The sequence below is a fragment of the Pseudorca crassidens genome, chromosome 8 (genome assembly GCF_039906515.1).
Source record: "Pseudorca crassidens isolate mPseCra1 chromosome 8, mPseCra1.hap1, whole genome shotgun sequence".
Lineage (NCBI taxonomy): Eukaryota > Metazoa > Chordata > Mammalia > Artiodactyla > Delphinidae > Pseudorca > Pseudorca crassidens.
In genome coordinates, this window is record NC_090303.1 from 92,238,700 (window position 1) to 92,382,878 (window position 144,179).

Consider the following 144,179-nt stretch of genomic DNA (forward strand, 5'->3'; position numbering starts at 1 on the left):
TTTATTTTATCAGTCACCAGATAGTTTCATATGTTAAGTGCTCACAACACTGAGATACACACAGACACGTTTTAAGATTTGCCCAAAGACATATAGCCATTGTGTGGCAGAGCCCTCAAGGGCTACATGCCCATACAACTGTATTTATTGTATCCGCATGTGAAAGTGGTAGGGACTGATTAATGTCTTGTAAACATACATGCAAAATAATTTCACTACACTCCTAAAACCAAGTCCCAGTCAACAAAAGAGGGAATGGTCATCGTAAGTGGATAGGGCTTGAATTGGAAATCCATAAAGCACGTGAGATGAGCCAGGTTTCATTTTATATGTATTGTTACTACTTTAAAAAAGCCACCATCACAGAAAATTAGCATAAGATTTAGCATCACTTAACTTTGCAGTCTAATTTAAATTCCAGTCCGACAGTATGTAGTGTGTTCCTTTATTCGAGTTACACAACTCTCCTTTTGCCTTAGTTTCCTCATCTGTTTGAAGCATGTGACAATCCTTTAAGATTAAAAGGAATCATTTGAATCACCTAATTCAATCCCTGGCTTCAGGTATTCAATGAATGGGTCACCTTTCCAAGTAAGGAATCTAAACAAAGCCCTAAATTTATAATTACATAGCAGGTTATCTAATCTGATTAAAATGAGTATTACCTGAAAGATTAAAAATTAGGGGGAAGGGCTTCCCTGGTGGCGCAGTGGTTGAGAATCCGCCTGCCGATGCAGGGGACGCGGGTTCGTGCCCCGGTCCGGGAGGCTCCCGCGTGCCACGGAGCGGCTGGGTCCGTGAGCCATGGCCGCTGAGCCTGCACGTCCGGAGCCTGTTCTCCGCAGCGGGAGAGGCCACGGCAGTGAGAGGCCCGCGTACCGCAAAAAAAAAAAAAAAAAAAAAAAAAAAGTTAGGGGGAAAATGGAATAACACATTTTGGATCTAGGGCAAGCAAAAAACATTAAGACTGGTGTAAATCGGGGTTTTTTTTAGTTTTGCTCCCCCTGCCCCCTTTACTCAAAAATACTTTCCAACTACTCACAGACATTAACAAGTGTCCATGGTTCACTATAAATAGGATATGGGAGAGAAGGCAAGCCACGTTCAGCCAAAGGAGCACGATGACTTCACAGTCCCATTTAGATGTGGCAGCTCAGATCAGACACAGTTAACCCTTGAATAACGTGGGTTTGAATTGTGCGGGTCCACGTTTACATGGATTTTTTTCCAGTTGTAAATACTCTAGTACTGTACAATCCACGATCCGTGGTTGGTTGAATCCACAGATGCGAGTAACTGGATACCAAAGGCTGCCTATAAGTTATGCTGGCATTTTTGACAGCCTGGAGGGTTGGTGCTTCTAACCCCCCTGCTGTTCAGTGGTCACCCGTGTACAGCTAACCCCAGCTGTTCTCCCCCTTTCCCTGTGGGCGTGTGCACGCGCGCACACACACACCCTTGCATACCAGCAACAAGCTTTACATTTAAGGCAGGGAAACAACAGAGCCACCAGCTGTACTTTGAGATGGAGCCAACCTTAAGGGGGCTAGGAGAGGCCATCTCTGATACAACTTTGCCCCCGGGAGCATACCTTATACTTTGGGAATATCCTTTTTTATGCACTTTGTGTCTGTTAGTATTGGATGACAACTGGGGCAGCACAGAAGTTTTTGCCTCCAGTCTTACCACAGGCAGCTGACAAAATTGCGGGAAAGGTAGCTGGACCAACAGTAATGACCCTGTGATCCTAAGGGCAATGCAAATAGCTGTTTCTGATCCTCTGGCCCCATTTAGCTCTGCAGCAATGCTTACAAACAGAAAAGTGAAGGGTAGAAAGCTGAGGTGTCAATAATATCATTCATCTTAGTCAACTTTTACAGGAAGGAAAGGTTTGAAATGAATAATCGGTTTGCTGCTCAAAGTTACATGCAGGAACAGTGGACACCCATTTTTTCTACTGGAACCTGCTAAACAGATGTACCATTGTGTTAGCACAGACTTGGGCATCATCATCTGCTTAAAAGAATTTCCATACTCCAAGCTTATTTCCTTTAGTCAAAAGGTGTTAGTTGAGAATGCTTAAGAGAGGCCTGCATCACTTACCTGTAGGGCCCGTCCTTTGGTCTCAATAGGGAGAGTAAATGCAGAAATGGCACACACAACACAGACAGATGAGAAAAGACAAGGCTCCCAGAAATGATGCACGCATGAGAACCTGCAAAGCACAAGGAATGACTCAATAGATTGTGCCCCAGTCACTTTTAAACTGACTTTTATGCTAAACGGAAAATAAGAATTCACTTCACCAAATACGTAAACAAAGGGCTTTGCAGCCGTTCTGTAACTTGTGCATTCCTGACATCCTAGGTCTATTATTTATTTGGGCCAAGCTACTATAGGCAATTTTGTGCGACTCTTCCATGAGCTGCGAGTGACATTAACATGCACTGGCCAAGTCAGACTTCTCCCTGCATTCACCCCTCAGGCTTCTCCAGAGCAACCCAGTACCTGGGGAAGACGGGAGAGCTGCCTGTTTTCCTACCCAATTCAGCTTAACTTGTAACCCTCTCCTTTCCTACAGTACCCCCTCTGCTAAAAGTCTACTTTCCCTCTTCAGTTCTGACAGGATCAACCAGGAGGAAGTCTTTTGGGAATAGATGTAATTTCCTGGTCTCTGAAATGATAACATGTCTGTGTTCATGATGCTTCATGGGTCACAACCAATCAAAACTTACCGTAGAAAAAGTGGACACCATTCTCATCCTGATACTGGTTAGTTTAGACCAGGGGTCCCCAACCCCCGGGCCACAGACCGGTACCGGTCTGCAGCCTGTTAGGAACCAGGCCGCACAGTGGGAGGTGAGTGATGGGCAAGCGAGCAAAGCTTCATCTGCCGCTCCCATCGCTCGCATTACCGCCTGAGGTATCTCCCCCACCCACACCCCCATCCATGGAAAATTGTCTTCACAAAACCAGTCCCTGGTGCCAAAGAGGTTGGAGACCACTGGTTTAGACACTCCATCTCACACATCCCTAGGACTTTGCCCAAAGTTAGCAAAAAGCCAAGCACATGGTAGTAGTTGTCAACTAATCTCACAAGGATGGTTAACTGAAATGATTAAGGAACAACGAGGCTCTCTAGAGTCACAGAATATTGCAGTTTGGAGACCTAGACACTAGTCTTTGGTCTAGTCCAACCTCTTCACTTTACAGAAAATCCTAGAGTAAGGAAGGGCTAAGTGACTACTTGTCCAAAGTCACAGATAGATCCCTGACACATAACAGATCCCTACTGCTGTCACCACCACTAAGGTTCCCCTAAGATACACAATTTGAGAGCCCATCCTGTGTATAAGGCCTACTTGACCTTTTTTTTGTTTTTTTTGTCTGTGCTGCACGGCATGTGGGCTCTTAGTTCCCCAACCAGGGATCGAACCCGCACCCCCTGCATTGGATGCGCAGAGTCTTAACCACTGGACCACCAGGGAGGTCCGCCTATTTGCCTTCTAAAACAGTAAATCATTCCACTTGTCAGGCAAACAACCCATGGTATTAACCACATTTACTATTTCGTAGTTGACCTAGCAAGTGATAGTTATTATTTTCTGATTTTATCTCCAAAAATAAAATATGTTACAATTTTCGCCAAACAGGAGTTTTGGGAAACCAGGATGATAAAAGGGATGGAAACCAAAGGAGACCAGGCAGTCTGAACCATGACCAAATGATGCCACAGTTAGGCATGTGTCTAGGTTCTGCCATTACTGCCACTTCTGTTTTGACACCAAAATTCTCACCACCACCAGGCTGAATTCTAAACTAGCTCTACTTCATATTCTTTGCACCAGATTCAAAGTCTGAAGTGGTGTGAGAGCCTGATGGTTAAGTTTAGGTCATAAAACTTTGTGCTCTACCCACTAGGATCAGGGAGAGCAATTCCTTCATTTCTTTGGCTTCCCTAGAGGGGTTTAGGGCTCTGCTTCCTAGCAGGACTCTAGCAATCAAGTCAGTGTTACTGGATATTCTTTCAATAAATTCCTTTTGGGGATGTCCCTGGCAGTCCAGTGGTTAAGACTCCGCACTTCCACTGCATGGGGCACAGGTTCAGTCCCTGGTGAGGGAACTAAGATCCTGTATGCTGCACAGCATGGCCAAAAATAAAATTAATTAAAAAATAAAAAATTCCTTTCTGCCTAAGTTAACCAAAGTCAATTTTTATTGTTTGTAAGCAAGAACTCTGAGTAAAACCTAATTATAAAAATCATCCTGCCAAAGAGAAAATGCAGATGGCTAACAGGCACATCTGCATGTTAGCAGGTGCTCAACATCGTTAATCAGGGAAATGCAAATCAAAACTACAACAAGAAATCACCTCACACCTGTCAGAATGACTATAATCAAAAAGAACACAAATAACATGTTGGCGAAGATGTGGAGAAAAGGGAACCTTTGTGCACTGTTGGTGAGAATGCAGCCACTGTGGAAAACAGTATGGAGATTCATCAGAAAACTAAAAACAGAACTACCATATGACCCAGCATTTCCATTCCTGGGTATAGATCCAAAAAACCAAATAAACCAAAAACACTAAAAATCATCTGGGAATTTTGTTAAAATGCATATTTTCAGGCCCCACTCCAGATTCACTGTATCAAAAAACAGAGATCTGTAAATCTCTACTTCTAAAAATCAGCCCAGACCAGGGACAAAGAGGGATATTACACAATGATAAAAGGTTCAGTCCAACAAGAAAACACTCCTAAAGGTTTATACACCAAAGAGCTTCAAATTACATTCTTTCAGAAAAAACTGAAAGGAGAAACAAATCTACATATAGTTGGAGACTTCAATACCCCTCTCTCAATTGACAAACTACTAGACAAAATCAGCTGGATATAGAACTTTATGACACCATCAACCAAGAGGATCTCATTGACATTTATAGAACACCCACCGAACAAACAGCAGAATACACATTCTTTTCTGCCCATGGAACATTCACCAAGATAGACCTCGTTCTGGGCCATAACATTAACCTCAAAGGATTTAAAAGAACTGAAATTATAGAATGTGTTCTCTGACTCAAATGCTATCAAAGCTAGAAATAAAGATGACAGCAAAATCTCCAAACACTTCTAAACAATCCACAGGTCAAAGAAGTCTCAAGAAAAATAAAAAATAACATTGAATGGAATGAAAATACAGCATATTAACTTTGTTGGACGCAGATAAATAGGAACAAAAATAAAATACTTAGGAATAAACTTAAGAAATGTATTACATATATGAAGGTATTTTTCATGTCCCTACTAAGGGACACGAAAAATTGAATAAATTTGTTTAGTTCTTAGAAAAATGCAGTATTGTTTTAAAAAATGGTTCTCAAAGTAATCTGTAGTAACTCTAATGGATTCTCAGTCAAAATCCCAGTAGTATTTTTGAGTCAATCTGGGGGGAAAAACTGATTCTAAAGTTAATTTGAAAGCATTAACATATCTATAAAAATCAAGACACTTCTGAAAACACGTGCGGGTGAGGGAATCTGGGGAGGTTATTCGGCTAAGAGGCACTAAACAAAGTTCCAATCATCAGCAATATGATATCAGTGCCAAAATAGATCAGTAAAACAATGAGTCACAAAACAGATCCAAGAATTTATGGAAATTTGGTTATTGTAATAGGGGCGTGTTAAATCAACCGAGAGGAGCCGGACAAAAGGATGATGAATGGCCTGGGAGCAACCAGCTATAAGCACTGTTTTGTGGCTTTGTTTGCTTGTTCTGTTTTGGTTTGGTTTTTATTGAGATAGGGGATGGGTTGGGAAATAACGTCTGCAAGTTATGCCCCACTAGGGAAATGTCCATTCTGATTTTCCTGGGGGAGGTTTCAGAGCTTTTTCTTTTTCTTGGAGCTGCTGCTCTTGCTGGCAGCAGGCTCTTCAGGTCCACTGCTGAGTGGCTCCTCCTTGGAAGAGAATTTCCTCTTTTGCCTGGGGACCTTCTTGTTTCCTGACTCTTCAGAGTCACTCACTGGTTCCTCTTTGGGGAAAGATTTCTTCCTCTTGGTGAGACTTCCACTGCCAGCTGTTTCCTCAAGATCACTACTAACCAGCTCCTCCTTGGAAAAAGATTTCTTTTGGGGGGGTTTGGAGGAGACAGATGGGTCTTCATTCCATTCTCCTGAGGAGCCTCCTGGGGCTTTTGCTTTTGCTTCTTTTCGGCTCTTTCACTTGTCCCCTCACATTCCTCCAGGGTCCTGCTGCTGTTTTCTGAAGACGCCAGGGCAATCGCAGCCAGCCTTTTCCTTCTTCAAGTGTTTCTTCTCCTGTTTCTCCAGCTTCCTAGTAACCTCAGCAGCCTCTTCCTCTGCCTGGCCAAAGAAAGTGCTGGAAAGGCTTGAAGACCTCCGGTTCCCCAGTTCTCTCTCTTGGCATTATTGAATCAGGCTCATTAAATCAGTTTGTGTTGTTGCTTTTTAAAGCTGAGACCTTTACCTCAGGTCTCAAGCATAAGTAAATTGTGAATAAATCAAAGAATTTAATGTTTTAGATGAAACATTGAAAGCCTTTGCACTTTCAGTGTTTAAGAAACATTTTTAGAAATTTGGATTAATGAAGGCCACTAAGCATGACCCAAAACACTAACTCCTTACGTGAAAATAATTGGTAAGTAGACTACAAAAAAATTGATATTTTGCATGCCAAAAACTGATAGTAACATCATAAGGCAAACATGAACAATGAAAAAATATCTGTAGTATAATAATAAATGGCCAATGGCCTGAAGAAATTAGAGCAAATCCCATAAATAAGCAGTTTACCAAAAAAGACAAATGGATAATAAACAGATGAAAGATGCTCAGCCTTACTAATAACAAAGTACAAATTAAGAGGAGATATGAGTTATTGTCCACCATATCAAAAAAGGTTAAAAAAAGGCTTTTTAGTGATGACGGAAAGAAACAGGGTTGCTTGTTTAAGAGTGTGTTAATATTAATATATCAAGGAGTATATAAATTTTCTTAAAAGATCCATTGTAATTTAAAATATGCACACCCTTTGACCTCAAAAATTATTCAGTAGGCTTTTTCTACGTAAGAATGCTTTTCCTGGGCTTCCCTGGTGGCGCAGTGGTTAGGAATCCTCCTGCCATGCATGGGACACAGGTTCAAGCCCTGGTCTGGGAAGATCCCACATGCCGCGGAGCAACTAGGCCCGTGCACCACAACTGCTGAGCCTGTGCTCTAGAGCCTGCAAGCCACAACTACTGAGCCTGCATGCCACAACTACTGAAGCCCACGCTCCTAGAGCCCATGCTCCGCAACGAGAGAAGCCACCGCAATAAGAAGCCCGTGCACCGCAACGAAGAGTAGCCCCCACTTGCTGCAACTAGAGAAAGCCCGCGCGCAGCAACAAAGACCCAATGCAGCCAAAAATAAAATAAATACAATAAATAAATTTATAAAAAAAGAATGCTTTTCCTTAGACATACTCTGTGGCCATTCCCACGTGACTCCGCCCTATTGTAGAGGCCCTCCCTAACCACCCGATATAGCAGACCACTCCCATCACCATCTCCTTCCCCTGTTTTACATGTGTTTATATCAGTAATCATATTGAACATGTTAGCAAACTGTTTGTTTGTCCCTTGTCTATTCTCCACTAGAATGTCACTTCAAAGAATCTGGGACCTGGGTTTTCACAGTATCCGGAACATAAGAGAGCTCAATGACTAACATAGTCGCACAGTTACAAACTTGTGCGTGATGTTCAGTGCCCCGTTGTTTGTAAAAGCAGAAAGAAATAACATTAGAAACAACTTCATCAACAAGGTAATGGCTATCTAATTATACACATCCCTACAATGGAAATCTAGGCACCTATATAAGAGAATGAGGTTGATCTCCACATACTAACAAAATGATTATTAATGACGAAAGGCAGTTGCAATATGTAGATATATATGTAGGTATGTGTGGACAGACGGATGGATGGACAGGTTTGGGTATGTGTGTGTTTGAACATGGGCCTATCCACATGTGTACTCACACACACACATGGATACATAGTGTAAAGAGGAGTCTGACTCCACTTGATGACTGCTGACAGCCTTTAAGCCTCACCCTTCCCTCTTCCCCTTGTACCCCTATTTCTGAACAAACTGGTAAGAAAGCCTGGATGCTTCATCCTTTGGTACTGGCAGGAGATTCAAACCACACAAGCCCCTGCCCTAGCATGGAAACACTCAAATCTGGCCGCAAGAAAAACCCCAGCCAATCTCCTTGCCTGCTCTCTCAGGCCATTTTGGATCTGCCTGAGGGGGCTACCCTGCTCTCCCAGAGATCTCAGCTATGTAATTAAACAACAAACCTTTCATACCCTCTTGGTGTGTGTATGTGACATCAGTCTTGACATCTGACCCCCAGTTTTTTTTGGGGGGGTGGGGAGGAGTGGAGGGACGTTCCATCTGTCTCTGCAGGTGACCATAGCAGGTAGATACACAGACAGATGTAGGTATTTATTAAGTAAGGCTATCTACATATTTACAAGCCTTTAGTATAATATGTATGTAATAAGTTTATAGATACACTCATACAACTCTGGTATATTACTGATAACAGATATACCAAGAGAGACATAATATATATGCATAAAAAAGCATCTGGAAGAATATACCCCAAACCATTAAGACATACACTGGTGGCTATCTCTGGTGATAGAATTACAGAGAATTATTCCTTTCTCAGTTACACATTTCTGTGTTTGAAATTTTACAAGCAGGTAAGAGTACAAGACGGGGGCCTCATTGCTACAGCCCCATAGCACATGTTGAGGATTTTGGTCTTTATTGTTGAGGAAGGGCAAGATGACAGAGTTTAAGCACAAGAACAATGTAAGATCTGCACGGATGCAGTGAGGAAAATGAGTTGGAGGAGAGTAAGAGCACAGAGGAGACCAGGCAGGACGCTACCTTAGCCATCCAGGGAAAGGTGATGGTAGTTCAAACCAGAGTGATGCTGGTGGTGGAAAAGGAGATAAGGTTAAGGGTTCAGCATCTATTATTAGGATGTTAAATCCACATGGTTTTAGGACCGGCTATGATGATGAGAGAGAAGGGAACAGCAAAGGACAGTTCCAGGTTGGGTAGTGATGCCATGCACTGATGGAAACTGTGAAGAGGAGTGGACTTGGGGAAAAATGTCATGATTTTACTATTGGACGTGGTGAATTTAAGGTGAGTTTGAGACATTCAAGCAGAAATGTGGAGGAGGTGAATGGATATATAAATCGCAGCTCAGAAGAAAGGCCTAGACTAGAGATATAAAGATGGGAGTCATGAGCATATAGTTGGTGATTAAAATCATAAAAATGGGTGAAATCACCTAAGTGGAGAGTAAAATATGAAAAGATGAGGATCTAATATTAAGCAATAAGAATCCTCAGTGGGGGAGCGGGGATGAATCGGGAGATTGGAATTGACATACATACACTAATTTGTATAAATTAGATAACTAGTAAGGACCTGCTGTATAAAAAATAAAGAATCCTCAATAATAAAGAGTAGAGGAAGGTGTACCACAAAGAGACTGAGGAAGAGCAGTGGGAGATGCAGGAGGAAGACCACAAAATGCAAGGTGACGATACCGTAGGAAGGGGACAGCGCGTGAGGGCGAGGCCATCGGAACTGTATGTGAAGGAGGGGTCCCGCAAAATGCAGGGCTAAAACGACGTTTGGATTTAGAGACGTGGCGCTCACAGAGACCTTACCAAGCATTTTGTTGGAGTCAGAAAGGTTGCAGCCAGTTGGAGCAGGCGGACGAGTGAGTGGGGGGAAGGAAATGAGGACAGTGAGGAGGAAGAACTCTTAAGTGGTTTGAGTGGAAAGAAGAGGAAAGAGTGAGTCAATGGAGTTCACATTACAGTTTGTAAGCTATGGAATCTTAACATTAAAGTGCTGACCAGAAGGATTCAACATGGAGGGATAGATTGAAATCACAGGACAGATCAATGACAAACCTGAAAAACTCAGAGACTCAAATGAAAACCCATCAGAATGAGTTCAGTAAGCTGGCAGTTTGAAAAATCAATAGACAAAAAACTTAATAGCCTCTCTAAATACCAATAGCTAGTTAGAATGTTAGACTAGAAGTTATAATGGAAGAAAATCATCTATTTGCAATAACAATGAAAAGCCTTAAAATGCCTAAGAAACTTAACAAGATGTGCAGGATCTATTTGAAGAAAACAAAATCCCAGCAAGGAACACAGAAGAAACACTGAACAAATGGAGAGAAGAACCTTGTTCTTATATGGGAAGACAACACTAAGAAAAAAAGTCAACTTTTCCTAAATTAACTGATACATTTAATGACTTAACAATTAAAATCTTAATAGGATTTGGGCAGACAAGGGAGGCACATTGCAAATGATTCTAAATCTTATCTGAGAAAGAATAGCAATGAGGTGGAGCTTACACAACCAGTTTTGAAAATGTACTATAAACCCCACCTGACTAATGAAAAGAATATGACAGTGACGAAACCACACAGATCAATGGACTAAAATAGCAAGGCTAGAAACAGACCAAGTGATTGTGGGAATATAAGTAGACATTTCTAATCCATGAGTAAAAATATAGGTAAATAAATGAAATAAATAGTTAAATAAATAGTGTAGGGACAACTGGCCTGCCACATAGGAAATTATAAAGCTGTTTCCTACAGTAGACCTCACACTTCGACACTATGATGGCCTGAAAGAGGGTACCTCAGGGATTTCTGGGTCAGAATTTGGGATTCATTTCACTTTGAGAAAATTGATTGAGTTGTACACTTATGATATGGCCACTTTTATATGTATGTCATATTTCAATAAAAAGTTTGTACACCTTTTCCCCAAAGAAAGACAAGACCAGAGAAGGACTGGAAGAAAAGAGATGTGTATTCTCAGAATTCTAATCATGAACATTGATATATTTGAGTGTCTATGAACCTTAAGTTTCTGTACAGAGAAAGAGGACCATAAACAAGAAGGAAAGACAAACAAAGTTGGGAGGAACATTTGTAGTATGTCAGGAAAATGATTAAAATCCTTTATATATATGAAGGACTCTTACAAATCAATGTATTAAAGACCAAATTGAAAAATGGACAAGGACCTGAGTGAACAAGCTAAAAAAGATAGCCAATTAAAATATGAAAAGAACGTTCAGTTTCATTCCTAATCGAAGAAACGTGAATTACAATATCAAAGATATCATTTACTGCCAGTAATATTGGCAAAGATGAAATAGACAAAACTAGTTGGCCAGTATGTGAAGCAGCAAGGCCTAACGCACTGGTACAGGCTTCCCAAAGAGAATTTTAGCACAATGTATCAAAATGGAAAATAAGCAGACCCCCTGACCTACCAATCCAATTTCTAGGAATTATCCTAAAGAGATAATTGCATAGTTGGATAAAAATGTAAGCACAAGAGTGCTTACAACTGTTGTTTATAATAGACAAATATCAAATAGTCTAGACATTTAACAATACAGAACTGACAAAGTTCTTGAAAGTAATTTTTGGAGTATACATATGACATTTTTCAGCATGAAAAAGGGCTTGACTTTTATTTTTATCAACATGAAAAATGTAACATATTGTTGCATGCCAAAAGCAGGCTATAAAAAGTCCATGAGGGCTTCCCTGGTGGCACAGTGGTTGAGAGTCCACCTGCCAATGCAGGGGACACGGGTTCGTGCCCCGGTCCGGGAAGATCCCACATGCCGCGGAGCAGCTAGGCCCGTGAGCCATGGCCGCTGAGCCTGCGCCTCCGGAGCCTGTGCTCCGCAACGGGAGAGGCCACAACAATGAGAGGCCCGCGTACCGCAAAAAAAAAAAAAAAGTCCATGAAGGTTTGGGTTCAAGATGAACCCACCTCCTCTCATGGACACACTGAATCTACAGCTACATACAAAATAATATCCTCTGAAAGAAACCCCAAAACTAGCTGAGTGACTCCTTCACATCAGGCAAAGAAGAAAATCCCACATCAAAATGGGTGGAAGAGGCTGAGACACAATCTTACCATGAACCCACCCCCGGTTCAGTGACACACAAAAAGAGGGGAACTCACAACCTTGAGCTTCTCCATGAGGAGTGACGGGTTCCAACCCCACATCTGGCACCACAACTTTTAAGACCTGTACCTGACAGATGAACCTGCAAAACATCTAGTTTTGAAAGCCAAGAGGGCTTGCATCCACTATAAGACAAGGCTATAGCAAACTGAGCATTTTCCTTAGAGGGCTCCCAGGGAGCCTGGCTACCCACCTGGGGACCAGTGCAGTCAGCCCACTGAAACACATCCAGTCTTTCTGTGAAAGAGGCTTATTTGCTTATTTTAAACCATCACCTTGTGGGGCAGGCATCTGCTTTAACATACATCCAGGAGCCTACTGAAATACTCTGCAAAGATGAAGGCTGGCAGGTGCCATCTTTGTGCTGTCTCTCTGCCTTGCTCCAGATCTCTGCTATCTCCCCAAAAGGAGCTTGTGTACATGTATGGTGTCCCAATTTTTGTGGCTACTGCCCAGGGAACACCCCTTGATCGCCTGGCTCTGGTGGCCAGCAAGGTTTATGTTTACGGGTCCCACAAGAAAGTAACAAAGAGTTCTTAACTACCTACACCCCAGGGCACAGCAGCAGAGAGCCAGCAGACTGAAACACCTTCTTTCTGGGAAAGAGGCCTGTAAGCTTATCTTCACAGCTGCAACCTGAGTGGCAGGCTTCTAATTAAACACACATCTAGGGACCAACTATAATCCTCTCCAGAGACCAGAAGACTGCCTGGTACCATCTTCCTGCTCTTCCTCTGCCCACTCCAAAAGTAGTAAAAATAACTCTAACTACAATAATGTGTTAATGGATACACAGGATAAAAATATGTAAATTGTGATATCAAAAACAAAGTGTGCGTGGGGAGTAAAAATGTAGAGCTTTAGAAAGCATTTGAACTGGAGCTGCTATCAAATCAACAGCTGTATCTCTAAAATGTCTTATGTAAGTCTCATGGTAGCCACAAAGCAAAAACCTAGAGCAGATACACAAAAGAGAAAAAGAAAGGAATCCAAGCATAGCATGACAGAAAATTGTCAAATCAGAAAGGGAGAGTAAGACAAAAAGAAATGAACCTAGGAACAAAGACAGAAAACAGAGAAATGGCAATACGTATATATCTATCAATACTTACTTTAAATGTAAAAGGACTAAATTCTCCAATCAAAAGACAGAGTGACAATGGATTTTTCAAAAAATAACAAGACCCATCTATATGTTGCCTACAAGAGATTCACTTCAGATGTAAGGACGCACACAGACTGAAACTGAAAGGATGATAAAAGATACTCCATGCAAATGGAAACCAAAAAGAAAGCTAGGGTAGCTATACTTTTATCAGACAAAATAGACTTTAAGTGACAAAGAAGGTCATTACATAATAATAAAAGGGTCACTCCAACAAGAATATATAACATTTGTAAATACTTATGCACCCCATACAGGAGCACCTAAATATACAAAGCAAATATTAACAGATCTAAAGGGAGAAACAGATGTCAATACAGTAATAGTAGGGAATTTTAATACCCCACATTCACCAATGAATGAATGAATAATATCCGAAATATAGAAAAACTCATACAACTCAATAACAAGAAAACAATTCAATGTAAAAATGGGCAGAGGGCATGAAGAGACAATTTTCCAAAGATGACATACAGATGGCCAACAGGTATGTGAAAATCTACTCAACATTACTAATCATCAGGGAAATGAAAATTAAAACCACAGTGAGATATCACCTCACACCTGTTAGAATAGCTATTATCAAAAAGGCAAGCGATCACAAGAGTTGGTAAGGATGTGGAGAAAAGGGAACTCTTTTGAACTTTAAGACCCCACATTCACCAATGGTGGGAATATAAATTGATGCAGCCAATATGGAAAACAGTAGGGCAGTTCCTCAAAAAATTAAAAATAGAACTACCATATGATCCAGCTATTCCAGTTCTGGGTAATTATCCAAAAGAACCAAAAATACTAGCTTGAAGAGTTATCTGCACTCCCACGTTCATTGCAGCATTATTTGCAACAGCCAAAACATGGAAACAACCTAAGTGTCCATCAGTGGATGAATGGATAAAGTAAATGTGGTATGTATATATACCGTGGAATACTATTCAGCCATAAAAAAGAAGGAAATCCTGGCACTTACAACAGCATGGATGGACCTTAAGGGCATTATGCTCGGGGAAATAAGCCAGATAGAGGAAGACAAATACTGTATTATCTCACTTATGTGGAATCTAAAAACAAACACTGTCACAGGTACAGAGAACAGATTGGTGGTTGCCAGCAGCAGGGGTGGGGGTGAAATGGGTGAAGGGGATCAAAACGTACACACCTCCAGTTGTAAAATAAATAAGTCCTGGGGATGTATGGTACAGCATTGTGACTAGTTAATACTGTATTATATACTTGAAAGTTGCTAAGAGGTTAAATGTTAAAAGTTCTCATTACAAGAAAAGAAAAATGTGTATGTATGGTGATGGATGTTAGACTTATTGTGATCATTTTGTAATATATACATATATGGAATCACTATGCTGTACACCTGAAATTAATATAACATTATATGTCAGTTGTATCTCAACTTAAAAAGTATATGGGGATGGGATCAAGATGGTGGAGGAGTAGGACATGGAGTTCACCTTCTTCCACAAAAACATTAAAAATTGATCTACAAGTAGGAGGATTAACACAGAACACCGGCAGAAGACCTCAGACTTCTTGCCCAGAAGGGCAAGGAAATCTCCATGTAACCATGTAGGACAAAAGGAAAAAGAAAGGAATTGGGATGGGGCCTGCACCCCAGGGAAGGAGCTGTGAAGAAGGAAAGGTTCCTACACCCTGGGAAGCCCCCTCAGTGGTGGGGGAGATCAGCCTGGATGGAGGGGGAGCTTCAGAGCCTTGGAGGAGAGCGCAGAAACCGGTTTGTGGAAGGCAAAACAGAAAGTAACTTGCACAGAAGGTCAGCACTGCCATCTTGCACTCCCCAGGCTGAGACACTCATCTGTTGCTGCAGGTGGGGGCTGGGGGCTGAAGCTCAGGCTTCAGAGGCCAGACCAAGGGGTAGGACTGGGGTTGGCTGTGCAGAGACAGCCTGAAGAGGCTGGAATGTGGCAACCAAGGGTGTACACAGAAGAAGCCTGGGCACACCAGAGAGGCAAGCTGCCATTAATGGGGGGTGCACAAGGAGAGGGGGCAGGACCACCATAAGAGGTTCTTTCCCTACAAGCATTCTCAAGCAACAGGACACTGCCAACAGGAGCAGGGCATAAGTCACCGCCACTGCTACAAGACCTGTGAGCAGGTGCCAAGAACCGCCCTCCCGTCCCAGGAGTGTGCGGACTGCAGCTACCCCTAGGAAACCCACAAGCAGACACCAAGCCCTACCCCTGCTGTCCCAGAAGTGCACTGGCCGCAGCTGCCACAATGAGACATGTGAGCAGGTGCCAAGCACTGCCCTCCCATCCCGGGAGTGTACGGACCACAGCCATCCCTAGGATATCCACAAGCAGGGGCCAAGCCCTGCCCCTGCTGTCCCGGGAGTGCACTGGCCACAGCTGCCACTATGAGACCTTCAAGCAGGCGCCAAGTGCTTCCCCCACCATCCTAGGACTGCACAAGAGCCACCACACCTGCACACCCCTTATCAAGTGGATAACGGCAGGCACACACTGATGAAAGAGGCAGCAAGCATCCAAACTAAAAGCAGCCCCTTGATTCTGGACAAGATGGTGGAGTAGAAGGACCTGAGCTCACCTCCTCTCCTGAAAGCACCAAAATCACAACTAACTACTGAACAGCAATCAACAGAAAAGACTGGAACCCACCAACAAAAGATATTGTACATTCAAAGACAAAAAAAATTCACAACAAGACCACAGGAGGGGTGCTTTCATGACATAATCAAATCCCATACCCATTGGGTGGGCAACTCACAAACTGGAAAATAATTATATCACAAAGATTTTCCCACAAGAGAGTTCTGAGCCCCATGTCAGGCTCCCTAGCCTGAGGGTCTGGCATTGGGAGGAGGAACCCGCCCAGAGCAGTTGGCTTTGAAGGCCAGTGGGGCTTGAGTACAGGAGCTTCACAGGACTGGGGCAAACAGAGACTGCACTCTTGGAGAGCACTCACAAGGGTTCAAATACAGTGGGACCCAACACAAAGCAGTAACTCCATAGGATCCTGGGCTGGACCTACCTGCAGGTCTTGGAGGATCTCCTAAGAAGGCAGGGGTCGGCAAATGCTAACAGCCGGAAAAGGAGAAATCAACAGTAATACAATAATAGTGGGAGACTTTAACACCCCACTTACATCAATGGATAGATCATCCAGACAGAAAATCAATAAGGAAACACAGACCTTAAATGACACATTAGACCAGATGCACTTAATTGATATTTATAGAAGATTCCATCCAAAAACAGCAGAATACACTTTTTTCTCAAGTGCACATGGAACATTCTTCAGGATAGATCACATCTTGGGACACAAATCAAGCCTCAGTAAATTTAAGAAAATAGAAATCACAGCAAGCATCTCTTCTTACCCCAGTGCTATGAGATGAGAAATCAATTACAGGAAAAAAAAACTGTAAAAAACACAAACACATGGAGGCTAAACAATATGTTACTAAACAACCAATGGATCACTGAAGAAATCAAAGAGGAAATCAAACAATACCTAGAGCCAAATGACAATGAAAACATGATGATCTAAAACCTACGGGACACAGCAAAAGCAGTACTAAGAGGGAAGTTTATAGCAATGCAATCTTACCTTAGGAAACAAGAAAAAGCTCAAATAAAATACCTAGGCTTACACCTAAAACAACCAGAGAAAAAAGAATAAACTAAACCCAAAGTTAGTAAAGGGAAAGAAATCATAAAGATCAGAGCAGAAATAAATGAAATAGAGATGAAGAACACAATAGAAAAGATCAATGAAACTAAAAGCTGGTTCTAGATAGATTTAATTGATATTTATAGGGCATTCCATCCAAAAACAGCAGATTACACTTTCTTCTCAAGTGTGCATGGAACATTCTCCAGGATAGACCACATCTTGGTTCAAAAATCAAGCCTCAGTAAATTTAAGAAAATTGAAATAATATCAAGCATCTTTTCTGACCACAATGCTATGAGATTAGAAATCAATTACGGGAAAAAAATGGAAAAACACTAGCACATGGAGGCTAAACCATACGCTACTAAATAACCAACAGATCATTGAAGAAATCAAAGAGGAAATCAGAAAATACCTAGAGACAAATGACAACGAAAACACGATGATCCAAAACCTATGGGATGCAGCAAAAGCAGTTCTAAGAGGGGAGTTTATAGCAATACAAGCCTACCTCAAGAAACAAGAAAAACCTCCAATAAACAATCTAACCGTACACCTAAAGGAACTAGAGAAAGAAGAACAAACAAAACCCAAAGCTAGTAGAAGGAAAGAAATCATAAAGATCAGAGCAGAAATAAATGAAATCGAAACAAAGAAAACAATAGCAAAGATCAATAAAACTAAAAGATGGTTCTTTGAGAAGATAAACAAAGTTGATAAACCATTAGCCAGACTCATCAAGGAAAAGAGGGAGAGGACTCAAATCAATAAAATTAGAAATGAAAAAGGAGAAGTAACAACAGACACTGCAGAAATACAAAGCATCCTAAGAGACTACTACAAGCAACTCCATGCCAATAAAATGGACAACCTGGAAGAAATGGACAAATTCGTAGAAAGGTATAACCTTCTAAGACTGAACCAGGAAGAAATAGAAAATAGGAACAGACCAATCACAAGTAAGGAAATTGAAACTGTGATTAAAAATCTTCCAACCAACAAAAGTCCAGGACCAGATGGCTTCACTGGTGAATTCTATCAAACATTTAGAGAAGAGCTAACACCCATCCTTCTCAAACTCTTCCAAAAAACTGCAGAGGAAGGAACACTCCCAAACTCATACTATGAGGCCACCATCACCCTTATTCCAAAACCAAACAAAGATACCACAAAAAAAGAAAATTACAGACCAATATCACTGATGAATATAGATGCAAAAATCCTCAACAAAATACTAGCAAACAGAATCCAACAGCACATTAAAAGGATCATACACCATGATCAAGTGGGATTTATCCCAGGGATGCAAGGATGCTTCAATATATGCAAATCAATCAATGTGATACACCATATTAACAAATGGAAGAAGAAAAACCATATGATCATCTCAATAGATGCAGAAAAAGCTTTTGACAAAATTCAACACCCATTTATGATAAAAACTCTCCAGAAAGTGGGCATAGAGGGAACCTACCTCAACATAATAAAGCCCATATACGACAAACCCACAGCAAATATCATTCTCAATGGTGAAAAACTGAAAGCATTTCCTCTAAGATCAGGAATGAGACAAGGATGTCCACTCTCACCATTGTTCAACATAGTTTTGGAAGTCCTAGCTACGGCAATCAGAGAAGAAATAAAAGGAATCCAAATTGGAAAAGAAAAAGTAAAACTGACACTTTTTGCAGATGACATGATACTATACATAGAGAATCCTAAAAATGCCACCAGAAAACTACTAGAGCTAATCAATGAATTTGGTAAAGTTGCAGGATACAAAATTAATGCACAGAAATCTCTTGCATTCCTATACACTAATGATGAAAAATCTGAAAGAGAAATTAAGGAAACACTCCCATTTACCAATGCAAAAAAAAAAAAAAAATACCTAGGAATAAAGCAACCTAGGGAGACAAAAGACCTGTACACAGAAAACTATAAGACACTGATGAAAGAAATTAAAGATGACACAAACAGATGGAGATGTATACCATGTTGTTGGATTGGAAGAATCAATATTGTGAAAATGACTATACTACCCAAAGCAATCTACAGATTCAATGCAAATTACCAATGGCATTTTTACGGAACTGGAACAAATCATCTTAAAATTTGTATGCAGACACAAAAGACCCCGAATAGCCAAAGCAACCTTGAAGGAAAAAAACGGAGCTGGAGGAATCAGACTCCCTGACTTCAGACTATACTGTATAGTATACAAAGCTTTGTATACAAAGCTACAGTAATCAAGACAATATGGTACTGGAACAAAAACAGAAACATACATCAATGGAACAAGACAGAAAGTCCAGAGATAAACCCATGCACCTATGGTCAACTAATCTATGACAAAGGAGGCAAAGATATACAATGGAGAAAAGACAGTCTCTTCAATAAGTCGTGCTGGGAAAACTGGACAGCTACATGTAAAAGAATGAAATTAGAACACTCCCTAACACCATACACAAAAATAAACTCAAAATGGATTCGAGACCTAAATGTAAGACCGGACACTATAAAACTCTTGGAAGAAAACATAGGAAGAACACTCTTTGACATAAATCACAGCAAGATCTTTTTTGATCCACCTCCTAGAGTAATGGAAATAAAAACAAAAATAAACAAATGGGACCTAATGAAACTTAAAAGTTTTTGCACAGCAAAGGAAAGCATAAACAAGACGAAAAGACAACCCTCAGAATGGGAGAAAATATTTGCAAATGGACAAAGGATTAATCTCCAAAATAAACAGCTCATGCAGCTCAATATTAAAGAAACAAACAACCCAATCCAAAAATGGGCAGAAGACCTAAATAGACATTTCTCCAAAGAAGACATACAGATGGCCAAGAAGCACATGAAAAGCTGCTCAACATCACTAATTACTAGGGAAATGCAAATCAAAACTACAATGAGGTATCACCTCACACCAGTTAGAATGGGCATCATCAGAAAATCTACAAACAACAAATGCTGGAGAGGGTGTGGAGAAAAGGGAACCCTCTTGCACTGTTGGTGGGAATGTAAATCGATACAGCCACTATGGAGAACAGTATGGAGGTTCCTTAAAAAACTAAAAATAGAATTACCATATGACCCAGCAATCCCACTACTGGGCATATACCCAAAGAAAACCATAATTCAAAAAGCCACATGCACCCCAGTGTTCATGGCAGCACTATTTACAATAGCCAGGTCATGGAAGCAACCTAAATGCCCACTGACAGACGAATGGATAAAGAGGATGTGGTACATATATACAATGGAATATTACTCGGCCATAAAAAGGAACGAAATTGAGTCATTTGTTCAGACGTGGATGGATCTAAAGACTGTCATACAGAGTGAAGTCAGAAAGAGAAAAACAAATATCGTATATTAACACATGTATGTGGAACCTAGAAAAATGGTACAGATGAACCGGTTTGCAGGGCAGAAGTTGAGACACAGATGTAAAGAACAAACGTATGGACACCAAGGGGGGAAAACCGCGGTGGGGTGGGGATGGTGGTGTGCTGAATTGGGCAACTGGGATTGACACGTATACACTGATGTGTATAAAATTGATGACTAATAAGAACCTACAGTATAAAAAAAGAAACAAAAAAAACAACTAATACTAAACTTTCTTTGGGTTATTTGTATGGAAATATATTAATATAAATGTTTCAGACATTACATGAAATTTCTAAAAATCTTATATGTTCTGGTATAATGTTATAAGTCATAATTCTAGTTATTACTTTAAAATGTATATCTCAGAAATAACTAAATTTCCTTGTCAATTGCAATATTATGAACTTTCATCAAATCTTTAACTGTGGTCATTTTTAAGTCTTTTGTCATTTACAGACAGTTCTGGGTGTACTCTGATGCTTTTGCAAAAATGTTCCTATAAAAGGGTTTCAACTTCAAGGAATTCATGGAAAAGACTCTGACAAATACAGGTTTCTGGTAACTGACTATACTGCTGAACTGAATGAATAAGCATTTTCAGAACTCTAATGGAAGACTGATGAATTCATAAAAGTGCTAACAAAAGATCAAGATAAAAAAATTAATACATGGGACTGAGTGAACTGATGAGAATTATAATTTTTGTGACTTTCTGTTTGAATAAAAAAAAAATCCCACAAGGACTCAGAGGCAAAAAATATACAAATCAGTTTTCACTGCCAAGTAAAGGAGCTGTTACAGTGGAGGATTACTGGACTGAACGTCAATATTATGACATAGTATGAGTGTGTTTCGTGTTTGGTAATTGCAATCACTGTTGCTTTTGTTGTGGTCATCCACTTACAATGCTTGGTCTCAGTTTATTTATCTCTTGTAAAAATAAAATACAGTGTGTGTGTGTGAAAAAAATATGAAGCAGGGGATTAGGTTAACTCTTGGGACTGGGATGAATAACTAATCTAAAACATACTGAGGGTAAAGCAGCTCTGTAAGAGAAAATATTGTGTTTATATATGAACCTTTTGAATTTGAAGTACTTGAGGGATACTTAGGTAGAAATGTATAGCAGGGCATTGGTTTCAAGTTTCTGAAACTCAAAAGCAAGCTGTTGGCCAAAAATACACATTTGGGAGTCACTGATTTTATTTAAAGTTATAGGTTTAGGTGAGGTTACCTAAATGTCATAATTATTATGATTTTATCATGATACTTTAAATTTAACTCCCTAAATGGACAAAGTACTCTATTAAAATAATAATTAAGCAAATGCCCTGCATATTTGCCTTATAATAAATTACAGAATAATCATGTATATTTTTTATAATGTAAGTGCTTTCAGCATCATAGTGCTATTGGTTAATTAGGTCATTCCCCAAGTATTAAAAAGACTCCAAATTTAGAAACTGAGAAAAAATTGTAGAATGATGGTGCCTTATTAAGAAGTTTTATGTATATCAAACCTTTGGATGCCCACTGTACTCTAAGCTTTTTGAAATCCAATCAATCAAATCAATGTATCTGAATTCTTCTAGCACCATAGTCTGGTACATAGTAGAAACTCAATAAATATCTGTTAAATGTGTGACAAAGACTGTGTAGCAGTTGAACGAGACTGGAGATTAAATACATACAGAAAATTTTTAAAATAAATAATAAAAGCTGGTCCTTTGAAAAGATAAACAAAATTGATAAACTTTTAGCCAGACTCATCAAGAAAGACAGGGAGAGGACTCAAATCAATAAAATTAGAAATGAAACAAGTTACAACTGACACCACAGAAATACAAAGGATCATAAGAGACTACAGCAAGCAACTGTATGCCAATAAAATGGGCAACCTAGAAGAAATGGATAAGTTCTTAGAAATGTAGAACCTTGAAGACTGAACCAGGAAGAAATAGAAAATATGAACAGATCAATCACAAGTAGTGAAATTGAAACTGTCATTTAAAAACTTCCAACAAACAAAAGTCCAGGACCAGATGGCTTCACAGGTGAATTCTATCCAACATTTAGAGAAGAGCTAACACCCATCCTTCTGAAACTCTTCCAAAAATTCCAAAGGAGCAACACTCCCAAACTCATTCTATGAGGGCACCATCACCCTGATAGCAAAACCAGACAAAGATACTACAAAAAAAGAAAATTACATGCCAGAATCACTGATGAACACAGACACAAAGATACTCAACAAAATACTAGCAAACTAAATCCAAAAATACATTAAAAGCATCATACACCATGATCAAGTGGAATTTATCCCAGAGATGCAAGCATTCTTCAATATCCACAAATCAATCAGTGTGATACGCCACATTAACAAACTGAAGAATAAAAACTATGGTATATTAATAAATGCAGAAAAAGCTTTTGACAAAATTCAACACCATTTATGATAAAAAAAAAAACAACTCTCCAGAAAGTGAGCATAGAGGGAACTTACCTTAACACACTAAAGGCCATATATGACAAACCCACAGTTAACATCATTCTCAACAGTGAAAAACTGAAAGCATTCCCTCTAATATCTGGAACAAGACAAGGATGTCCACTCTCACCACTTTTATTCAACATAGTTTTGGAAGTCCTAGCCACAGCAATCAGAGAATAAAAAAGAAATAAAAGGAATCCAAATTGGAAAAGAAGTAAAACTGTCATTGTTTGCAGATGACATGATACTATATATAGAAAATCCTAAAGATGCTACCAGAAAACTACTAGAGCTCATAAATGAATTTGGTAAAGTTGCAGGATACAAAATTAATACACAGGGCTTCCCTGGTGGCGCAGTGGTTGAGAATCTGCCTGCGAATGCAGGGGACACGGGTTCGAGCCCTGGTCTGGGAAGATTCCCACATGCTGTGGAGCGACTGGGCCCATGAGCCACAACTACTGAGCCTGCGTGTCTGAAGCCTGTGCTCCGCAACAAGAGAGACCACGACAGTGAGAGGCCCGCGCACTGCGATGAAGAGTGGCCCCCACTCGCCGCAACTAGAGAAAGCCCTCACACAGAAACAAAGACCCAACACAGCCAAAAATAAATATAAATAAAACAACAAAAAAACAAAATTAATACACAGAAATCTCCTGCATTTGTATACACTAATAATGGAAGAGCAGAAAGAGAAATTAGGGAAATAATCCCATTTACCACTGCATCAAAAATAATAAAATACCTAGGAATAAACCTACCTAAGGAGGCAAAATACCTGTACTCTGAAAACTATAGGACTCTGATGAAAGAGATCAAAGACGACACAGATAGAAAGATATACCATGTTCTTGGGGTGGAAAAATTAATATTGTCAAATGGCTATACTACCTAAGGCAAACTACAGATTCAATGCAATCCCTATCAAATTACCAACGGCATTTTTCACAGAACAAGAACAAAGGAATTGTAAATTTGTATGGCAACACAAAAGATCCCAAACAGCCAAAGCAATCTTGAGAAAGAAAAACAGAGCTGGAGGAATCAGGCTTCCTGACTTCAGACTATACTACAAAGCGACAGTCATCAAAAAAGTATGGTAGTGGCACAAAAACAGAAATATAAATCAGTGGAACAGGATAGAAAGCCCAATAATAAACCCATGCACCTATGGTCAATTAATCTATGACAAAGGAGGCAAGAATATACAATGGAGAAAAGACAGTCTCTTCAATAAGTGGTGCTGGGAAAACTGGACAGCTACATGTAAAAGAATGAAATTAGAACATTCTCTAATGGGACTTCCCTGGTGGCACAGTGGTTGAGAATCTGCCTGCCAATGCAGGGGATATGGGTTCGAGCCCTGGTCTGGAAAGATCCCACATGAGGCAGAGCAACTAAGCCCATGCACCACAACTACTAAGCCTGAGTCTAGAGCCCTTGAGCCACAACTACTGAAGCCCATGCACCTAGAGCCCTTGCTCACAATGAAGAGTAGCCCCCCTTCGCCACAACTAGAGAAAGCTCACATGGCAATGAAGACCCAATGCAGCCAAAAATTAAAAATTTTTTTAAATTTAAAAAGGAGGGTGGGAAGGTAGGAGATGCAAGAGGGAAGAGATATGGAGATATATGTATATGTATAGCTGATTCACTTTGTTATAAAGCAGAAACTAACAGACCATTGTAAAGCAATTATACTCCAATAAAGATGTTAAAATAAATAATTTAAAAAAGAAAAAAAAAGAACATTCTCTAACACCATATGCAAAAATAGACTCAAAATGGATCAAAGACCTAAATGTAAGGGCAGACACTATAAACCTCTTAGATGAAAACATAGGCAGAACACTCTTTGACATAAATCGCAGCAATAACTTTTTTGATCCACCTCCTAAAGTAATGAAATAAAAACAAAAATAAACAAATGGGACCTAATTAAACTTAAAAGCTTTTGCACAGCAAAGGAAACCATAAACAAAAAGACAACCCACAGAATGGGAGAAAATAATGTGCCAACAAAGCAACCAACAAGGGATTAATCTCCAAAACATACAAATAGCTCATGCAGCTCTACGTCAAGAAAACAAACAACCCAATCGAAAAACGGGCAGCAGATCTAGTGGGGGTGGAGGTGCCGCACTGCGCTGCACACAGGATCTTAGTTCCCCAACCAGGGATTGAACCCGTGCCCCCCGCGCTGGAAATGCAGAGTCCTAACCACTGGACCACCAGGGAAGTCCCAGGCAGAAGATTTAAATAGCAATTTCTCCAAAGAAGACAGCCAGGGGCTTCCCTGGTGGCGCAGTGGTTGAGAGTCTGCCTGCCGATGCAGGGGACACGGGTTCGTGCCCCGGTCCGGGAAGATCCTACATGCCGCGGAGCGGCTGGGCGTGTGAGCCATGGCCGCTGAGCCTGTGCGTCCGGAGCCTGTGCTCCGCAACGGGAGAGGCCACAACAGTGAGGGGCCCACGTACCACAAAAAAAAAAAAAAAAAAAAAAAAAAAAAGAAGACGGCCAGATGGCCAAAAAGCACATGAAAAGATGCTCAACATCACTAATTATTAGAAAAATGCAAATCAAAACTACAATGAGGCATCACCTCATACTGGTCAGAATGGCCATCATCAAAAAGTCTACAAACAATAAATGATCGAGGAGGTGTGGAGAAAAAGCGAACACTCCTGCACTGTTGGTGGGAATGTAAATTGGTGCAGCCACTGTGGAAAACAGTATGGAGGTTCCTCAATAAACTAAAAATAGAATTACCATATAATCTAGCAATCTCACTCCCAAGCATATATCAAGGCAAAACTATAATTCAAAAAGATACATTCAGCCCTATGTTCATAGCAGCACTGTTCACAATAGGCAAGACATGGAAACAACCTAAATGACCATCAACAGATGAATGGATAAAGAAGATGTGGTACATATATACAACGGAATATTACTCAGCCATAAAAAAGAATGAAGTAATGCCATTTGCAGCAACATGGATGCAACTAGAGATTATCATACTAAGTGAAGTAAGTCAGAAAGAGAAAGACAAATATCGTATGATATCACTTATATGTGGAATCTAAAATATGACACAAATGAACCTATCTATGAAACAGAAACAGAATCAGGGACATAGAGAACAGACTGGTGGTTGCCTAGAAGGAGGGGGTGGGAGAGGGATGGATTGGGAGTTTGGGATTAGCAGCTACAAACTTGTATATATAGAATGGATAAACAATGAGGTCCTACTGTATAGCACAGGGAACTATATTCAATATCCTGTGATAAACCATAATGGCAAAGAATATGGAAAAGAATGTATACATATGTATAACTGAGTCACTTGCTGTACAGCAGTAATTAACACAACACTGTAAATCAACTATACTTCAATTAAAAAAATAAAAATAAATAAATTGGTATAACCACTATGGAGAACAGTATGGAGGTTCATTAAAAATGAAAAACAGAACTACCATGTGATCCAGCAATCCCACTCCTGGGTATGTATCCAGATAAAACCATAATTCAAAAAGATACATGCACCCCTGGGGCTTCCCTGGTGGCACAGTGGTTAAGAATCCGCCTGCCAATGCAGGGGACACGGGTTTGAGCCCTGGCCCGGGAAGATCCCACATGCCACAGAGCAACTAAGCCTGTGCGCCACAACTACTGAGCCTACGCTCTAGAGCCCACGAGCCACAACTACTGAAGCCTGGACACCTAGAGCTCCTGCTCTGCCACAAGAGAAGCCACCACAATGAGAAGCCCGCCACTGCAACGAAGAGTAGCCCCCACTCGCTGCAACTGGAGAAAGCCCGCGCGCAGCAACAAAGACACAACTCAGCCAAAAATCAATTCATTAATTTTTTTAAAAAAGAAAAGATACTTGCACCCCAATGTCCATTGCAGCACTTTTTACAATAGCCAAGACATAAAAGCAACCTAAATGTGCACAGGCAGAGGAATGGATAAAGAAGATGTGGTACATATATACAATGGAATATTACTCAACCATAAAAGAGAATGAAATAATGCCATTTGCAGCAACATGGATGGACCTAGCGATTATCATACTAAGTGAAGGAAGTCAGACAGAGAATGACAAACATCATATGATATTACTCATATGTGGAATCTAATTTTTAAAAATGATACAAATGAAGTTATTTACAAAACAGACTCACAGATTTTGAAAACAAACTTATGGTTACCAAAGGGGAAACGGGGAAGGGATAAATTAGGAGCTTGGGATTAACATAAACACACTACTATATATAAAATAGATAACCAATAAGGACCTACTGTATAGCACAGGGAAATCTACTCAGGATTCTATAACAACCTATATGGGAAAAGAATCTGGAAAAGAATGAGTATATGTGTAACTGAATCACTTTGCTGTACACCTGAAACTAACACAACATTGTAAATCAACTATACTTCAGTAAAATTTAAAAATTAATAAAAATAAAAATAGATCTCATTAAAGTGGAAAGAATCACCCTATGAATAATGTTACCATAAATATCATGCTAACAATTGAATTCCAATAAAGTATTTTAAATCTATTAAAAAAATAAAAAGTATATAACTATGATCATATTTGAGTAAAATGTACATGCATATTTATACGCACATATGCTTAGATATATTGCAAGGGCTTCATTAAAATATTTATATTTGTTATCTCCAGTAAAATATTAGGGTAGTAAAATTTTATTTCTAAGTTTTTAATTTTTGTGTTTTCAGTGTGGAAGAAGAAAACATCACGTGGTCAAAATTGCCTTTGGAAATCTCTTAAATCACTGAAAATACAATAAACACAAATGTTTTTACGAACCACACTTGACATTGAGAAAAACTTTCTCCTTGACCAAACCCTAGCCAGGCTTTTCTAAGCTGCTTCTCAGCTAAGCCTCAATCTTGGTATATAAAGATTTGAACAAAGACTAACAGTTTCTAACGGCTCAAAGCCATACCCCTCGGATGACCCTAGTTCTCTTAAAAGTGCCTACCTGAACATGCTCAAGGCTTCCAAAAAATTTACTGTTTGTTCCGATCGATACCTGGAGATAGGGCTCCTGTCTGGGTTTCACGTGGACCAACCCCTCTTACCACTTTTTGCTGATTTTCACTTCCCTTTCTCTATTGAGACCTTCCTTGTCCTATTCCCTCTTCTCCCTTTAAAAAGCCCAGTCACCTCTGTACAAATCAAAGTTGAATTCAGTTCACACTGGACTCTTTTTCCCTACTGCAATAATTACTAATCAAAATCTGTCCCTACCACTTTAACTAGTGTCTGACTTTATCTTGGACAACATAGTTTCTCAGTAAGTTTACTGCTTACTAGAAATCACTAATGAAACTATGAAATGGATAGATTTTTTATTCCCATTAACTGGTGAAGTTCTGTGTATCATCTTATGCGTTGATTCATTGTTTCCATGCTTCTGAGGAAGGTCAGGCATTCAACAGGACAACAAAATCATTGTTCAGCTGTGACAATTCAATTAGGGTTTTTTGAAACCCTTGAAAAGTAAAGGTTTTTCTTTCATCCTTGTCTAGTATTTTTTTTTTCCTGGGCAGAAATTAAAATTTTTTATGTGGTATTTCCCTCTACAAGAGAAATGGTTTTCCAGAATTCTGAAATCTCCCTTTTCATTTGAGCATATGGCGATGTGAAATTAGAGTCTTATGATAAGCTTGTTCCCCCCTTGCCCTCTCCCAATCCCCTGCCAGTTCACTCTTCAGCAACCACAGTGCTCTTTGTAAATTGCAAAACTGATCATGGCACTGCTTAAAACCCTTCAATTACTTCCCACTCCTCCTAAGAAAAAAAAATCCAAAGTATGCCTGCAAGGCACACTCTCTCCCTGTACTTCTCTGCACTCTGCTCATCACAGCTATCTTCTATTCCGAGAACACACCAAGCTCTTCCCATCCCCAGGACTTTGCACCAGATGTCATCCCACCTGAAATGCTGTTACCCTTTACAAGTTGTCAGCTTCTTATACTTCAGGTCTCAACTCCGAAGTCACCTACCCAGAGAGGCCTTGCCTCTTTTTATAATTTTTTTAAATTGAAGTACAGTTGATGTACTTTATTACATAAGTTACAGACAGGTGTACAATACAGTGATTCACAATTTTTAAAGGCTCCTCTCCATTTATAGTTGCTCTAAAATATTGGCTATATGAAGCCTTGTCTTTTAAAAAGGCCTGTCCCTCATGGAATGTATGGATTTTAATCCAATTTATCTTTCAGTAAAGGAATTTTGAGCCAAAAGGGAGGGGGGAAGGCCTGTCATCCCTTTCACTCAATATCGTTGCGCCTCCCAACATACTTTCAAGTTGAGTGCTTTACAGATATGCAAATAATTAAGATACGCAAATAATTAATTTGAATCATCTTAATTTTGTGCATATTTGTAAAGCACCCAACTTGAAAGTAAGCCTCTTGAGAGCAGGAATCTTGTGGTGGTGTGCTGCGAAATGTTTAACAGCCTTTCCAGAAACAGTCCTGATGGTAGCATTTGCCTGTGGCCACGGGGTAAAAACCACCACCGTGCTAATTTCAAGCTACAACGTGACATCAACTAGCTTGCAAAGTAATTTCCTGAAAATTTAACAATCAGTTTTCACAAGCCAGTGCAGGCCAGTTGCAGCACACCACTGGACCCTGGCCTGGCTTATTTACTGCTATAAATAAAGAGAACAATGTCAGGCACAGAATAAGCGTGCAATAAATACTGGTTGAATGTTGAACTGGGATAAATTCTTTTTTTTTTTTTTTTTGGCCGTGCCTCGCGGCATGCAGGGATCAAACCCCCGGCCCCTGCAGTGGAAGTGAGGAATTCCCTTATAAATTCTTGCTTCTACTCTATCAAATATAGATTGTAGCTTATGGAGTCCTTACTGGCATTCTAACTGCCAAACTGTGAAAGAGGCAGCTTGTAGAGAATTACCCTGAAAACAACCTGTCGAATGAGTCACCAAAATAAGTTCCTAAATGAAGGACAAAAGAAAGGAGGAGAAAGGGAAGTGGAGTGGGAAGGGAGAGGAGGAAGAAGAAGCATTAAGTGAAAGTAAAGTCAATTTCCTTGCTGATGGCCACACCTCTCATTGGTCCCCAGACCAATAGCATCAGATTCACTCTGGATTCCTGCTAAAACTGTGGGTGATGGTCCCATATACAGAATCAGAATCTCTGGGTGAAGTCCAGGAATCTTCACGGTATCAAGTTACCCTAGTAACTCTGATATGCACTGAAGCTTGAGAACCGCGTCCAAGGGTACACTGACTGATGAGCTCACGAGAGTGTCACCAAGCTCTCCTGTCTACCTGGAGCAGCCGGCCCCACTCCAAACCCAGGCAAATATTGTACGAGCAAACACAAAGCTTCCCAGATTCTAACTTCCCATCCTAAACCTGGTGAGGAAAGCAAAACATTCCAATTGCATAGTGATTGAAATCACTCAACTGGGCTTAAATATTTCTCAGTAACAGAAATACTCTTATTTGAATATTTACCATTTGGCCTTGATGCTGTTGGTCACCGTTATGGTTATTAGCTAACACTCATGAGGGCTTCCTACGTGTCAAATGCTGGGCTCAGTGCTTTGTATGTATTAATCTCACGTAATACTGAGAAGAAACCTACGTAGTGGGTGTTATCGTTTATCTTCATTTTACAGATGAGGGGGGCATAGAAAGTTGGGTGACGTCACTGAAGAGTTGAGAACTCCCCGAGAAGGATGCTAAGCAGAACAAAGCCCTCTGCCCCAGGAGACCTGGTCCTAGTTGAGATATTTCCTGGTCCACAAAGTCACCGAAAGCAGGGTGGCCTCAAAGATAAATGCCCACAAATACCCAGAGAAAATGTTCCAAGTGGTTGAGAACCAAGAGACTCTTCCTAATTAAAGCTTGGAGAATAAACGCTACCTCGTGACCATCCAGAAATAGGATCAATATTTTACTGCTGCCTTTCACCATTATGTTCTTTTCTGAACATGCTGAAATAATAAGTGCAAAAGAACTGTGAAAAGCACAACTGCAAGACCAAAACTGCCCTCATTTTTAATTAAGTAGGCAAAATATTCCCCAAATAGTTTTAATAAGGGTGGTAGCAAAATCCCATTAAATTGTAAGAAATACACGTTACAGTCTGTTTAGCCCATGCCAACCCCCTTTCTCTGAAGACTGCCCCTCCCAGGTTGCATTCGTCCGTAAGCCTGACTCTTGGCCACAACTGATTTAGCTCAACTAGGAACAATTGACCAGGCCTGACCAGTGAGATGCCAGAGAGAGCATCCTTCTGGGATGCAGAGAGTACTTTGGTGTCTTCCGGTGCCTGGAACTAAGGACAGATGTTTGGGATTTGCGGGGCGGCCATGTCCGTGGACAAGCATAGCACAGTGGTCTTGAGGGAGTACAGCCTGAATGCTCAGTGACCCTGGGCCCCAGATAGATGTGAGGAGGACAGAGCCTGGGTCCCTGACAGCCCTCACTGCCTGGATCAGGCCCACCCAGGGCCCAGCCTCACTCATGTCTTTGGCTGCAGCCAGCTCAGGGGGATTTCCATTTCTCGTGGCCAAAAGAGAAAGATCAGGGCAGAGGGGCAAGCTGTTTGACCCTCTGAGGAACCATGACCATGTGGGGCACCATATCCGCCTCTGTTTCTCTCCTGAAACAGGGCGCATCCAATGGTCCAGATCACCCCTGGATTTTCTCCCAGCCTGTGCCTGGTTCGTCCAAATGCTGGACTTAACCTGCCCAGGGCCACATCCGTGCACCCTGGTGCAGCCTCCCTGCACTTCTGGGCTGTTTTTCGATTGCACCCTTGACAGTGTCAGGGTTGGAGCTCACTGTTGTTCAGCTGCCCCAGCTCCTTGTGTCATCCATGTCTTTTGCATCCTCCCCCCAACAATGTCCAGCAAAATCTAAACCCTGCATGCAATGCAATACATGCTATTGACTGGAAGACTGGAAGCATCAATTTAGCCTCTTTTCCCAGCCAAATTAACCAGACAATGGGAAAACAACACCTCAAGGAAACTCAAGTAAAGAAATCCTTGGTTAAACCCTTAGCCTGAAGGGAGCCAGGTCCCTCTTTCCCCACCTCCCTTAGACATATCCTCCCTACAGAGACCCCTGGGCTGTACCTGGGACATAAATGGCGTCACCATTGCACCAATGCGACACGGGAGCCGCCGGTCCCCATCCCCAAGGCGCGCATCGTGGTGGGGGTAGACCTGGAGTGGAGAAGCGTAGAAAGCATCAGTTAGCTGAAACCCCTCTCTCCCAAGTCCTCCGCCCTTCCCTCCACAGGTCAGGCTTCGGTATATATCAAAGGCCAAATATTCTATATGGATATACAGGATATAGAAGATGTTCATTTTCTCAGGTACACAAGTTTACATTTTAACAATATCAGAAAATAAACACTTAGACATTATCCTTTAAGTGAGCAAATTCCAAAATAGGTGTTTAATATAATATTCCAAACGTAATTTTAGAAAGGTACTTGCAGTCCGACAGGTTTCCACTTTAGAGCTGTAAACATATAAAGGTGGTTCCACTGAACGGACAGAAAATACTCCCCAAGTAATAACAATCCAACCAAACCTTTAATACAGATACAGTGAAAGGAACTGACGAGAGTGCCACGCACACGCTACACCATTCACCATGTTTGTGTTGTAAGATCTTACGGCGCAGTCTACGTTCTTGCATTTATAGTAAAACCTCATTAATCTGTACTTCACTGATTCAGAGTTCTTAATAAATAAGCAAATAGTACTTAATAAAGAAGCTTTCAGGGAGACTATATGAAAGAATGCTTCTTTTAATTTTAGAAATTTTTCTCTTAACGCTATAAATACTGATCAGTTTTCATCAATTCACTGAAGCAAAGCACGTGGCCTCTTTACTTGGCCACATCGTGTTAGCCACCATCTGTCAAATGCAAAAAAAAAGACGCTTTCCTGCCCTGGGGGGCACTGCTATATTTATAAGAATGTCTGGGGGTGGAGTGCCTTTTCACAGAGACTTTTTCTTTTTCTAGAAAATGAGGCTAGTGGCTATTGAAAACAATGGATTCAGATACATACAGATCTTTGCTCGAATATCAATTATTTTTGACAATTCTAGGAGATGAAATAACAGAAGACAAGCAACTTCAGGTACACATCTTTTTTTTTTTTAAGCAATAAGTATCAGGGAAAAAATACTTAGGAATGACCCTTTAAATGAACACATCCCAAAATATGTTAAATTGAATATTTCAAATATAATTTTAGAGGCACACCACGATACACACAGACTTTTAAGTTCACAAATTCACAATAATTTTAGAAGATTGTTAATGGAACTAAATGAAATACTCCATATATGTCAAATGTGCCATAATTTCCTATTTTTATCTATGTGAGGGGAAAAGAATCTTTTTCTCTGTGGTTTTGATATGTCATCTGTATTCTAAACAGACTTCTATGTTTCCCAAGATGAAGATGAATGCAGCTATAGCAGTCCCTATAGCACCACTTTCTCTGGCTCAATGAAAGGCAAAACCAGTTAAAATACTAAGTTTCCAACTCAGATATTGCTTATTTCTAGGAATATTTGCTCTTTAAAGTGGTGGTTTCTGAGAAGCTCCTCAGAAGTAATGTATTAAGTAGATATAGTAATTCAATAAATTAAGAATAAATTACTATTATATTCGAATTTAAGCTACCTACAACAAACAACAGAGTGGGATGTGATCTTTCAAAAGAATAAAGGTGAAAAATACTTTCTAATTTTAAAAGGGAGAAATAGGGTGTTTTACATTTTATCAGCAACATGCAGGTACCGGGCCCTACCCCTATTTCTTCGGGAAGCATGGGATGAGGGCAAGAGTTGTTTTTTACATGGATGCAGTTTAGTGAGAAAGGGAGAAGGTCCCATCTTTCTTCTCAGAGACTGGCTTTCACTAGACCCCATGGGGCAGGAGAAAGGCCACATCATATCTTCTGGTGTCATTTTAATAGGATGTTTTTAGAAAATCATCAGAAGTCAACAGAAGCCAGGGATGCGTGATCTATAGACAAACACCTGCTCCAAGTAGCTCACCTCGCACACCTCGATGGAACCAACCCCTTCCCCAAAACTAACCTCAGCGGTGTAAATATAGATGCTGTTGAAGTTGGACGCCACCAAAGCCCTCAGCATGAAGAGGAAGCCGATGGGGCTGGCACTAGGGAACCAGAGCGAGACGTTACCACAGGCGACACGGAGGGCCTTCCGGGGCCCCGATCCCAGGACATTACAGACGCCAACACACATCCCTGAAGACCAGGTCCCGAGGGAGGGGCTGCTCCTCAGCTGGCCTGACTGTGGGGTCCGAAAGCAAAAGCCGGACTCAATCCTTCAATCCTGTCCCCCGAGAGTGTGCCATTCCAGCCCAGCCCCCCAAGATGAGCACACCTCTGCCACCACCCTTGGAAAATGGTACAGACAGTTTGCAGAATAAGCCATATATATTATAAATGAGGCCCACTGTAGGGTCACAAACTCAGAGCGCAATGAATTTTCCCACCACAGGTATGCTGTCTACATCCCTATCTTGACAACGGTGCAGAGCATTTGGTAACAACCAGAGCCTCCATTCTCCAGGAAGCTTTGTATAAAGATCCTAAATATCTCGGCAAGTGAACTGAATACTCCCACGCTGGTACCCATGTCCTGTGAGCGCTGAAGATGGACCTGCTCAGGAGAAGAGGGGAGGGGCAGGTACCAGGGGCTTGTTTGATCGTTCTAGTCAAACAAGCAGCCTGTACTCTACTCTCTTGGTGAAAGGGACTTGCCCCTAACCTCCACTGAAGGCCATGGGTCAGGAGACCTCATTTTAAAACCACTGCACAAAACTAGAGTGCTTTAAAGCAAACACAAAGCAAATACCTTGAAGTGCAAATATTGAGGAGAAGGACGAACAAAGCTGTGCATCCCACGGTAATAGAAGGGCTCAGCCGTCTTCCCAGGAAATTAAGGCCCAGGATAGTTAAAGGATTCACTAGGAAAAAAATGACAAAGGCAATTTTCAGAACCTTGAAAGCAAATGGCATGTATTAACGATGGCCTGGATTCCTCCCTCTCATTTCGGAAAGAAGCAACTTAATCCAAACGTCATGCGTATTCCAGCCAAGACCCAGTCACACTGTCATCGGCTTCATGACTCCTTCAATATGCTTTTCCCGCAGGGATCCGAGAACGACAAGCACTGGAGTATATGGAGGACATTTTACCCCCAGGATGCTTATTACAGCACGCAGGTCTATTGTAAACCGCCAACTTGCTAGACCTATATTTTAAATGTTTTATACTCTTTTTCAAATTCAAGGTGCCATTGATTTTTAAGTACCATTACTTTATGTCTATTAAAGCAGAAACAGTGCTTCCAACTGAAATCTAACATGCCATTGTGAGACACATCCCAGTTTCAGAGACGTTACGATGTAAGGGAATGCACGTTAGAACTGATACATGCGCTAATTCAAAGCTCCACTCCTCCAGACTTCTCCCCACACGGATCCGCACTGCAGACACCTCAGCATGATTTGGGGACTCGTCCATTTCTACCAGGCAGCAGTCAAGTGGATGACAGGTCACTCTTCTCTCCTCTGAGACTCTGAGTTGCACGTCCCCCACCCAAAACAGAAAGCCACCCAATAGAGAGATACTTACGAGCAGTTTCGCCAATAGTGCTGATAATCATGGTCTGGTAGTCGGAAACACCTGGCAGCGGCAGGGGCTCTGGCTCTCCTCCGAGACCCCTACGGTCACCACCGCCTCACACTCCGACCGCGAGCCACAGGCCAGGTCCCGCTCCGGCAGCTCTGCACTGGCCAGCATGACCCCGTCGTAGGCGAAAGAGATGCCCAGCCTGGAAGCAAGAAAAGATGGACATTAGGAAAGGCTGTCACCAGGCCTGAAGGAGGGGTAGCACCGTGAGAGGTGGGGAGAAGCGGGGAGAGCTTCTCAGGTGGAAGGCACAGTGTAGGGAGGGGAGGGGAGTGGAAAGTGGGGACACGTTTCAAGGGGATACTAGGGGGTGCCCTTCAGCGGAGGCTGTACGGTGGGAAATGCATTTGCAAGAAAAAACAGGATGGAACTAGATGGGGGAGGACCCCTCAGGCCAGAAAGAAGTTTTGTAAGAGGCAGAACAGAACTAACACTGCGTTGAAACTGTCTCCCTCATTCTACAGCTTATGTACTGTAGCCCTGACCATAAAGAGTTAAATATTAGAGAAACGTGGCTTGTGCCCAAACAGCTCATTAAGTTCCCTGAAGCAAGTTCCCATCCCAGGTGGTCCTGGGTTAGTTATGGCTACTACTTGTAGATAAGTTCGTTTTCAGCTAGCAAATAAGCAGAGATAAGTGCGGTAAAGTAAAAATAACTGCTCACGACTCGAAGTTTTGCAGCAGCCTTGTGATGCAGCCTTGTGAGCAAGCAGAACAGAGAAATGTTATGCTTCCCTTGAAGGCCAGGTGGCTCCAGGAAGTCTGCAGCCCACCTTTAATCCTGAACCCTCCGACTTCCCCTTTTCCCTTAGCATAAAAGCAGCCTGAATTCTCTTCCAAGTTAAGATGGTTCTCTAAGAGTTTAGTCCAGGGCTTCCCTGGTGGCGCAGTGGTTGGGAGTCCGCCTGCCGATGCAGGGGACACGGGTTCGTGCCCCGATCCGGGAAGTTCCCACATACCGCGGAGCGGCTGGGCCCGTGAGCCATGGCGGCTGGGCCTGCGCGTCTGGAGCCTGTGCTCCGCAACGGGAGAGGCCGCAACAGTGAGAGGCCAGCGTACCGCAAAAAAGAGTTTAGTCCACCATCTTCTCCGTCTGCTGGCTTTCCGAATAAAGTCGATATTACTCGCCCCAACACACTGTCTCTTCTTGGCCTGCCATGCGGCAAGCAGGAGGAGCTTAGACTCCGCAACAGTTTGTTTTCTGCAGCTGCTGCCACAAGTTAGCACAAACTTAGCGCTTCAGCACAGTGAGTATCTCACAGTTCTGGAGGTCAGCCGTTCAGCAGCTCTGGCTGACTTCTCTGCGCGGAGTCTCACGTGGCAGAAATGACGGTACAGGCAGGGCTGCTCCACTTTCTGGGGAAGCATCAAGCTCACCCAGACGGTTGGCAGAATCCAGCTGCACGGGGTGTAGGACTCGTGTCCATTTCCTTGCTGGCTGTTGACCAGTGGTTTTCAGCTCCTGCAGGCTTCCTTCATTCCTTGTCTGTGAAGCCAGCAACAGCAGGTCGCGTCCTTCTCAAGCACTGAAGCGCTCCTTCGACCTCACCTCGCGCTTTCTCTTCTGCTGCATCTCTGATTCCAGCTGGAGAAATTTCTCTACTTTTAAAGACTCAAGCAGTAATATTGAGCTCACCTGCCTAATTCAGGATACTCTGCCTATTTTGAGGCTCATAACCTTAATTACATCTACAGTCCCTTCACATCTACATCCAAATTAGTGTTTGATTGAATCCCCAGGTGTTGGAACTCTTGGGCATCATCTTTAGAATTCTGCCTTTCGGACGCCATGAAGCTATGGAAGGTTTTTGCTTTTGCTTGATGTTTTCTTACTATTTTTGTTCTATTCTTTAATAGATATTTTTATTGAGATATAAACATAACATACAGAAAAGTTCCTATATCGAAGTCAAGAAAAAGATATCAGGAGAATTCGCTGGCAGTCCAGTGGTTAAGACCCTGCGTTTTCAATACCGAGGGCCCGGGTTCGATCCTGGGCCAGGGAACTAAGATCCCACAAGCTGTGTGGCCAAAAAAAAGAAAAAGAATATCAGCCTCCCAGAAGCCCCCCTCATGCCTCTCATTTTTATAAATGGTTGTAAAAGACACAGGTCACGTGTAAAAGACAGATGGGGACAATCAAGGAAAATCACATGTGATCTGCATAGTGGATGATGTTAAAGTGATGATTGTTAACCTCACTGGTGTGATTTTAGGATTGGAATCATCTAAGAAAATGTCCTCAAGTAGTTGAGACTCTTAATGAAGTATCTGGGGATGAAATGGCATGAAGTCTAGGGCCTGCCTGAAAATACTTCGGAACAGAAAAAAACAGCTGAAGTAAATATGGGTAGATATCAGTGATTGTCAGATCTGAGCAATGAGTAAATCAGGGTTCATCAATGGTATTTCATGTGCATTTATAAATTCTCATAATGAAACATTTAAGAGGAAGACAATATCTCTCCTTGTTATTAAGGTAGCTTTAATATTTTTTTTGTTTAATTTCCAAATATGAAGTATATTTTTTTTCGGCCACACCACGCAGCTTGCGGGATCTCAGTTCCCCAACCAGGGACTGAACCCAGGCCACGGCAGTGCAAGCGCTGAGTCCTAACCACTAGTCCACCGGGGAACTCCCCAAATATTAAGAGTATTTTAAAAATTAAAGAGTCTCAAGAGGAGACGCCAACCTATTTTTAGTGATTATATCTGGGAAAGGCAGACAACCTGTTCCCTGAATTCAAACACTATAGATTAGCTTCTACTGTCTTGAATCTTTATATAAATGGAAGCACATAATAGGTATTTTGTGTGTCTGACTTTCTTTGCTCATTATTACATTTGTAAGGTTCAGCCATGTTGAGCGCAGAGCACCAGTTTTCTCATTTTTATTACTATGTAGTATTCTATTTTATGAATATAACAGAATCTATCCATTATACCTGTTGATGGGCATGTGGGTGGTTCGTAGTTGGAGCTGTTACAGATAATATAATGCTATTTTATTTTACTAGGCATTTCTGTGGGGTAGAAATCTAGGAGTAGAATTGCTGAGCCATAGGCTATGCACACTTCCAACTGTAATAGAAACCTCTAAACAGTTTTCCAAAGTGGTTGTACTAATTTGAATGCCAATCAGGAGCGCAGGAAAATTCCAGTTACTTTACATCCTTCCCAACATGGTCAGTCTTTTTAATTTCATTTTTTATTTTTTTTAAGGTTATCTTTTCAAACTTTTTTTTTTTAATTTATTTTTGGCTGTGTTGGGTCTTTGTTGCTGCATGCGGGCTTTCCCTAGCTGCAGCGAGCGGGGGCTACTCTTCGTTGCAGAACACGGGCTCTAAGTGTGCAGACTTCAGGAGCTGTCACATGCAGGCTCAGCAGTTGTGGCTCGCGGGCTCTAGAGCACAGGCTCAGTAGTTGTGTCGCACGGGCTTAGCTGTTCCTCGGCATGTGGGATCTTCCCAGACCAGGGAGAAGACCCATGTCCCGTGCATTGGCAGGCAGATTCTTAACCACTGCACCCCCAGCGAAGTCCCCAGTCTTTTTAATTTAAGCCATTTGGGTGGATTTGTAATGGTGTCTCATTTGGTTTTAATTTGCATTTCCCTGGTGACTTTAAGGTTGAACATGTTTTCATATGTTTATTTGATACACATTTTTGGTCAAGTGCCTGTTCAAGTCTTTTGCCTATTTCTCTACTGGGTTGTGTATGTTTTTCTTGTTGAAAAAAAATTATATAATAGAAATATATATTAATAGTATATAGAACATGTATATATAGTTTGTTGGACATATATATTGGAAATTTCTTCTCTCAGTTGGTGGCTTGCCTTTCAGGCTCTTCATGATTTCTCAGGACACAGAGTTCCTAACTTAATGTAGGCAAACTCATCAATCTTTTCCTTTAAAGTTAGCACTTTTTGTGTCCTGTTTAGAAAATCTTTGCTTACTCAATGTCATGGCTGCATAGAGAGGACCACTGAGTCTATTCCTTTGAATTTGATTATCAGTGACCTCAAAGGATCAGTTCCTGGAATGTGGTGAGGGAAGAGACCAGGCTGCAAAAGGTTAGTACAGAGCTCATACACTCAGATGAAAAATTTAAAAACTGTTTGTAGATGATTTGAATATTTTTTCTTTCTCTTTCTTTTTATATTGTTATTTTATATCTATTTTTTGGTTGGTGGCAGAAAGATAAAGCATTGCTGGTATCTGCCTTGTGTTTTCTCCCCAGAGCACTCAGAGGGGATTTACTTCAATGGGCTTTCTCGCACTGAAATGCTTGTTTATTTAAACCTAGCTTTGAAATAATACCATTCTTACCATATGACCCAGATCTGTAATGTGGTCCGTAAATATTTAGCATCCAATAGGTCTGTAAATCTTCCTCTTTTTTCCTGGGGTAGTGAAAGGGGGAGACAGAATAGATTTAGTGGGTTAAGGACAGGCAAAGGTGACTCTAATATTTTAGATCACAGAAAACAAGAACAACATGGGAATGTGGTAGGGTGAGATAGCCACTCAGCTCCCCGGATACCCCTCACATAAATACTGTTTTTAACACATTCATCTCAGCCAATCAGTCTTTGCATACTTTTTGTTATCATTGTCAAGTACCAAAACTCATTGAATTTAAGATTCTAACCCTTTCACTCTTCCTCTTCTCACCAGTGCTGGCGAGAGGTGGGGTGGAGAAAATAGGAGTATACATGAAAAGCAACTATAAAACTGATGGGAGAATCTTTTAACATGAAGATGAAAAAACCTAACATTAAAAAAGAGTGTGAGGGGCTTCCCTGGTGGCGCAGTGGTTGAGAGTCCGCCTGCTGATGCAGGGGACACAAGTTCGTGCCCGGGTCCGGGAAGATCCCACATGCCGCGGAGCGGCTGGGCCCATGAGCCATGGCCTCTGAGCCTGCGCGTCCGGAGCCTGTGCTCCGCAACGGGAGAGGCCACAACAGTGAGGCCTGCGTACCGCAAATAAATAAATAAATAAATAAAAAAGAGTGTGAGGCTTGTGCAAAAAAACAAGCAGCCTGAATTTGAAAAGAGGATCAGTGCCTAATTTCTGTGTCGTTAGGGTAATTTGTAAAAGTTCTTGTCCATAGTCAGTGCCTATTAAGTATGTTTGGATCAAAATAAATAAGGATGGGTTATAGATGATTGGGCAGTAATGGATTTTTATGTAAAGCCAGGAATGCTTGGGGGCTGGAGGAGGTGCTCAGTTGAAAACCAACTATTCTTTTCTCACAAATTGACCTGGGATTACAGGCCCCCTCTAGGGAGTCCAGAAGTGTGGTCTGGGAGTCCTGGATTTTATTGTCACCGAAAGAGCTTGCAGAGAACTTAGAGGTGTTTTGCCCCATACACCCCCCCGCCCTCGACTTTCAGGCTCAGTTCCTGGATTTCATTGTGGGTGGACTTGAGCAACTGACATTCCACTTTCATCTGCTTTACGTATCAGGGCTCTGGTTACTCATCTTTGGAAAACCTCTGATCTAGCCCTATCCTCCCATTTTCCAACACAGAATATATGGCCCAGAGTGGGTAAGTGACCTGCCCAAGATCACACAGCCGTTTGGAGGCAGAGCCAGTCTGGACTCCCAGTTTCCCGTGCACCAGTCCTGAGTCCTGCCCATCTGTCTCTCTGCCATGTCCCCTGGGTTTAGATGTGACTGTGGTCCCCTCACCGCCCCAAGTGTCATTGGAGAGTCATGTCATTATAAAATATATACCTTTTATCCTAATAAGTCATTTGGTTCTGAACCTTTGGCTGCAATCCATATGGGTGGACTTATTCACCTCCTGCATGGTGTGACCTGTCCTCAGACAGCCCCCAAAGCCTTTCATCTCAGCGTCTTGGGAGTGAAGCTGCAGAGGCTCCGCTGCCCACAGCATCTTGCCCAGCCTCCTCTGCATGGCACTCTGACGGCCACCAATGGACCAAACTCACTGTGCATTCCCACCTTTGGCCTCACACTGTTCCTCCTGCCATCAGTGGCCTTCTTCCTCCCCTGAGGCTGCCTCTCCTTTCAGTGCGCAGTGACTGCCCCCCTTCTCTCTGGGGGTGGCTCCCACCAGCTTATGGTCACCTCTCTGCTCGGATCCTACACACTCTGCTGCCTGGGCCACTCACCTGGTTCTAAGCATCGGGGCTCTGTTTTGTGACTGATTCTTTCCTACGTGCGTCTCATCTCTCTAACCAGATTTAAGAGCCCTGAAGGCAGGGTCTCCTGTTTATAGCTCTGTATCCACAGGGCCTTGCTCTATAGACCACCGTGGAGAAGAACAAGATCATCTAATGGGCATGATGGATGGAGGCAGCAAGCTGAAGTCAAGAGAAGTAAAGTGGGAGGAAGAAGGGAGGAGGAGAAAGGGGCAGGATGTACAGTGTACAGGAGGAGGGAGGAAGGAGAATGTCGAGGGACGGCTGAGCATATAGAGAGGCTGGAGGAGGGAGGGCTGTTCTTATGAGAATTGTGTTGCTCCAAATTCATATGTTGAAGTCCTAACCCTCAGAGTGGGGCTGTATTTGGAGATAGGGTCTTTAAAGAGGTCACTGGGGAATTCCCTGGTGGCCCAGTGGTTAGGACTTGGCGCTCTCACTGCCGGGGCCCGGGTTGGATCCCTGGTCGGGAAGATTAAGATCCTGCAAGCTGCGTGGTGCAGCCAGAAAAAAGACAAAAGAGAGAAGTAACTGAGCTAAAATGAGGTCATTAGGGTGGACTGTAAGCCAATTATGACTGATGTTCTTATGAAAAGAGGAGACTAAAACACAGACACACACACAGGGAAGACGATGTGAAGACACAGGGAGAAGATGGACATCTAAAAGGCAAGGGAAGGGACCGCAGAAGAAGTCAGCTCTGTAACACCTTGACCTTGGATTTCTAGCCTCCAGAATTGGGAGAAAATTAATCTCTGTTGTTTAAGCCACCCAGTGTGTGCTATTTTGTTATGGCAGCCCAGGCGAACTAATACACAGTGGCAGAGGGAAGGTGGGGGATCAGGGATGGGGGATAGGAGGGTGGAGAGGGAGGGAAAAGGAGGAGGAAAAAAGGAAAGAGGAGAGAAGTAACCTCGGTGCTCTTCAGTCCTGGAACAACTACTGGGTTCAAAGTAAAAAATACACATCAAAAATGGTTGGAATTGGACGCTCATGATCATTCAACTGTCCATGGTTTTGAGTTAATTGTCTCTGCTAAGATTTTTTTCTCTCTCTGCAACCAAGTTTATTTTTTATATATTGACAATCAAAATTTCATAGCCACTTAAAGATTATGTGCCAGTCTCTTCAAAGCATAATCGCTTCCTTCATTTAATCATTGTTGCCTAGCAACTAATTAGTCTTCCCACCATGCTTTGCAAGATAAGATGTAACTGTCAGTATCTTGGTAGGAAGGTGGGGGTTATCTGATACTGCCTACTAGTAGGGTCCTGACCTCTGAACCACAAGGGCTTATTTCCAAATTCCAGAAAATAAATTAGAATAACAGAATCATCCTTAATTCTTTGGAAGAAAGCTTGAGTTTTTTGGCCACACCACAGAGCACACGGGATCTTAGTTTCCCAGTCAGGGATTGAACACGTGCCCCCTGCAGTGGAAGCACAGAATCCTAATCACTGGACCGCCAGGGAGCTTCCCAAAAGTTTGAGTTTCTTATTTCCCAATTAGGTTTTGAGGCATGTGTAATAATTAGGGGAAACACTCCACAAAGCGAAGTGAGAATACTTCACCAAACTACAATTGTGAGTGTGGGGATGTTTGGGACATTTAATCCTCATTTTTGCATTATTATTGAGCACACTCTATCTCACACTTAACACGTCCAGCAGCAGGCCAGGTGGCAGTGGGATTACAATGTTTTTGTCATCGGTGATGTCCTGGGAAACCAGTCAGAAACACCCAGAAAAGCCTACCTCTCACTTGTGGGTAGGACACTTGAGAATTGTACATTTGGACATCACCTGTCCTGCTGTTGCCACATAATCCCTGACAGAGTCAGATTTGGGGAGGTGGGTGGGAAGAGCTACTGCCGCTCTGGACCTGGCTCAGGCATGGAGCGAGAGCTGGGTCAAGAAGAGCCTCTACCATAAAGTGGCACAGCCGCTATGGAAAACAGTACGGCTGTTCCTCAGAAGATTAAACACAGAACTGCTGTGCGATCCAGCAATCCCACCTCTGGGTAAATATCCAGAGGAAATGAAAACAGGATCTCAAAGAGATCTTCACGCCCACTTCACTTCAAAGTTGTTCTAGAAAAATAGCACTGAGAAAATAGCTTGGAAGATTCTCAAAAAGAACTTTTACAACGGGTAGGTACCTTACTAAATATGAAAATTGTATTATAAAATACTATAATTAAGAGGGCTATATTAGACCAACAATTAACCTGTATCCTTTTCCCAAAAATATAAAATGCTCTATTTATTATATAATAAATCTCATATATATTTGAATCTACAAACCTATTAGAACATAATATTCAACAATAGATTCAAATATATAGAGGGTGGATTATTCAGGAAAACATTAACCCAAACTAGTTCTGACATATTAGTATGAAAGAAAATAAAATTTAAGGCCCAAAGCATTATAAAGAAATATTTCAGGTAGTCAGATCACTCCACACACTGAATAAGTCAATCTTATGCTAGGATGCAGCAAGATAGCCTCAAACTATATGGAGTAAACTGTCAGGCCTATAAGGAGAAACTAACAAAACCATCGTCTTATTGAAAAACTGTTAGCTGAACCTGGCAAAAGCTAGAACAGGTATCAGATATTTACACGGCATAATTATACTGAATATAACAATATATATGCTTAATGAGAACACATGTTCTTCTTAAGCACACATGGAATATTAATAAAAAGTCACTATGTAGAGAACAAAAGAAGTCTCAATAAATTCCAAATAATTGATAACAGGCTCTGGTCCAAATGCAATTAAATTAGAAACAAAGAATTAACAAATCATTAACAAATAAGTCATTGGTTAAAGAGAAACTCATAGCAGTTACAAAATAGAAATAAAATTACTCTGTAACAGAACTTGCTGAATGCAACTAAATGGTTTATCAAAAATCAAAAAGACTGAAAATAAATGAGCTAAATACTGAACTCAAGAAGCTAGAAGAACATAAAAAGCCAAAGAAGTAAACAAAATAAGGGGCAGAAATTAATGAGACCACCAAAACAACCAATAAAGAGAAAAGCAACAGAAACAAAACAGCCCTCATTCTTTGAAGTTTAATAAAACAGACAAGCCTCTAGTAAGAGGACCACAGAAAAAAGAAGGCACAAATAAACAATACTCAAAGTGAAAGAGAAGACATACACAGTAGATACTTGAAACAAAAGGGAACACTGGGGATAACTTTATACCAATAAATTGGAAAACCCAGATGAACTGGGCAATTTTCTAAAATATATATTACCAAAGTTGACTCAATCAAGAGTATTAAACTAAGTAGGCATTAACATTTACACAAACTGAATGATAGTTTTAGAACTCCTCTTTCTGATACCCCCCAATTATTCTGTTACCACTCACCTTAAAATAAATATTAGGGATAAACTACTTTACAGATAAGTTTTACCAAACATTCCAAGAGGTTAATTCCTATCTCACATACACTGTCTTGGAGATCACAGGACAGTGCTGGAAAGCTCTTCCAGGAGCCTGTGACTGACCTGCCTGCAGATGAGTGAAGTGGGTGGTCTGGGCTGGTGTGAGAAATGATTGCACATTGACCTTGACAGTCCTGGAAGCAACAGAATTTAAATGCCAAATTTTATTTTAAAAAATAATAAGGTTTATATGTTTGATATCAATAAGACAAGGCCAATACAAGGAACATAAAATTATAAAACAATCTCTCCCCTATAAACAGTGGGGCTAAATCACGTGACTAGCTCTGCAAGGTGTTATTATTTCCATTTCATTGATGAGAAAAGTGATGGTAGGCAGTCAGAATGGCCATCATTAAAAAGTCTACAAATAGTAAATGCTGGAGAGGGTGTGGAGAAAAGGGAACCCTCTTATACTGTTGATGGGAATGTAAATTGATGCAGCCAATAAGGAGAATAGTTTGTAGGTTCCTCAAAAAACTAAAAATAGAGTTGCCATATAATCCAACAATCCCACTCCTGGGCACATACCCAGACAAAACCATAATTCAGAAAGATACATGCACCCCAGTGTTCATTGCAGCACTATTCACAATAGCCAAGACATGGAAACAACCTAAATGTCCATCAACAGATGAATGGATAAAGAAGATGTGGTACCTATACACAATGGAATACTACTCGGCCATAAAAAAGAATGAAATAATGCCATTTGCAGCAACATGGATGGGCCTAGAGCTTATCATACTAAGTGAAGTAAGTCAGACAGAGAAAGACATATATCATATGATATCACTTATATGTGGAATCTAAAATATGACACAAATGAACTTATCTATGAAGAAAAACAAACTCACAAATATAGAGAACAGACTTGTGGTTGCCAAGCATGGGGGGCGGGGCAGGGGGAGGGAAGGACTGGGAGTGTGGGATTAGCAGATGCAAACTATTATATACAGGATGGATAAACAACAAGGTCCTACAGTATAGCACACGGAACTATATTCAATATCCTGTGATAAACCATAATGGAAAAGAATTATGAAAAAGAATATATATATATATGTATAACAGAGTCACTTTGCTGTACAGCACAAATTAAACACAACATTGTAAGTCAACTGTACTTCGATAAATTTTTTTTTAAAAAGTGGTAGTAGGTAACAGCGCTACCTGGCTCACGGTGGAGCTGGATTTAGTATCAGTTCCCTCCGCTCTTTTCCGCACTGGAGGGATCGGTTGCCCTTCCCTCTAGCCTTCCACCACTAAGGGGATTTCTGGCGACCCCTGGTTGGGGGAGAAGAACTCACCAGGATGGGCTGCACGAGCTTCCCCTCCGGCATGACTGAGCGGTTCATCTTGGTGATGCGCTCCAGTGTAACCAGGGCAGCCTGAGTGTTCCTGGTAGAGACACTGAACCAAGCAGATTCAGGAATAAACTGGGCACAGATGACAAAGAACACCAGAGTTGCAACTGCTGTGGACCCCAGAGGTACCACTATCACGGTTCCATACACTACACTGTCCCAGTTCCCCGAGATGGGAAAGGATGTAGCAAGCTTTACAGCAAAAATATAGCAGCTGTACTCTTGCAACCCTAGCGGAACAAAGAGTTTCCTTCCCCTTATCGCTGTCCCATCTCGGACGACAGTGGACTGATACGGAGCTTCACCCCAGTTTGACCCAACCTACTTAACACAATGAAATTCTTCCATCCAATGTGTAAACAGCCGCTGCCCGGGGTCCCTGGCGCCTCTCCACTCCTCCATCACCCGGCCACTCCCCCAGGAATCCCAGGACCTCACACAGTGCAAGAACCTAAAGGGTGACCATGGCAGGGCCTCCAGCACCCACGAGTGGAGGAACCATCCTGACTGTAGAGGCCTACAACCCACTGATTACGGCATATTTTGAACACCACACTCAGAAAACAGCACAGCCCTCCACTGATGCTGGGACATTGGTACCTCCACGCAATGAAGGCCAGTGGGTTCTTCCTCAGCAAAGCGTCTTCCCCAGCAGCATCCTCTTCACCATTCCCTAGCCAGGGGGCAGTTCAGGTCATCCTCATCACCCACTGGGATTAATCTGATCATTTCTAACTGCTTTTCTGACCTTTTCTGTCTTCCCTCCTACAGCCTCCACACAGCCATGTACCAACTTCCCAGTACATAACCCCTTCCACACCCCCAGTGCCCCTGGTCCTCAAGGCCCTTTGTAATCTGCACACAGGCCTGTCTTTCCAGCTGGCCTCCCACCAGCGCCCCACATTCCAGCCATTCCAGCCTGCCTGCTCTCCCCCAAACATATTCTGCATTCACACCTTCATGACTGGGCTTGTGCATTAACTCTGCCAAAACACCCTTTCCACAGTGAGCCGACTGAGACACATACTTAAATAAGGAGAGAGGTGGACATGAGAAAGATATCTGTGGGGCAACAAGGCCGCTGGGCCAGCTGGAGGGGAGGCCAAGAGGGAGCCCATGAGCTTGGTTACCATGAAGGCCATGATGAGGAAGATGCCAGGGATGGAGGCGATGCAGATGAGCCAGCGCCACCCGATGGTGGGGATGACCACGGAAGCCAGGCCAATGATGAGCAGGGAGCCGGCTCACCAGAAAACCTGGGGCAGAGGGAAGGTTAACGTCCTCCTGTTGATGCTGCACAGCCCCTCCAGGAGCCACCCTCTTCTGCATTGTAACTGTAAGTGGGTGAGATGGGAGGACTTCCCTGGCGGTCCAGTGGTTAGGACTCTGTGCTCTCAATGCCAAGGGTGCAGGTTCAATCCCTGGTCGGGGAACTAAGATCCCACAAGCTGCGCCCCCAAAAAGAAAAAGAAAAGAAAGAATGAAAGAAGGTGAGATGGGAGAGAGGCTTTAGTTAAGGAGCAGCACCGCCTCCAGGACCTGGATGAACTGGGGAAGCTACTTCACTTCTCCACGACTCTGTTTGCTTGTCTATAAGTGGAAGACTCAGCAAGACGGGGTCAGCAATGTCACCAAAGTTTTACAAATCTGGGACCCAAGACATTGACTTTCTTCTCTTGAATAAATAATACATTCCCTGGTTCGTAACTCAAGGTACAAAGGAGAGCACTGTGAACAGACCCGCCTCTACTCCTAGTTCCCTGCCGTCCAGTTCCTCTTCTCTGAAGAAACCAATATCACCAGTTTCTTATATCCTTCCAAAGCTGCTTGAAACATACACAAGCTAGTAAGGATATCTGTTCTTTGTTCACAAATGGTAACATAGTAAAAATATTTCTCAACACTGCTTTTTTGAACTGAAAAATTTATCTTGAGATCATTTTATATCACCAAATAACATGAGAGCCACCTATGACCAGGCCCCATGAGTTTGGAACTAGAACAATTCTGAGTGTTACTCTGAGCATTATTTTCCCATCAGAAGATGAGAAGTAGATGATAACTCCATTCCACCTCACAGAGATGGAGAGAAGAGAATATTAAAAAAGACCCTTTGAACTTATCTTTGATAAAGGAGGCAAGAATATACAGTGGAGAAAAGACAGCCTCTTCAATAAGTGGTGCTGGGAAAACTGGACAGCTACATGTAAAAGTATGAAATTAGGGCTTCCCTGGTGGCAGAGTGGTTGAGAGTCCGCCTGCCGGTGCAGGGCACACGGGTTCGTGCCCCGGTCCAGGAAGACCTCACATGCCGTGGAGCGGCTGGGCCCGTGAGTCATAGCCGCTGATCCTGCGCGTCCAGAGCCTGTGCTCCGCAACGGGAGAGGCCACAACAGTGAGAGGCCTGCGTACCACACACACACACAAAAAAAGTATTAAATTAGAACACTCCCTAACACCATACACAAAAATAAACTCAAAATGGATTAAAGACCTAAATGTAAGGCCAGACACTATAAAACTCTTAGAGAAAAACATAGGCAGAACACTCTATGACATAAATCACAGCAAGATCCTTTTTGACCCACCTCCTAGGGAAATGGAAATAAAAACAAAAGTAAACAAATGGGACCTAATGAAACTTCAAAGCTTTGCACAGCAAAGGAAACCATAAACAAGATGAAAAGACAACCCTCAGAATGGGAGAAAATATTTGCAAATGAAGCAACTGACAAAGGATTAATCTCCAAAATATACAAGCAGCTCATGCAGCTCAATATCAAAAAAACAAACAACCCAATCCAAAAATGGGCAGAAGACCTAAATAGACATTTCTCCAAAGAAGATATACAGACTGCCAACAAACACATGAAAGAATGCTCAACATCATTAATCATTAGAGAAATGCAAATCAAAACTACAATGAGATATCATCTCACACTGGTCAGAATGGCCATCATCAAAAAATCTAGAAACAACAAATGCTGGAGAGAGTGTGGAGAAAAGGGAACCCTCTTGCACTGTTGGTGGGAATGTAAGTTGATACAGCCACTATGGAGAACAGTATGGAGGTTCCTTAAAAAACTAAAAACAGAACTACCATATGACCCAGCAATCCCACTGCTGGGCATATACCCTGAGAAAACCATAATTCAAAAGGAGTCATGTACCAAAATGTTCATTGCAGCTCTATTTACAATAGCCCGGAGATGGAAACAACCTAAGTGTCTATCAACAGATGAATGCATAAAGAAGATGTGACACTATGTACAATGGAATATTACTCAGCCATAAAAAGAAACGAAATTGAGTTATTTGTAGTGAGGTGGATGGACCTAGAGTCTGTCATACAGAGTGAAGTCAGTCAGAAAGGGAAAAACAAATACTGTATGCTAACATATATATATGGAATCTAAGAAAAAACAAAAAAAAGTCCTGAAGAACCTAGGGGCGAGATGGGAATAAAGACACAGACTTACTAGAGAATGGACTTGAGGATATGGGGAGGGGGAAGGGTAAGCTGTGACAAAGTGAGAGAGTGGCATGGACATATATACACTACCAAATGTAAAATAGATAGCTAGTGGGAAGCAGCCACATAACACAGGGAGATCAGCTCGATGCTTTGTGACCACCTAGAGGGGTGGGATAGGGAGGGTGGGAGGAAGGGAGACGCAAGAGGGAGGAGATATGGGGATATATGTATATGTATAACTGATTCACTTTGTTATAAAGCAGAAATAACACACCATTGTAAAGCAATTATACTCCAATAAAGATGTTAAAAAAATAAAAGACCCTTTGGGAGGCTAATTAAGGGATGACTATTTCATCACCAAAGAATTCTATTTAAAAACAAAAAAAGAATATTTCAGAAAGTGATTAGGCTATGAAAAAAAGAAAGTAATGTGATGGAGAGTGACTTTTAATGATCAGGGATGATCTTTCTGAAGAGGCAACGTGTAAGAAGGCCAGTAATAAGCCATTGCAGTAGATCAGGTAAGAGGTGATGTGGCGTTGAAAAGGATTTTAGTAGTGAAATGGCAAAAAAAAAAAAAAAAAAATTTATCTGATGGATTTGGCACACATTGTGGAGGTAAAGGCAACAGGATCTGCTGATGGACACGGCAGTTGTAGGTCCACTAATAGGGGGTGAGTCAGTGGGGCTCAGTGATTGATTGAATGGTGATGATGGAAAGGGAGGGGTCCAGGACAGCTCTTGAATGTGTGGCTCAGAAAACTGAGGGGACAGAGCTTGCTATGAAATGACAGTGGAGACATGGACAGAAGAGGCTCCAGACGAAGATGGAGAGATCAGGTCTATGAATGTTGTATTTGAGGAGCCTGCAGGATATTCGAGTGGCTATCACGTAACTGGCCACCTGGGTCTGAAGTTCAAGGAGATGCTCTTGGTTGTAGATAAATTCGGGGGAGGTAATAGGTACACAGATAGCTAAAACCACTGGACTCCTCAATTATCAGTAGATGACCCCAGGAGACCTGGAAAATAAGACCAGCAAGGAGAAGACATAACCAGGAAACAGGACAAAGAATGAGTAGCAGGTGGAAGAGACAATGTTCACAGATGAGCTTGAACAGGATTATGCCCATTAAATACCGTTAAGTGTAAAATCGAACCCCTAACTGTTGAAAGTATGGGTGTTCATCTTAACAAAGATCAGAAGAAGAAAGCTGGGAAGAACGTAAAGAGTTAGCGTTCAGTATTTATTAGGGAATAATTTTTTTTGTTGCCTAAATTTAGTGTCAGAAAAATTAAACATAAAATTTAAAATGTTCTCCTACTGCCTTATTTATTGCCCAACATATAATGCTTCAGTGGGAAGCGTCATCACTTTCCTGGGCTCTGAAAGTCAGGGCTTTTGGATAACGATGACATCAAAGATGGTACAAGGGCACCTAGATTGCTTCTGGATGCAAAACCTCTAGTCAGTAGCCAGCAGGGGTCTGAGGAGGGTGGGGGCGCATCCCCACCTTCTCACCTGGATAAATGGCTCAGCTGGGAGGAGACAATTACAGAAGTTCCCACGGGCATGAGCCAGTTATGGAATTGCAGACCCGAGTATCCACAAGGGAGACTCTAAAAGGGGTGGTAGCTGTATCCCTCCACTGAAGACCCAGTGGGGAGAGAATGTTCATCCCAGATGCATTCCTGAGCTTCTGTCATTCTAGTGAAACCAGCCAGCAGAATGTTTCCTGAGGAAGGGGTCACTGTGTTCTAAATGCTGCTGCTGGATGATATACATCCTGGCTCAGAAAACCTTGGAATTGGACTTCTCGTGTCAAGCATCCCTAATGCTCTTTGGTTGGTACCAAGTAACAGGAGTATGCTAATCAAAGAACAATCAACCAACCAGAAGAAACACCATGTACACCATATCCTACAGGATCAGAAGACTGATCAGAAGAATTCCCATTTTACCTTACCTGAGACAAGGGGAGCATATAGCCTCGATATTTTGTAGGCAAAACTTCAGTCTTTATGATTAGCCTAAACAGGAAGGGGGAAAAAATACAATCATGCTTTTATAAAACCAAATAACTTTTTTAAAAAAATCATAATTTTTCTTGTCACAGGGATAAAGAATTCAAAAACATAAATATTCAGCATTGTAAAATGATAAGAAATAGGTGTGTTGGTCTCTGTCCCTGGTTCCTGCTAACCTGGAAACCTTGGGATTTCCTGGGTGATAGGAGCATCATTTGTTCTAATGCAGAGACTCTTGATGAGTCCTGGATGGGGGCTGGTCTAGAAAAACCAAGCCATGATTAGAATCTTGGAACTTTCAGCCCTAACCTCCACTCCTCTGGAGAGAAGAGAGGGGCTGGAAAATGAGTTAATAATCAATCATGCCTATGTGATGAAGCCTCCATAAAAATTCCTAACATACAGGGTTCGGAGAGCTTCCAGGTTGGTGAACATAGCTATGTGCTGGGAGGCGGTGCACCGCAAACTCCACGGGGACAGATGCTCCTGTTCTTGGGATCTTTCCAGACCTTGCCCTGTGTATTTCTCCTCAGCTGGTTATTTATCTGTTTCCTTTAAAATATCCTTTGTAACAGATCTGCAATTAGTAAACTTTTCCTGGATTCTCTGAGACACTCTAGCAAATTATTGAACCTGAGGAGTTTGTGGGAACTTCCAATTTGTAGCAAGTCAGACAGAAGTTGTGGGTAACCTGGGGACCTACTACTGGTGATTGGTGTCTGAAGTGGAGGACAGTCTTGTGGGACTGAGCCCTAAACCTGCGGGGTCTACGCAAACTCCAGCGAGGGTCAGAATTGAATGGAATTATAGGACACCCAGCGGGTGTTGGAGAATTGGTTGGCGTGTAAAGAAATCCACACGTTTGGTGTCAGAAGTGAAGTATTGGCAGAATTATTGAGTGAGTGTGTAAAGAAAAACAGAAGAGAGATTTTTCCCTGTACGATCATACACCAAAATACAATTATTAACCCATGTAAGAAAACAATATAAAATAAACTTCTAAGTGCTCTTCTGTTTACATTTTTATTCCCAAAGTTATTTTAAACCTTCAACCATGTAAGAGATATTAGCCTCATTTCTTTCACCAAGAGAAACACTGTCAAAATATTTTGCCAAGCCTGATTCCCTTTTCTAAAACATATGTGGGAAATTAAAATACGCCCAAGAGGGCTTCCCTGGTGGCGCAGTGGTTGGGAATCCGCCTGCCAATGCAGGGGACATGGGTTCGTGCCCCGGTCCGGGAGGATCCCACATGCCGCAGAGCGGCTAGGCCCGTGAGCCACAACTACTGAGCCTGCGCGTCTGGAGCCTGTGCTCCGCAACGGGAGAGGCCACGACAGTGAGAGGCCCGTGCACCGCGATGAAGAGTGGCCCCCGCTCACTGCAGCTGGAGAAAGCCCTCGCACAGAAACAAAGACCCAACGCTGCCAAAAATAAATATAAAATAAATAAATAAATTAAAAAAAAAATACGCCCAAGAGAAAGCAAATAGTTTCTCCAACTAATGATGACAGTCAAAGCACAGGTTTCTAATTAAGTACATATTAATTTTTTGAATAGGAGAACAAATGGACTTCTATCTCATCTGTTGTCTAATTGTTCTTATCTGTTGCAGTTATTAACCAGGGTTTGGAGTTTTAACACATTTATTGAGCTGCTTCCTCAGGGATGTTTTCAAATTCTACTTAACTTCTCCGCCTTTAGGGCTCCAGAGCACAGAGTGATGCTTAACTTATGCCCCCAGAGAAGAACGATTCTTTCCCTAACACGTTAGGGTAATAAGTAGGTGCTTTGACATCTCCTAATATATTCTAAGGGCAACTTGCTCCAAGGCACCCAGGAGAAAATAGCTTGAGGAGCCTTGTTCATTTAAGGGAGGCTCCCAAGTTGCTGAACATTTAGCATTACAACTCTCACATCCCTGAATGATGAGGTATTACACACCTATCCCAGGGCAGAAAAAAGACAGGCAGCAGCATAGCTGTTTCCATCTGTCTCACCTGCTCTGCAAATTCACTTTGACACAGTCTTCAGTTACAGTGCCGTGGCACGTTAAAAGTTACTCCTGAACGTTACAGGTGCTGATGGTCAAACTAAAGTCTTCCAGAAATTCTCAATAAATTAATGGATTGTGTCTGGGTTGACATTTTTGTTACCTACCTCATACGGCACTTTTTGTTAGCATTTAGTCTAACAAAATATTATTTATCTAAAAAATGCTGATCAGCCTTAGGAACAAAGAAATTAACACATGCTCAGGCTAGCACCCTGCTAGCCTCACCATCAAACATCATTTTGACGGGCAAAGAGCTCCTAGTGGAATGAGCAGCCATCGCTGGGGGGAGGGGGGGACTCAAAAATGATTAGCACAAGTGAAGTGTATAGATTTGAAACTTACTGATGCTCTTAGTCTATTAGCCACAGTGAATGTGGTTCACAGACTAAGTGGATGTGTCTCTGGGTGTTCACATATCTCCCTCTGGGGTCCTCTAGGTGATGTCTTTACCCTTGGGCATGGCCAGACACGCCGCAGCCCACCATCGTCCGCAGGAAGACAAACCAGATGTACGAGGGAGAGAATGAGGTCAGCAAGGAGAAGTTGGCTCCCCACAGGAACGAGATGAACAAAATCTGAAGCAACAAAAGGAGACATTAATGGGACCTGCCCCCATGGAAGGTCAGGAAGCAAACCTAACTTCTGAAGGTGACTTTTAGTTTCCTCCAGATGTTTGCTTCTCTGTGGAGCTAATTTTTAGCGAGCTTACCGATCACTCACAATCATCAGACAATACAATTCATATCATTTTATTGTCTGAAAGCCCAGACATCCCGAGTTTAGATCATTCTTCAAAACTCCCCACAGCCTCCGCCCTCACAGGTGACAGGAACCTGAACTTGTAAATCAGAATGCAGAAACTTGTCCTCCCTGCTTACAGGGATGTTGGGAGCACAACGAAGCACTGTGCTGGAATGAGTATAAGGAGAAAATGTAAGGATTTGCTTTTTCTCTAATCGTAAGGACAATACAAGTTTATAGTAGAAAATATGGCAAAAAGAAAAAGATATAAAAATATTTAAATCACTTTTGATTCTCCAACCCAGAGAAAATACTATTAACACAGTTTTATCCTATTTTCACTGATTATAAGGGAAAACATAATATTAATAGCTGCAAAATATTCCAGTGAAAAGACATACTATAATCCATGTAATGTAACACATAAACCTTGCCCCTCTGGTTGAATGTTGAAGTGGTTTCACATTTTCTATTAAAATCAGCTGTGACAATGTCTGTGCATCAATCTTTGTGGTTCTCTGATGACCTGAACAGTCTAGGTTTCTGGAAGACAAATGATCAGATAAGGAGAATGGATATTCTCAAGGTTCTTGACTTATGCTACCAAATTGATGGTCAGAAAAATTACATCAATTGTATGTGAGGGTGTCTAGACACTTGCAGATTTCTTTAAGAAAAGTAAAAATTCCTTATGGATTTGGTGTTTGATATGGCTTTGATAACAGGAAAAAATGATATCTTGCTATGTAATTTTGCTTCTAATAACTCCTGTGATTGAATGTTTTTCAAGGTTTCTTGACCATCTGTATGTCTCTTTTTGCAAAATGCCTTTTTTGTGCTCTCCACATTTTTTTGAGATACTTGTGGTTTCATATTAATTTGTAAGAATCTATGATATTTTGTGCACTTCAAAACATACATCCAAGCCTATTACTGTTTTGTGGGGGACTTCTCCCTTTGTATTTACACCTAGAGAGGTCTTTACCACCAGAAATCAGACAAGAAGAGAAGAGAGACCTGGGTTTATCATCAGAAGACATAGTTTTACGTCTTGATGTGGAATCTCAATACATGTGTGACATCGAGCAAGTGGGTTAGTTTCAAAGCTACCCCCAAGTTAACTAATGTGAAACTGCTTATGTTTATACATGCAATTCTCACATTCTACCTGTTATGTTCTAACTAGGCTCATCCGTCAGCTGTACACCTGGACTATGGGGACCAGGTATGGGGACGGGTATCTCGGGGAAGGATGAGAAAGCAGGAAGACAAGCCTGGAATTCAGGCATGTGGTGTCAGAGAAGGATGTTTCTGTACTTTCTAACTTGGGTATTGACAGAGAAATGTCCACAAAAGAAAAGCAGTGGTGATGTCACCACAAAAGAACACACAAAAGAAAATTCTAAATCATCCTTCAAAGCCAACCTACCTTCCAGCGGCCATATCTGTCAGCCAAGAGGCCAAAGAGGATGCTGAATACCATGTAGCCAAAAAACACCATCTGGAGGTGGGGTGAAAAGAAATTATCCTCTAAGCAGCGTTTTCATAATATGCTAATTACTACCTTAAGCATTCACCCACCTGAACTAAAAGAAGACGGGAAACGTGGGAGGATTGGAAGTTGAAGAACAGGCTTTCACAAAGCTCTCCCCTGACTCCTGTATAACATGTTCAGGGCTTCAGAGGTTGACAATTCCCACACCTGAAGTCACTGACACCAGGTAGAAACAGGAGTCCTAGAAGCAGGTAACTGCTTTGCCTCTGATCCAAGATGACAGCACTGGCCTCATTCTACTCAGATGTACAATTGTGAATTTCCATTTTAATAAGAAGACTCAAAAAGTCTATTCAGGCATGCTCTGTCTTATTCAAGTTGAGACGTCTAGCAGCAGTCTTCCTTCAGGTTATTACAGGGAAACCTAACTTTCAACAAACACCAAAACCAGTCATCCATGTAGAAACATTCCTCATCACTAATATAAACCTACCTTTTTTCCTTACGTCTTCTCACAATAGCTTTTCCTTGATAAAATTCAAGAACTTGGGTGTGATACCAGCGATGTAACTCAGCCTGAGCTGTACTCTTACGTGTAAGCCTTTAGGTGACTTATTTTTCTGCCTCCAGCAGTTCCAAGCTTTACTTAACTCTCCTTTCTAGTAAGATCCCTGACTGACTGCTTCCAGGGTAATCAAAGGAAAGGTGTTAGCTGGCATTTCTAACACTTTTTCAGTGAAAAAGCTCTTTCTCTCTGCTGCCTGCTTTGCTTTTTCTTTTTCCCCCTGACTCTTCATAAGGAAGACTCAAAAGCATTTCTTCTACAGGGAACTATAAAAAAATAAATCATATTTATACTCGAACAACAAAAGCCATACGTTTCCTCTGTGTACTGTTCTCTCTAGGACAGAGTTGAAGGAAGGAAAAGCCAATATTTTCAATGCCCAGCCTGGGATAGATGCCGCACCGTAATGAAATCTAGTCAGTCCTCAGCAAAATGATAAAAATAAGGACAATGGGACACATTTTGCATAAATCCAAATTTATTCATTATGAAGGGTGCTTTTTATTCTGGAAGAATTTTCTTTCTGACTGTTGGTATTAACATGCCCTTATTATTTATTTTTATTTTTATTTTTTGAAAGATGACGGTAGTTGATGGCAAGATTTTCTGCCTCTTTCTCTTGGTTGGAGGTTAAAATTTTCCTCCTACCCTTCTACATTCTTTGGCTGGTCTAATAATTAAATTGATTTATGACAGATTGACAGGAGAAAAGCAAGTTTAAGTTTGTATGTACAGGAGTCCCATAAAAATATAAGACCGAAGGGCAAGTTGGACAGTAGAGGCTTATGTGCCACCTTGAGCTGAGGAATGGGAGGGGACCTGGGGCTTCAAAGGTGGGGGGGGGGTGGTAATTCACAGGACAATAAGAAGAGCAGATGTTTGGTAATTAGATGTTTGCCCTGCCACACAGATAGGTCATTCAGATGAAAGTCATCTCTGGCAATAACTCTCTCTCTCTGAGCCAGGCCCCCCATCTAAATTCTTTTAGGTGGTTAAGGGAAATGTAAAAGTTTTTCTTGAGTCGGCTGGGTGTTGATTGCCTTCAGCTCAAAATAATTCACAGGCCAAAGGGGCATATTTTGGGGTCACATGTTCTGCTCCCTTTTCCTCTTCTTCTGATGGCCTTCCTTGTCAAATATATATATTTTCAATCTTAACCTTATGTCAGCCACACCATTTTTTTGAGAAGTCATATCAGCTGGTGAATCTCCAAACTTTGGGTCTCCTGATATAAGCAGTTTCTATTGTGGAACCTGCAATTATCAAACTCCCTCCAAGAAGGGAAAGGTGAATTTTTTTTTTTTTAAATCAACTTGAATAATAGGAAATGATAGACAAACTGCCTGTGGCAGGGAGGAAATTAGTTCTTAGGACTTAAAATACTTTATTGAGGGCTTCCCTGGTGGCGCAGTGGTTGAGAGCCCGCCTGCCGATGCAGGGGACACGGGTTCGTGCCCCGGTCCGGGAGGATCCCACATGCCACGGAGCGGCTGGGCCCGTGAGCCATGGCCGCTGAGCCTGCGCGTCCGGAGCCTGTGCTCTGCAACGGGAGAGGCCACAACAGTGAGAGGCCCGCGTACCGCAAAAAAAAAACAAAAAAACTTTATTGAGATGCTGTGTTAATAACACTGTATTAAAGTGAATTAGCTGATTAATAAAAGTAAAGGAAACAGGGACTTCCCTGGCGGTCCAGTGGTTAAGACTTTGCCTTCTAATGCAGGGGGTGCGTGTTCGATCCCTGATTGGGAAGCTAAGATCCCATGTGCCTCGTGGCCAAAAAACCAAAACATAAAACAGAAGCAATATTGTAACAAATTCAATAAAGACTTTAAAAATGGTCCACATCAAAAAAAAAATCTTTAACAGCAACAACAAAAAAAAGTAAAGAGTCAACTAAAATTAAATTCAAATTTTACTCTGTTCTCCCGCATAAGTGACAGATTTTTACTCCTTGCTTTCTTCCCATTCAGTGTAAAAAAGTGACTTTCCTAAGGCTGAGTTCTTTACTATTAAGCCTGTCTAGAGAATAAACCTTAACTCCAAGCCTATGTGAACCCCAAAGCTTGTGAACTCTAATCCTGGGGACCACATAGAGACAGGGATTAATCTCTCTCTCTCTCTCTCTCTCTCTCTTCCCTCTCCCCTCCCCCTCCCCTACCTTGGAGGGCCTGCTCCTTTCTACAGTTTTGTTTCTCCAGCACTAACTCTCTTATTCACAAAAAATGTGAGGGACATAATTCACTCACAATCCTTAAGGCCTTAAGTCTTCATGGCCAGACCGTCCAGAAAGTGGAGATGAAGTTGGGGGATGGGAAGCCTGGGACATGGTGAAAATGCTGCCTCTTTGCTAAACCAGTCTGAGGCCTTCCTGTTAGTAAGGTTGTGGTCAGTGAGCCCAGGGGACAGATGGGACTCATAGCCAGGATGACAGAGACTAAATGACAGGAGGAGGCAAGGAACTTGGAGCAGGGAGCAGTCACATCTTGGGTGAGTTGAATTACCTAGAGAAAAGACTTGTGAGCTGTGCCCCACCTAACAAGGGAAGCCAGGTTACTGCTGACATTGAGAAGCCTCTTTAGGCACCGGTAGGAACAACATAAAAGCAACCAACGAGATGTGAGCTGTGAATATAGAAATGGTACCATAAAGTATAGTTTCATGACAGTTACAGATGCAAACACCACACCTGGACCACCAACATTCTCAGGAATGAAGACGCGCAGACCTACAAACCAGCTGTGGTACACTGATAACTGCACAAAACGTTACAGCAGTGACCCTAAAGCTACAAGGATGGACAAGGCATGCTTTCAAAACTGTACTTTTTTTTTTTTTTTTGCGGTACGCGGGCCTCTTACTGCTGTGGCCTCTCTCGTTGCGGAGCACAGGCTCTGGACGCGCAGGCTCAGCGGCCATGGCTCACGGGCCCAGCTGCTCCGCGGCATGTGGGATCCTCCCAGACCGGGGCACGAACCCGTGTCCCCTGCATCGGCAGGCGGACTCTCAACCACGGCGCCACCAGGGAAGCTGTAAACTGTACATATTTTATACGTAAAAGAAAACAAAACACCATGAGTCACTTAACTATTGGTAGAAGCCCTAATAAGGTCTTTAGTTATTTTTATTTATACCCTCTCTCTCTTCTAAAAGTATTAGGAAAACTTAAAAATGGAACAAGTGCAATTTTAAAGAAGGAAACAGAGCTAAAAGAATAAAGGCAGGGCTTCCCTGGTGGCACAGTGGTTGAGAGTCCGCCTGCCGATGCAGGGGACATGGGTTCGAGCCCTGGTCCGGGAAGATCCCACATGCCATGGAGCAACTAAGCCTGTGCGCCACAACTACTGAGCCTGCGCTCTAGAGCCCGCAAGCCACAACTACTGAGCCCATGCACCTAGAGCCTGTGCTCCACAACAAGAGAAGTCACCGCGATAAGAAGCCCATGTACCACAACAAAGAGTAGCCCCCACTCACTGCAACTAGAGAAAGCCCGCACACAGTAATGAAGACCCAACGCAGCCCAAAATGAATAAACTAAACTAATAAATAAATAAATAAATAGATAGATAAACAACAAGGACCCACTGTTAGCACAGGGAACTACATTCAATATCTTGTAATAACCTATAATGGAAAAGAATCTGAATATATATATATATATATATGTATATATATATATATATATATATATATATGTGTATATATATACACATATATATATATGTGTATATATGTGTATATACATATATATGTGTGTATACACACATATATATATGTGTATATACACACACACATATGTATACATAATATATATAAAACCGAATCACTTTGTTGTATACCTGAAACTTATACAACATTGTAAATCAACTACACGTCCATTAAAAAAAAAAAAAATTAAATGTCAGACCCAACAGAAACTACAGGAGAAATAAAAGTTCTATAGCTAGCAAAAAAAAAAAGGGTACTGAATTCCCAGAAGATAGAACACAGATATTCATTTGCTCATAACCAAACAACTGCCAAAGGTGGAAGAAAAGTATTTGGGAATTATCTACCCCACAGGGTTCCCGCTCCCTCTCACATCCCTCCCTGAGCGGACAACCCCAAGCTGGAGGGAAGTGGAAGACTCTACATGTCCGACGATGAATTAGCTTGGGAGACTCAGAGGATCTCCGAGCACTCACCCCCATGCTGCCCATGATCAGAAAGAGGGCAATGTGGAAACGTCTGAATCCAATGGTCTCCACGGCGTCCTCCACGGTGAATGTCTTTGACTCTAACAAGGAAAGGCAAAGTGAAAGCAACAGCCTCTGTGGGAAGGGAATGTATGCAGATCATCACTCACCCCAGAGGATGTTGGAAAACCAATTTGTTATTATAAAAATAGTAAATACAGGGAAGACGGGGAATTAAATGGTAACTTGAGGACCAGAGATTTCTATGATCCCCTTACCTTTTGGCTGTGGCTCTGGGGTCCCCAGGTTCAACTCCCGAAGGCTAATGATGGTGACCGGCTCTGTCCACTTGGCTGCCATCTTGTAAATGGTTCAAATTCCCCACACGGCTTCCCTGCAGGAAACAGGGGAGGGAAAATGCCGGAAACAGGGGAAGGAAGAAGGAAAGAAATAAAATCTAGTGTATATTCTCCTTTAATCTTCATAGAAAATCAGTGAAGTAGGTATTATAATTTATCACTATTTTACAAGGAAAAACCTGAAACACGGACAAGTTAAATCATGGAGAGATTGAATGGCCAAATGAGAGAACTGGGCCCTGGTGGCTAGTAATCAACCTGGAGAGGGGGGCCAGGTGAGCTCTTGACAGTTAACCAATAGGGTCCTCTGACGGGGAATGAAGGTAGGCTTTGCTACAGAAAACTAATCACAATAGCCAATGCTTTACATCTTCATAGATCCTACGGTTTACAGTGTAATCATGTTACAGCGTGCTTTCTCACCTTATTTTCATTTAATTCTGACAGAAACCCATGGAGCACTTCTTTTTATCTCCCCCCCCACCCCTTTTTGGGTATTTAATCCTAAAAAAATCTTAACCCTAAAAATCAAAAGAAAAATAAAACAAGGAAAGCTGAAATTAGTGAAAAATTTTTTTCAAATGGCTTTAACATAGTAATTTAACTCTACATTCCTAGTGGGATAAACAGATATCTTAATCTGTTCTCAGTAATTATACTGTTAGTAATAATGTTGGTATCATTGATACTAGTACATATTATAGGATAAAGAAATTATGTTACTATTACTAGGAACCAAGATTTTCAGTGTAAGAAGATACAAAAATCAAAGAAGTTATATAAAGACTTTATATCCTAATTTTGAATTGCAAATATCAATATGAGTTCATTATGTATCATACACACACACACACACACACACAAAGAAGAATGGTTGCAAAGAACTGAAGCCCATCAAAGATACCAAAATTTTAGGATTACTAAAATGATAATCTCTCTGATCCCCTTTGGAGAATACTAAGAAACCAACTCATTATTCTGAAAACTAGTAAATGTCTTGCCTTTCTTGTACAGATTGTCTGTATTTCAGGGTAACCAAACAGTTGGTGAAAGAAAAGTATTTTTTAATTTCAGCGAAAACATCCTAAAGAAGGATAGAATTAAATTGTGATTGTACAACTCCTAAAGAAATAACGGATCCAGGCAATGACCATCATCAGCTGATAAACTACTAGGTGAAAGGCTGAGAGAGAATTTTACTCAGATGGATAAGACTTATAACCCCTGAACCCAACAATGGCTCCTCATGCCACGGAAAGAGATGATCAGATGTGATGTTGTTCCCGATGAGATGCACGAGGAAGGAAATACACAACATCACCAGTGCCCTCGTCTCACCAAGAGACATTGAACATGAATCTGAACAAGCCCCTAGCTCTAACTAGCAGTTTACACAGGGGAGGAAGAAACATGTCAAACTATACCATGTGGATGCAATACGAAAAACCCAGCATGCTAGAAGTTCTACAGGTTAATGCCCCAACTTCTTCAATAAATAAATGGCAAGAAAAAAAGAGGAAAGGAGAACCTATAGACTAACAGAAAGGAGACACACCAGCCAAATAAACGAGTTAATTTGTCTGGGGCCTCATTCAAACAAACCAATTGTAAAACAACAAGAAGAAAGCAAATGAGATGAAAAAGAGATGATAGAACATCAGGGAACTGCAAGCAAGTTTGAAAGTCTGATGATGTTAAGGAATTACTGATGACATCATTAGGTGTGACAATGATATTATGGTCACAGTAGAAAAAAATCCTTACATTTTAGAGATACATGCTGAAATATTTAGATGAAATTTGACGTCTGGGATTTGTTTTAAAATAATTCAGTGGTGGGTTGGGAATAGAGTGCAAAAGAAGGAGATGGGTGTATAGATGAAAACAGAATGGCCATATGGTGAAAATTATTGAAGGGGATAGTGGGTATGAAACCGTGCACCTCAGACTGGGACTTGAACCCATGCAGCTGGGACTCGAACCCGGCCAAAACCCACAGTCTTCCAACTGAGATCACACACCTGGTTTCAGGACTTAATGAAGCTCAGGTTCTTGATGTCTCATTGCAGAAAGAATTCAGTGAGAGACAAAGTGATAGGTAAGAAGTGGGTTTATTTAGAGAGAAACACACTCCACAGACAGAGTGTGGGCCATCTCAGAAGGTGAGAAAGGCACCAGGATATGGGGCTGTCAGTTTTTATAGGGGTGGGTAATTTCCTAGGCTAATGAGTGGGAGCAGTATTCCAGCTATTTTAGAAAGGGGCGGGGATTTCCAGGAATGGGGCCACCGCCCACTTTTTGATCCTTACGGTGGGTCTCGGAACTGTCATGGCTTCTGTGGGTGTGTCATTTAACTTGCTGATGTGAGTGTGTACTGGGGCTCAAGGTCTAGTGCAGTCGACTTGTCTGCCATCTTGGACCCATTTGGTTCTAATCAGTTTATGTCTAATCAGTTTATGTCCTCGGGCTATGTCATTCTTTCAAAGGTTGTGCCCTGCCTCCTTCCCTCCTGTTTCAGGTACACTGGGGTTTATTTGACCATCCTCTGCTTTTGAAGATGTGTAATATTTTTCAAAATAGATAGTTCAGAAAATGAGGTTCTGAGATTCTTAAGTAACTTTTCCAATGTCAGACCACTAAGAAGCAGCAGAATCAGAACTCAAAGATCCCCTTTCCCCAGAACAGAGAAATAGCTGCAGAGCTGCTGTAGAGAAGCACATCAAGGTCATCAGTGTTTGCCAAGTGCGAGCTCTGTATCTTGTTGTGTGGGCTCCTGTGGAGACTTTGTAGGAGGGTCTGACAGTGTTCCCTTCCCTAAGAAGTTTTTAATCTAGCTGGGGACACAAAAGATACACATAAAAGCAACTATACTGTAAAGTAGATATTATTTGTTTTCTTAAAACACTGTCACAGAGACACAAATATTCCCAGGTAGGAGAGCAATCAATAACGCTCAGAAATGAGTTCATGAAATCCTCTCTACCAAGGGAGACCATGAAAAGTACAAAAAGCTGTTATTTTCACAGGGTGGAAAAAGTAAAAATGATTGGTCTCTCAGCCCACCTGAGAGGCTGAAATTCACAAAGATACACTGTTCTGGAAACTCCTACTGCTTCCTTTCCAGAAGTTGTCCAAATACCCTTTGGAGGGGTGTTCTTTATCTGGTAACTTTTAAAATAAAGTAGTTATGAGAAAAATCAGCTTAATTTGGTTATAAAAAGGACTTCAGTACACATTAAAAATTGGCTATGACTATCATGTTTCGAGATGATAAACTACTAACTTAATCAAAATATGAAAATGAGGTCATTCAGTAAGAATTAGATGGTGGTGATGGTTGCACAACCTTGTGACTATACTAAAAATCACTGAATTAGACACTCTAAAATGGCGAATCTTATTGTATATAAATTTATCCATTTTTTTCCTGAAGAATAGCCATGCCAATCGCAGTAGCCGACTTAAAAACCAAAAGTGATTCTGGCCATTTTTAGTGTTAGAGAATAAAAGAATTTAGTTTGGTAGGCAAATAATTTTTTAAAATCCCAGTAAGTTCATCTTAAGTTCAGTTACAACTAAAATGCTTAACAGTAAATTAAATATTCAATCAACACTTAATCTCTTCTACCAGTCAAGTTTTATGACTTCTCATAGCAGTCTAAACATGTTTTACAATTTTAACAATCATGAAGGCTTACGTTTTAGAGAGTAATAACAATCTCCAGCAAGTCTGCTTGCTAAAGTATTGAGTGGCAAGAAAAGAAACCCAGGCAATCTGCCACTTACTATTAAGTTTTAATTTGATGTGTGTGTTTTAACGGATTAGGTAGCTCCATGGGTCATAAATGCCCTACATACTTTCCTTCTCTTATCAGCAAAGAGAAGTGATTCATCACAGAGTTCCTGGAGAGAAAGGTGTTAGGTCCAAGATAATTGCTTCAGTTTCTCTTCAATTAAAGCTGAGGGAATTCCCTGGCGGTCCAATGGTGGGGACTCCCGCTCTCACTGCCAAGCGCCAGGGTTCAATCCCTGGTCGGGGAACTAAAGTCCCATGAGCCAGGTGGCACGGCCGAAAGAAAGGAAAAGAAACAAGCTGATGGCAGGAAGGGAGGCTCACATTTGCGATTTCATGTTTCTTGATTGAAGAGACTGATATTACTTGGTTTCCATAATATGAAGAGAACTCTGCCTTCAAATTAAAGTGGGTTATTTTCCTCTATTGGATTTGCAAAAAACCTTAAAGATCAGTTGTGCCCAATGTAAGGGAAACAGGCACTGATATTGGTGGGAGGGTACATGGCTACAACTTTTCCAGAAAGCAGTTAGGCAAAGATGAAAGAATGTTGACTAAGCAATTTCACTCCTAGGATTCATTCTAGTGAGGTAATCAAAGAGGTGAATGAAGATAAAGGTGCACGAAAGCTCAACACACTGTTCTTTTGACAAGAGCGATGAAAGAATTGGGTACCACTTAAATGCCGACCAGTAAAGACGTGACCAAACAAATGATAATACACTCCTGTAACAGAATGTCATTTAAAAGCTCGTAGGTGAAAGGCTATTTGGCGCTGAAAAGCATTTTCCAATGTGTATGTACCTAATGTATGTATACAATGATCTCAATTCATAAAAATCTCATTTAAATACACACCTGCATAGAAATTTCAGGAGAGATGTCTGAAACTGTGTTTTGTCTTTCAACAAATATTTATGGAACACTACTATGTATCAGACAATAAAATATCTTGAAAAGGGTTCCTGCCCCCAAAGCACTTACAATCTAATGGGGGATAAAGGCAAGTATTCAGGTGGGAACCACATGGTCCCAAGGGTAGCAGAGGTTGCTCTGGCAACGTAAGGGAGGCCCTGCTTTGCCGAGTCCTGGGACCCAGGGAGGCGAGTCCTGAAAAACTGAGACCTGAAGGACAAGGAGGATTTGGACCTCTCCTACAGCCTTGAATGGTTCACTTCCAGACATATTTTCCACGGGGAAAAAATAAAGCTCTCTCTGTTTGTGTGTGTGTGTGTGTGTGTGTGTGTGTGTGTGTGCTTTCTTTAGGCTACTCAAGTGAAGCAGTGGGAGTAGAGAAGGAACAAAGAAATCTGTAACTGTCTGTGATCGACTGTAAACACCACTACACTCGGACTAGCCAGGTATGTGTGATTTTTTAACTGATAAACTTCCTTCTTTTAAGTGTTACGAGGATTAAATGAGATAATGCTTGTATAATACGGCACAGTGCTCACTGCAAGATAAGCGCTCATGGTCGCACTGTTTCTCATCTCTGAATAAAGGTATCAACTAAATTTCTAAAATTTCACCATAATCACAAATCAAATACACTCAGGGTAAGTTTTAAAGCATCTACAGTGTTATCAAATGTGTATCTCTCCAAATGCAATTATTGCTAATATTTGGCCAACATGAAAACACCTTGGACTCAAATTAAAAACCACCCAAATTGGGGGAAAAAAACTTGCTTGTTTTCTAAAATAGATTGATTAAATTTCAAGGGTCATCTTAAGTGGTGTTAGGAAGCCCTCACACGTGCCATACGCCTATTGGAACATAAGACCAAAAATAACCTCTCTAATCAGATATGTAACAGTGATATCACCCAACCCAGTCACCTTATACTTATGAAGAGCGCAACAAAAGGGGTAATTTTCACTAAGAACGCGCTTGTTCTACATTGCTTTCAATTGTAAAACCAGCGTATTTTACAGAAAGAAAAACCTTCTGAACATGGAATGGCCTGGTTGGTGCAGGGGTGCGGTGAGGGTAGACAAAAAAGCTGGCAGTCACGTGTGACCCAGACTCCACTCAGAGGAGCAAACCCGCTCAGTTTCGCCAACTGTAACATCAGTCTTTCTAATGCCCAGCCCTTCCTTGAAGATGGTCAAGGCTCAGATGCATTCCCAGTGTCAGGGGAGGTTGCCAAGGGATGGAAAAAACAAACATATAAACTACCCGCAACAGAGAAAGTTCTCATTCCTGCCCTAGTAGGTTATATGGGGCCTTCAACCACAGGATTTCTTGGTGGGGGCATGTTGGTTGTAGGGGTGCAGGGTTGTTGATAGGGTATTAACAGGATTTTGTTATTCACATCTGTGAATTATAAAGAGGCTTACAGGGCTTCCCTGGTGGCGCAGAGGCTAAGAATCTGCCTGCCAATGCCGGGGACATGGGTTCGAGCCCTGGTCCGGGAGGATCCCACATGCCACGGAGCAACTAAGCCCATGTGCCACAACTACTGAGCCCACGGGCCACAACTGCTGAGCCCACACGCCACAACTACTGAGCCCACGTGCCACAACTACTGAGCCCACGTGCCACAGCTACTGAGCCCACATGCCACAGCTACTGAAGCCCACACTCCTAGAGCCCATGCTCTGCAACAAGAGAAGCCACCACAACGAGAAGCCCACACACCGCAACGAAGAGTAGCTCCCGCTCGCCGCAACTAGAGAGAGCCCGCGGGCAGCAACGAAGGCCCAACGCAGCCAAAAATTAATTAATTAAAAATAAATAAGTAAAAAAAATAAAGGGGCTTTCATTCCATGTCATTAAGAGGACACGCGAATACTAACTCAAAGTTAACAGATATGGAAAGTATTCTCTTACTACATTTTCTTGAGTTCCAGCCAAAAGTTTCATTTAAAAAGTTTTTATAAAGAGGACAAAATATTTCGGAGATGAATATGAGGAAAGTTACTGAGAGATAGAGCTTGTAATCTCAACGCTGAAAAAGAATGTTGGAAAAGCTGAGTTGGCATCTTCTATTCTTTGGCTCCCTAAGTCATTCTAAATCCCTTCTAGCCTAGGAAGATGGATGATGGATAAATGCATGGAGGGATGGACAGATAGATAACCAGTCAGACCAATTCAAGAAAATAGGGACTAACATGGGGAAGAACGCTCCACATCCCTCACTACCATTCCTGAAAACCTACAATAGGAAAGTAACCATTGCCTGCCTTCAAAGAACTGACATATTGGGGATTTACTGTGAAACTCAAGGGCTCAGATGGAGTTCAGGCTTCATTCAAACAATTTCTAAGGAACTGATGGACATTTTATTCTACTGCATTTTGCTACACTTAATTTTTGAGCCAAAAATAATTAGGCCATGTAGAGCTTTTTAAAACTGAACTTGTGTGTGTGTGTGTGTGTGTGTGATGTAATTTGTTTTGCAATATCATCAGTAAGAAGAGAGAAATTTTGATACTCCATCTGTATTCAGACAAGTACTAATGGTCAAATCCCCTTGGCTCCCAGAGCAGAAAAAGCAAATCCAGATCTATGTTGCCTGTCGGAGTTTCTTACCTCTCTGTATTTCCTGGGAAGCTTTCCAGTTTTGGGCTCTTCTGCTCTTCCTTACTGCAGCTGAGTCTTACACAGAAGTTGGGCCACTGATGGCCTCTTGGGGGCTTCTGGACTTCCCTTCCCAAGAAGCCTGGCTCGCAGGTCTTCTCCTCCCCTTTCAGCTTAGTTCTGTGAACAGGATTCTTTAAGGAACAATCGTGCATCCTGGGCGACTGAGTGACATGCCGGTCACACCCTCTTCTCAGCAGCCCTTCACCCAATCCCCTTTTAAAGGGGAGATGACATCTCTCATTGAGACAGAAAGAGGCTGCCAATCCTTGGAGGAAACTACGATGTCGTTCTCAAGAAGGCCGGGGATTTCTGAAAGAACAGGAGTCTCAAGCAAGGGGCAGAGGGCAGCTTTGTTTTTTCATGCCTTTTCTCACAGCCATCGCTGTTTAGAATTAAACGGCAAAAGGCTGTGATCCATGTAGGCATAGCGTATTTTTAGATAGCCGTTGAGAAGGGCAGTGATGAGCCGAGAGAACCTTGAAACGCTCTGGTGACCTTGGCAGCACGGGGATTTATGGACTTACAAGAACCATTTACGTCCTACTTTAGTCTGTCCTTTTCTTTGATCAATGCCATTGGCTGAGTACCTCATCCATGCTTGGTGCTCTTCGACCCCCAGCAATATGTGGAACACTCCAGTTCCTGCCCAAGGGCATACATGATAAAGTATCAAAGGTGGAACTCATAGATACGGACTCTTCTGACCCCAACTATATCATTCTTGAGCTCAACCTGTTTTGATCATTAAATGAATACTTGCTGAGCACCTGACTGTGCCTTAAATTGTGCTGCACAAGTCAGGACACCAATGTGGAAGGTGACACGGACGTTTCCTTGGGCTTGAACGACGACACTTGAACATGAACAATCGTCAACCCCGCTACACGGAGGGGCAGGTGGGAGCTTAAAAAAAAGAGAGATCTGTCCAAAAGGCGATTTTGCATTTGGTCAGATCTTCTGGAAACTTATTACAAGCTAGATACTATGTGAAACTGCTTTGTAAACTGTAAAGCACTACACCAATGTTAATGACACTTAATTCTACCTGTATAGTTACCATAAAGATGGTAATTAACCTGAATACAGGCTGTTCAGACTAGTCGATGGAACACATCTTCCTCTACACCTGGATCTTGGAAGTTTGCCAGTGAAGATGCGTAAGAAGTGACTCTGGGGCCGGCTGACCCAGAGAGCATCAGGATAGACTGTCTGGCAGTCTCCTTCCCGGCAAGCCATTTTCCAGAACTTGCTGAAGCCTACAGATCTCATTCTCCAGTTAACTCCAGCACAATGTGCACTGAGAATAAACAAAATCACTGATGATATCATGTTGTCACACTTCATTCCACAGGATTTAACAATTCGAGCCACGCCAGGGCCAGGCCTCCATCTGAACGGAGAACATTATCTGTGTTTCCTCACCTGGAGTGAAAATTCTTGAGAACGTCCCTAATCCTGTAAAACTTAGCCCCCGACAAGGAAAAAAGGTATTTGAGGAAGGAGGCAATGAGGAATAAAAAACCATAACCTTTCTCTAGGGTTACTTTGTGTAACTCTATTGTTTAGCTTTGGCCTATAGTTATCAATACTCAATTTTACAGAATAATGTTGAAAAAAGACACCTTAATAACAAAGTGGATGACCCAGAAGTTTAATTACAAGAAAATCTCAGTTTGGCACTCCCCTCTCCCCATTTCTCAATCATTCTAGGATTTGACAATTAAGACCCCGCATGAGGTTGAAATGACTTGCCTGTGTAGTCTCTCTACGACATGGTTAAGTCATATCAAATCCCACGGCTTACAGATACAATACACGGCTTCCTCCCTCCGGTTAGCGAGAACAATCATTCCATTGACTGCCTTATGCAGGCTGACGTTAAAGACAAGACAACACTTCTTTCATTGGCACAGAGACTGGTGTAGGAGGTGACTGATGGAAGAGGCGGCTGCAGCCGCCAGACGTGCAGCTATTGCTCAGTTGTCCCGTCCAGGATTTGTTTAAAGGAGAACGGAGAAAACTTGTAACCAGCCCCGACGTAGAACTTGTTCTGGAACTCCACCCTGTTGTTAGGGGCAAGGAGAAGGGGGTTTGAACACATAAACGAGAGGCTGGCAGCTGGAGGGGAGAGGCTGAGCATGTGTAAAATCAAGCACCAGGTGACGAAGGCGCCCCAGGCTGGCAGCCACCACAGGAATCCTCTGAGGCTTTTTTTTTAAATCCTTCTCTTGCCTCCCTCTTACACCTTTCCCTCCCCCGACCCCACTTCTTCCAGGCCTTTGCTAGTGGCCTCAAGGACCAGAGCATGACCTCCCCCAGCTCCCAGCAGCCGGGAAGCCCTCGCTAGGCAGTACTGGATAAGGAGCTGTGATGAGACAGCGTGTCACCAGGTTGTACGAGCTTTTTGTTTCCATCCTGATCTTAAACTGCGGGGCTTACGTGACTGCAGAACCACCACAGCCTTGACATATATATATATATATATATATATATAAAGAAGATGTTGGGGGTAGGAGTTTAGTAATTTATTTATTTATTTTTGCTGTGTTGGGTCTTCATTTCTGTGCGAGGGCTTTCTCTAGTTGTGGCAAGCGGGGGCCACTCTTCATCGCGGTGCACGGGCCTCTCACTATCACGGCCTCTCTTGTTGTGGAGCACAGGCTCCAGACGCGCAGGCTCAGTAGTTGTGGCTTACAGGCCCAGTTGCTCCGCGGCATGTGGGATCCTCCCAGACCAGGGCTCGAACCTGTGTCCCCTGCATTAGCAGGCAGATTCTCAACCACTGCGCCACCAGGGAAGCCCTTGACTTATATTTTTATAACTTACATAACAGATATCATGTATGATCATTTCCGCTTTATTATACTGCAGAGTTCATTTCTTGAATGAAACAGGGAGAAATGATGTTATAGCCTCGGGCAGGGGACCCTGTGATTCTCTCAACAGGTGAAGTGTAAAACCTTTCCTTTATGAACAGTGGCCACAGAGGGAGGGAGGAAACCCCAGGGTTGCTAAGGACAGTCTGGTTCAGGGTGCACAGGAGCCCTGATGCTTCAGTATGGACAGCACACTCAAAACCCTCAGCTGAAATGTGACTTGGGAGAGAGAGAAGCCTAAACAAATGTTTTCATATTCGTCGGCCCAGTGATGGCCGACAGTCTCTGGACACACCTGTGAATGTCAAGGGCCTCCAGTGAGTGCCTTCCTCCTGCTGGGTACCCTCCTTCTGTTTCCACTTTCCAAGAGTTTAGTCGCGGGACTTCCCTGGTGGTCCAGTGGTTAAAAATCTGCCTTCCAATGCAGGGGACGCAGGTTCGATCCCAGGTCGGGCAACTAAGATCCCACATGCTGCAGGGCAACTAAGCCCATGCGCTGCAAATACTGAGCCCACACCCCACAGCTAGAGAGCCCACGCGCCACAACTAGAGAAGCCTGCGTGCCACAACGAAGATCCCGCGAGCTGCAACTAAGACCCAACGCAGCCAAATAAATAATTTTGAAAGAAAAAAAAAATGAGTTTAGTTGTCTGTTCTGTTGGTATAACTCCAGCACTCAGCAACAAAGGCCAGACATCCAAGATTTGCTCAGCATTGCCCTCTGTGAGCCTTTCAGATCCGTCATCTTACCAACAGTTGAAGCCAATTATAATAACAAATGAACATTTCTAACATGTCTTACAGAGCAGTCACTGTATATGTATATAGGCTCCCAGGTATTACATCATTTAATATCATACCAACAAGGGGACTAAACTAAGCTTCCAAAAAGGTACGTGAATTGCTAATGTCACACAGCAGGTCAGGATTTGAACCCAGTTGGCTGGCCCTACAGCCCATCCTCCTTCCCTAGAGCACACTGAGAGCATCTACCCTACAACCAGTTCTTACCAGTGCAGCCGCAGGGCGTGCAGGAAAGCCGAGAGGCCCTCCATGATCAGAAGGATGGCTACCGTCAGAACAGCAAATATGGCAAAAATGATGAAGACCCCAATGAGTCCTCCCCAGCCTTGCACGCGAAGGCCAATGTTCATCACCATGGTCCAGAGCACTTCAGACAGTTCTGCAAGATGCAAGACAAACATTCTCAACCACACAGTTTATCTGGCAAATGCAGATTATTCTTACACCATAATCCTGGACCTGCACACCCTACGACTCAGCAACTCCACTCCCAGGTGGAGAAGGCGGTCATGTGTGCCCTAGGGTACCTGCATGAGACTGTCTACGCAGCTTTGGAGGAGCTTCCAGCAAGAGGACAAGTATAGGATGGCATATTATTCACCAATGAAAGTGAGCAGACCATAGCTACTGGCAGCAACGTGAATATATCCGAGTAACATCATCTTATGCCAAAGAAGCAAAACACAAAAGAATACATGTACTATGATTTGATATGCACTGAATGTTCGTTTCTCCACCAGCCCCTCAAATTCATATATTAAAGCCCTAACCCCAAAGTGATGGTACTTGGGAGATGAGGGTGGGATCCTCATGATGGGATTAGTGCCCTTATAAGAAGAGATACCAGAGAGCCCCCCACCCCTTCCAGGGAGATACTGTAATTACAGGAGTTTGTGCAAGGAGACAAACACAGCCAGAGCAGTCAAGACCACACAGACGCTGAGCACTTGCTTTTCTGCTGTAAGTCAACAATCAGGCTCACTTTCACTGCTTTGCTTTCTATCCCTTTAGCACACATTTTGGCCTGGCTTCTCTGTTCTTGGCATTATGCCCAGGGCTGGGAATGCAGAGATAAAAGTCAGGGTCCTTGCCTTTCAGGAGATGACAGTCTAGTAGGGAGACAGGCTAATGAGACAGAATTACAATCGGTGCTAGGATAGGGGCACCTCCAGAACCCAGGGGAAGGGCACCTTCCAGACTGGGGGCCAGGGAGGAAGACTACCCGGGAAAGGTGCTAGCTAAGCTGAGTTCTGAAGGAAGGATGAGACATCAGGTGGGGAGAGAGTGAAAGAAGGGAAGAATTTTACAGGCAAGGGAGCTGCAGGGCAAACATACAGAGGGGCCCAGCTAGTGTGGCATCTGCGGGAGCCTCAGTGCAGTTCCTTGTGGCCACTGCACATGAAATGGGAAAGTGGGTGGGGGCAATCAGGAGCCGGTGGGGCATGGAGGGAAATACCAAGAGACAAGACTAGAGAGGCAGGCAGAAATCAAGAGGGGTTTTACACAGTAAGTTGATAAGTCAAGATTCCAGACTTAAGTCATTCTTGAGGCTTGAATCTTTATACCAGGAGATGCAAGGGGCCTGCAGAAACTAGGAAAGGCAAGGAAATAGATTCTCCCCAAGAGCTTCCAGAAAATACAGACCTGCCAACACCTTGTTTATAGGTCTTCTGGCCTCCAGAACGGTAAGATAATCCATTTCACAGTGTTCTGAGCTGCCACATATGTGGTAGTTGTTACAGCAGCAACCGGAAGCTGATACAGAGGGTAACCATTCCAGCAAGATAAAGCCAGACCTACTGAAAAAGGTCACTTCTACTATGAAAGAAGAGCCATTCTTCTGGTCAGAGCACCAGAGATGACCCAGAAGCCACTTTCACCTAGAAGTACATTGCATCTGTTTCCAAAGGGACAGGCGATGGTGACCCTGCCATGCGGCCCGCTCACTCACGTGCATGCGCCAGGCTGAGGGCCCAGAGCCGGAGGTAGGAGGCTGTGTTGGAAATGCAGCCCAGGCAGTACTCAATCGTGTGGATGGCCTGATGCACAAAGACGTCTCCAAAGCTGAACTGAAAGAGAGAATTTGTAATGCTATTTCATTAAGTACTTTCTACTCAAACGTATTACAAATGATACAACGGACGAATAAGGCCTGGACTCTGCTGTTAAGACACTTCCAGTTGAACGAGGGGGAAATAGGTATTAATATATTTGTAGAAACAGAATGAGCAGCCCACAGTAGGACACGGTGTGTGTGCAGTAACATTTCCCAGAAATGGCTGAAAAGAGCTCAAAGCAGCAGAGTGGTTGGTTGGTAAGGGGAGCTGAGATTTGCGCTGAGCCGTGAAGAACAGGGAGGGAAAAAGAGAAGCCAGTTCATTCCTGGTAAAGAAAATGACTCCGGGTAAGGAAAAGGTAGGGGTTGGGAGCATCATGAAGGTTAAGTTTGGGAGCAAAACCATTTGGCTCGACTGGGAGCTTGCTGAGATGAGGAAAGACTCAGCTGTGGAAGCCGTGGGAAAGGCAAGGATGGACACAATCGAGAAAACCACCTGGAGTCATGAGGAGCCAGTAGAAGTATCTCAATAAAATAAAGAAATACTGGAGGCAAGATTAATCTGGTAGAAAAATGGATCAGGGAAAGGACAGCCCACAAGCAAAAAAAGCCAACTTGTTGATTATGTTAGTAATCCAGGTACGAGGGGAAAAGGAACAGTGCGAAGACAGCAATAGATCATTCTTTTCTTTCATTACTCTGATGTTATGAGGGAAACGATCTGACTGGCACCATCCCTGCCCTGAGGCAGCTCACCGCCCAGCAGGGAGAAGATGCAGACAGACAGTTACCACACGTCAGCATGGGAACTGCAATAACCAAGAATGCAAGGGTGTCGTGGGAACACAGAAAAGGGTCCCTCACCCAGCAGGGCCAGGGTCATACAGGGCTCTGAGGTCCCTGAGCCCGAATGGGTGAAAGAATGGTACTGGCAGAAATGAATACATTGGAGAAGGGGGTAGCTGATTCCCAGACGTGTTGCGCTGCAGGTGATAGCTGGCCATACAGGCTGAATCTCTCAGCACAGACCAGCAGAGGCAGAACAGGCTCAGAGGAAAAGTCTGGGCTGGAAAGGGACACCTGGGACCACAGCTGTGCGAGGAGTGAGAGTGGGAGCTAAGAGAAAATGAACTAGGGGAAGATCATGAGAAGAAGAGCTGCCACCCTCAGGAAACATCTCAACTCAGAGATAAGAAAGAAGGAAATTGATGACAAAATGAAAAGGTCAAAGAGCTGGGAGCAGTCTCAGGGCTGCGGTCCAGGACGTCAAGGATGGAGGGATATCCTGGAAGAAATGGGGGTTGTGGTCACTGGGGGTTGTAGTCAGATGCTATGGGGAAAAGACCAAAATCAGTGCCTCCCCTCCCATTCATCAGTGAAAACAGCAGAGAGGAACTGAAGGGGCGGGGATGGGCAGAGGTGGAGAGAGTGGGTAGAGAGAGTCACAGTATCAGAGGAACGTCTGGTGAAGAATGAACCTCAGCCAAAGAGAGGTCTGGCTTTGCCCCGGCTCCTGGGAGGCAACCTCTAAACGCCTGGCATTTCCCAAGTGAAAGAAACGTCTGATATTCATGGTCCGTCCCTGGGACCACACCTCACCGCTTCTGCTAATGAGGTGTCTATGGTGGGCACTTGGTAGTTTACGTGGGAGCTGGCTTCACGTGGTTAGAGAGTTGAGACTTTCAGCCACACGTTATCAACCCAAACGCAACTCCAGGGAGGGGACAGAGCCGGAGATGGAGTGCAACCACCTGGATTGCACTTGGGTCAATCACACCTACATAATGACACCCCCATAAAACATCAAACACAGCAGCTCACGGGAGCTTCCTGAGTTAACAATACGATAATACTGCCACATGTCAATGCCGGGAGAGCCATGCATCCCTAAGAACACAGAAGCTTTGCATCTGGAACCTTCCCAGTGTCAGATTCTGCTTACTTGTGTCTTCCTCTGGCTGGTTCTGATTTGTAGACTTTTGTTGTAAGTAAAACTGTAATTGAAAGTATAGCATTCTCCTGAGTTCTGTGAGCTGTCTACAAATGACTGAACAAGAGGGAGTCTGAGGGGACCTCCAGACTTGTGGGTGGTGTCAGAAGTGTTGGGTAGACTTGGCAGTCTGGAGAACTGGGCCCTTAACCTGGAGTTTGGCTAACTCCGGGTGCGGACAGAAGTGGGACAGGACCTGGAGGGGGAAGCAGAGTCGAGCCTGTATGTCGAGCCTGTATGTGCCTTGTGCTGGGAGACCCAGGCCTTATTGTACTGGGGGAAGAGCCGTCAAATGGAGGCTGACGCTGCCCCCAGTGAAGGCAGCTGGTTCACGAAGGAGGTGGCAGGTGAACATTGACCGGATATATACCGAGGCCACGAGGAGGATGGATGAGGAAGGTTGTACTGGACAGGCTGGGACTTGATGAGTCAGAAGATGTGTGGGTTGGATTCTAAAACATTCCAGCAGGTCTGACAGACCTAGTAATACCAACCGCCATGAATACGGGTTACTCTCTGTACCTGGAATCTTGTTGGGAAAACTTTCCATGATCCAGATTTTTCATTCATTCTAATTGACTATTCATTGGTGCAGATGAATACTTGTTGGTTTTTTTAAAGTAATTAACACCACAGACGGAGTTATTTATAGCATTTCTCAGGCATCAGGAACCCTGTCCCCACTCCAGAATTAGAACAGAGCTCGGGTTAAACCCCCCTGCCCGGGGTTCAGGACCGTGGGTGACTTCAGTCATGGTATAAAAACAGCCAGCCGTCTTGTCTGGGAAAACATGGTACATTCCTGAGCGGGGAGTGGCTGCCCTTGGATGGAAAGGGACAGGGAGGGAGGAGAGAAGAACACAGGAATTTGTGACTTCCCTTGAGAGGCAGACAATGTTACAAAGATAAGTGAACAAAGAAGAGATTGAGCCAGGGTTGAGGCCAGAGGTGGCGATGGCATCTGAGTGTGCTTACGACTGAGAATAAATAACCCACTTCTTTTTTTTTATTATTATTATTATTTTTTTTTTTTTTTTGCGGTACATGGGCCTCTCACTGTAGTGGCCTCTCCCGTTGCGGAGCACAGGCTCCCGACGCGCAGGCTCAGCGGCCATGGCTCACGGGCCCAGCCGCTCCGCGGCATGTGGGATCTTCCCAGACCGGGGCACGAACCCGTGTCCCCTGCATCGGCAGGCAGACTCTCAACCACTGTGCCACCAGGGAAGTCCCATAACCCACTTCTTGCTTCAATATAAGGGACCAGACTTGGCCTCTGCTCTCATGAGTGAGGGTCACTGATGGGAAAGATCATGATAAATTTAGCAGACTCCCAGGGGCACAGTTCTGACCAAGGAGACTCAGTAACATTTAGGGCCTCCTATTCACTAAACGTGAGGCTGATATTCACCTCGCACTCACAGATAGAGCGGCACCTGGGCGAAATTATTTAAAATGCTCCCTGACTGGTTGGTAAGTAGCTGCAAGCTTAAGTGCCCCCCCTTTCCTGGGACCTCCCCAACTTCCCATGACTCAGTGATGACAGGGTTGCCACCAGCAGGGTCCTCCCAACCCTCCCAGCTCTACTGCCTAAGTCCGTTCTGATTGGCTGGTGCCCACACGCTACTGGCTGTCAAATATGTGAGCACCATCCCTGACTAGATCTGGCCTCTAGAATCTGTACAAACTGGAAGTCTTCATAGGGTGTCAAGTCCCAAATACCTCTTCCTTCTTCTTTAGATAAGCAATTAATTTTTTGGCCATGCAGCTCGTGGGATCTCAGTTCCGCAACCAGGGATCAAACCTGGGCCACGGGAGTGACAGCACCAAATCCTAACCACTAGGCCACCAGGGAACTCCCCCAGATACCTCTTCATCGTGGTCATCCTGAGCCCCATGGGCACCTGCAGAAGCCCTGTGACCAGGGCTCACGGAAGGATTGGAGTTGTCACCTTCAATGTCCTCGGTGGCATCTTCTTGGATCCTGGAGGCCTGTAGCTTTCAGCAAATAAGAAAATGCAGTGTCAAATTCACCCTTCGAATGACAAAACTTCTATATAAAATAAAGGCTCTCATTAAATATTAGCCATGTCCCAGATACTGCTCTAAACCTTCTATTCAATCTTTTTATGTAAGCACAATTATCACCCCATTTTACAGAGAAGTAAACTTAAGTAACAGAAAGGTTAAGAAATGAGCCCAGGACTGCACAGCTGGTAAGGCTAGTTAGTGGCAGAGCCAGGATTCAAATCCAGGCAGTCTAATTCCAGGGCATGTGCTTTTCTCCACTGTGTTCCAGAACGTGCCAAATTAATCACACTCTTTACAGTAAACCAACCGTCGTGTGACCCAAACAGCCAGATTTCTACAAGCAAAATCAGGAGAGATTAATGACTGCTATGGTCTGAATGTTTGTGTCCCCCCACAAAATTCATGTTAAAATCCTAACCCCCAAAGATGAAAGTATTAGAAAGTGGAGCCTTTGGAAGGCACTTAGGTCATGAGGGTGGAGCCCTCGTGAATGGGATTAGTGCCTTATAAAAGAGGCTTCAGAGAGCTCCCAAGCTCCTCCCATCAGGTGAGGACACAGAGAGTTGTCAGCAGTGAACCAGGAAAGGGGCCTCACCAGAAGGTGATGCTGACACCTTATCTTGGACTTCTAGCCTTCAGAACTGTGAGCAATAAATTTCTGTTGTTTTACCCACCCAGCGTGTGGTATTTTGTTACAGCAGCCCAAACGGACTAGACAATGACTTTTCCAACACAAATATACTTTTTAAAATAAAAACATCACTTTATGAAAATAGCTAAGAAAAAAATTCAAGGAAAAAAAAATCTAGGTGTAGTTACCATTCAATTTGGCCTGAGTCTGAAGAAAATATTTCTTTCAAGTCACTGTGAAATTTAATGTCCCACATCCAAAGTTTTTCCTAGAATAATTTCACGGGTGGCATATTGCAAATTAGGCATTAAAGTGTCTTTACCATTCTTTCTTCAGCAGGTCTGAACCTGATATTGCAGATCTTTGGGCAAAGGTACAAATGAAAGCCCACGTGCCATATGTTTAAATATTTAAAAGTTAGAAATCAAGCCAACAAACTCCTAAATAAAATATGTTCTGGCGTCTGTCTTGATAAATAAATTCTCACAAGAACTTGGAAGGCCAGGTTCAAATTCAGCATCCCACACCAGGACATGGCAGCATGGGAGAGTTGGCCCTGCACCCCGGCGTGTGACCCTTCCCTTCTCACCTGTGATTTCATCTCACAGCACAAGGGCCGTGGCCTCGTGTGCACATGTGTGGACACTCCCACCCAAATGTCTACGTTCCACCCACACTCCCTCCTTGGGAGTCCTGCTGCCCCTTGGTCACACCAGGGTCAGTGGTACCCAGGGCGGTGCTGTGGTTGGCCCTTTTTATGCCCTGGAAGTGGGCTTGTGTCCATCTGGACAGGAATTCCAGGGTGCTGGGTACCAAGAGGGGGCTCTGGGTAAGCCTTTCCCCTTGGCCCATGGTTCCTTGCCCCATGGTGAGGAAATGGGGCTCAAGTTAACATTACTTTGTCTTCTTGAAATCCTATTTTCTCTCCCCATCAACTTAAGGAAGAAAATACCAAAGAAGAAACAGAAGACAGTTTTTCCATTTCCATCTTTAAATGCTAGCCTTTTCTGGTCATATCCTGAAATTGGTTCAAATGAGCATGAACAACTGTGTAGAAGCGTGACACTGGGACTTTGTGGATCTTACTGACTCTTCTTCCCATTCAAAATATACTTTGCAATCCCCCTAACTAAACGTCTCACAATGTTTGAGCTGGATGCCGTCTGAAATAAAATAGTAATCAATTTTAAATGAGTTACTTGCAACTGTCTAAAAACACGTAAAACACACGTGCACAAAGACAGACACAAGGATGTTCACAGCAGCACGATTTGTAATTACTAACAACACTGGAAAAAAGCTAAATAACTATCAATATACAAATGGATAACCAAATTGTGGTATATTCACGCAAGGGAATACTATAATACATAGCTATCTCACACGCACACACACACACACACACACACGCACACACAATCTCTCAAACATAACACTGGATGAAGGAAGCCAGACCCAGACGAAGGCGTGGTGTATGGTTCCACTTACATAAAGTTCCAGAGCAGGGAAGACTAACCTATGGTGTTAGACGTCGGGATAGTGGTTGACCTTGGGGTGACAGTGACCGGAAGGAAGCACACGGGGACTTCAGGGTCTATGGTGTTCTGCGTCTCTATCCAACTGCTGGTCACACGGATGTGTTCGTGTGATGATACTTCACTGATCTGTGCCCTTATCATTTGTGCCCTTTGATGTATGTAGGTTATACTTCAATGAATTTTAGCATAGAAAACACACATGTAAATGTAAAGATTTTAAACAGAAATGCAAAGTTACTTCACCGTGACCTGGGATACGGAGTGATAGGAGACCTGGGTCCACGGCAGCAAGTCAGAAGAGGAAGCAGAATGTGGGTGGTCCGGGCGGTCCAGGGGGCTGGCATGAGCAGTTCTGGGGAGGACATGTGCGCTCACTGGCTGCCTACAGGGTGCGTGCCAAGAGGGCCACATCACAGGTGGCCCTCTAGTGAAGGGGTTTCCAAACCATGTCCTGCAGGGACCCAGGGCTACAGGGTGACAGAGGAGCCTGAGGAGATGGGACCTCTGCTCATTTCCCCCAAGGCCCATCAGAACAAGTCTGTTTATAATCTCTATGTACTGGGCCTCTTTAAGGTTTCACAGGGGGACTTGAGAGGAGGCCAGATAATTCCATTATGGAATCATCTCTTGGATGGAGGTGGAAGGAAATGTTTCTAACATGAAAAAGGACCATCTAATCCGCAGCCTAAGGAGTCAATCGACAACTACACAACCCAGGGGCCAAGGAGGCAGGCCTCCAAGCAGCCTTTGGGAGCCCCTGTTCCCGAGTCAGCCTAGGAGGTATCGCCCAAGATGGCAGACTACAAAAGCACCTCTACTTCCTTCCCTGTCATACAAGTCATCCGTGGAGAAAAGGGAGAAATCCGTCACTTTGGCCTCAGCCACTATTTAAACAGCTTTTGTGGAGCAAAGAATAAGACAAGCTATGGTTTGAGAGTCCTGGGACTCAGGCGAGCCAGCAGTAACCTAGTCCTCGACTTACAGACAGGTTGAGTTTCTAAGAAAGACAGTTGCATCTGTTTCTGCAGAAAGGTATTTGCCACCTTCCTTTGAAACACCAGTTCACCTATTTGGACAATGGTCCACCTCAACTCTCCTTTACCATCTTGGTCTCTCACCTATTAACCAAACAACAAACAAGCATTCTTTGGTTTGCCTTCCTGTGTATTTATATCCCACATAAATTATATTTCAGACAGGTTTTGGATCTGGTCAAGGCTGGCAGGAAATAGTGGGAGAGGCAGGTGATTTAGAAAGAGAGCGCCACCTAGAGACGAACCTCCTGAACTCCAGCCTGGACCCACCCAGGTCCCCAACTCTACCATCAGCCACGTCAGGGTGTGGAGAAAAGGGAACACTCTTGCAGTGCTGGTGGGAATGTGAATTGGTACAGCCACTATGGAGAACAGTATGGAGGTTCCTTAAAAAACTACAAATAGAACTACCATATGACCCAGCAATCCCACTACTGGGCATGTACCCTGAGAAAACCATAATTCAAAAAGAGTCATGTACCAAAATGTTCATTGCAGCTCTATTTACAATAGCCCAGAGATGGAAACAACCTAAGTGCCCATCATCGGATGAATGGATAAAGAAGATGTGGCACATATATACAATGGAATATTACTCAGCCATAGAAAGAAACGAAATTGAGCTATTTGTAATGAGGTGGATAGACCTAGAGCCTGTCATATAGAGTGAAGCAAGTCAGAAAGAGAAAAACAAATACCGTATGCTAACACATATATATGGAATTTAAGAAAAAAAATGTCATGAAGAATCTAGGGGTAAGATAGGAATAAAGACACAGACCTACTAGAGAATGGACTTGAGGATATGGGGAGGGGGAAGGGTGATCTGTGACAAAGCGAGAGAGAGGCATGGACATATATACACTACCAAACGTAAGGTAGATAGCTAGTGGGACGCAGCCACGTAGCACAGGGAGATCAGCTCGGTGCTTTGTGACCACCTGGAGGGGTGGGATAGGGAGGGTGGGAGGGAGGGAGGAGCAAGAGGGAAGAGATATGGGAACGTATGTATATGTATAACTGATTCACTTTGTTATAAAGCAGAAACTAACACACCATTGTAAAGCAATTATACCCCAATAAAGATGTTAAAAAAAAAAAAGTTTACCTGAAAATATTTCCAACCACTTAAAATATACGTGATCTCAGCACAGCCCACTTAATCTTTTGCACTAACAGAGGGAAGCAGAGACCGATCATCTCAAACAGTGCCTGTGTGTCATTTCTAGACTCTAATGGTCCCTGGAAGGTTAATCTTCCCAAATCCTATTTGATTTAGGCTGACAGTAAACACTTCATCACCCCCTGAGTAAACCTGAGGCTCAGGAGAAGTTGAGACAAAAGGAGGAAGTGGGCTGAAACTGGTGTTTGACAATAGGGTGAAAATCAGAAAAACAAGAACAGACTTATTTAAACGTGTTTCCTCCTCTAGTTCCCTCTCACCATCTGTAACATAATACAGTAAAAGCCCACAACTTTATTTTTTTCCCCACAACTTTAGAATCCTGATGAAAACAACTTTCAATGCTCATTAACACACTAAAACTACAGTAAAAGACTCTTATTTTCAACTAATAAAACAACCACGTTCAGAGCCTTCAAAGTCATTACCTACCACTTGACTCAGCACACACACCCCAAGCACGGTTTGCAGCAGGTAAGATTTAAATGCGACCATTTATGCTGGAATCAAGAAAGCCCCAGGGAAAAGCTGAGCTCTACGGTAGGAAGCATCCCTGGGGTGGGTCAGTTCCTCACCTCACCAGGTCCTTCAGGCCCTGGTCAATGCGGGGTTCTCTCTAAAGCCCAACTTACACTTGCAGGGAGCCCACATTCCTACCCGCAGTGAGTGAATGGAAGTGGGTGGCGCTTACCTGGGATCTCCGATGACTGGCTCTGAGAATAAACGGCTTAATCAGAAGCATCCACGGCACAGAAATCAAAGCCATGATAACACAGAAGCTCTGGACTTCTTGCTGTAAGACCAAAGCCGTAAGATCCCATCATTGCAAGGTGACTGCACAGCACGTTTCACATGATACAAATGGTAAACATGTATCATTTCAGCTGAACTTTATTTGGAGTGATCTACAGCGTTTCAATGGACCCATTCACCCTCCCATCTTGGGCTATTCCCAGTGCAGGGAGAGAGCTGTCAGTCCGGTGGTACCGGGTGTCCACTCATGGTGGACACTGGAGTCTCCCTGTCTTTACTCCTTACTCTCCAAGTGGTCCCTTATCATACACCCGCACCATGTGGAGCCTGTCATTGGACAGAAGAGCTCATGAGCCACATCATAAGGGCAGCTTTATTTGTCCCTGGTCCCCTTGACTCTGCTCCGTGGGGACAGTCAGCCCTGGCCCTGGACAAAGCCCTGGCCTGGCACTGCGCTGGCCACTCTGGAGTGACCAAAAGTCCTTGGGTCACTTTAAGTCACAAACGTACTGTCTCCATCAGTAACCTTGTATTTGCAGTACTACTAAGCCCTTGTGCTCTCTTTTTCAAAACAATCATCCCCTACTCGCACAGGCTCATTGTGGGTGAGTCACCTAACGGGTCCTGGGACGCCTGGGCTGAACTCTCTTTTGCTGTCTCTCTCTCTGTCACAATTCACTCTGGAGTGAGGCGTCTATGGTCTTCATGCCTCGCTGAAGCCCAGGCGACATCCCATTTTATCATCCTGTCACGTATTTCCTTTCACATCCTCACCCCCAACTCTTTTTCCTACCCTCCCGAGTCACTGGGTTTGAGGACTGACCCAGAGCTGCTATGGTCTGAAGAACCAGGACTCCTGGGAAGGCTTCATCAGAGCCATTGAAAAGGTGTAGAAATGGGGTGCTCAGAGTAAAAGGGAAAACGCTTCTTGAGCCCTCACATTTCTTTAACTGTTCTGGCCAAGCTCCCAGTGAGACAATTTATCATCATCCCAATTGTAGCAAGATTTACCCCGATAACAGTGGAAACATTTTATCTTCTCCATCTCCTACCCTCCTCCACTCTTATTTTCTTTTATTTTATTCTTGGCTGAGTTGGGTCTTCGTTACTGGCCACGGGCTTTCTCTAGTTGTGGTGAGCGGGGGCTACTCTTCGTTGCGGTGCGCAGGCTTCTTATTGTGGTGGCTTCTCTTGTTGCAGAGCACGAGCCCTACACGTGCGGGCTTCAGTAGTTGTGGCACACGGGCTCTAGAGCACAGGCTCAGTAGTTGTGGCGTACAGGCTTCAGTAGTTGTGGCACGCGGGCTCAGTAGTTGTGGCTCACAGACTCTAGAGCGCAGGCTCAGTAGTTGTGATGCACGGGCTTAGTTGCTCCGCGGCATGTGGGATCTTCCCAGACCAGGGAGAAGACCTGTGTCCCCTGCATTGGCAGGTGGATTCTTAACCACTGCGCCACCAGGGAAGCCCCCTCCTCCACTCTTAAGTGCTCCCAAGAAGGGGGAGAACCACGGGAACACACACTGCACTTGCCAGTCCCAGGCCCGTCCTCGAAGCTACCTCGTTGCCATTTGCCCATTTAGATATCATGCTTTTTCCCTTCACAATGTACAAAGCAACCAGAGATGTCTACTTATCTGTTGCTCTTCTTCTTTGATATTGAAACATGGCACGAAGCAACCAGAGCACTGTTTGGAGGAGGCTGTATTAGTAACTTACACTGTCTCTTCCAGCTGCATGACGGGAAGATGAGGTTATGGAAACTGCAAACTGTGTCTAGATAATGAATCTTCATTCCAGGGTGTGGAAACCAGCCAACTCCAAATAACATTTTTGAATGGAAAGAAGCTGGAAAAGCCATTCACTGTTCAATGTTCAGCGCACTAAGACAGGACTTTAGTCTTTAGGAAAAGAATTAGCACATGAACTATGTGGTGAATCTGAGTACCGTGCCTCAAAGAGAAGACTTGTTTGGGAAATCCAAGTGAACTTTCGTTTAGACTCCAGCATTGCATAAACGAACCTTCCGGATACATTCATTTAATGCCAATAGTCTAGGGATGGTTCCTTCACCATCGATGTATAACAAACAGGTGCAACAATAGTAAGGTGGGATACAAGAGAGCTTTCAGAGCTATATGTCGTCTCTGATTATTCGCTAAAATCATTCCTTACTTTTTCTTCTTCTTATTTGCTGCTTCTATAGGGGAGGAGAACGCAGCTAGGATTCAAACTCATGAGGACGTGTGCAGCTGTAGGAGGAGCATGGCTGTAACTGGGACCCAGGATGAGCGGTCACTGGCAGGTGCCATGTGCTGGTATTGGGAAATCTAGCCCTAGAGCTTGATCCAGAGGAATTAGAACCTATGTAAGTGGGTCCTTCCTTAGTGAAAACCTACCAGCAAACAATATGATCAGGTTATCACTGAGAGAGGCCAGAGGAAAAGAACTATTTGTGTTACCAAAAATTAGTCACTGAGATATTTTTATACCCATCTCTCATGGGACATTTATACTTTTTTAAAATAAAATATTAAGTTGATAATGAGGCTGAAAGAAACAGAAGTCAGAATGGCAATAACGTCCAACTGTTGGAAGGTATCGTCCATAGAAGAAGAGCCCAAAGAAAAAAAAAAAAAGCATCTCCAATTAGCCATGGAAGCTCATAGGACGGCATGAGTTTGGTTCAGTTTTCCAGAAACTCACTCCCCCTGTGAACAGAGGGATTCTTCTTCTTGACTCTGCTTCGATTTTCTTTCTTGTGAACCTTAACCAGAGTTTACTTTTATAACAAAAGATTATTCATTTTTAAGGTGCTATTTAGAGCACTTACAGTTTCAAGCCAAGCAATCCCAAGGATTATTTTCTTTCTTTCTTCGCAGACAACGTACAAGCTCATTTTCAACCCCACAGCAATAATCCCTCCCACGTATCACCCAGATAGGAACGGCTGGAGCCACACCGCAGCACCGCCCTCAGCACCCAGCCATTCATCCAATAAGACCTTCTGAATCTGAAGAACCTAACACATCGGTGCTGAGACGGCTCAGTCTTGCAAATAATTACTCTCTGCGATACCCAAGGGTAGGAGAGAGATTTAACATAATCAAGTGCGTAAAAGAAGAAAAAAGGCCCATCAGTACCTGATGTTCGTACAGGGGTGCGTTCGAAGGGTCGTTATAGTTAAACAGGAACATGTTGATGAAGTGAATGAGGATGCTCGGGGCTCGCCGGGACACAGAGACGTCGAAGGAGCACCATTTGAAAATGATCATGAAGACCAGGTATCCGAAAAGACACAGGATAAAAATCATCTCGGGGATGAACTGCAGAAGGATGTTGAGAGTGTTCCTGAAGAATCTGAGGGTGGGAAACATACACACGTACAAGACAGAACATTGAAGGAATACCGACAACTCACTATTCTCTCCAAATCACCACATGTTCATTTCTTTGAACCCTGCATCCACTCCCCAGGCACGTGGCAATCATGCATGGCTGGAGAAGAGGAGAAAGAAAGGTGCTTTTGCACAAAAGGTTCAGAGAGAACCAGGGTCTAGAAGATAAAGTCTGAGGCAGAGGGCAGGCTCACAGAGACAACTGATGATCTGGCCGCAGCTTCCCATGCAGACCGGATTCATATCAACACAGTTAATGGTACAAGGATATAGAAGCATGGCTTGGCAGGTTTTCCCCTAAGGATGCCCTAGGACAGGGGTCGGTCAACAATGGCCCACAGGCCAAACTGAGCCCATCACCTAGCTGTGTACAGCTTACAAGTTAAAAATGGTTTTTACATCATTAAGTGGTTGGGGGGAAAAATCAAAAGAATATTTGATGACACATGAAAATGATAGGAAATTCAAATTTCAGTTTTCATAAATAAAGTTCTATTGGAAGACACTCACACTTGTTTGTTTACAGAGTCTGTGGCAGCATTCACACTACAACACCAGAAGTGAGTAGCTGTGACACAGACCATCTGGCCTGCAAAGCCTAAAACATTTACTATGTGGCCCTTTACAGAGAAAGTTTGCCACCTTCTGCTCTAAGACATAGAGAGAGTCCCACAAGACTAAGTTGGGGGACACCCAGTTAAAATGTCAGAAAAGGGCCCCAGACCCTTTGTTAATTGTAAGAGTTATTGGAGGGAAAAATGCAGATCCCATGATAAAGCAGGATTACTAGAGATAGTTGAGGCCAGCCTGACACACGATGTCAATGATAGTCCAAAAATCACTTCCTGGTTTTCTCTCTCATTTAACTCTCACAGCACTTTCAGGCAGGCAGTAGTACCAAGGCGCTGTCATTCGTTTACTCACTAAATAGTTTTTATTTTTTAAGTAGAATCGTACATCTATTGGTTTTCTGATTGGAGGTCACCATGTGCCTGGCTCTGGTCAATGAAATGGGAATGGAGGTGGCCTGTGTCACTCCAGGTGGAACCTTAAGAGTCAGTGTGTAACTGACCACACTCTCCTGTCACAGCAACTGGCAGCTTCCAGGTGGTGGCAGCCCATCAGCTCTGGTCGCAGTGTGAGGATGAGATGAGCAGTGCCCCCGGTGGCCCACGATGACATGCATCACGGTCATAAACCACTGTGATTTGGGAGTTGTTACTGCACAATAACCGACCCATTCTGACTCCTCTATTCCCATTCTACAGCAGAACACGATCTTGGAGACGTTAAGCTACATACCTATGATCACACAGCTATAAAGAGTTAGAACCATCAGTCAACTTTCTGACTCTAAACTCTGTACCATTTCTTTGGCACTGTGCTGACCTCCTGGCAGGTGGGTTTCAGCGATACCTACAAGCTGCCATGTCCACAAAAGCATCTCTAAATAGGCATATTGGAGGCCGTTTTCAAACATTTACAACTCAGCACAAATATGCAAGTTTGAGAAGCTTTCTATAGATCAATCTTAACAGAAAGAAGAGACGGGAGAACGTTAACAGTCAAAGAAATGAGAGAGAGGCTGCTGCCAGCAGGAAGAAATTATACCAAATGGAACTCAGAATTTGAGGGCACTTATGTCCCCATTTGCCCACTGGTGGGAGTTAAGCCTGGATCTAGCATCAGCGGAGGCCCTGCAGGCTGGGAGGACACATAGCACTGTGGCCTTGCAGTCTCTTTCTGAACCCTCCAATATTTCTGAGGTGAAAGGTACACTCAGCTCAGGAGAAACAGAGGTGTCATTTCTGGCAAACCAGCTTGTCTGAATTCAAGTCAAGAGACCGGGGGAAGCAGTCCCCATAGGAAGGAAACTTGCACGGAGGGACACAGGAGCAAAGTGGGGGCTCTGCCACTGCTCATCCCCGACACGGTCAGACCAACAGGCAGAAAGTTCATTGTGAAACTTACATGTGATTGAAAAGGCTGAGAATGACACCAAAAACCATCTGGACAATTCCCAGGATAACTGACATCTTCATCTTATAGGAGTTCAAGAATGTTAGCTTGTTTGAAGCCAAGTTCCAAACCTGGAAGGGAAACGTGACAAGAAAGACATGAGACCAGAGTCTAGAAGTTCTCCCAGAGTCAGGGGCTAGAGCTCGATTTCCCCTGAAAAAGTCGCTCTGGGAACCACATTTTCAAATTTCTGTCCAGTTCGGCACATGCATTTTAGGCTCAGCAAAGGACCAAACCCCTTATAAACGCAACTCTCATGACAACTGTGTTGGAACCAATAGCACCATTAGTAAAACATCAAGTAACTGGAAGAAAAAAAAAAACTGACATGATTTTTCCCCTGTTCTAAATGAAAAGACATTCTGAAACATTATGGAGAGATCTCAAACTTGCCTGGGTTCCCACATTAATGGTGTAGATCTCTGGCCCACGAATTTAGCCAATCCCCTCTTAATAATACCACCTTTTACGCTGAATTTCTATAGCACTTTACATTACAAAGCATTTTCCCAGGCCCTTCTCAAGAAGCCACTCCTGTAGCCAACATTTATTGGCACAGAGAGGGACGCATGTACCTGTCCTGCCCACACCAGACAGGCACACAGAACAAGCACTCAGCGGCTGGGGGCTGTCGTGGCCTCACCCTGGTTAATGGTCCCAGTCACTAACGCTCTTCTTCCCCGCAGAAATCTCCAATACCCACCCCCATGCAAATGATTCAAGTCCTTGCTCCTACCCCTGACCCCTCTGGAACTTTAGGCATCTGGAGGGTTTGCTCCTCAGAACTAACAAAGCCACAGGGTCTTCTTTTCTTTCCTCCTAAACTACTTCCTCCTCCAAACTCCTCTGCTTCTGCTAAGGGGTCGACGTCCACCTAGTGCAGCCTCAGTGCACAGTTCCCTTCTCCTCCCCCCTGCAGGAACCACCTCTCACTGACTCTGTCTCGACAATGTCCTGAGCGGCCGCCAGCTGAACAATCACTAAGGGGGCTGCTGGGAAGATGGGGAAAGGGACTCCTGTCACAGGTGCTCAGACCCCAGAGGCACCTCCACGACCCTCCCCATCTGCCCTGGCACTGAAGCTGCACAGGCTTGCCCTCCACCCTCTGCTTTTTCCCTTTGCCCTCCTGGTGGGCCAGTCCCCACAGAATCACTCAACACAGTAAGGGCAGGGTTACCAGTACACCTTAGACCCAGCCTGGAAAAACTAAAAAATGTTCACGGTTAAGTACCAGGTACATACTAAGCTCTTCAAGTGTATTTATCTCATTTAATTCTAACAACTCTATGAGATAGTTGTAAGTATTCCCATTTTACAGATAAGGACATTTATCAAAATCTCAGAGAGACTAAGTTACTTACACACCCAAGGAGAAATAATACAACAGCAAACGGAGCGTTTACTCTGTTTATGCACCAGACTCTGCTGGGTGTTTCACCTATAAAATTCGTTCACTCTTCTGAGCAATTCTATGAGGGCTATTATTATACCCATTTTACAGATGAGGAAACAGACCCAGAGATGATAATTTGCTCAAAATCACGTAGCAAGTAAATAGAAAAGCCAAGATTTAAACACAGCCTATCTGATTCTAAATCATGGGCTTGTAACCATTGTGTAATGTTCATTTATTATAAAATTTACAGACGCCTTTAGAAAGCCCCCTCAGCTCTGATGCCCAAATATTTTGTGATCTGATTCACAAATAGATGCTCAACAGAGTTAATAAATGCAGCTGTAGAAATTTACATTATGTAAAAATCAAACCCTTCATTAATATATATAAGTGCTAATATAAACACAGAAATGTTCTATTAAAGAGATTATCTCTGAGCAATCAGATTGCAGGAAGAGGAAAGGTAAGAAAGGCAACTCTTTCTTTTTATTTTTAAAATTTTTTTTAACATCTTTATTGGAGTATAATTGCTTTACAATGGTGTGTTAGTTTCTGCTTTATCTTTTTATTTTTTAATAATTTTTGTATTATATGGGTTTTTAATCACATATATTATTATTTTATAATGTTTAAAAAGACCAAAAATCTTTAAAAATCTAAATGTTACTAGGAAAAAATTAATTATTTTCAACACATCACCTTCCCTTTCACCCTCACATTTTTCTAACTAGTGGGCAGATGACAAGATTGCACACAGAGTAAAGACTGGACCACTCAATTCTGAATCGTGAAATTTGCTACCCTCCCTTTGTCCATGAGGAGCAAAACTGGGTAGACAGGATTTGCTGATGCATTAGATGGGGGCTGTGAAGAGAAGAGACAGGACAGTGGGAGCAATGAGATTCAAAGGAAAGGAAGGTCAACCAGACCCTAAAAATCACTCCCCTCTAATACTCCTCCCCTGCCTGTTCGCTAATCATGAAATTCCTTGGACTGAAGATAAAGCCTTCCAGTCTACAAAAATAACAACTTGCATTTATTTTTAGCACTTTGCAGCTTACAAACAGGACTTCAAGGACTTCGCCTCTTTTGATAAAACTTTGAATGCAAGTGCCCCTGGGTGGCAAGTATAAACCAATCCTGAGTGATGCGCGCTGCTTTCATAAGGGACAGGAGGTGGGCAGCAAGTGGGAGGAACAGGAAGACTGAAGAGGAGATGACCCACAAGATAGGAGAGACCAGAGAACCAATTTTAGGGCCAGTGCTATTACTCTCAACTGTCAGCAAGTAAAACTGTGGTCTCAGGTTCTCTGCCAACAAAGTGAGAGTAGAGGAAACTTTTATGAACCCCATCTGCCAAGTTCAGCTCCAGACACTTGTGCTCATTTGGGGCACAAGGCCGCCACCTGGTGGCAATATGGTGCTAAGCCATCGTGTGAGGGGTTTTACCCAAATAGGGATGTGTCTTTTTGACATCTCTTTGTACCTGCAGGCTGGGCGAAGAAGCACCTTTGTTTGTTTGGCTCAAATCCAATTGAGGTAGATATAGCAAACCATTAAAGTTAACACTTTTTTAAAAACTTGTATAATTCTATGCAATAAAATAAAGCAAATATAAAAGCAAATCCACACTTTTCTAGGAAAAAGAGAGATGTTAATCACTGCAAGAAAACGCCAAAGTTGGGAACTTGGTTAGGTTGCTAAATTGCTTATCTAATATGCATACTTTCCAAGCAACCACGGGCCTTTTAAAGAAGCAACGGTAAACCACCAGGGGTATAACTGAGAAGAAAGAGGCAGATGTTCGGGAAATTGCATGGAAACTGACCCAGGGGCTGGGTAAAGGGTGCAGGTAGGACATTTACTTGAATCCGTTGCAGTGCGTCGCAAAAACCTCCAGGACATGCTATTCTACCTCAGTACAAGTTGGTGGATTTGACAGGTTCTGGTACTTTCCTCCCCTCCACACAGAGATCCCCTCAGCAAGACATTTTACATAATGAATATTTAATCTCAGAAGACATTATTACCGGATCAATCCCAAAAGGGTATGGATTTCCGGAGTACACTCCCGGAACGGCTGGGTCCAGCTGTAAATATGGATTTGTTTCCATTACTTGTGTACTACAGAGGGAGAAAGGAAAAACAAAACAAAACCAATGATCAACTAGAGGTAGGAAAAACACTATGGTACCATCAGTCATCCACTTGCAAGCCAATCAAAGCCCAACTGTTGGTGCGACTCACCAATTGGTCCATTCAATTATTCCACAAATGGGTATTGAACACCTACTGTGTGCTGATTCTCACCCTAGGTACTGAGCTACAGAAATTACCATCAGGCCCCCAAGGAGGTCACAGTCTGAGTTTCCAAAGGGCTCCCAGCCTGACTGGGTATAGTAAAGAAATAGTTATACTACATCAGAAAAGCGGCAGGGGGCAAGGGTGACAGGAGTATAGAGGAAATAAAACCCAGCCCTGGGACCAGGCTGGGAAATCTCCCCTGGGAGCATGAGAACTGATCCTGGAGGAGTGAACTGGCTTTCACACATGGCCCCTGACCTCTGGGAAACTCAGCCCCTGAAAGCTGTGGTCCATTAACTGCTTTTAAATCTGTGTCCCATTCTCACCCAGAAGCACAAATGTCAATGGGCAGGAATCTCTTACCATCTGTGCAAACCTGAAGGGGTTAAGAACATTAGGGCTTAATTTTTCTTTTTTTTTTTTTTTGCGGTACGCGGGCCTCTCACTGCTGTGGCCTCACCCGTTGCAGAGCACAGGCTCCGGACGCGCAGGCTCAGCGGCCATGGCTCACGGGCCCAGCCGCTCCGCAGCATGTGGGATCTTCCCGGACCGGGGCACCAACCCCTGTCCCCTGCATCGGCAGGCGGACTCCCAACCACTGCGCCACCAGAGAAGCCCTTAATTTTTCTTTTTTTAAGAGCACACATGTATGGAGGGGCCCAAGGATGAGTATTTGAAAGGATGAAGAACAGAATATTGGCAACGTGGACAGGCTGCCTAGAAACACACTCCCTCCCTCCCGCAGCTGGGGTGTGATGGGTATTCGGTAGCACAGGGGAAATTAGGAAGCCTGATTATGCTGACCAGGCCCTCAGTGACAGTGTAAACAGCTGGCCCTGACCGGCCATCTCAGACCTAGAGCCCGGTCCTAACAGCACGCCTCAGTGCAAATGGTTGGATCTAATGATCAGAGATGTATTTGTGTGTCAACAAAGATAGAAGAGGGAACTGGCCTGGCGCCCACAGCTAAGCCAACAACATCAGACAAGGCCACCCTGTGACCATCATGGACCAAGACAAAAACAAGACCATTCCACAATCTTATCTGATATCAAAATATGGACAGTTCAAAATAAGGACGTTGTCCAAACCACAAAAATGACCACCACTCCCCTTGTCCTCCCAGAGGCCAAATCCTCTAAGCCCTTCTAACACCCTCGTACTGAGATGCCCCCCATCCCCAGAGGGCACCATCTCCCTCACTGAGTCAATCAACCCAATTCTGGTGACAACGCACACGATTCTTGTGGTCTGTGGCTGAAGGATGGTGCGACAGTGTCTCTAGCCCACTGTCAGGGAAGGCAGGCCCAAGACCTAGCTTGTGGCCAGTGACACAATCAGCCCGCTGTGCCCTTTGCCGCTCTGATGCGTGCCTACGGTTTCCTTTCGCCTCCCTGCTGAAGAGGGTCTGCTTCATACCATCCATGCTTGGGCGTGGGGCTGAGCTTGGGGTCTCTCCGACTAGGCTTGGCCTCCACAGCCTGGAACTGGGGCCAGGGTAACTTACATGCACACAAAAGAACAATATTCCAACCCACGTTTGCAGAGTGACAGCAAGCCAGTTGACTCGGACTTTTCGCAGTCACACTCCAGGGCAGATGAAATGTTGTGTAAATAGTTTGCTGAAGCTATGCTGATTTAACACATGTTCCGGGATCCACCACTGTGCTTATGAGTTTAAGGCTGAAGAGCAAAACTCAGCAATTTCTCTCCAAATGTTATGAAAAGTTTTGTTCTTCGAGGCATCTCTTCAGGGTACTAATTGCAAAGAAAAAACAAACAAAACCCCATACCCATAGCCATCTGTAACTGTAGTCCTGCAAAATGTTTTCTTCTTCATTTTCATTTACTTATTTATTGTTCAACATTCCTGTCCTCTACTACAGGGCACTTGGACCCAGCAAAGGGACTAAAAGGAGAGGCACGGAGCCTCTGTGACACACCCACCTGTACTACGATAGCCCCTGAGCCCCCCTGGGCCTTCAGTCAGCACCAAGCCCCCAAAGGCACTTAGGAACGTTCACGTCGAAAGGAACCCTGCGTTGAATCTTTCCTGAGAAATCCTCAGAGGAGACGGATGGTGTATTCTCTCTCCCCACTTACGATGTGTGGTGCAGATTTTGGTGAGCAGATAAGACCCCTGACGTGCCTTAAATAGAAAGTCCTACCACGCTTGAGAGAGAAAAGATGGAAGCAAGGTTGCAGATACGGTTACACATCTCCGCCTCCCCTTTCTCGCGGCGCTCTCCTGTCACACTTCCCACTGGACGTTCCAGAAAGAGACAGAGAAACTTGAAGCTGCCCTGAAGCAGGTGAGTGGGCAGACGTGAGGGAACATCACCTGGGACTTTTAGGCCTCGCAAAGCAACCCAGAACCCACTGTGGTTGTCTCGAGTGTGTGATGCAGGCAGCCGAAGGTGCCCCAAAGATCCCAAGGGAGTCAGCACTCTCCCTCGAAGCCCCTGCCCCTCACTGCCCTCCTCTTCTCCCCCAATTCATCACACTGACCCACCCCTCAAACTCAAAAATCTTTCTCCCTCTCCATAAAAGTCTCCATTCCGAAGCGCTCTCTCCATCCTGATGACTGTGTGTCTGACACACTGCATAATAACTGGGGATGCCTGCGGAAGGTGTGGTGGGTGGGGACGCAGAGAGCTTCCAGGTCTCTTTCCTGCAGCCCAAACTTCTCACCAGCCTGCACATCCTACCCTCTGCGTTCCTCGCCCCGTCCCCCACAAGTACAGGGAACAAGTACAGCAGCGCAAAACTAACCGTCTCCTCCTTTGCTTTCAACGTTCAGTCAAGCTGCTCTGAGCCGTCAAAACAAAAATGCCCTTCTGGTGAGTCCGGGGCTTTGAACGCGGGAAACCAATCACTTACATATAGTTCAGACCTGCAGCAGCCTTTCTTAAAGCGAAGCCTTCTGCCCTAAGTATGTGGCTGCATAATTGCACTCTATCCCCGACTTCCTGCCAAGCAAGGTATGTTTCAAATGCCACCTCCTTCTCCCGGAAGCCTCCCTTCCACGACCGCTACTCAGATGCCCAGTTTATACCTGCCCCACCGTTGTTTTCGCAACAGTGCCTGGCACACGGGGTGCACTCCAGGATACCTACTTAATTCAGCTGAAGTTTTAAAAACTCTTTCCACGTATTACAGTTACCAGCGCAGTTACTGAGGAAGTGGTACAAGGTCCCACACTCAACAGATAAAACCAAATTATCTGGTGAAGTGGTGGGCGCACCTCTGAGCAGGGCCAGGCGTAGGATCCCCCCGCCACGAGAACTGTCACTGAGGCCACCTGGATGGCCACTGAGTGACCCAGCTCTGTCCCAACTTACTTCCATGTGCCATTTCTGAACATGGGTTGGACGCTCCAAGAAGAGCCGAAGATGTTGAAAGACTTGGAGAAGCAGTCGTTGTAGATCAAGCCCGTGTAGATGGAGAAGATGCCCAGGAGGAGGATGAGGTAGCGTCCGTGGAAGAAGGTGTCCCAGATCTGGCCCCAGGGAGACAGAGGACGATTGTCAGTGGGCTCTGAACCAGACCCCGGGGACGCGCGTTACAGGATGCCTCCAGCACCACTGGGACAGCCACTGCAAGGCACACGGGCATCCCACACAGAGGGGCCACGTGACCGGGCAGGCATCAAAGTGATCCAAACAGACAGGGCACACACATCCTGATTTTCCTGAGCTTCTACGGGTGATTCAGAAAAGTCCTAGAATGGTAGCTGTTACTGTGGAAACAAAGCACTATAAGCTTCATATTCTTTAATTCAGCCTTGGTTAGGAAACGTAACTGAAGAAGCAGCTGTGGCCTCCCTTATAAAGGAAGGGACTTGAAAGTGGGTGGCAGCTGCCTCAAGTGCTTCTGGGACCTGCCTCCTATGCTGCTAAGTTTTACAGCAAGTGAAGTCTACGCTCATCTGGGGTCTTGTTATAACAGCGAGTCTCTGTCTCAGCACATCCACCAAGAAGAGTAAAGCGTTTTCCGTAGGACTGGATGATGTATATCAGCCGTTCTCAGAACAGCTGAAGTGTCCGTCTGAGACTTTAAATATTTATTATAGGAAAGCACAGCTGTTAAGATGCTTGTCATGGAAAACTCTATTGGTCACAGGCTGATTCTCCCACTAACCCTGCTTATGACTGACTTGCTATGACATCATTGAACGAGGTCAACTTAAGTCAACTTGTATTAAAGATTGCAGATATTCTTAAAATTCCGAACAGAGTGAAAAGCGTGTTTATAAAATGTATTACAGTGGACATAAAGTGACGTTAGCTGATTAACTTTGAAACAATGCGGACTTGAGTTGTCTCAACCTTCACAACGCTGTGCAGGGACTTCACAGAAAATGTGGAAACTTCAAGTGTGCAAGTGAAGACCCGATACTCAGGATTTCTCAGCATTTCATAAGAATGCTGATCATGGGCTGATCGTAGGAGAAGGGCTCTGCCGTAAAAAAAATATTTGTGATATTTTGAGTGAAAAAAAAGGAAGCTACAAATTAATATGCACTATTTCATCCCAATTTTAGAAAATTATATACCTGTGTATAAGCACAGGAAAAAAAACATCAATTGTGATTTTTCTCTAGGTAGTTAGATTATTGTATTTTCCCAATTTTTGCAGTGAACATATATTGCTTTTATAATCAAAGGAAAAAATCAATGTTAAGAAAAAAAAGTAAAGGAAAAGATCAATGCCTTGTCAAGTAATGTACAAAAAACAAAGATGCTACTTCACCAAACCATCCAGAGGATTTACCTTTGGCCAGGAGTTTTTATGTTGAACTCTGGTCCTTTGTTACTTTCCATCTTTCTCTTACTTTTTATAACAACATGTTATTTCCATGGTGAAAACAATATACACATTTTTAATATTCTACTTATAACCTCCAAGAAACGAGGTGAGACATTTGATGAACACTCACCTCATTGGTCGTCTTCTGGGACAGCAAGCGTCTCTCATTAAGGACCATCCAAAGGGCTGCCAGTAGCATCACAATTCCGTGGCCACAGTCTCCAAACATCACAGCGAACAGGAAGGGGAAAGTGATGATGGTGTAGGGAGCTGTAGAGGTGAGACCCACAACAGCCTGAGTCCTCCCGACATTCTTTGGGCCCCACGTCAAAGATTTCTCTACCACGCTCCACGATCTACAAGCTGGTTCCTTGTGTCTTTCTGATTCTGTCTTCCCTCACCATCCCCACCCCTGACACTCACTCAGCTCCCCCATACACTAGCTCATCAATGAGTAAGTATTATTATTCCCCACTTTACAGATGAGCTGAGTTTTGGGAGCAGCTAAGTGACTCTCCCCATGACCATTTACAAGTCAACTTAGTGACACAGCTTGTGACTCCAGTCTTCTGACTACAAGTCCTGTCTACGTCCATCTCCATCTCTCCCACACAACAGCTATGGGACTGTGCAGACGCCTCCAGATGACCCTCATTGAATCATTAAGGAAACAAGAACTGAAGTTGGCTGCCTGATACATCCACAGTTTAAGGGAGAACACGTGAAATCTTGACGAAGAGCAAATCTTTCACTAATCACCATTTGCAAAAGACAATGCAGGGCATTAGGAAACCAAATAAGATTTTAGGAATGTCACAGTTCAAAGTGATTAACTGCCAAGGCCACCGTAGGGGTAAATCTTATCCAGTTTTCATTTTCAAGCTGCCTAGTTGTGCAATACATCGGTCCCTTTACCTGGGTTCATCTCCTGGTAACTGCCTACACCGTATGCATCGACAATATTCTGGAAGCCAGCTGTGAATTTATTGGTCCTGTTAAATGTGGGAGGAGCTGTTTTAGATTGCACTGCTGTCATGATGGGGACCATGGAGGAGCCGCTCAGTTCCTGCAAAAAGAACATATAAGAAGATGTAAGGAAGAGAGCCATAGGCTAGGTGTCAGCAGGTACATCTCACAGTCCAACTCCTGCCGCCGTCACTTACTGGGTGAACTTGGGACAATTTTCTGACCTCTCTGAGACTCATGATCTCATCTGTAAAGTTAGTACTTATCTCATTCCTCTTACAGGAGAGGTGTCAAGAGAGTAGAGTTCCTCCTGATTCTCTGGGAATTTCCATTCTCCGGCTCCTGCAAATGTTATGCACACTTCTGAGCCCTCTACTCTTCCTTCCTTCCTTCCTACTTACTCTCTCAAGAGTTCATTCACTTTCCTAATTCTGTTCCTAGATTCCCAATGGCCCTGACCCTCTCTGAAATTTCAATTCTCTTTTCATTGCCTGCCTAGGCTTTCAAACACGCATGTCTCAACAACCCCACAAAAATCCAGGAGCCTAAAACTGAACTCGCCAACTTGCCCCAAAGCCAGGTCCTCCCCTGACCTCTCAGTAATCTCCAATCTCCAGATTCCAGACACTTTGGAATCACGAGACTTGTCTCTTCTCTCGATTCAGTTAATCACCAAATCTTGCTAATCGTCCCCTTTAAGTCCCTCCTCTTCCCGTTCCCACAGCCACCAGCCTGGCCCCGAGCCCCACCAGCGGACTCCAGTCTCCTTCCCTTCCATTTAGTGCCTACTCCAGACCGCGTAATCCTTCTTTTAATAAAACAAACAAAAAGCACTACCTTAGTCATGTTACCCTCCTACTCAAAAATCTTCAAAGGCTTCCTATTACCTAAAGAATGAAATCAAATCTCTCTGGTCTTATAATCCAGACTTCTTTACAACATGGATTTAATCCTGTATTCACACCTTCACCCGCACTACTTCTCCATGGAAATCAGCCAACTCCACACTAGGCTTCTCTCTTCTTCCCTTCTCCAAGTATTAACAGTTCTCCAGCTCACCCCCCAGGAACCTTCTGGTCACTCCAAACTCCAGCAGCGCTTACCACCTGTGCACTCAGTACAACTTAGCACCAACTAAACGAGTGCTCAGCCGTCCTCCTCGCAACTCGATGACGTAGGTATCACCACAAGCCTCACTTCACAGATGAGGAAACTAAGGGGCCGAGAGATTAAGTAACTTCCCCAAGGTCACCCAGCAAGTCGAGGAGATCCTCACTCCATTTTTATATGCCTTTTCATATGTGTGATTATGATCTCCTTGAGGGCAAGGACTGTGGCTTCCTCCTTTTTCTAAACATGCCCTCCAGGAGCTGACACGATGCCTGGCATGGAGTAAGTATCTTTTGCTTACGTGATGATGATAATGATAGCCACTCCCTTCCACTTCTCTCCTCACCTCCTACCCACACAGGTCCTCTACTCCGATCTCGGGAAGTAATTATCTCAGAGGACTGGAGATGCTGTAGAAATGGTCCCACGTAGCCCTGTAGGAGTCTGGCCCCTTCACAATTACAGGACGTCACTGTTGGGTTCAGACCCCTGCGTTAGGGCAGCCTTCTCCCACAGCCCACTGTCTGCCCCACACAGCAGTGAAATGTTTCTAAAACACAAACTGGACCATGTCGCTCCGGCACAGGAAGGTACACCACTAGAGTCCGTCCACCAGCACCTGCCCTGCAGCCTCTCCCCGACCTTACTCGAAGCCTTTCAACTTGCCGCGCCCCAGCTCCAACCACTGGCTACCCCACCTCTCTCCACCTGCCCACTGACCGCCCTTCCACAGCTCAGCCTGTGCACTCCTCTGGGAAGCAGCTGCCCCTCCCAGTCTGGGTGAAACGCTCTGTGTAAGTGCCCCATTTGGGTAGTTACTGGACCACGATGTGGGGACATTCAAATCCTACCTCCTGGCTAACTAACCGGGGTCAAGTTACTTCCACTCTCTGTGCCTCGGTTTCCTCATCTGTACAGAGGGGATAAAGATAGCTCCTATCTCCTCATCCAACCCGACCTCCAGGTTGGGTCCCTTCAGACCCTTCAGCCCGAAAGCTCTTCCTCCCACCCTGCCTCATCTTCCCATGACGTGCAGGGAAGTCTGCTCCAGTGCCAGCTGCTCAGGGGGCCTTCTCCCCAACAGCCCTAGAACGGTATTAGAAAGACCTAAAGCTTCAGGGCCCCAAAGGCCAAGCCATGCGTTCCTCTGCTCCCACCAGGTATGCCACCCACTTAACAGGAAAGGCTCCCCACCCAGCCAGTTCTCCCAGCAGACAGACCAACGGCACACTGCCCAGGCTTCAACCTGATGAGTTTCACCTCCCTGCCACCCCAGAAAATCATTCAAACAAGCTAATAATCACATTCTCCCATGGAAACAGGGGTCCCCCTATCCTCCTGTCACTATAAAGCCTGCCTCCCCTATAGCTCCTGCTGATTCATTCTGCTCCCAAGTGCAGGTCCCAAGTGCAACCTCCATGTGGTCCTGTGTGACGTGCAGTGTCCTCCCCTGGGCTGTGAGTATATGTGACAAACTGTGGCCAACCTCATCTGTCCAGTATCAGGTGTCGTCTGTTTGGCCACCTTGCAATAGTTAGGGCAGAGGGTCCCTTCTTCACCAATGGGGTGAATAGGTGATCAGACAGGCCCCTCACTCCCCACACCCTTCACTTTCCCCCTGCTTTACTTCCCGTTCACCATGATTTCACTGCCTGAAATCACATTAGTTAGGGACAAGCCTGCTGTCTATCTCCCTTTCGAGAAAGTCTATCAGAGCAGGGCTTTGTTCTGCCAGCACAGCCCTAGATCAGTTCCTGGGGCACAGTGAACACCTAGAGGGATGACTCAAGAGCGCGGTGAGAGTTACATAAGGTGCGCTGAGTGCTCAGCACAGCAGCTGGCACAAGGGAGCAATCCACTCCCTGCGTTCCGGCTGTTATTGCAGGTGCCTGGTTATCTGTCTTTCCAGCCAGACAAAGGTGGTATCTACAGGCATAACTAGCAGAGTGACGGCACATCAGCGCCCAGTACACACTTGCTAAGATCAAAGAAATGGTGCATGTTTATCAAACGCTGAGAAGAGCGGGAGTTTCTGACACGCGCCCACGCCCTGGGTAAGGACCGAAGGCGCAAAGATAAAGGAGACAATCCTACCAGGTGAGGTTCGCTTGACTTAGGAGGCTGACCAGCTGAGGGCCTGGCAGAGAGGCTGCTCAGGCTGGACATGACTCCCCGCCTCCCGCTCCACGCGCCACGCACCATGCCTTGCTCCAGTGCCCTCCTGATGCGCACGGCGTCTGCCACCGGGAACCAGATCTCAGCGATGATGCACTGCTGGGTGACGTCGATGTTGCACATGTTCAGGACGTGGTAAATGGCCTTCATCTTGTGCACCTTGATGACCCAGGAGTGCCAGCTGGCAGCTGCTTCTTGCAGGAGGTGCTGACGGTGAGACTCTGTCTGTGTTATGACCTGGGCAAAAAGTACCAACAGCAAAACAAGGGGCACTCGTGGAGATGCCGGACAACGTGCCAACAATGGAGGCTCATGGGCCATGGAGGCGTCCTCTGCTCCTGGCCCCCTCTTCCAGCCTGCAGCTCTCACCCGGCCCTTCACTCTCACGAGCAGTTTATCTCCCCCACTAGAGGTTAAAACCCTCAGGCAAGGACTATATCTTCCTTTTCTTCTAAATTCCTTATAGTACTATTGCGATGTATTGAATTGTGTCCTCCCCAGAAGACACGCTGAAGCCCTAACCCCTGGTAACTGTGAATGGGATCTTATTTGGAAATAGGGTCTTTGCAGATATAATCGAGTTAAAATGAGGTCATAAAATGAGGAGTAGGGTGGGTGCTATTCCAGTGTGACTGGTGTTTTTATAAGAAATTTGGACATGGAGGCACACAGGGAAGATATGTGTGATGCAGGCAGAGGCCAGAGTAATGCATCTACAAAGCAAGGACCATCAAGGACTGCTGACAACCTCCAGAGGCTAGGAAGATGCTTAATCAACTCGGGCAGCTATAATGAAGTACCGTAGACTGGGTGCCTTATAAACAACAGAAAGTCTTCACAGTTCTGGAAGCTGGAAGTCTGAGATCAGAATGCCAGCACAGTTGGGTGAAGGCCCTCTTCTGGGTTGCAGACCTCAAATTCTAACTTCACGTGGCAGAAAGCGCAAGCAAGCTCTCTGGGGTCTTTTTTAGAAGGACACCAATCCCATCCACGAGGACTCTACCCTCACGACCTAATCACCTCCTGGAAGGTCCCACCTCCCAACACCATCACCTTGGGCATTAGGTTTTTGACATTCAAATTTGGGGGCAATACAAACACTCAAACCATAGGAGAACAGGTAAGGAAGGATCATTTCCTAGTGCGTTCAGAGGAAGCCTGGCTCTGCTGGCACCTTGATTTCAGACTTTTCACCTCAGAACTGTGAGAGAATAAATTTCTGTTGTTTTAAGCCTCGCAGTTTGTGGTAACTTGTTATAGCAGCAATAGGAAACAAATACACCTATCAAAATGCCTTACATACATAACCTCTCCAATGACAAATGAATTAATGAATGAAGGAATGAATAGGCAATTTGGCCCCCACAGAATTTATTTAGTGGAATTAGTTTTTGTTCTGGTGATACAACACAGAAACCCTCTTCAGTAACCTCTACACGGGGCTGCTCAAGTCATCCGAAATGTAAGTTTAGCATAACTTCCATTCTCCTCACGCAGTTTTCATAAAATCCAGCAGAGTATTTGGGGGGAAAGGACTTCAAGGGTAATTGCTTCAGGGAACCACAGTCTCCCTGACAAGTGACAAAGAGGGAACAGAGAGGATTAGAACAATTAAACACAGCTTTTTCTGGGAAGATAAAGATGTTTGTTAGCCTAGGAGTTTCGAAAAACACACACACCTAATTTCTAAAGATACTCATTGAGGACCTAGAACTGTGCTGATCAATATAGCAGCCGCATTTTATACAAATAAAAATCCCGTCCCCCAGTTGCCCTAGCCACGATTCAAGTGCTCCATGGTCACATGTGGCCCATGGCTGTCGCACTGGACTTGCAGGTTATATAACATTTTCACCACCACAGAGAGTTCTATTGGACAGGGCTGGTCTGGAATAGGCGATTTGATGTAGGCCCAGCTCCTTTCAGTGACTACTTGCAAAGCTTATTGAAGAAAATCCTATGTGTTGAGAGCCATCCTAGCTGATGACAGATTCGAGAAGAGGATATGAATTGGGGGCGTGTTCATATGTGAAACTAGACTCACTGTCTTGACAGAATTAATTGCTTGGCTCACACAACTGGGCAATTCCGTGGAAAAAGAATCAGCAAGACTGGCTGGTCGACTTAATTGGCTAGTGAGTTATATCACAGATGCGGCCTAGGCCAGTCTGGCAATAAAGGGCTCCTTTTATCAGGCTGGGGTGGGCACCTGCAGGTTGTGCCCCTTCTTCTGTGGTTAATTCTAAGCCCAGGCAAAGCATCACTGACATGCAGAATCATCACCGTGAGCTTAGTGAACACTGTTTCCTAATTATGAAGCCTCCTGCCGCAACAGCCAGAAGAGCATAGCAGACATTCCAGCCGGCCTTGGAGCAAGGGCCCTGGGAGACAGGACTTATAAGGAAATGGCAGACGTAGCCCATCGGCAGCCCCCGCTCGGGTCACCAGCCCGAACGCCTCACTCACAGTGATTAAATCTTCCAGCCTCATGTTGACACCATCCAGCATCTCTCTGCGCTCCGACGCCGGCTCTGGGCAGGGGTATATGGTGGCTCGAAACCTGTGTTTCGTACATTTCAAAGGACACACATGGGTTATTAACAAGAAGCCTTCTGCACATCCTTTTCCGCTAACCCATCATTTGCCCACTTTGGTTAGATGACCGCCTTCCCCTAGGTTCTACGTATTGTACTCAATGTATTGCACACACCCTGACCTAATCCTGACCCAAACTGCTGATGAAAAGAGCCCTTGGGCTTCCCTGGTGGCGCAGTGGTTGGGAGTCCGCCTGCCGATGCAGGGGACACAGGTTCGTGCCCCGGTCCAGGAAGATCCCACATGCCGCGGAGCGGCTGGGCCCGTGAGCCATGGCCGCTGAGCCTGCGCGTCCGGAGCCTGTGCTCCGCAACGGGTGAGGCCACAACACTGAGAGGCCTGCATACCGCAGCAAAAAAAAAAAAAAAAAAAAAAAAGCCCTTAATAGCCACTTACCCATCACAAATCTTCTTGATTTTCTGCCTGAGCTGCTCTCCTTGATAAAATATGATGAATATATTCTTTTTAATTTCTTCTCTCTGGAAAATCAAAACAGTAAAAAATATATTTTTAGAAAATTTAAAAATTTTCTAAATTTAAAATTGGAAAACTTAAACTTCTCCTAGTTGATTGAAGTTTGTAACTCATGACGGTTGAGGGCAAGGCCACTGAGGCAGGCTGGGCGGGGCCCCCAGGAAGGCCGATACAGCCTTAAAGGGACCACCTTGCTGTTTGCTACACTATTTGGATCACAGCTGAGCCTTGTGTTCAGCTCTAAGCCCTGTGCTTAAGAGGTGTGTTAAGAAAACACCCAGAAGAGAGGGACCAGGATGTTGCAAGTCTTAAAATAAAAAGAGCTGACCTAGCTCACCAGAGTTAACTCATACACAACATTGACATTTCAGCGGGGACTGGGTGTTTGATATTTAACAAAGGTAGAGCCAGGTCTAATGTTGGACTCACACACTCACTGTATGCCCGTACGAACCCTGATTAAATGCAATTTAAAAGTCCAAGTTTGACATTTCACAAGAAAGGAAAAAATATGCATTTCACAAGAATATCTGGAAAAGTTCAACTTTTACTGTAAGCAAAGAACTGTGCCGTTTTACTCTATTTAGTTTGGGATGGGGGGGTAAAGGCAAAATGAAACCCATTGTTGGAAAAGCGGTAACAAATCCAACGCACTCATCACACACCACTCAGGTGTCATGTATCTTTGGAATCAGGTATGACCCCACTGAAAAGCCATTTGTCAGGACCTATCAAGGGTCATGAAAATGCTCATACCCTTTAAGCCAGCAATCCTATTTCCTGAATTCATACCATGGAAATACTTCAAAATAAAAATCCACACGCATGAAGATGCTTATCATAGTGTCTATATTCTGGAGAAAAATTGGAAATAAAGTGTCTAATAATAGACGGTTAACGTCCCATCAACTCAATGGAAATATGAGGCACCAACTGAAAATAATAGCAGAACGAACTGTCTCTTTGCTAGTTGCTCATGGGAGCAGGGAAGTATTTCAGGATTTGGGGAACTGCCTGCTTTACATTATGTGAAGGAACAAAGGTTCCTTCAACCATGGAGTTCACCCCTAGTCCTTCGCTGAATCTCTCAGCTCCTTCTTTGTCTCTGGATCCACCAGAACCAGGAATCCATTCTGATCTCATGCTATCTGTTCAGTGATCTTCAATGTCATGAGGCTAACGCTATCTTACTTTGTAAATACTCTCTCTACCACCATGACTATTCCATGTCAAAACATGATTGTGAAAAGGAATGATTCAATGTCGAATTTTAAAATAATATTTATAAATGGCACATAGTAATACAGGAGGGCATTTGTGTTATTTAAATCAAGAGAAGGCCAAAAAAAAATGATTTCCATGCTATTACTACAACCATATTAAATTACACCTGCTTACGGCTATGGACTAGAGAGAAAGAGGACAAGAAAAAAATAAAGACATTAGAATGGTAATGCGTTTTTTTCTTTTTTAAGCAAGTGCTTTTTTCTTATTTTAAATTGTTTTAACAGTGAAGTTGTTTTCCATGAAATAAAACTTAAAATTACATTTTTTTAGCCTCTACTATAGACAAGATTATGACTCTTTTAGAAATAAGCCCAACTTCTTGGAATTAAAAAGTAAGTAGATTTAAATACTAGCCGGAAGGGTGGAGGAAGCATACCCTACAGAGTTAGTAGCGATAACCGTGTGGCACTCAGTGAAGGGGACCCTCAAAATCTTCGTTCGAAGTGTGTGGCCCACTGACTACCAGCAACTAACTGCAAGCTGATTAGAAATTCGGGCTCCCGGGCACCACCACCCACTGAATCAGAATCTGTCGATACACTGAAAAAGATCTCATGCTCCCATGAACACTGGAGTTTGGGACGCACTGACCTCAATCAGTTCTCAGGGCTTTGTGATGAAGACACAGCTGCCACTCCACGTGGCACTACTACAGCTAAGTTTCCAGGAGCTGGTACAGCTACGGTATTTGGAGGAATGAACACTTACGAGGTGTTAACAAGACTCAGTCCTTTCATGGGTATTTTTTAAAAGGAGGGGCTGGGGAGGAAAAAAGAAAAGAAAGGAGAAAAAAAGGAAATAGATATTAGCTTCATAGAGCTAAAGACTCAGTGTTTGAGAGAATGAAACCCTTCTGGTGGGGCTACAGAAAATTTCAGAAAACGTTTCCTGCAGCCTGAGATACCCACTGTAACGGGATCTTCCAGAACTGTGTCCATCTCACTGAACTTTAAGTAGATGTTTCCTCGGCAAATTCGCCACAGCAGCCTCTCAAAGGAAGCCATCCTCTCCCGGTTGACCACACCAGCCGTGAACCTGGGCAGTCAGAAGAGGACACATTACTGAGGCACAGGGAGCGGGGTGCAGAGAAAAGGCCCTGTAGGATAGGAAGATGTGCAGCCACAAGGTGGAGGACCACCTTCCCTCTGAGTGGGAGGTAAGGACATAGCCCCGATGCGCAGGGGCCACAAGGCCACTCTGGATCCCAGCCCCAACTTTGCCCAAGTCCCTTTTGACCTCCTGTTTCCTTTGACATGTCCGGGTTTCCTTAATCATCCCAATACTATACATTCACTTATTTGCAGTTAAAAATATGATAGACCATTCATTATAGCATTGTAACTAAAGGGAACAAGTGTTCAATCTGCTCAACAATGGTCTCTGTGAGTTTATACAAATAAGGTACTAAAACTGAGACATATGTATTGATTTCTAGACATCTCTGCTGTTACAGCCATCTAGGTATCTAGATAATTTCTGATCCGAACTTTTCAAATGAACTTTAGAATGGTTACTTTCACTGGCCTATTACTTTAAATGTACATTGATTCTGTATTACCTTCTGATCAAATATTTTCAATATATATTTTCCTTGCCATTTCAAATTCAATGTCTAGTGCCTCAAATAGCATGCCCCCAAGTACCTATTGAATAAAAAACTAGAATTCTAAAACTCACTTTCATCAGTTTTACTTGGACACTGAATGAAATCCCACCATTTTGAATCAGCACACATTTTGGTGGGTATTATCACATCCTATTACCTCTACTTGTGGAAGACACGATTGCATAACTACCTCATCGCTAATTACACTCAAACTTCACACTCCAAATCTATTTTATTACCAAAACAGTATTTCAGAGACAAGGAAAAAAAAAACATGTATCCCATAATTGTTCCAAAGCCAGGGAACAGTTGTGAAACCCCATCTAAACAATTATCACTACATCCTTCCCATGTGGAGACAATACACACATCGCACTCTTCAGACTCAAGAAGGTCAGTATCACCATAAACAAGGTAACACTACCTGCAGCTCCACTAACCTGGTCAGGTTAGACTTGGGTGTATTACTGGTGGAGGCCTTACAGTCGTGTGAAAGAGTCCTCACGCCGGTCGCTATTTGTCCATTCATTCATTCATTCACTCAAACACTCAGGGAAATGTTGCGCTGGGCACTGAGCTACGGACCAGGGAGCCAACTACACATAACCTTCAGAGCAGAGAGTTTCACTAACCCCAGCTTTCCACTCATGTATGCAGGTGTAGGTCTTAACTCCAGGAGACCAGAAGTGTCTTCCATAAAGAAATCATCAGCTAAATTGGTTTCCGTCTGAAAGTCAAAGAATCACTATTTTCATTTAAATGTATTTAGACTACCTTAAAACCACACCTCATAGTTTTGTCTGCTTTTAATGATATTTCAATTTTCCACAAATAGTTAGAATTCAAAAGGTAGACTGCTTAGACCTGATCTATTTTTCTGTTTTAAATAAAGATTTATGTGTGTGTCAAAAAAAAAAAAAGGTAGAGTGCCCCTTGACAGATCAAAAAGCTTCCGCAGTCTCTTCCTACCAAAATCCCAAACCTGCTCAGACTAACTGGTGCTTTTTTCTGACTTCCACTTCCGTCTGGGCCATTTGGGGCACATACTTTTTAGTGAGCACCTTAATATTTTTGCATTCATTTCAACCAGTACCACATGCCACCCTAACCCTGCCCCTCCGCCTCGGCCCAGCCATGTGACAGAAACAGCGCAATTTATTCATATTCCAAACCAGCCAGTTGTCGATATGGAAATTTGAGGTTCTGGAGGAAAAGGCCCTTGAATAAATAGTCCCCAAATTACAACCTCAAAGAAGTCCTGGGTTTTCTTCAGGAGATGTTTGAATTCAGTCAGTTCTAGGAAGCTTTTCTTCAAAGCCTGATAGTTCTCATTGGCTTCCTGTAACTCTCCTTCCAGTTTTTCTAGAGCAGTCTATGCAGGAGGGAAAAGAAAGTAAGCCGGGCAGAAAGCACTATGACATTTCCTGTACATTAACCGTAGCGGATAACTAAATATCAAAGCGGTATTCAGTGCATCACAAGGTAGCTTGAAGTTGAGAGGCCTGTTCAGTCAAACTCAGCAAGATTGTAGAGCTGTAAGTAAAGCCACTCACAGGAGTTCTCTCATCAAATGGGGAGGATCAGAAAACAATCTGGGGGAAGGGACGTTAGCTGCATGAGGAAGTGAAGGCATTTCAGCAAGTCACGTCTCTTCCCCCATTTTAAACACTGAATGGGGAAGCTGGAGTAAATTTACATGTTGAGAATTCCTTCTGCCCCAAACACGTTGTAGTGATAAAATACAAAATATATTTTCTCATAAGATATAAAAAGAGAAACCACCAGTTCTGAGTTGGGGGGGCCTGGAGAACCAGGTACAAGCAAGTGAAAAAGGCAACACAGAGAAGAGTGAGCACAGAAGGCAAGATGACAAAAACAAAGAAGAAACCAATCTCCCTTTCAAGTGAGGCTACAAAAAGAATATGGCTCATGAAGAAATCTAATGATAGGAAAAGCCACCAACAAAATCAACAATCAGAACACAAAATCGCAGTGGGTGGAATTATTTTTACAGAATAGTCTGAAAGAGTTTTGAATGTTCGAAGAGATAAACAAAAGTATTACTTCCACTAAAAAGTAAAACAAGAAATTACTAAACAAACATGTCATAAAATGAAAGAACAGGAAGTATTAAAAAAGAACTACTTAGAAATCTTAAAAATGTAACATACAGCTACTGAAATTCAAAATCCAATAGGTGAGTAGGGACTTCCCTGGTGGTGTAGTGGTTAAGACTCCGCACTCCCAATGCAGGGGGCCTGGGTTCGATCCCTGGTCAGGGAACTAGATCCCACATGCATGCCACAACTAAGAGTTCGCATGCCACAACTAAGGAGCCCTTGAGCCGCAACCAAGACCCAGTGCAACCAAATAAATAAATATTAAAAAAAAAAATCCAACAGGTGAGGATCAACTCTCTACTGGACACAATTTGAGATTTAGCAAATAATGTTAAAATATGAAAGCTCATTTCTCATTCATCCAATATCCATCAACAATAGAATGGATAAAGTGTGGTACATTAAATAAAAGAAACACTACCCAGCAGTGAAAATGAATTAATTTCAGAAACATGAAAAATACAAAATTCAGGTAGTGATTATCTCCAAGGGAGGAGGGGAGGGGTGAGATGAGGGGCACACAGAGGGCTTTAAGAGCATCACTGCAGTCACCTTTCATCTTATACAGGGTGGTGACACTTGATATTTGCTATATCATTATTCTTTGTACCATACATGTATCTTCTAAAAATCCTAATACACCAATTATTTAATAAAAACAATTACAAATAAATCCATACTTAAACACATAGTAGTGAAACTATAGAACAAAGACAAAACCTTAAAGGCCATTGAGGGAAAAAAGATATATAATCCACAAAGGAAGGAGCATTGAACCAGCAGCAGATTTTATGGGAAAAATTTACTAAGCGTGTATCTCCAGATGTTAAGCTTAACTATAATCTATAGCTTTCAACCCAAGAGAAGGGTGAAAAGGTTGAAGGGTATTACAGAAAGGCAGGAAAGGGGAGGAAAAAAACAAAGGCATGGTATAACAAAGAGCCAGTAACTCAGTAATCACAATAAATGAAAATGGATTAAGCTCACCTACTAAAAGACTGACAGTATCACTGCTGATGTTTTAAAAATCCATCTAAGAGACACCCTTACCAAAGAAATTAAACAAACAAAAAATAAAAAGATATCCATGCAAATGTTAGTTCCTATCTTCTAAAAAAAGCACCTTAATATCAGACAAAATTGAATATTTAACATTTTTCAAACATACTTTAGTAGGGAGACTACATAATGAACCCACACACTGGTCACCCAGCTTCAATTGCATCCCATTCCTTCCCCTCTCAAAAACAATCACTACCCTGAATTTTGAACACTGACTATAGGTGGCACAAGTTGGGGAAAAAAATGAAATCCTCATTTCTTTTCTTTTTTTTTTATAAAATTATTTATTTATTTATTTTTGGCTGCATTGCGTCTTCGTTACTGCACGCAGGCTTCAGTAGTTGTGGCACGCGGGCTCAGCAGTTGTGGCTCACGGGCTCCAGAGCGCAGGCTCAGTAGTTGTGGCTCATGGGCCCAGTTGCTCCATGGCATGTGGGATCCTCCCGGACCAGGGTTTGAACCCATGTCCCCCGCATTGGCTGGCGGACTTCTCAACCACTGTGCCGCCAGGGAAGCCCCAAAATCCTCATTTCTTAACCATCTGCTCTATCCATTTAATGATTCCATTAAAAGTAATGCTGCCATTAAAAATATTTTGGAGGACTATGCAGTATCTAAGAAGTGGTTTACAACATGATGGTAAATGGAAAAGTAGAAAACTATAATGTATATTATGGATACGTAGTTATAAAAAATACAGCTGGCAAGAATAAAAACAGAAAAATTAAGTCAGTTTATGCTGAGATGGTAGATTTGTGGGTAGATTTTATTTCCTGAATTATTATTCCCTCTAGGATTGCTACGAAAGCCTCTTTAGAAATTCTGCAAGGCAAGGGCCCAAGCCACTGTGTACTACTGCCAGGATTCTCCTTTCTAGGAATGTGGGAGGAACACTCAAGTCACTGCCAGATCAGCTGAATCAACTAACCAACCCCCGTGATCAATGGTAAGACAGATATTACTCTCATAAGCACATGTTGTTTTAATTTCATCTTTACAATAAATAGTATCTAGAAGGAAAATACTGAGCAAAGACTGTTGGCACGCATCTGATTGCCCCTTATCTAACTGGTTATTATTACAAACGTGTACAGTTTCAAACCAACCAGTCAGTCCATAACAAACTCACTGGGATGAAGTGATTTTTTAAGCTCCTGTCTAAAACATATAACCAATGTCAATTTGGAAATAAAAATACTTTTTACCTGTTTAATAAAAGCAAGAGACTCCATGCGTGTCAAGTTTCAATGTAATATCAAAGAATGTCTGCAATTATTTGAAAAGGCTATTAAAATTCTCCTCCCTTTTCCAACTACCTATTGTGCAAGGCTGAACTCTCTTTACATACTTCAATGAGAATAACATATCCCAACAGATTCAAAGTAGAACAGACATGAGAAGTCAGTCTTCTGTTAAGCCATGCATTTAAGAAATTTGCAAACAACCTCACTCTTTTCACTAAAGTTTTCGTTTTGGAAAATACTATTATTTTTCGTTAAAAAAATGTTAACATGTAATGAGATATTGTTATTTTTAAATGAGTTACAGTAAGTCACCTACTTACCAATGAGTTCTGTTCCAAGAGCGCGTTTGTAAGTCCAATTTGTTTGTAAGTCCAACAAAATTAACCTAGGTACTCAACTAACAACACAATCGGCTAGGTAGTACTGTATTGTAATAGGTTTATAATAGTTTTCACACAAATAATACATGAAAAACAAACACAAAAAATAAAAAATACATTCTTAATCTTACAGTACAGTACTTTGAAAGGTACAACTGTACAGTACAACAGCTGGCATACAGAGGCTGGCATCGAGTGAACAGGCAAGAAGAGTTACTGACTGGAGGAGGGAGAGGAGGTGGGAGATGGTAGAGCTGAAGGACTGTCAGCAACAGGAGACGGAGGGCAAGCTGCCATTTCACTCACGCCTGACACTGATGGCACAGGTTCTGGTTCTTTGCTGGAACCAGATGCACGTTCACATCTTTGAAAGTTTGCAACTTGAAGGTTCGTATGTAGGGGACCCACTGTAATAACTATTTTGCTTTTTTCCAGTTTTAGTTCCTAATGCAGTAATATCAGTAAATATAACCCTCATAAATAAAGCTCTTTGGGATCCTCAATATCGTATAAGAGTATACAATCAAGGGACCTGCCCGAGAACAGTGGAGAACTTGAGAGGTAGGACAGGAGAGCGAGCTTTGCTGCCAGGATGGGCCTGACATAGGCAAGAAGGGAACCATCATACATTCTCAAGCAGGGAAGTGACAAGATAGAGCGACACCATGACAAAAATTAGGCTGGCGGTAGGGAGGCAGAATGGACTGGAATGAAAAGAGGATGAAAAAGATTATACATATGGATAACTGAGCCACTTTGCTGAACGCCAGAAACTAACACAACACTGTAAAAAAAAAAAAAGAATGAAATAGTTAAGAAGAAAGTTGGAAAACTAGGAGAATTTCTGCCAAAACTCAGAAATAAGATTAGAGTGACTTTGCAGCAACATGGATGGACCTAGAGATTATCATACTAAGTGAAGTGAGTCAGGCAGAGAAAGACAAATATAATACGATATCACTTACATGCAGAATCTAAAAACAGATACAAATGAACTTATTTATGCACACAGGCATAGAAAACAAATTTAAGGTTACCAAAGGGGAAGGGGAGGAGGGATAAATTAGGAATTTGAGATTAACAGATACACACTACCATATATGAAACAGATAAACAACAAAGTCGTACTACATAGCACAGGGAACAATGTCTTCTAATAACCTACTATGGAAAAGAACCTGAAAAAGAACATATATGTGTATATGTATAACTGAATCACTTTGCTGTACACCAGAAACTAACACAACATTGTAAATCAACCATACAGTCAATTAAAGAAAAAAAGATTATGGTAAAAACATGAGCCATTAAGATATCTCACAGTCCACAAGATCAGCTCTAGGTGTTTAGGAAGGTAAGGGGGATAACAGCCGGGGAGGGGAGCTGTTGATTAACAGGGCTGGTATTAGAAGACTAGTGATAAGACTGAAACTGGAGATGACTTTATGGAAATCCGATTCATATGGATTAAAAACGTTCTCCCCAAACATCCAGATTTTAATAAGACAAGATCCAAAATATTTCCTAGGGGAGTTGCCAGCCTCATATTTCTGTTAGAGGATCTAGATTTATACTACTGATGGCTCCAACAATGTCAAGAATTTTAAGTTATCTTAAAAGAAAACAAAAAACAAACGAGAAAACCCAGCCAGAGATAAGGTTCAACTCGGTGAAGCTCCTCCTTACCTGCCCGCCCCCCTTAGGGAGCCCTTCCTCCTCTGACAATAAAAAGTCCAATTTTTTTTTATCAAGATCTACAGGGCTGGGACTTCCCTGGTGGCACAGTGGTTAAGAATCCACCTGCCAATGCACGGGACATGGGTTCGAGCCCTGGTCCAGGAAGATCCCACATGCCAGGGAGCAACTAAGCCCGTGCGCCACAACGACTGAGCCTGTGCTCTAGAGCCCGCGAGCCACAACTACTGAACCCGTGTGCCACAACTACTGAAGCTCGTGCGCCCAGAGCCCGTGCTCTGCAACAAGAGAAGCCACCGCAATGAGAAGCCCGCACACCACGACGAAGAGTAGCCCCCGCTCACCGCAACTAGAGAAAGCCCGCGCGCAGCAATGAAGACCCAACGCAGCCAAAAATAAATAAATAAATTTATTCTTAAAAAAAGATCTACAGGGCCTTCTGGGATCTGGCTCTGCCTACCTTTTGGCATCCTCTCCCTCTGCCTCACCCTGCCTTCTCCACCACCTGCTCTAGAGGGCTCCTAGAGGGCAAGGCCATGTTTCACTTCTCTCTAAGGTACCCTGTGCGTGGCAGGTACTCAGTGTTTTATAAAAGCAACTAGACAGAAAGGGGAAAGAAAGAGGAAGGGCCTCACCGGCCACAGTGACCTTGGCTAAAGAAAACTGCTGTCTTCTCACACTTGACCTCAGGAGCCAGTCTGAGGAGAGGCCTCAATCCAGACTGGAACAAATGCATCAGCTATTTCCCACCAGACAGATAATTAGAAAACAACCCATTGGATCCAGCAATTCCACTTCTGGGTATTTTATCCAAAGGAAATGAAATCACTATCTTAAAAAGATATCGACATCCCCACGTTCACTGCAGAATTAACAATAGCCAAGACGTGGAAAAACACAAGTGTCCACCAACAGATGCGTGGATAAAGAATATGTGGTATATATACACAAAGGAATATTATTCAGCCATAAAAAAGGGAAGGAAATCCTGCCATTTGCGACATGGATGTACCTCGAGGGCATTCTGCTAAGTGAGGTGAGTCAGGTTGAGAAAGACAAATACTGTATGATCTCACTTACATGTAGAATGTGGAGCCTAAAAAGAAACTAAACTCAGAGATACAGAGAATAGATTGGTGGTTGCCAGAGGCGGGGTGAGGGGGGTGGGTGAAATGGGTGAAGGAGATCAAAAGGTGCAAATTTCCAGTTATAAAATAAGTCCTGGGAATGTAACGTACAGCATGATGACTGTCGTTTTAAAAAAGAAGAAAGAAAAAAAGAAAACCTCCCACTGTGCCAGTGTAAGGTCTGTTCAGTGGCAGCATATAGACAAAACTTTGCTACCTGTAAGAATCTTATGTCCCAAAGGAAACCACTCCTCAAAGTGGAGTGAGCCTCCCTAGGGCTACGTTGAGAAAGAGAGCTCTCTCCTGGATCAGGGAGAGTGACTCTAAAAACTGCACCATGGGATTTTCCTGGGGGAGTAACACTGAAAAGTGGAACAACACATAAATCCGCCTCCCCGCCTTCAGCAACGGGGTAAAGGGCCCATGAGAGGCTTGCAGAGGCCCCAGGAGACAGACTTCGTGACTGTCCTCAGTAAAGTCGCAAAGAACCTACCTCCAGGGTAATCATTTCCCGTGGGAGAGGGGTCGAGGGGGACTTCTCAGGCACCTGAATCTCAATCTCATTTTGCATCTGATCTTCCAGAAAACCTGAAGGACAAAACCCCACCAGAGAGCCCGAGGTGATTGTACTTTCTCATACCTACGAAATGGGGTCAAGCAGGACAGGTGCCTTTCCCAGCTCAGCTGCCTGAATTGCCCTGGGGACCTGCCACAGCACCTGGATCCCATCTCTAACCTCCCCGACCCATCTCCAGGATCACCTAGAGTAGCATTACAAATAGGGGCATATTACAGGACATCAGCCCTGCAAACCGTTTCCCTCCCTGCCAGTTCACTTTTAGACAGCAAGCAGAAAATTGGCTCACGGAGGATTCTCTCCAGCGATTCACACCTTCTGACTTCATTCACAAATTTCCTTTGGAAGCGGCTCTCATTCACATTTAACTAGAAGCGGGGGGAAGAAACCACAAGGCACACATTAGTAGCAGCTGCTGCCAACATATTCTCTTTGGTTATTTTATTATATTTTTTTAATGCTGGAGAATGTTGCTGGAATCGTCTTAGGACTAGATACTTCTGTGCACAAGACAGGAGAGTTCCAGGCAAAACACACCTTGATGTTCTTACACTCAACCCCCCAAATGCCTTAAGCTCTGGCCTCCTTAGACTTCTAAGAGTCCTCCTGTAGCTAAGGTTTCCTTACTTTTAGCTGCACTGACTATCCAAATTGCCTTGAATTCCTCAATGGAGTCATGCATATGGCAGGACCTTGAAAACTGCACAGCTCCCTGCAATGTATCCCTGTCTTCAAGAAAAAGTCAGCGTCCTTGTGGTGGTGACTTCACAGCTCAGCCCAATAAATGTTATTGAGGAACTGCCCCATGTCAGGTCCTGAGCTAGGGACTAGGGCCACAAAGAACAAGACATGACCCTTCTCTGCAGGGCTTACTTTTGACCCTGACCTTAGTGAGAAAATAAAGAGTTCAATTTTCTAAATTGGATTCAAAAGATTTTGGTGAGGATCTAAACTGCCTCTGGGAAATGATAACCCAACATCATACTCAAGACAGTCCAATAGTGACAGATGGTGAACAGACTTCTCATGGTGATCATTTTGAAATGAAAAGAAATACCGATATCCTGGTATCATTGTATACCGGGAACTAACATAGTCATAGGTGTAGGTCAATTATACTTCAGAAACAAACCAACTCATAGAAAAAGAGATCAGATTTGTGGTTACCAGAGGTGGGGGGTGAGGGAATGGAGAAATTGGATGAAGATAGCCAAAAGGTACAAACTTCCAACTATAAGATAAACAAGTACTAGGGATGTAATGTACAACATGGTAAATTATAACTAACACTGCTGTATGTTATGTATGAAAGTTAAGAGAGCAAATCCTGAGTTCTCATCACAAGGAAAAAAAATTTTTTCTATTTAATTTCGTATCTACAGGAGATAATGGATGTTCACTAAACTTACTGTGGTCGTCATTTCATGACGTATGAAAGTCAAATCATTATGCCGTACACCTTAAACTTACAGTGTTATAGGTCAATTATATCTCAATAAAACTGGAAGAAAAAAAAAAAGAAACAGTCTAGCCCAAGAATGTCACTGCAGAGACTGTGGACTCCAGGATACTTTTTCCTCAGACTAACTAGTCAGGAAGAATTGGTTTCTGCCCTGAGAAAAAGGTTGGTAATCCATGTGCCCATTGGATATATCAAATGTTCTGAAGATGGTACATCAGAAAATAAAATACAGTGCCATCTTTGTGATTAGAGTTTCAAAACATTCCTAGAGAGGAGACACATAGGGAGGAAGGGGGAACATGTTTGCAAGTCACTTGCCCAGTGTTATCGCAAATCCTAGCCAGAAGAACTAGAAACACCGAATTCCATCTATTCCAGCCCAGGGCTCTTCTCCCTGAACTTTGTTCACTACCAAGAAGTGGAAACTCCACCTTCTTCTGGTCTCCAAAGAATGCAGTACTTACATCTTTGAACTGAACCAATCCAAGCTCTCCAAGCTCAGCTACACAGCAATATGCAGCCTCAACCTGGAGGAAGAGCTGTGACAAACACATCTCCTCACTTCGGAATATGGACGCCATCTTGACCCAGCCTTGGTCTGCAGGAGACAAAGGTATTTGAGGTAACAAATGGGTGAAAACCTTGGGACGAAAACTGGTGTCAGTTGCGTCAAATTAAAATCCAACAGAACTAAAAAATGCAACAGGAATCACTCCTGATTTTAAAAATATTAACAAAAACAAGGTAGCAATTTTCACCACCTATTAGATTGGCAAAAAAACTAAAAGATACGATTAAAAACGCACGTTTGTGGAGAGTATGGGGAAGCCAGCATTTTCATACACTTAATACTCGAAGTGTTGCATTTGTACAGCTTTTTAGAGAGCAATTTGTCAATATCTACCAAACTTTATATTACTCATATCCTTGACCCAAGATTTCCACTGCTCTTCACCCAGCTAAACTTGGAGATGTATGGGGAAACAGACTCACAAGGATGTTTCTGATAACACTGTGTATACTAATTATAATAAATAGACCTAACCTAGATATCCATCAACAGGGGGAATGATTCAGCGGATACAACAGAACCCTGTGCAGTCAGCAGGAATTTTTTAAAAAATCTGTATGTCCTCTACAAGGAAAAAGGATATTCACCTAGAATCCATTCTCATCCAAGACCCAAGATACTGCCCTATTGCTGCCAAACCCAACTGTCTTCCTCAAAGTCCAACCTTTTGGAAGAACTGTCACACCTCCCAGAGGGAGTCCCTTTTCCTTATCATTTTATAATATATAATCTACTATTTGCCAGACACTGGGTTTATCCTTCCTGTTTTAACCCTTCCATTGTCCCATTTTCCCACAGGATAAAGTCTAAAACCCTTGGCGTAGCCAGCAAAGGGCTGCGTGCGTCGTCCGGCCTCGGCCTTCCCCTCCAGCCTCACAGAATTTCTCCTTCTTACCCTAGATTTAGAACCTCAACTGCTTCCTCCCCACCCTGCTTTCCCCACACCGCGCATACTCCTGTCATTCCTCCCTCTGGGTGTCAGGATCCTCTTCCTCCATAAGCTTTCCAATCCCCAGCACTCCCAGTGAACTTAGCCCCCTCCTATATATTCCTCCCAGAATATAATCATATGCAATTACTTGCTTAGTGTCTGTTTTGCCCACTAACCAGAAAAATCCATGAGGTCAGAACTCTGTGTTTTTCACTCCATCACCAGTCTAGCTCAATGCCAAAGAAGGTGCTCAAAAAACGTTTCCCGATTTACGGACTAGAGGCTAACCCTCATCCCTCCCTCCAGAATGCAGAGTCTGGTTTTCCATTTTTGCCTTTTGACACCGAGATGAAGGAATTTTTCATCCTGCCAATTCTGGTAACTACGGCGATGTTTTCATAGCAACGAGACGGAAGACATTAGCTTCTTGCAGACCAAAGAGCACAAGGTAGAGACCCTTCCTTCCTACCCAGCCTTGTCCGAGCAGGTCCTGGGCGCGGGTCTCCCGCGGCTTCCTTCGCCGGACCCCGAGCAGTCAGCAGGGGCCGCAGCGGCCGGGCCGGGTGTGTCGGGCTGGCGAGCGGCGGGCCGGATGGGACCAGCCTGGCCGGGGACTCCGCAGGCGACCTCCCTGCGGCGACGGCCGAGCCCCTCCTGCGGCTTCTCCTCCCCGGGCGCCCGCAGAGGCCGGGAGGCGGCTCTGTTGTACCAACACCGACCTGTCCGGAGCGAGGACAAACCTGCTCCGCCGGCCGGCCCTGCTCAAACCCCCTCCCTCTCCCCGCCCCACCTGTGCCCTCGGCCATGACCTTGGGGCCCCACCAGGAAGCAGTGACTTTCTTCCCTGAGGAAGAAACCTACCCCCCCAGTGAGCGGAGGGTTTGGGAAGTGGTTGCTCGAGGCCTCAGAAGGGCCCCAGAGACAACTTCCTGCGTATCTACTGCGCACATTAAAACACTCCTTTTCGGTGGAGAAATGAAATAACATTTAAAAATGGTTTTGGAAAAACAAACAAACACACACTACCCTACCAACAATTTCAAAAACACTTAACTTTCAAAGGAGAATAGACAAACAAATCCATCTATATAGCCTATGGCTAAAATTCAGCTTCCAGGTGGCCCAGGTAAAGAGACGGAGCCAGTTGAGAGATTTATTCTTTTCTTACTGAGGTTTGCTGTCTTTCCCATTTATCTGGTGGAGGGGTGAGGGGCAGAAGAGTGAGCCAATTAGATGTGTTTCTCTGCAGGGGCCACCTGAGTTCACTTTGTGAGGTGAGCAGATCCCTCACCGAGGCCCTGGGTGCCTGTAAAATGTACCCTAGAATGAGGAGCGTGCTTTTTGGTTTTTTACACTTTGTTATGGAAAAATTCAAGCATCTGCACAAGTACAGAGGATAGTATAAGAACCCCCCATGTACACACCAGTCAGCAGCAACAGTTGTTGAATTTTGTATCATCTAATTCCCACCCACTTCTCCTACCCACTCTGGGCTATTTTGAAGCACATCTCATACATCACATTTTTCTTTCAAAATATTTGAATATCAAAATATTCAAAAGATAAGGATTCTTCCGTGTATATGTTACACACACACACACACAATACTATGGTCACACCTAAAATTCAACAATAATTCCTTAATATCAAATAGCCCATCAGTGTTCACATTTCCCAGGTTGTCTGGGATTTGCCTTTTTAGTCAGCCCCTCAGGTGATTTTTGTGTACGATCAAATTAGAACCATTGCTTTTGAGAACACAGGGTGAAAAATCTAACTTCAGCCTGGGAGGAAGCAGAGAGAAGCAGGGTGTAGGCAGTTTGGAAACAATCAGCTAAGAAGCAGCAGCAATTTTGCCCCTGGGGCAGTGGAGGACCGGTATTGAGCCAAACTTGACCACACCCACCCATCTCAACAGGGCAGATCCACTCAAGAGTCCAGACTCACCTGGGCAAAGTTTCAAAGACTGAACTCAGCATTCGCAAAGCAGAGCAGGAAGATTAGAACTGAAAACTTCCCAAGGCATCATCAGTGTTGACTCTTCCTCTCCCATCAGATAAGCTCCAGACGAGCCCCTGCCCCAGTTAGTGCCTCCCTCTTCTTGCCCCTCCCCCTGCCCACCTCCCTTCTGCTCTTCACCCCAGCTGGGAGTGCTGTGTCTTCCGGTCAGTGGGTGGAACAGTAGCTCCCAAAGGTCCTGGTGCCCAGGAGTCACTGAGAAGCATATAGAGAAAAAAGTACATCCTGGGCTTCCCTGTGGCGCAGTGGTTGAGAGTCCGCCTGCCGATGCAGGGGACACGGGTTCGTGCCGCGGTCCGGGAGGATCCCACATGCCGCGGAGCGGCTGGGCCCGTGAGTCATGGCCGCTGAGCCTGCGCGTCCGGAGCCTGCGCGTCCGGAGCGTACGGCAAAAAAAAAAAAAAAAAAAAAAAATCTTGATGGTTAAGAGCAGAGTCAACACCCAAACTGCCTGGGTCAGGAGCCCATCTCTGCCTTTTTTTTTTTTTTTTTTTTGCGGTACGCGGGCCTCTCACTGTTGCGGCCTCTCCCGTTGCGTAGCACAGGCTCCGGACGCGCAGGCTCAGCGGCCATGACTCACGGGCCCAGCCGCTCCGCGGCATGTGGGATCCTCCCGGACCGGGGCACGAACCCGTGTCCCCTGCATCGGCAGGCGGACTCTCAACCACTGCGCCACCAGGGAAGCCCATCTCTGCCTTTTAACAAGTGTGACCTTGGGGAAGCTATTTAGCCCCAGGCCCTCAGTGTCCTTATCTGTAAAATACAATAGGATCTTAGATATTTATTTAGCATGTGGAAATATAGAAGGGAGAGGTTATTTTCAGGTTTGCTATTTTTTCTCCTAGAGCCCCAAATCAAAGGTGCAGAAGGCCAACATGCTCATATGACACTGGCAGGACGCTAAATTAGTACAACCTGGGGAACTCCCTGGCTGTCCAGTGGTTAGGACTCCGAGCTTCCACTGCTAGGGACGTGGGTTCGATCCCTGGTCGGGGAACTAAGATCCCATGTGCCACGCAGCAAGACTAAAAAATATAAATAAATAAGTACAATCTGTTTGAAAGTCAATTTGCTTTTCCTTTGACCCAATAATCCCACTTTTGGAAGTTCATCCTAAAAAAAAAAAAAGTAAGGATGTAAACCAAAATTTAACTACAATCATATTGTCTGTAATAAGCATGTAATTGTAAAAGACCTGAATTCTTTCATCCATTCAATAAATATTTATTGAGAGTCTATTATGTGCCACTCTGTTCTGGGCTCTGAGGATAGGGTGGTAGATAAGAGACAAGGTCTTCCCCTCATGAAGCTTAGGTCCAGATGGAGGGAGACAAACAGTAAACAAGTAATAAGTTAGCAAGATATTGAGGATTATGAAAAGTGTAATCAAAGGAAGATAGGCTTTAGAGAAATGAAGAGAGATCATTTTAGACAAATGGTCAGGGAAGAGCTCTCTCATTTGAGAGGAGGTGGCATTTGAGCTGAGGTGTGGAAAATTTTTAAATGAGCCAGTTTTGCAAAAAGGAGCTGCTAGAAGGGTATTCTAGGCAGCAGGAACCCCAAGGCAAGAGCAAGGGTGTGACATCATCGCAATAGCTAATATATCTATTGAGTGCTTGCCATGTGCTGGGCATTGTTCTCATGGCTGTAGAACACAATTAAATACTTTACATGTGGACTTCCCTGGTGGCAGTGGTTAAGAATCCACCTGCCAATGCAGGGGACACGGGTTCGAGCCCTGGTCCGGGAAGATCCCACATGCCACGGAGCAACTAAGCCTGTGCACCACAACTACTGAGCCTGCGCTCTAGAGCCCACGAGCCACAACTACTGAAGCCGACAGACCTAGAGCCCGTGCTCAGCAACAAAAGAAGCCACCGCAACGAGAAGCCCGCGCACCACAACAAAGAGTAGCCCCTGCTCGCCGCAACTGGAGAAAGCCTGCATGCAGCAACGAAGACCCAACACAGTCAAAAATAAATCAATTAAAAAAAAAAAACTTTACGTGTATTAGCCCATTTAACTTTCTTAATAACTCTATGAGGTTGGCAGTGTTCTTATTCTCATGCTACACATGAGGAAATAGAGGCACAAAGAAGCTAAGTCATTTGCCCAAGGTCACACAGTCACTTATGACAGGTCATCTGACACCAGAGTCCTTGTTTACAACCACTGCATGGTATTGTCTCACACCTTCTAAAAAAATTAACTCAAAATGGTTTAGAGATAAGTTGAAAACATAAAACTCTACAACTTTTAGAAGAAACACGGTAGAACACTTCTAGAACTGAGGGTTTGGTGAAGAGTTATTAGATGGGACACCTAAGTACAAGCCATAAAAAGAATAAAATGGATTTAAATTTTTTTCTTTTTGCTGAACAAAAAGACCCTGTTAAAAGGACGAAAAGACAAGAGAAAGGCTGGAAGAAAATATCTGCAACCCAGATATCTGATAAAGAACCCACATCTAGCATTTATAGAGTTTTCATTCTTCAACAGGAAAAAAATTGAACAATCCAACTAGAAAATGGGCCAAAGACATGAAAAGACATTTCACCAAAGAGGATATACAGGTTGCAAATAAGCGCTTGAAAAGATGTTCAACATCACTAGCCATTAGGGAAATTCAAATTTAAACCATAATGAAATATCAGTATATATCTATTGAAAGAGCCAAAATAATAAATACTGACAATTCCAAATGATGGCAAAAAGGAACAGAAGTTGGATCCCTCATGCATTGCTGGTGGGAATGTAAAAAGGTACAATCACTCTGGAAAATAGTTTGACAGTTTTTTTAAAGACTAAACATGCATTTTCTTTATAACCCAGCAATCATACTCATGGACGTTTATCCAAAGAAATGAAAACTTATGTTCCCAAAAAAATCTGTATATCAATCATAGCGGCTTTGTTTATAATATCCCAAAACCTGGAAACAACCAAAATTTCCTACTTATGATACATCCACACAATAGGCTACTACTCAGCACTTAAAGCAATAAACTATTGATAAACACAACTCCGGTAGATCTCAAGGTCATTATGTTAGTGAAAAAAGGTCACATACTGGACGATTCCCTTTTTTTTTTTTTTTTTTTGTACTCACCGTGTGTCATGTGAGATCTTAATTCCCCGACCAGGGATCGAACCCGTGCCCCATGTAATGGAAGCACAGAGTCTTAATGACTAGACCACCAGGGCAGTCCCCGGATGATTCCATTTATATAACATTCTTTAAATGACACAAATTACAGACATGAAGGATAGATTAATAGTTGCAAGGGATTAGGGACGGTGACATGTATGTATGACGATGAAGGGGTAAAACATGAAGGAGAACTCTGTGGTGATGGGATAGTTTAACATCTTGATTGTGGCGCTGGTTACATGAATCTATACATGTGATAAAATGACATAGAACCACATACACTCTTTATATTATTGTCAATTTCCTGGTTTTGACATTGTTCTATAGTTATGTAAGATGTAACCAATGGGGAAACTGTGTGATGGAAACAGGAGACCTCCCTGTACTATGTTTGCAACTTTCAGTGAAATCTACAGTTATTTCAAAATAGAAGTGTTTTTTTTTTTTTAAGATTTCAATAAGAGCAAAGATGACTTGTACTTAGGTGGCATCCTAAGAGAGAGAGCAGAGAAAAATTTTGGAGATGTGTGTTCTAGATCAAGCTAGCCCAAGAGATTCGAGCAACCTTCAAACGATAAGTCCCCACCATGAGACTCAGTTCCCCCATTGCAAAATGAAGATGTTGAGCCAGATGAGTGGTTTTTAAATTGGGGCATAGAACCCTAGGGATTTTGCACAGCCCTCTTCAGGCCCCATTTTGGGGAAGTGGAAAGGAAGAGTCAAGATGCCCTGCTTCATCCTGAGCAACAACTTTATCTATGGTATTGCTGTGTAATTTTTTTTGTTTGAACAGAGAATTTCCTCATTAATAAGAAGTATGAAAACTAGAGGCGGGGGAAGAAATAAAATAAAAAACAAATTAGTCTGAAAGCTGCATGAAGAAAGGATTAGTAATGGACAAGAGAGGAAGCTAGTTTGTCAGGAAGAACTGTAAAATGATTTCAGTGAGAACAAGTGGTTTGTCCTCACACTGTAATTGGTAAAAAAGAATGATGCAGCCTTTATAGCGGTCATGTTATGAATTTTTGATTATTTAATCTTTTTGTGATAGGCATACATAATTTTATAAAAACAAATTGCAAAACTTTGGGAAAAAGATCTTAAGAAGTTAGAAACAATATAAATGTTCAACATTACAGAACTGGTTAAATAAATTATGATGCAGCTGTGTGATAGAACACAGTGCAGCTATGAAAAGAGCACCAAAAGCATTCTACTGACAAGGAAATCTCTTCTTGGTACACTGTTGATGAAAAAGTATTTTATGAGAGTGTATATATAGTACTGATGACAAACTGAAATTATAATGGAGTGATCACAGCTCAGGCAGACAAAAATGGAGCCAGGTGGCCATCGAGGATCTGGTCTCAGACACGTCTCTGTACCACTGAGAATCTGAACTTGCTTTGAACTATACCGGATCCAAGGACACTACCAGGTATATTCCAAACAACACCTGCCGGCTGCAGCCTTATGGTCTCAAGGTCTCCCCTTGTAACTATGCGACCATTTTGGACTCCAACCAATCTTTAGTCAACAAGCACCTTTACTTCTTGCCAGCTCCGATTGTAATTCTTGATAAACCACTGTAACCTTGCCATTTTTGCCTAAGTCTCCCCCATTTTGTAGTCCAGCAGAACACAATTCACGTGCTTCTTGAATTTGTGTCTCCCAAGCTGCAGTCCTAACAAACCCCAAATCAACACCTTTTTATTTCAATCAGGTCTCTGTTTCTAAAATGAATATACTTGGTGTAGCCGGCAAGATTCAGTGGCAATCGGCACTTCCTCAGGTTTGGTGTAAGGACCTACACAGACCCATTGTGTCCAGCCGTCTCTTCAGCTGCATCAGGTCTCCTGGCCAGGGTCCTTCCAGTTGAGCTTCAGGCCTTTATTTGGGGGTTTTATTGGTGTAGACACTAGCCCCCCTCCCTTTCTGAGAGTGGGGTTTTCTTGTTTATTTTTCTGTCTTGAGATGTGGGTTTCATGTTTCCACGAGTATTCGGAATAATGGGACGCTCTTACATAGAGAAATTCAAAGAAAGATGACACACCCACCCCCAGAAACCCCTGCTGGCCTTATGTTTAACATCTATGGACCCTCATCCTGTAACTACTTATCAAAATGGGTCCATTTAAGCTGGGATGATTTACATTGCATTGGCCGAAATGGCGAACTTTCAAAATTCCCAAATTAGTCTATCTTCATGCGTGACTAAACATGTTTCAGAAACAGACAAATAATAGGAAGCATATTTTAATTAGTGTCTGGAGGCCTGTAAATGTAATATCAAGAAAACTGCTTCCCTCCAAGCTGTAAATGCAAAGTTGACTCAGACGGTCTCTAAACTTGAAAAATCAGTTGAATGAACTCTCTTGCCCCCCTCCTACCCCCTCACAAAGTCTGCATCTTCTCTATCTTTTTATGCACCTTTTTCCAAACTCCTTTTTTTTAATCTGCAAGACCCCCCCCCCCCCCTCCCTTCTCCTTCTCCACCGGATCTCCTTCCTCCTCCTTTCCTCCCCTCTAACCTCCCTCCTGGCAGGCCCTTTTAAAACTAAGCCCTCTGGACAAGAGAAAAGACCTGCCCTGGCGCCTCAGCAATTCCCCAGGCCTTCCTACAAGTAATCAGAAAATAAATCAGCTGCAAGCCAATATTCAAGGGCTACTAGAAGCAACTGTTTTTGTTTTGCAAATCTCTGCAACTCCTACAAACTACTACTACCCACCTACCTTCACCAGCCCCAAGGCCTCACTTATTCCTCTCAAAATGATTATAGATATTATAAAAGATCAGGATATCAGAAAAGAAAATGTCCTGTACTTTAAAAATTTTTTAAATAATCATCATCCTAAGACTTATAATAATAGATACATTTTCTTTCTCTGTCCAATAAAGTTATAAATCTTATCATTTCAATGAAATATAAACACAGCCACATCACCTGAGACTGCAGCTTTGGCTCAATCAGTAGAACCCAAAACTAAAAAGAAAAAAAGAGGGAGAGAGGGCTTCCCTGGTGGCGCAGTGGTTGAGAGTCTGACTGCTGAGGCAGGGACACGGGTTCGTGCACCAGTCCGGGAAGATCCCACATGCCGCGGAGCGGCTGGGCCCGTGAGCCATGGCCGCTGAGCCTGCGCGTCCGGAGCCTGTGCTCCACAACGGGAGAGGCCACAACAGTGAGAGGTCTGCGTACCGCAAAAAAAAAAAAAAAAAAAAAAAAAAAGAGGGAGAGAGACCGTTTTAAACACAAACTTCTAAAAGGACCCTCTTGCCCAAAGAGCCCCCTTAAAATTGCTTGTCAAAGGCAAAGACAGATCTTAAAAGTCTTCTCCATAAACTATAAAAGACTTTAGCCAACTGAGCAAGTAATCTAATTATCCAATTTATTCCAACTGTTATTTATAAACTAGTGAGTTTTGTAGTGCACCAATTCATGACTAAAGTTTTATTTATTTTTTAAAATTTATTTATTTATTTTTGGCTGCATTGGGTCTTTGTTGCTGTGCGCAGGCTTTCTCTAGTTGCAGCAAGCTGGGTACTCCTCATTGTGATGCGCGGGCTTCTCATTGCGGTGGCTTCTCTTGTTATGGAGCATGGGCTCTAGGCACATGGGCTTCAGTAGTTGTGGCTCGTGGGCTCAGTAGTTGTGGTTTGTGGGCTCTAGAGCACAGGCTCAGTAGTTGTGGCACATGGGCTTAGTTGCTCCACAGCATGTGGGATCTTCCTGGACCAGGGATCAAACCCATGTCCCCCTGCATTGGCAGGAGGGTTCTAAATCACTGCGCCACCAGGGAAATCCCAAATGACTAAAGTTTTTTTTGTTTTTGTTTTTGTTTTGGCTGCATTGGGTCTTCGTTGCTGCACGCGGGCTTTCTCTAGGTGCAGCGAACAGGGGCTACTCTTCGTTGCGGTGTGCGGGCTTCTCATTGCAGTGGCTTCTCTTGTTGCGGAGCACCAGCTCTAGGTGCACAGGCTTCAGTAGTTGTGGCACACGGGCTCAGTAGTTATGGCTCACGGGCTCTAGAGCGCAGGCTCCGTAATTGTGGCACATGGGCTTAGTTGCTCCACAGCACGTGGGATCTTCCTGGACCAGGGATCAAACCCATGTCCCCTGCATTGGCAGGTGGATTCTTAACCACTGCACCACTAGGGAAGTCCACCAATGACTACAGTTTTAAAATGAAAACTATGAGATCTCTAGTTGTGTCTGTCTATATCCAGATGGTATGGCCAAAATTAATTTGTAAAAGAGCTCTATTTAATTGGCTTAAACAAATAAGTGCTTACAGAAACTCTCAGAAATATAATAGAAACTAACCCAAATGAATTTCAGGTTCTCACGACCTGGGGAAATATTCGGTATTAAAGCTAATTTAAGGGACTTCCTTGGTGGTGTAGTGGTTAAGACTCCGTGCTCCCAACGCAGGGGGCCTGGGTTCGATCCCTGGCCAGGGAACTAGATCCACATGCATGCCACAACTAAGGAACCCGCATGCCACAACTAAGGAGCCCACGAGCCACAACTAAGGAGCTCTCGAGCTGCAACTAAAGGAGCCTGCCTGCTGCAACTAAGGCCCGGCACAACCAAATAAATAAATAGATAAATAAATTTTTAAAAAATCAATTTATTTATTTTTGGCTGTATTGGGTCTTCGTTGCTGCATGCGGGTTTTCTCTAGTTGTGGTGAGCGGGGGATACTCTTCATTGCAGTGCGCAGGCTCCTCATTGCGGTGGCTTCTCTTGTTGAGGAGCATGGGCTCTAGGTGCTCGGGCTTCAGTAGTTGTGGCTCGCGGGCTCTAGAGCGCAGGCTCAGTAGTTGTGGCACACAGGCTTAGTTGCTCCGCAGCATGTGGGATCTTCCCGGCCCAGGGCTTGAACCCGTGTCCCCTGCATTGGCAGGCGGATTCTTAACCACTGCGCCACCAGGGAAGCCCAATAAATAAATATTGTTTAAAAAGAAAATAAAAATAAAAATTACTACTTGTTAAGTTTTGGTGTAGTATTAAAGAAAAATATTCACAACTATCTGAAAAAGCTGGTAAAACATTTTCCCCCTTTTTGAAACTACATATCTATGTGAGGCCAGACTTTCTGTATATACTCAAACAAAAATAACAAATAGCAACAGATTGAATGCAAAAATAGATACAAAAGAAAAAAGCTGTCTTCTATTGTCAGACATTAAAGAGATTTGCAAAATAAAACAATTGTCACTCTTCTCACTAAATTGTTGTTTGTTTTGGAAAATCGAGTTATTTTCATTAACCTATATATGATATCAACATACAACAGGTTTCATATTATTTTAGATGAGCGAATATCTAAGTATTTTTAGAATTTCTCAGTTTTAATCTCTAGTGTGATAAATATCAGTGGATAGAATCCACATAAGCCACAGCTCTTTGGGGTTCTCAATAATTTTTAAGGGTATAAAGGGCCACCTAGACCAAAACATTGGAACTGGCCTGGGGAGAGAACAGAGGGGTATATTAGCTTGCTAGGGCTGCCTGAACAAAGTACCACAAATTGCGTAGTGTAAACAACAGAATTTATCATTTAGGAGTTCTGGAAGCTAGAGTCCAAGGTGTCAGCAAGGTTAAATCAGCCCTTCTAATGGCTGTGAGAGATAATCTGGTCCATGCCTCTCCCCTAGCTTCTGGTGATTTGCTGGCAATCTTTAGGGTTCCTTGGCTTGTAGAAGCATCATCTGATCTCTGTCTTCATTTTCACATGCATGTGTCTGTGTCCAAATCTTCCCTTTTTACATGGACACCACACATACTGGAGTAGGGGCCCAGCCTACCTGAGTGTGAGTGTGACCTCATCTTAACAAATTACCTCTGCAAAGACCCTATTTCCAAATAAGGTCACATTCTGAGGGACTGGAGCTAGGACCGCAACATATGATTTTGGGGGTGTACACAACTCAGCCCATAAGAAGGCGGAAGCAATAAAGTCAGGCCTGAGCATGGGAGAACTCAAGGTTTCCAGACAGGACAGAGTAGATGGACAAGAAACAGAGCGGGAGAAGGATAATCCGAAGAAGGAGAATTCTAAGGAAGCAAGTGTCTCAAGCACCATGGATTGGTCATGCCAGAGGAGGGCTGAGAAGCACCTGGAGGTTAGGGATGACCCCAATGGACTTACTTCAGTGGAATGAAAGGTGTAGAATTCAAAGTAGACTATGGACTTGGGAAGTCAGCGGCTGGTGAAGAGAAGGTAGATGACAACAATTCTTTCAAAATATCAGGCTAATGAAAGGGAATGAGGGACCAGGGCAGTAGCTGATGAGAAAATAAAGCATCATGGGAGGTTTCATTTATTTTTTTAAGGGCAGAGACAGTTGACAATCCAAGAGAACTCTGTGAGCTCTAGTTGCACTCTAGAAAATAGCAGCTTCTACTTTTTCTCACCCGCTAAGCACCTTTGAGACAATCACTTTGAACCATACAAGGATACCACTTAAATTTCTCTGGAAGTTTCCTGATTGAGCTCAATATTTTATAGGCAACGTTTCATAGCACTGCTGACTCATGGGAGGTTGAAAGAGAAGGTGTTAGCAACCACAGCCCAGTTAGTCTAAAACCAAAGTAAACTTCCTGAATTCTCTAGCCATACTGTAAATCTCCACGGTGAAGGAAGGAGAGAGAGAGTGAGAGAAGAATCAAGCCCAGCTGCGGCCCTAAAAGGGTTTTGCAGTGACTGGTAGAAAAGAGACTGAGATTTACTCCAATCCACTCACTGGAGTGGAGGCCTGTGAGGCTAAAAGATTTACCAAAGCCACATAGGACACTCGCATTTCTTTAATTATTTGTGTCACTGACTTTTTTAAAAATGCAAGTCATTCTCCTATTAATCATTAAATACTATATATTTTTAATATACTCTCAGAATCCCCAATAACACTTAAATTTGGCATTAGGTCTTGAGAGAAACTACGTTCTTAGAGCAGAATCAATCCCCTATATTATCCAAATGAACATTGTTTTTGATATCGAGTGTTTAATACCACAGTCCCCATTCTCTAGACAAGTCTGGGGCACAATGCCAGCTGCGGCCACTATACACTTGTCTGTGCAGGTTTCTGGCAAGACGCTTCCGTGCCCTGAGGACTGTCTATAAAATGTCTCTTGAGGAGCTGAAGAGGGAACACTTGATTTACAGCACTTCAAAGTGGACATTCCTTTCAACAAAGGGCCTCCTTTGTTCTCATAGCCCTGGACCCGGGATTAGGACGATACTGGGAACAACCACATGTTCAGCTGTACAAGATCAATTTACAGGAGATCGTCACATAATTTAAAAAATGAAAAGGGGTAAGTGGAAAGCAAGGCAAAATCCTTGCAAGAAATTTACGTCAGCAATTCCAAAAAAGGTAAGCTGCAACACTAACAGCCTGATTTTTCTAAAACAGCGTCTAATTTTTCTAAACTATATCCCAGCCAGATCACCTTCATTCAAAGAACTGATTTTCCCATCCACTTACCTAGCACTTGTCCACCACAGGCCAGGCACTGAGCTCACCATCCACGAGCCTTCACAACAGGCTCTAACAGAGAAAGTGCTGGAGACAGAAAGAGAATGATTTGAGGTTGCTCAAAAGAGAGAGAATGACATCCAGCTTCACACACACACACACACACACACACACACACACACACACACGATTAGGTGCAGTTTGTTGACAGTAACATTCATGAGTTCACGAGTCTATGCTGTCAGCACACTGAGGATGGTATGCTGGAGCCAGGACCGTCCCCTGCCGTGAGCATCCCCACTCCCTCCTAGCCTCGGACCTTCTCCAGTGATGGGTCTCAGGGTGCGTTGGTACCATCCAATGTCCATTTGGCCCTCACTGTGGTTCTACAGCTTTCCATCCTCTAGATCACACCCGGAGAGAAAGAGCCCTCCCAGGGACAGCCACTTTCTCCTCCACCCTCCATCCCATCCCACCTCCCTGCCTCAGCACACGGCCACCTCGTTCCCGGGGAAAAGACCCTCCATCATGGCACCCTCCGGCTCCCTTTTCTCCACCTCAACACGCCTTGGTCTTGTCTCTGTTTCCTTTCTCTCCAGAGCAGAACTACTTTACATCCCTTTCATTCCTGTCTCCACTTCAAGTCACAGGCTGACTGGGAGTGAGATTTAGGGAAATAAAATTTCATCATGAAGAGAACAGAACGCCTCTAAGTTTGCCACTGGCCAACTTTACCCATCACCTCTCCAAGTTTTTCACTGGGGAGCATTTCCCCAGTTATTCACCTTTTCTGTAATAATATTTACTCTAAATTCTATTAGGGAGTTTCTTTTCAGCATGATTCTACCTCTACTTTCTTAAAAAAAAAAAAAAGACTTTACTACCTCATTTCTCTTCTTTCTCCATTTAATATATAATACTGAGCACAGAGTCATAGAATCGTGCCACTGGAAGAAAACTTAGAGGTCTAATCCAGTCCCTTTACTTCAGAGGTAAGGAAACAAGCCCAGGGAGGTGAAGGAATTTGCCTAAGGTCACACAGCTAATCAGTGACCAAGCTGGATGCAGAACCCCCGGCTCCGGACAAAGGGTTTTTGCTTCATCCCTGTAGCTTCCCAGTTTGTTTCTCATAGGAGTTAACATCCCTTTGTGTAGGCACCATATGGAGCAAAACCCCTTCTGGGGATAATTTATCCCCTCTGGGGAGTCCAGAGGACCCCAGACAAAGGTCTTCCCACACAGGATTGAAGGCAGCATTTCCCTAGATTTTCCCCCCCGTATCCCCCTCCCAGAGAGACGACCACCATCTTTCTTGGGTAACATCATCGGCAAGGTGATGTGACTCCCTCAGGGTCTCACGGGAAGTGACTACATGAAAAGTGGAATCCAGGACTCCTGACTCAGGGTTGGTTTTGCTGATCCCAAGGGGCTCTGGGCAGCCTGGACAGGAGAGATGAGAAAATGAGAGAGAGAGTGAAGGAAAGTCATAGAAGAGACTGGAAGGCCAGGGAGGAGAGAAGTTAGATGTTGGGAAGAGAGGACCAACAATCTCTCACTTGGCTACCTGGTCCTTTTGAGTTTCATGTGGACAAAACTGGAGAAGAAAAATTGGCCGAGTGTTTATTGCAAACATGCAGTTTATTTCCCAAAAACCTTAGCTTAAAATTACTTTTGGGGAACACACATCTCTGTTTATTAAACAAAAGATGAATCTGACCACAAACACTGTTGTACCAACAGAAACATTTTGCACAAATGGTCAGACTGGGAACTGAAGGGAGCCAGAAACTGCCAATCACAGAGGCCCGGAGCTGAACAGGATCTCCCCTCCGTTGCTGATTAACTTCACCTTAAAATGCCCGTCTCTGCTTCATGCTAGTAACTCACTAACATTCCCACAGCTGGAGCTACCCCACGGTGGACATGGCTGCCTTAAAAGTTAGTAATAAACCTGTCACTTAAGGCATTTTAGCAAGTCCAAGGAACAACCTTGAGAAGTCAAATGCAGCAATACCAAACTCTAACCTACTACGTTGTTTGTAGGAGAGAATTCTTACGGCTTAAGGATTGGGCCAGGCGGTCTCTAGGTGCCTTGCCAACACTGAGAGTCCATGTTGTCGTTGTTGTTGTTTTTCCTGTGTCTTATTTCTAGTCTTCTTCTTGTCCTGACATTCTTGGGTTTGTCTGCACTTTCTGTTATACACCTTGGGCACCTCAAGAGCAGAGGCTGTCAATAAGCAGTTCTCTGTACTTGAACTTGAAACTTGATGCAACTTGAAACTTCATTAAACTTAATGCAACTTGAAACTTCATTAAGATTTTTTTTTAATGGAGAAGGTTTCCTGACATTGAAATTTTCCCCAAGCAGTCAGACATTGTAAACTGTAGTCTATCTGCTCCATTGTGACTACATTGCTTTCCTGTGAACTACTCTTTTAAAAAATGTATTAACTTGATTTTATTTCCTGACTATAAGAGTAATACACATTCCTTGTAGAGGATTTGAAAGACATAAAAAAGTATAAAAAAGAAAATAAAAATCATCAAAGTGTAATTTTAGATATGACCACGCTAACATCTTGGTAAGATGCTTTCCAAACTTTTTTCTTTATATATGTGTGTGCTTACAAAACTGCAGTGATACTGAATATATAGTTTTATATCCAGTTTTTTCTGCTTTGTATTATATAGCAAGTGTTTTCCCAAATAATAAATGTTATTCCAAACATAATATTAATTTAAAAAATTGTTTAATATTTTATTCCATTATAATTTGCTTCTAAGCTTTTATTTTTACAAATATTGTAATGTTGAGATAGAGAACCTTGGATATACATTTTGGGCATGTGGGTGCTCATCTCTGACTATTTCCTTGGAGAAAAATATTCCCAAGAGCTGCTCTATAGAAGGAAAGGTGACCAAACTAAGCTGACCCTAACAAAGTCTACAACTCAGCTATAAATCATCTCAACTACTGAGCCTGGACTGACATGATGGCACATTGTTATTGCCCCAAGCACCTGATTAAAGCAACCAACAAAAAAAAATCATGTCTCATCCTAGGTCATCCTAGGTCACAAGTTATTTCTACAAACAATTGTATGTAATTACAATTTTTCACACAATAAAAAATAACCAGGTACACAGGGAAACACAACAACATGAATGGAAACCAACAGAAATAATAGACAATAGAAACAGACCAATGGGGGTGGGCAAATATTGAAGTTGTTACACAAAGATTTTTTTTTAATCATGTTCACTCTGTTCATGAAGATGAAAAACACGACTGAATAACAGAAAGCTATTTTTTAAAGTACAAAATGAAAATTTAAGAACTAAAACTAAAATAATTGAAATTAAGAACCCAATGGGTAGTTATAAAAGTGGATTAGACATAGATGACAAGAGATTTAATAAAAGATAGGGCAGAAGAAAATATCTAGAATAAAGCACATGAAAACAATAGGATGGAGAATAGAAAAGAGGGTAGAGAATTAGAAGAGTCTATGGGAAAGCCTAACTTATGTGTAATTGGAGTCCTGGAAGGAGAGAAAAGAATGGGAGAGAAGTAGTATTTGATGACTGAGAACTTTTCAAAACTGATGAAAGACATCAAACTCCATATTCAATTGCCTACAAACCTCAAGCAAGACAAATAAAAGGAAATCAATACCTGAGCGCATCAGAATAAAACTGCTGAAAACCAAAGACAGAGCAAAATGCCTAGAAACAATCAAAGAAAAAGGAGACAAATTACCTACAAGGACGCACCAATTAGATGGACAGCTCTCAACAAAAACAATAAAAGTCAAAAGAAATAGAATGATATCTTCAAAGCACTGAAAGAAAATATCTGTCAACCTAGAATTCTACACGCAATGAAAATATCTTTCAAGGATATCTTCAAGAGTAAAAACATATCCAGATAAACAAACACTGAGAGCATTAACCACTACATTGAGGGAATACTAAAAGCTGTTCTTCAAGGAGAAGGGAAATGATCGCAGACAGAAGAACAGACATGCAGAAAGGAGTCAAGAGCAATAAACTGGCTAATATGGGGATAACTTTAATTTATTTTATAAAATAGTAGTAATGACTTAGAGTTAAAATGTATGTATAGAGTTAAAAATACATGACCATAATGGTATAAAAATCAGGAGTTGATAAGTAAAGCTCCAAAGTCTTTGCATTATCTATGAAGAAGTTTAAAGTATCAATTAATAATGACTCTGATAAGATCAGAATGCATGCTGTAACCTCTAAAAAACTGAATAATAAAAAACTCAATCCAAACTTAGTAAAAAAAAGAAAAAAAGGAACATAAGACAGATGGGAAAACCAGACAGCACTTGGTAAGATGGTAGATTAAAACCTAAACCAATCAGTAAATACAGTCCATGGGAATAGAGCCAGTGGCCAAATTAAAGACAAAGATGGTTAGAAATGGTTTTTTAAAATCCTACACTATGTTTTTATAAGGTACCTATCTAAAAACATAATAAAAATTTAGGAAAGTTGAAAGAAATGATGGAAAAAGACACAGTATGCAAAACTAAGCAAAAGCAGAGGGTAAAATGAATTGGGAGACTGGGATTGATATATACAAATTAATATGTATAAAACAGATAACTAATGAGAACCTGCTATATAGCTCAGGGAAGTCTACTTCATTTTGCTGTACAGTAGAAACTAACACAACATTGTAAAACAACTATATCCCAATTTAAAAAAAAAAACTAAGCAAAAGAAAAGTGGGATAGCTACAGTAATAGCAGACAAAGTAAACTTTATGGCAAAAAGCATTACTAGAGATGAAAAGGGATGTTACAAAATTATTTTTTAAAGGAGGTTCAATTCACTGGGAAGGTGTCATAATTCTGTGTTTGTATGAAGCCTAATTACAACCTCAAATATTTCATGCAAAAATAGACAAGACTACAAGGAAAAGACAGAAATCCACAATCATCTGTCTCAGTAGTCAATAAAATTAAACAAAAAAACCAGGAAAAATATAGAAGATGTGAACCATACAATTAGTACTCTAATAGACCTACGTAGAATACTGAACCCCACAACTACGATACAGTCTTTTCAAGCACCATTAACCATTTACAAAATTTGACCATATGATGGTTCTTAAAGAATACACAAAATAAGTCATTCAAGTGTGTTTGCAGATCACGATGCAATTAAGCTAGAAATCAATAACAAAACGATAACTAGAAAACCTCCATATGTTTGAAAATTCAGAAATATACTCTTGAGAAGATGTGAAATAATGAGATCCAGGGCGGAGGCAGAATACGGCCTTAGCCAAGCGGAAGTTCCATTCTTTTTTATTAAACCCACCTCTGTCCTGGCCACCGTATCACCGCCCTCTAGTGCAACTGTGGATTAAGGGCAAGCTGAGTCGCCCTGGAACCGCTCAGAAATGGTTCCAAATGGTGGGCTCCAGGCCTTGGTCACTTTGTTCCTTCTATCAGCTCTATGGTATGATCTCAAATTGGACGCTACGTAGTTCTCCATTTTTCTTACAAGGGTACTCCTCATTGTCTCCAAATCCTACACCTATAACTGAGTGGCAGTGGGTGAGGTTAAGCTCCTCCACAAACTAAGTGCTGCTCAGGGGAAGGTCTAGATGTTCCAGTCGCATGAGCAACTAGAGACTGACATTATTTTGTGAAAACGGATCCTGACAAAGCTGCATGCAGGAAGAGCCGCAGACCCCATCTCTGCTCAGAAATTAGGGAATAGCAGGCACAGGCGTGGTCAGGGCTGTGATTCTCAGAGTGGATGAACCGGAAATGAAAGCCCCAAGTTCAAAGCCAGTGGTCTCTTCCCAGAGATGGAGGGGCGGTTAGAGGACGCGATCAGAATCACAAGGGGGGTTAGGGTTAGGGAGGGATTCATTGGGAGTATGGGATTAGCAGATGCAAACTATTATATACAGGATGGATAAACAAGGTCCTACTGTACAGCACAGGGAACTATATTCAATATCCTGTGATAAACCATAATGGAAAAGAATATGAAAAAGATTGTGTGTGTGTGTGTGTGTGTGTGTGTATATATATATATATATATATCTGAATCACTTTGCTGTAGAACAGAAATTAATTATACTTTAATAAAATAAATATAAAAAAATAAATAAAAAGAATCACAGAGGAAGTTCCCTCAACATAAAATATCCTTCCGGAAGGCAAAGCCCATTCCAGGCCACAGAATGCTGGTTTTCAATCATTTAGCACAGGAAACCCTCTGCCTCCCTCCTTCTCTTTTTCACATGAAATTATATCAGGGAAAACAGATAAAATTGGAGGCAGTGAGGGCCCTGGAACCCCATGCTCTAGGCCACCCCAACCTCAACACGGAGCCTGGTCACAGACATTTTAACTTGGACTTTAAAGTATGTGTAACCAAACACCTGTCTCAACCATTAAAAAAAAAAAAAAAAAATCTTGAGAAAGTTCCTGCAGAATGTCTAGCTTCAAGCAATGCAACTTCCTGGTATACTTTCCAAAGGAAATCTGATGTAAAATGAAAGATTTACCAGGTGAGGTAACGACCTGCATGGAGTTGCTAGTTATAGACGTGTTAAAATGAAAGAGAGCTAATAATGGTGACACCTGTAAAACAGTTGCCACACGGCCCTTCCTTTGGGAATTAATGAGTGCTCAGACCCCAGTCAAGTCCATCCTATTTTAGAATAATAAAATCCTTTCATCTGTCAATAAGAGAATATGTGTCCTTTAAACTGACTTGCAAACACCTAATCCAAAACAGTCCCCAATCAACTAACAATGTGTTGAGAGAGAGAGAGAGAGAGAGAGAGAGAGAGGACAGATCATTGCCTGTCCCCTTCACATCCACTGCTTCCCAGAATTACTTTCCATTGTATGACTTGATAGGATGCTGTCAGTTTAGACAGGTGCATGCTCTTTAAACCCCCATTACAACAACCCCACACAGGGCTGTTTCGAATCTATGTCCCAGGCTCTCACTATTTTGGAGGGACATGCTCTGCTCACATCAAACCTATTAAAATACACCCAACATCCTACATTAAATTGTTTCTGTTTAAATGTTTGAATTGTATAACTTTGCTTTTGAAATAAATTTTTTTCCTTTTTTTTTTCCGGCTATGCCACAGCTTATGTTATCTTAGTTCCCGACCAGGGATCGAACCCATGCCCCCTGCAGTGGAAGCGCCAAGTCCTAACCACTGGACTGCCAGGGAAGTCCCGAAATAAAGTTTTTGGATTGCACAGGTTTTGTTGCTGTTGTTGTTCATATTTTGGACCTGAGAACATTTTTCAGGTCTCAAACATTTGGGGGGCCCTTGAAAATCCCGTGGACCACACACACTGCTGTTATCTCCACTGCCCTTTGGATAAATCAGCCCTAATCTGTGAAGCTCACTGAGGGGTGTACTGTGAGGAGAATGTCGAAAACAGAGATCAAAAGATAGGAGAGGGACCTCCCTGGTGGTGCAGTGGTTAAGAATCCGCCTGCCAATGCAGGGGACACGGGTTCAATCTCTGGTCTGGGAAGATCCCACATGCCACGGAGCAACTAAGCCCGTGTGCCGCAACTACTGAGCTGGTGCTCTAGAGCCCACAAGCCACAACTACTGAGCCCGCATATCACAACTACTGAAGCCCGTGTGCCTAGAGCCCATGCTCCACAACAAGACACCACAATGAGAAGCCCACACACTGCAACAAAGTGTAGCCCCTGCTTGCCACAAATAGAGAAAGCCCGCACACAGCAGCAAAGACCCAATGCAGCCAAAAATAAATTAATTAATTAATCTTTTTTTAAAAAGATAGGAGAAAAAAAATCAAAGAAAGTGTTCATCCTATTAAGTAATGTCATCTCTGTGGGCACCCAAGGGGAAATGGTATCAAGAGCATTTATCTGGTTTTGGTATCAAGAGCAGTTGTGCTTTTAACAGATACACACTACTGTATATAAAATAGATAAACAACAAGGACCTACTATATCACAAGGAACTATATTCAATATCTTGTAATAACCTGTAATGGAAAAGAATCTGAAAAAAAAAATATATATATATATGCGTGTAACTGAATCACTTTGCTGTACACCTGAAACACTGAACATCAACTATACTTCAATAATGAATTAATGAATAGCAGTTGTACTTCCCCTGTTGTTTCCGTCTTGTGAGGTCATGAATCACGTATGTGATCATGTGACCCTCCTGGCACTGGCTACCAGAAAGCTTAGAAAACATGCATGCCATGTTTGTGCTCTCAACTCACTCATGGATCCATCTTATATTTACTATCCTAACTTTCTCTTTGCCTCACTTCTTCTTGTTTCTTTTATTTTACCTAGCTTAATTAATGTATGTAAGCTTCCTTAAATCCTTTTTGGACCAAGGCAGGATATAAATAAATGAATACATAAACAGCATTATTTTTCCTTAAAACTGCCTTTCTCCCATACTTTCTACTTACGATTACCCTTCTATTATAATGATGTTTACCAGGGGCTGAGTACTTGCCGTCAGCCGGCACTGGGCAATGCGCTTCACGTAGATTACTTCATTAAGTCATGACTACAACTCCTGAGATAGGAGCGCCTCCTATTATTCTTCAGATGAGGAACCTGAGGCTTGGATGTATAAAGCAACCTGCCCAGGGCCCCTCAGCCAATAAAACGCAAGGCTGTGATTCTAGCCCAGACTGGCCTCACGGCCACCCCAGCCGGAAACCTTGCCTCCATCCTGGACGCTTTCTTCCTGGATTCCTTTCTGTTGATTCGGCCTGCTAAATACCTCTTGATTCTGTCCCCCCCTCCTCTATCCTCAGTCCAGCTGCTTAGTTCAGGGCTCTTTTGATGTCTGTCTGGGATTTCTGCAGCAGCCTCTTCGATAATCTCTCTGAATACAGACCTGCCCTCTCTCCTCCATTTATCTGAAATACAAAGGTGGCCACATCTACAATTTCCTTATAGGGTGCCCCAATCATAAGATGAGAGTCCAGTTTCCTTAGTCTGGCATGCAGGTCCATTTACAACCTCTTAGTCTAACCAGACACACCACGACCCAGCCCATGCCCCGAGGACAGTAATTCCTCCCCAGGCAAGGGGCACACGGTCATGCCTCAGAGACCAGGCACACACTGGTCCCTTCTCCCGTGCCTGGCGAACTACACATCTCTCAAGTTTCAGGTCGAGATGCCACTTCCATTGTGAAATGTTCTCAGGATCCACTAGTCCTCAACCCTCCTCGCCACACTTATTTCACTGTGTTGTCATTACTTATTTGTCCATCTTCCTCACTGGACCCTGAGCTCCTTGAGGACAGGGGCTTTGCAGCCTTACCCATGTCAAAGCCCCTCCCTCACACCAAGGGCCTGGATACACCAGCTACTTGGTAATCATTGAATATTCAACCAAGTGGTAGGCCTAAACTGGACTTTTGTACACAGCCTGAAGATCAGCCTTCTTAAAGCTCTTCTGCCCCCAATCCCCAAATCCAAGAGTATAGGGCCACCATTAATTGGTACGTTTGGGCGGATTAGAAAAAAGTGCCCCCTCCAGGCTGATGTATAACAATGAGACATCCTTATTCTGGGCTTACACATGGCTTATACGTCCTTCTGTTAGGGAACTGTAGACCGAAACCATCCCTGAAACTAACCCTGAAGAATTCAGGAGGGCCCAAAAGGAGGGAGGAGAAAATCTGTCCTGCCACCCTCCCAGAAGCCCTCACGCTAGAATCCGTCTTGCCTGAGAGATGCGCACCACCAGGAACGACCCTGAGTCAGACCAACTATGGGCAAAGCAAGATGATTGGCCAGAAACAACCCGGAAACTATCCCCCTTAACATCGAAGCTGAGACTGTGAGTCACGTGGCAGAGCAGTCCTCCTGGGTTCCCTTGCCCTCCTGCTTTCCCCCCAGGCACTCCTTCCCAATAAAGTCTCTTGCTTTGTCAACACGTGTGTCTCGGACAATTCATTTCTGAGTGTTAGACAAGAGCCCACTCTCGGGCCCTGGAAGGGGTCCCCCTTCCTGCAACACTTCCACTGAGCTTTGAACGAGTTTCAAAGCTCATCCCTCACTCTCTTAGCCAGGCCCAAGCTTATTTAGGAACATAATACACGCATCCACACGTGGTAGCCGGCCAGCGTGCACACATGCTGCTATTCCTTGTACTCAGAAGGCCCACCACCTCCCACCTGCATACGCAAACTTCAATACCCAGCCCAAAGGTCACTTCCTCTGTGAATCTCTCCTCCACTGCTCTCGGGCAGACTTCCCCCTCCCTCTTTTATATCCCCATCACCGGGGAAGATACCCATACTGAGTCCTACCATATTGCCTCCCAGTTCTTTCTTCACTGCCTGGTCTCACTGCTGTACTGAGTAGGATTCAAGAGGAGGCGTCACATCTTAATCATCTTTGAGTCTCAAATGCCTGGGACGGTGCCTTTACAATACATGGTTGGCACTCAACAAATGCCTTAGACTGGAGGCAGAGCTTCAATCAAGTTACTACTCAATTCAAAATCTTCACAAAGCCTCCCTCTGGCCTCCTGACTGTTTCAAACCCTCCACGCCCAGACTGGCACATCGGATGCTCAGCCTCTTGGTCACAGTGGATTTCTGAGCACCTCTTACCTCCGGGCCTTTGCTCACCTGTCCCTCCTGCATACGGTGCCTTTTTCTCCTCTTTGCCTGTCAAAGCCCTATCCATCCTTCAAGGCCCAACCCAAATGCCATGTTCCTCATGAAGCAGCCTTCAGGAGGTGAGGCCTCTTACTGCTGAGAAGCAAAGTGCTTTGTCCTTCACTCCTGAAACACTGCTCTGTGCTTTAATGATGTGTGTTTGTAATAAAGCACTTGGAGGGCAGGTATTTCCAGACTTGAGCAGAGGGTAGTGCACGCAGTAGGTGCTCGGTAAATATTGGATAGGATGCCTATGCCTGAAGGTGGAAGAGGCAGTAAACTCATCTTCAAGGAACCAGCACGACACAGATCTCCTGCCCTGTCCTCTTTTTTCTCAGCAGGGACAAAATGTGAGCTAAGGAAGAACCAACTGAGTCACCGTCCATTCCTCCCCCAGCCAACGTAGCTCGGCTTCCCTCCTGGAGAGGTGAGAGCCAGGTGTGACAGCCCGAGTTCCCTTTGCTCCACCCCCTCTCTTTCCCCCAAACACAGAGCAGAAATTCACCTCTGCCAGCGTTGTTTTCAAGTTCCTGCCAGACGGGCCACACACAGGACGCATGGCAGGCGGCCCTCAGCTTGCCTCTGCGGGGACCGTGATCACAGAAGCCTCCCTCCTCAGCATGAAGCACCTCAACTCTGCGCCCTGGGCCGCCCTGGTCCTCAGCCTGGCCTTTGCCTCTTTCCACCCGGCTTGCTTGGCAGGTAGAACTGTGAGCTTTATTCTCGCCACGCTGGGAAGAGGAAGGGAGGGGAGGGGGGAAAGAAGGAGGTGGGAGAAGGATTCCTTGGCTAGGGTTGGTCCCGCACAAAGGAAAGAGGAAACAGTACTTTCTCATCTGAAGGATTAGGCAAGAGAGGGTAGGGTGGGATGGGAGTTACCTTAAGACCAGCGTCAGCCAGTATGGGAGCAGCCACCTCTGCTGGCCTTTGCCACAAAGAGTCTCTCCCATCAGGGGACCAAACTGGCCTAAAATGATATCTTTGGGTTGCTGTTTCTCAACGGCTCCTTGTCAGCATAATTGTGTTGCAAACCCATATTTTGTGGCTGTCATCCTGCTTTTGCGTGCCCTCCTCTCACCTAAGGACCTCTGTCCCTCCCTTGACCCTGTGCACCCTTTGCAACTTTCACAAAACCTCAACACACAAAGCTGTCGTACGCTGTTTAACCTTCTCCCACCTTGCCCGGCTCAGGAGATGTTGGGTTATGTCCCGATTTTCTTGTGGAGGCTGAAGGGGGATGTTAGGTGGCCTCCCTGGCTTGCTCTCCCAGGCTGGGCTCTGCACGTCAGGGACCTCGGTCACATTCTCATGCTCCTGGTTTCTGCCTCTGGCTTTGATCTTGCTCCTCAGAACAGTCTGCCCTCCTCTCTGACAGACAGATTCTCCGTCTCTTGAAACCAATCCTCGCCGTCCCCCCTCCAGGCTGTATCTATCTCTCCCATCCTCACGGTCTCTCCTACGGAGGTTCAGAGCGTGGGCTCTCAAGCCACTGAGGCTCAACTCAACTCTGGCTTCCACAACTTACTAGCTGTGTGACCTTGAGCAAATTACTTACCCTCTCTGTGCTCCAGTTTCCTCATTTCTAACATGGAGATAATCATAGTGCTTATATATAGGCTTGTTGTAAAGATGAAATAGGTTACTGAATGTAAACAACTTCTAATAAAATAGCACATGGTAAACCCTCAACGAATGTTAACACATTCCTTTTAT

General features: G+C 43.4%; 3 protein-coding genes and 1 pseudogene across 3 annotated transcripts in view; 1 reads left to right on the plus strand and 3 right to left on the minus strand.

The window, feature by feature from the left end:
* Positions 1–405: 405 nt before the first annotated feature.
* On the minus strand, positions 406–61,530 carry SVOPL (SVOP like). Its single transcript, XM_067745606.1, is given in 17 exon segments — positions 406–510; positions 2,104–2,185; positions 2,187–2,215; positions 32,013–32,053; positions 32,056–32,099; positions 34,001–34,084; positions 34,789–34,900; positions 35,572–35,616; positions 35,619–35,770; positions 39,958–40,031; positions 46,579–46,707; positions 47,766–47,891; positions 52,081–52,144; positions 54,648–54,772; positions 56,368–56,439; positions 61,180–61,271; positions 61,449–61,530. Coding segments are annotated over 17 exon segments (1,458 nt in total).
* Positions 5,887–7,737, minus strand: LOC137229548 (nucleolar protein 56-like; annotated as a pseudogene).
* A 9,062-nt stretch (positions 61,531–70,592) lies between the features above and the next one.
* On the minus strand, positions 70,593–107,360 carry ATP6V0A4 (ATPase H+ transporting V0 subunit a4). Its single transcript, XM_067745567.1, has 15 exons — positions 107,239–107,360; positions 104,966–105,048; positions 104,441–104,534; positions 101,999–102,211; positions 98,639–98,789; positions 97,854–97,993; positions 96,256–96,413; positions 92,641–92,734; positions 89,167–89,285; positions 86,941–87,157; positions 83,739–83,840; positions 78,500–78,628; positions 74,539–74,656; positions 72,795–72,966; positions 70,593–70,970 (listed from the first exon to the last, which is right to left on the minus strand). Exons 1-15 carry the CDS (start codon positions 107,332–107,334, stop codon positions 70,877–70,879), a joined length of 1,980 nt encoding a protein of 659 aa, XP_067601668.1. The 5' UTR covers positions 107,335–107,360; the 3' UTR covers positions 70,593–70,876.
* Positions 107,361–142,987: 35,627 nt separating this feature from the next.
* Positions 142,988–144,179, plus strand: part of TMEM213 (transmembrane protein 213) — a 4,697-nt gene continuing 3,505 nt past the window's right edge. Inside the window, exon 1 of the mRNA XM_067745568.1 lies at positions 142,988–143,168. Coding sequence (XP_067601669.1) covers positions 143,024–143,168 — 145 coding nt within the window. The 5' untranslated portion in view covers positions 142,988–143,023. The remainder of the gene's footprint in view (positions 143,169–144,179) is intronic.

Excerpts from the sequence above, each read along its gene's own strand:
- ATP6V0A4 (XM_067745567.1), bottom strand. The coding sequence starts at position 107,334 with ATGGCTTCCTTTGAGAGGCTGCTGTGGCGAATTTGCCGAGGAAACATC. Across the intron at positions 74,657-78,499 it reads AGGATGACCACGATGAAGAG|TTCAGCTTTGGAGACGTCTT; the intron begins GTATCTGGGGGA and ends TCTCTCTTTCAG. Across the intron at positions 70,971-72,794 it reads CACGCCCTGCGGCTGCACTG|GGTGGAGTTCCAGAACAAGT; the intron begins GTAAGAACTGGT and ends CCCTAACAACAG.